A 144,179-nucleotide genomic window follows, 5' to 3' on the forward strand; every position below is an offset into this window, starting at 1 on the left:
ATTTCTACTTGCTTTAATCCCAGAGTTTTGGCCGGAATTCCCCCCAAGCCCTACTTCTTTTGGCCTTGGAGAAGTAGATTTCTCTTGAATGATCTCTCCAGCTAAATTTTCTTTAATCATTGTCAGCCCTCCTTTTTGCTTTACACCATGTACCCTTGACTTGGAAAGCTGCTGGGATTTTGTTGGATTTGAAGATGAAAGAAGTCTTAAGAAGCAGTTAGCTAGTGGTACACCAGTCATAAAATCAATCCAAACTTGTGTTGATGTTTCTTTCTTTCCCCATATACTGGGTTCCCGCTTTACATTAGTAAGATTGAAATTGACATAAGTCTGTTGCTGGTGGATACATTTGTCACTTTCCTTGAAACGGGTGAACCCCAAAAGTTTGACAGAGATAGGAAAATACTGCCATTGTCTGTTAGGAAGTCTATGACATTTCAAGGCAAGAATGAATGTATGGAAGAAGAAACATGTTTCTTCTTTACTAACGAAAGGGAAAGCCTGGAAGTGAATGATATGGGTATGCTTAAAAAAAAAAAAAACCTTTACGTAACTTTTTTTGCTGGGAGAGAAGACCGCGAAGCACATTTTCCAGGAAGTGTGGGCTGCGACGATTGTGCGCTCTTAACTAATCCTGAGTAAGGTGGCCACTTTGACAGTCTTCTCATGCTGCCTCTGGCACCTTCTCGGTCAGAAGACATCACTTCAACTCTAACACAGCATGATCGAAACATACAGCCAACCTTCTCCTCGCTCTGTGACCACTGGACCACCCGTCAGTATGAAAATTTTTATGTATTTACTTACAGTTTTTCTTATCACCCAGATGATTGGGTCAGCACTGTTTGCTGTGTATCTTCACAGAAGACTGGACAAGGTAAGATGGATCGTGGACCTTTATGAAGTACATTTGGGGTTCTTAGTGATGGGTGGGTTTGTTGGTTTTAGTTCTACCCAAATGACAGACAATGGTAAGAACCCAAATAGATAAGTGGTCTTGTGGCAAAATGTTTGTAGTTTAGTTAATGAGGTAGTCTATTCTTGTCTCCTGGTCAAGAGTTTTGACTCTGGAGTCAAACTGCCTGAATTCAAATCTTGACTCTGTCCCCTACTAGCTCTGTGATCCTGGGCAAGTTAGTTTACATTTCTCTGCCTCAGTTTCCACACCTGAGAAATGGAGATGATAATGGTACCAAGCTCACAGTGAATCTATAATAGATTGACCCATAATGAATTTAGCCTTGTGACGAGCTTAAAACAGAGCCGAACACAAAACTAAGCACTATGTAGCGTTAGCTGTGATTATTCGCTAAGATTTTGCTTAAAAAATAAACTTTTTATTTCTGGTGGAGACAATTATTTTTTCTTTTGAATTTTCCACTGGAGAAGCAGAATGTCAATTTGATCTGAAAATTCATAGTGTTTCATGTTAGCATAGACATGGATAAGTCCCCAAATTTGCTGCCATTTAGTAAAAGTGGCATTCTCTAATTCTTCACATGCTGATTGTAGTTGCAGAGTGCTCAGTTTCCCTCTGAGATGTTTTACATTCTTAAATAGTTGGACTTAAAGAACAAGAATGAAATAAATTAGTAGGATTGTTTGGCATTCTTAGGAAAAGATAATCATGAGGATTTATCTTGTTTTGATGCATTTACCCACCTCCACTGATGGGTTATTTGCTGTGTTGATAAAATATCGATCATAGGTGAAAAGGAGAAATTTCATCAATTATTTGGCTGTTCCTAAAAGTCTGGATGTGGGAATTGTGGGTGTACAGCATTTGGAGACTGCATTTTCTCAGGGATATTTGGGTGGCCTCTATTGGGAAACCAACGTTGGATTAAGACCATGAGGTTTTTTATCAGGATCATGTGGGGCAGGGCCAATTGAGGCAATTCACTAGGTTACTCGAATTTGAGGTTTCATTGCTGAGAAAAGAGTGGGACTTTGAGTCTGCTTGTTTGTTTGTGTTTGGCCTGGTGGACTCTGCTAATCAAATGCCTGGACATTAAACCTCGTCTCTACAAGGGAAATACTGGCCTGGATAGACTCAAATTTACCCTGGCATTTGGGTGTTCTCTTAATGACAGTGAAAGCCGCCGGCTAACTGGATTTTGTTTTGAATCTAAAAATGTGATCTCAATACAAGAAAATGGCACAGATGTAGTTGACGATGAAACAAGTGATCTCTTTAAAAATGCAAATGTTTTCTACAAATACTGAAGTTAAAAAGAGTGATGTAATTAGAACTCGAGTAATTGACACATATTGCATATTAACTTCTTTTTCTAAAGCCCTGCATCACAAACACTAAAATGAAGTGGGCAAATTAGCTCAGCCAGAAAACTATTTTATAGACTGCGTTAATAATGGCCACTCATGACTGAAGCTATTGGAAATATAACCATTATAGAAAGTGGCTGCTAAAATACAGAGGAAAAGGTGATGAAATTTCATTAGAATAGCTGTGATTTCTGCCTAGCATTTCAGATAATAAGACATTTTCATTGCTGGCTTTTGTCGTTTTTTTTTTAAACAACTAATACCCAATATCAATAATCTGGTATAATAACTGGTTACTCTCCATTTATATCTGCAAAGTCCTCTTTGTGTTGTTGATGCCACAGCAGTGAATGGAGAGGCAGATGTCATTGGCGGCACTCTCCTTCAGAATTACAATTTCTCATGTCCCTGTTATTTCACAAATAGATAGAAGATGAAAGGAATCTTCATGAAGATTTTGTGTTCATGAAAACGATACAGAGATGCAACAAAGGAGAGGGGTCCTTATCTTTACTGAATTGTGAGGAAATTAGAAGCCAGTTTGAAGACCTGGTCAAGGTAAGGAGCTCAGTTATTGGGGAAAGGGTCATTGAAAAGTTTTGGTGGGGAAACCTGCTAGATCGGGAAACTGAAACCTGACAATGTAACAGTTTAAACATTTGTTTATATATATATATATATATATATATATATATATATATATATATATATATATATATAATAGATACACATACACATACATATGTACACACATATATGCGTGGGTATGTGTATCCTCCCAAAAAGTAAAATCCTATGGTGAAAAGAGAAGGGAAAGTTGGAAGTGTGCTCATTCATAGGAATGTCTTTAAGAAGAACAAAAAGTCTCTCTCTGGGGAAAATGTCCACTCTCATGGGCACATTTACCCGTACTCGGGAGCTCATCCATGCAAATGCCTCTGGGAAAATGATGAAGTCTGCCAAGTTTGGATTTTGCATTTTCTCATCTTTCCGTCCAAACCTTGATGCCTTCCCATTGTGGACCCGTGGTCTGGTTCCCATTTCCCAGGGAAGCAATAACCACTGGCCGCTGGGGTGCTGGCAGCGGTTAAATAAGGCTTAAGGCTTAAGGCTTAAGGCAGGGTAAGGTGTCGCCTTTACTGGGGGCAGTGGGAACTTCATAACACTGACATACTCTAACATATGAAGGAACATGTCTCTTGTGGTGAGATTCCAAGTGTCGTGTAAGGGAGATCGTTTCCTTTTCCTGTGAGGAGAGGGGTGGGGAATGGGTGATGGACCTTTTTAGGACTGCTCGACCCAGATCCCATATAATACCATCTGCTCATGAAGCCCAGTCTGCTTGAAGGCCAATCAAGACCTGAGGCAGAGAGAGTTTGAAGATGGGTACCTAGAGCAAGAGTTTTCAGAACATTTCCTGAGGCTGTGCCTACAATGTTAATTCCATCGCTGGAGACAAGGGGTCTCGGAGCTCTTCCTCCTGGAGTAGAACATCAAGAATTTCTGCCTGCTTCCCTCCCAGGACACTGAGTCAGACACCTTCCGCGCTCAGGGATCTTTAGGGCCAAGAACAGGAGACCGCCCTTCAGGCTGACGGCAGCTCTGGGCCAGGTGGGTGGGTGTCTGGAGAAACCAACAGGAGTTCGTTCTCACACACAGAGCTTACCCTTGAGTCACCGGCAGGAATCAAAGTGTAGCTCGAATCTGGGGCTGGCGCTTAGCTTCTTCACGCTAATCCAGGTTTTAGATGAAGACTCCTCTTTGTTGGAAGTGATTTGAGTTTCTCTGGCTCTTGGAGGGATCTGGTCAGCATTACAGGGTATTGGGGATGTACTGCAAATTTAAATATGAATAAAGCCACTTTTAGACAATGGTTCCCAATCCAAATAGCATGTTCAATGGGCTTGGCTGTGTAACCTTGGGCAAATGACTTCACCTCTCTGGGCCTCACTTTTCTCATCTATAAAATGAGAGGGCTGAGATGATCTGTAAGGGCATGACCAGCTCTGACATTCGGTAATTAGGTGATCAGCCTTCAGCAGCCCCCCCCCACCGCCCCCGCCCCCGGGTAGCAGTGAGAGTGGCTGTTGGTTTTTTTTCCCCTCCCTTTCTCTTTCTTACTGAGAGTTTTACAGTTGTACGGCCAATTCCTAATGGCTTGATTTCAGGATGGATAGATAAATCTTCCCAAGTCAGCTACCCAGGATTAAGAGTAAGGAAAAAAGGTGGTTTGGTCTCTCTGCCCATGAAAAAAGTGACAGCTCCAAAGTTTCACACTGTGATGGGCAGACCCTCTCAGGATGTCAGCCAGATGCCTTTCGTGCAGCAGAGGAAGCCCCTTGGGTCTACTGCAGTGGGGTGGAATCAAAGTCAATGTCGTCTGCACCTATTATGTGCACGACCGTTAGACACAAAGTACTCCAGCCAGCCGATTCTCCTCCCATGACTGAGCCCCATTCTCATAACCATTCCCCCAAATTTCTCATTCTAAAACAAAATTTTGGACTTTTTTTTAACCCAACAGGTCAACTACAAAATAACCCCAAATTCGATTTTTATACTCCGAGCTAACGTTTGCAGGCTCTCTGGGTCACACAGTCTGACTGTGACTGTGAGTAACCTAAGGTTTGAAGCTGGGGGCTCCAAATCATAGGACTTGAAGGGGTCTTGGAAATCATAAGATCCAAGTATCAACCCAGAGCTTGAGTCTTCTCCCCACAGTCCCTACCCAGTGGTCACTCGATCTCTGAACACCTTGAGTGACAAGGAACTAATTATTTCCTGAGAAAGGCAGCAGCAAGCTTTTAGCCTTATGATAGGGTAAACGGAAGCAGCATTGTAAATGGTATGATTTCACCTTAGAACCGACTCCCCCACCCCACTCCCTGCTAGAACGATCATTTCCATGGTGGTCTGCCCACCAGTGCCCGAGATGTCTTTAACAGCGTCACAGCATCTCCTTTTCCTGTTAACGGCCAACCTGTCCAGACCTGCCACATGGAGCTCCCACTAAGAGAGACATAACTCATTCCAGATTTTCTGAAAGTCAACTTGAAACAGTCTTTCCATCAAGGTGGGGAGAGAAGCAAGAGGGAAAAAAAAAAAGGCTGTGGGGAGAGTGGTTGGGGGAAGTTCACGGAAAGGCAAGGCTGTGCGCATAAAAGGCAAAGTCTGCTGACTTCACATTTTCGTCTTGGCCCAGCCCTGACACCAATGCAACCACCGGCCTAAAAGTATCTTAGCTTCAATCACCACACTCCATCTTTTGAAAAGACATGAAATACTCGTCTGTTTGCTTGTTATCTCACAAACATTTTCCTGTCGCCGCGCTGCCGCGCTGACTGCCACGCTTCAGCTCGAGTGGAAAGTTGCGGCGCTGTGGCCCCTGAGAGCGTCCTGAGGCACAGGCTCCCCTCGGGCCCTGTGAATTACACCCTCCTGTGTGGCCCCCGTGTTCAGCCTACAACAGGACCCTCAAGAGTCACAACACTGACTTCTTTGGGGGGGCACGGAAAAGAAGGGCCCCATAGCAGGTGGATGGCAGGAATAAGAAGGCACACAAGACTCTATCAGATGTGAAAATACTGTTGCCTCCCTCCTGCGCGTTCAGGGGGCCGCGTGATGGTGAGGGTTAAGCCCGGCCCACGAGTGTGAGCGCACTGTGTCTACCCTTGGCTTCAGCCTCAGGCGCCATGGGGGACCTCATGCCAGCCAGGTCTTTTATTCAGTATCTTTCAGTCCTTCAAATGGCGGCAGAAGCCTTTATTACCTTCCAACCTGTTTGCTCCTTTAAGTACCTCTAGCCTTCCTTCAGTTGCTAAGTGAAGAGAAACCCCTTAAGAAGTGCAGCATTTGCCTTGGGACCTTGGCGGCACTGGGAGGTGACCTGTGTTTCCTATATGCTGATTATTCTAAATAAATATGGGCCAGAGACAGTGCTTTGGGAGAGATCCCACTGTTCTCCTTACTTGCTGCAGGTAATAATAAATCCTTCCTTCTCCTGCTAAAAATAAAAATAAAATAAAATAAAATAAAGTAAAAGACAGGCCACACAAGGCAACCAGCAACAAGAGAATCTCTTCAGACCACTGAAAGAGACAACACAATAAAAAATGTCTGAGGGTCTTGTCATAGTTTGGGATTTCTTCCTAAATTCAAACCTACCATTCCCATTTCCTACGAGATTTCAGGCCAATTTTATTCTAATAGAGGCACACTATGCTTTCTGTTTAATAATATTCTATATACCAGTTCCCCGGGTAGAATCAGCTCCCCATTCAGCATTATTGGTCAATACCTGTCAAAGCCAGGGAGGTTGGGGTCATAGGAAGGGTCAGGATCGCAGTCTTGGTCTGGGGAGAGCACTGGCAGACAATAAAGCTCCAATTCTTCTTCCAAGTTTACCCCTGGGCTTTCTCGGCTGTCGGCTCATCTGTCAGAGCCGGGGGCCCCCGATTAAGATGGAATTAATGACAGGATCTGAGTCTACAGGATAATCCTCACCAGAAACAGGCAACAGAGTAGTGACAGCTACCAAATGAATGACACCTCGTTCTAAGGTTCCCCACCAGAGTTCCCATCAAAATGACCTTTTGCAATGATTCTTATTTTAGGATATAATGCAAAGCAAAGAAGTGAAGAAGAAAGAAAATAACTTTGAAATGCACAAAGGTAGGTGGCTCTTTACCGTTTCTATGAATACTTAACAACTAAAGGGAAGCTTTAGGCCAGTTATATTGGACAACCCAGTATCAAATCAGGGAACTGCTAGCCCTGGAAATAGAACAGGAACACAACTGCCAAATCAACACCTTCTCTGGTGTCTGTGATTTGGAAAGGAATTGTATGGACATATTTAGGGAGAAGACTGTGCTCCTTTAATGCTGACAATACCAAGTAGGAAGAAATCTCATGATTTTCAACACTTTAATCAAAGCAACCATACAGCCTAGTACCACCGACAGAAGAGAAGATGACAAAGACAGGCATCATTTGGAGGTAGTGTCATTCATCACTCAGTGAGAACCATGTTTCACGGGGAACCAGTGGAGCCTTGGGGATGAAGGAGTGATTCAGTGTGACCACTCTGTTCTTTGCCCTGTTCTTCATATCAGAGGATCTCAAACAGCTCACGGTCAGAAGGGACCTTGACGGTTCTCCATCCCTGCACCATCCCCAGAGAACGAATCTTCTTCACAACAGCACTGACCACCTCGCCTCTGATCAAACATGCCCAGACACTTTCTATCTCATAATTCAGCCTGGTCCAGCTTTGAGTGGCTCTAATAATTGTAATAAGATTACCATACTACTCGAGAGGTCTTTTTTCCTCTGGAGTTAAAATTTGTTCCTGTAATCTCCACTCACTGAACCCAGTCCTGCTCTTTGGGGCCATACAGAACAAAGTATTATTCCTCTTCTACACAGCAGCTGTCCAGATGTTGAAAACAGCAATCATGGCCCCCAAGCCTTTTCTTCTCCAGGGTAAACCTCCTCCGTGTCTTCCACTGTTCCTCTATGACCCTTTCTTGTCCTAGTAACCTCCCTTTCTGGACATACTAACTTTTCCTGTTCCTCTGAGAAGAAGTGTTCATAGATGATGCTATTAGAGAGACTACTATATCACAAAGTCAGTGAAAAAGACCATACGGCTTATGTAAATTTAATACAAAGAAATACATGCATACAACCATACAGAGCTACTGATACTGTTTTCTGAAGCACAGAGTACTCAGAACTTGCTGTAACTATTGGTCTGGATGCAAAGGGTCACCTGATTTCCATGAAGCTTTTGCTTTCAGAATGACGATAAAATATGTTGAGTGGTGCCATGGTGTCTGTTAATTGCAACGAAATTTGAGGTAACGGTTCATGTGGGTGCTACCTAGCTGACTTTGGGGAAGTGATAAACTTAAGAAAACTGGTCATTTAGGTCATACAACTTGACTCGATATTTCTAAGGCAACTACAGAGGGTCCAGCACCAGGCTCATGACTGGAAAAAAAAAAGAAACTTCCACATATTGTCTGCACATCTAATTCAGGAGCAAGCCTTTCACATAAGCATTAGAGAGGGATACAGCAGTGTGGCCAGTGCTTGACCAAATCAGACACCATCAGCATCTTCATAGCTAAGTGTACAGACATGACCTTGGGGCCCACTAAGACAACCAATAGATGGGAATTGTTCTTAAAAGCCAGATTCAAAATATGTTGAATGAAGATCAGCCTGTGTCAATCTATATACAGTGGAATCAAGTACTGAACAACTATTAGAAGAATGGGCCCAGTGGAAAGAGCCAGTTCAATTGTTCAGATTTTAGAAGCCGACTTTTCCCTCTGTGAGGGGGATTTTGGGCCATCTTCTCTTTCCTTTCACATAACCTATCTAAGCACTGTCTCTAGTACACAGTTGTAGAACTAGACCGAATCATTCCATGACCCGTTTTGTGTTTCTTTGGCCTGACGGTTGGCCTTTGGTTTCATTACAGGTGATCAGGAGCCTCAAATCGCGGCCCACGTCATCAGTGAGGCCAACAGTAAAACAGCATCTGGTAAGTCCAAAGCATCCGAGCATCAGCCACCTGAGGGGGAGGGCTAGGAGGCTAGAGCAATGCGCCTAATGATCAGGCTCCTCTCTTCCTCTGGGGCCCAAGTTACTAAGCTACCCGGACACCTCTTATGCGCTCGCCTTTGTCTTCAAGGTGGGCTCTAATGCACAGATGGGACTTGAAGGGACAAAGGAGGTGGGAAATAGTCCCGATGTTCTCATTATGTACTTCCTCAATGGCTGATTCTAAATGATGAATTCCTGGGGGGAGGGGCCGTTATTCTGATAACATAGAAGAGACGGCAGGTTGTGACCTCCGGACTGGGAGCGTCCCTCATCCTAACCCCTCTTCACTGTGTGTAAATGGGCCTCAGGGGGTATTTCCTGCCATCTGTCAATCCCTGTATGACGCACACCGGCCTCACTGGGGCCAACCTCAGGGAAATGAAAGGTAAACTCATTCTGCAAAGACCACTAGGTGCCGGGATGTTAGATTTTCCAATGAAGTAACATTAGGCGACATACTGTAATCTTTTCAACTCTGAATGGTTTTATTTCCATATACGTCCTGCCATCGTTCGAGCCCTTAGATCTTTTTTTTTTTTCCCAAATCTGTACCTCACGGTAGCTGGTACTGGAGAATGTGTCGCATCTGATAAATGGATGGAAACATGCACATTAGCATAAAATCCCCCATCTGCATAGACGCAGTCCGAGGGCATCCGAGCAGTCTTTGACAACTTCAGCATGAAGAATTCTAAGTAGTGTTTGTGTGTGCGTACACACGTGTGTGTGTACGCATGTGTGTGACAGAGAGACAAAGACTCAGAGAGAGACACAGGGAGAGACAGAGAGAGAGGAAAGGAGTTATGGCCTCATCTCTGAGGTGGCTTGGGCTTCTCAGTGGGTGCAACACACACTTGGGTCTCCTGGATGGTAATACAGGAGACAGAGCCCTGGAAAGGAAGTTTCTGAAGCTGAGGTTTAAGAACCATGACTACTTCTTGCTGGGTGACCTCGGGCAAGTCCCTTTACCTCCGTAGCAGTTTCCTGTCTCACTGACTTCATAGGGTGACTCTGAGCATCAAATCAGCTAATGAGGAAGAAAGTTATGCTGTCAAGCGCTATACAAGTGTAACGTATCATTACTTAGCCTACTTTCCTGTAGTTTAGTTTAGCTGTCAGAAGAGTTACATAAAGCCCTTTTTTAATACCAGTTACTCCCACAGTATTTAATAGTTCTGCCAAGTACCCCTTTCCCAGAAAATACACTTATGGGAGAATATCACAACTATCTCAGCATGTCTAGGGTGGCCATCTACATGACACCATCTCATCCGGATTGGATGACAGCAACAGAGACATCTCCTAGAAGAATAGCTAGCCTTGGATAGATTTCACGGTGCTCACATTCGGCCGAAAGGCCCATGATGGCTAGTGGTTCTAGAGTATCACAGCAGGTCTGCAGGGGACCAGGTGGGAAGGTAGTCCCACTTTTCCCCCAACCCCAGTCCCAAACCTGTAAGTCCTACCTAGTCATGCTGCTACGAACTTGACCTACAGTCCACAGCAAGGAAGAAAATTAGATCCAAAAGGAAACTTTGTGGACTCAAAGAGAGGGGACCTGCCCTTGTTTTCTCAGTCAGGTGGTCCAAAAGTGAAAACCTTATAATGAAGCATCATTTCTAGAGTGGTCTGGACCTGTCGGGCGACTCAGGATGGCTTTCCTAATTACTAAAGGATGAGTTTCGACAGGTTGGGTCTTGTACCCTGATAGACCTAAGACCACCAAATAGGAGTTACCAAAAAAAAGCTCAAGGAAGCAAATGCATCAATACTTTCACTTCTCCCCAACCCCCACCCCCAGCAGTCTAGCTGTCTGTGGGAGCTGAGATTTGAAATCGGGTGCACACACTACTTTGAACCCACTCAACATCTCAGCCGAGAAAATGGCACATTGCTGGTGGGTACTCCGTCTTAGCCACAAGAACACAGGCACTTTCAAGTTGGTGGCGCCCACTACAATGGAAGATCAAAACACACAGTGAAATGACAGGTTTATTTTCATACTTCCTTGCCTAATTTTAGTCCCTACTGTGGGAGGCAGGTCGGGTTTGCAAGAGCATGATCAGGTAGGAAGAAGTGGGGTCTTGCCTTTTCTCTGTGCTGAGGCTGAGCTAGGAAGATCGGCTTTGACTTCGTAAAATTCAAGAAAAGCACAATACGGCTGTTAATATTAGCAAGGACTTTGAATAGTTTGGCACACGTAATTTATGAGGTGGGGTGATGAAGTCATGCACGCTTTCTCAAGTTCAAGGACAAACTGGCTTTCCAAGCCCTAAAGGGAGAAGGAAACTCACTGTGCATTGTTCCTTTAGTTCACCTTCACAAGTCTCGGCCAGAGGCTGTACTATTAGCCCCGTGTTACAGGTGAGGAACTGAAGCTCAGGGAGATTCAGTGACGTGCCCCGGCTTGAATAAAGCCTGCGGGACTGGAACCCAGCTCCCCCTGCCTGTGCAGCCTATGCTGACAGGTCGGCCAGAGCCCCTACGTAGACTCTGAGGGTTGGAGGGCTCCTTAAAGAATCCCTGACGCCCCAAACTTCCATTCATAAGTGAAGCCACTATTCCAATATTAAGCTGTACTTTCTGTTAGAATGTCAATTGTGCGTGCTGCGCCTCACCACGGGTCTTCCCCCCTCTCCGTTACAGTTCTACAGTGGGCCCCCAAAGGATACTACACCCTCAGCAGCAACTTGGTCACCCTGGAAAACGGGAAACAACTGGCCGTTAAAAGACAAGGACTCTACTACATCTACGCCCAAGTCACCTTCTGCTCCAATCGAGAAGCTTTGAATCAAGCGCCTTTCATAGCCAGCCTCTGCCTGAGGTCCACAAGCGGATCGGAGAGAATCTTACTGAGAGCCGCAAACACCCACAGTTCCTCCAAACCTTGCGGGCAGCAATCCATGCACTTGGGAGGAGTCTTCGAATTGCAAGCCGGTGCTTCGGTGTTTGTCAACGTGACTGATCCGAGCCAAGTGAGCCACGGGACTGGCTTCACGTCTTTCGGCTTACTCAAACTCTGACCGGTGTAAGCTGGCAGGCTGCGGCTGGGCTGATGCTGGCAGCCTTCACCATACAGCAAAGCAGTTAGGACCGCCCCCTGTTGAACTGCCTATTTATAATCCCAGGACCCTCCTCATGGAAAACTATTTATTATACATCCCGAGGCATGTAGGGCTGCAGTGAGTGACTTATGGGACAGGTGAGACCCAGACAGGCCCTGTTCCTTGAGAGCTTATAGTCCGAAGCGGCAGCCCCACTGACGCAGACACCCGGAGAGTCCTATGAAATGACGAGGCCATTGCGCACGGATTGAATTCTGAGTAAACAGCAGAAAATTAGCCAAGTTTAGTTGTGTTTCTTTGCATGCAGGGTCTTTCAGTGGAGAATGTATTTAATTCCTCGGTCAAGATGCCGAAGGGAAAGAGGGAGCCTCAGGTCACATTCAGTTCTGGTTGGTCCCGGGTCCCTGTGACCCCGAAGGAGGGGGCAGACTTTAGAAAGTGTAATACGGTGGAGAAACAACCTGGTCCCCACCAGCCACCCGGACCTTCATTCTCTTTCTCTCATTCTCTCTTCCTCTCTCATAACACACACACACACACACACACACACACACACACACTCACTCACTCACTCACTCACACACAGAGTCAGGCTGTTGCTAATCAAGTAATCAAGCGTCTTATTTCAACCTGGTTTGTCTCCACCGCTGTCGATGGGAGCGGGCAGGGCAGAGAGGGCCGCTCGGAGCCTGCCCCCTCCTCCTCCAGAAATGACTGTATTTAAAGGAAATCTATTGTATCTACCTGCAGTCCCCGTTGTTTCCAAAGTGAACCTGTGATTATCTTGTTATTTATTTTGTGAGTAATAAAGACCTCTTAACATTATTGTTGTTATTGGGCATCTGAAGCCCCAGGCCGGGCTGGGGGGAGGGGGAGGGGGGGATCATTTGGAGGGAATGTTCCCAACCTTTGTGATGTTTTCATGAACCTGCTGCTGAAACTCGTGGTGCCACAAACTATCAGCACCAAGCACACTCGCAGAAAGGCTGGGAGCGCCTGCAGTGGATGGATGTCATGGAAGCCAATTTACTGAAAGGCTTGCTCTGGAAAGGTTGCGGGGGATTGAAAAGAGCCTGGGTTTTTTCTTGATTCCTCACAGCTCGGCAAAGCCAGAGGGCCGGCCTTAAATGAGAATCGGTTGCTTATCTTTTTAATAGCTGTCTAAGTGGCTCCACCTTAGGCAAGGGGACACGGCGTAGGGACAAAGTGAGGGGAAGTGTTGGTCCCTCGGTCTTGTCACCTCCAGTTGAGGGGTTTTTCATGTAAGCAGCTGCATCATCCTTCCTGGAAGCAAACACATGTCCAAACAGGAAAACTTTCCTGCAGCAATAAGAAAGGGAAGTGAGGAGAGGTGAGGCAGCTCCTGGCCACGGCCCCTGCCGTCAGGCCTCCGGACGGCACAGTCCTCTTCTTGGCTGAGCGACTTGGAAGATGCTCAGAGTGGGAATTTCTAAGCCAGGCTGAAGTCATGCTAGTCAAACTTGCTTGGTTGTGCACTTTCTCCGACGAGAGCACTTTGGGATGAGCAGGAGTGACGTTCGTTGATCAGGAACTCAGGGAGATGGTCACAGTGCTATCCTGTGTCTGGAGCAAAGATCCTTCTACGGTGTTGCCCTCAGCATGGGAGACTTGGGGCAGGCGGGCAGCGGCTGTGGCAGCGTGAAGACGCTGGGCAGGATGCTGTCACAGGTAAGCAGGGCCCTGTCCAGCTGAGGGGACGGCTTGGCCCAGTCCAGAGAGAAGACAGGACGCAGGCCATGACTCTCCCTCCCTCGCGGCAGCTGAGGGCCCAGCTTGCCTGGGTGAGATGACGGGAGCGGGGCTGATGAGAGGCCTTCCCCGTCTAGGAGGGTTCGTGAGAAGGGAATCCACGTCTAGGCTGCACACATCGTTGAGTCTTTACAGGCTCAAGTCCTCTGAGTGAAACCTTGTTCTGTACTTCACCCAGCCGCCACCTTCTTCTCTGGGAACCCCTGTCTTCCAGAGGACCCCCGCCTCTGGTAACCAAGTGGCTGACGCTATCTGTTATCAGAAGGGATCTTATAGATACAAAAACTCAACGATTTCTAGGCCATCTCCTCTGCTCCCAGGTTTGCTACTGCCCTGTAAATGCCACGCCCCACAGCCCCAGCCCAGAACTTTCTCCTAAGCTTCAGCCTCACAGACCGCTTCCTCCGGAGAGCAGCCCCGCCCTTCCCGAGAACTCCAGCCCGTCCTCCGCCTCCTCTTCGTGCCCTACGTGCTCACAGGGGGCTGTCTCTCCCAGCTCCTGGGGTTAGCAACCCCCTTGCTGCTGCTAATGTCTTGCCTTCAGTCCTGACCTGCCCCCTAGAGATGGTCCCTGACTGCCCGCATTTCCAAATGGTGGGTCCAGAACGTCAGATCCAAGGCATCCAAAAGCGACACGATCTTCCCTCAAAATCCTGGGATCTCCTTTCAGTGTTTCCCATTCCAGCGAGTGGCCGCCCCCACTGCCCTGCTTCCCAAGCCAGAAACCAGGCTTGTATCTCACCGTCCTCACTCCCATGTCCAACTCCACCAGCCAGACACATCAACCCTACTTCTTAAATACTTCCGAAATTCATCTACTTCTTTCTATGTCTGCTGCCATGATCCTAGTCCACACTCCCGCCATCTCTCTTCTAGAATACCACGGCAGCCTCCTAGACCCCCTGTCTCCACGCCTTCTCCCTCCCCATGCTCCGTGCACAGCCGGAGCAAAACATTCAGTTCAGCTGTCACCACTCCCCCACTTCTTCATGACCTTAGAATAAGGACCAAAATAATTAACTTCTTTCCTCTCCTGCCAGTATCTCTTTCAGGGTCTTAAGTTCCAACTTTCAGTTCCTCTAAGCAAGGTTACAAATGCTTTCCCGCCTTAGGACAAAGTCAGGCTGTTTTCTCTGCTTGGAACACCCCTTCCTTCTCCACTGGCCCCACACCTCAGCTGCACAGCACTGACGTGGTCGAGGTGTTTCCTGCTATGCTGGGACCCACCTGAGGACCGAGACATTGTCCTGTTCACCATGGTAACTTCAGTGTCTACCCCATGGTCTGGCACAGAATTGGCCCTTTATTCATTGCATGAAGGAATCAATGAATGAATACATATAGCTGCTTCTAACTCAGCAGTCCATGAGGTAGTTCTGTGTTGGCGAAAGCAAGAATTCGCAATACTTTCATTATGTCAAAAATATCCATATGATAAAATATACTCAGGGAGTAGAGAATGACTAAAAATTATACTGTAGATAAAAATAGATAATATTTTTATTATACTTTGCAAAATAGTACATGAGAGTTGGCAAAATAGTACAAGATGTTGGTTCCAAACTTCAATCTTTTCAAAGTTGTTCCAAAAAATGACAAGGCCTTGGGTACACTTCTGATTTACCTATAATAATCTGATCATAAATTATCGAATTTAATTTCATTTTATGAACATGTCACTCTGTATTCCATCTAAGGGGTAGCGGGGAGGAATGGTTGAAATGACTTTTATTTCCAGATGAATAGAAAATAAACAAAGTATAAAACATGACTGTCTCTATTCTGTGATAGGAAGTAAATGGCTACAAAAGACGGTCTTGCCTGGCAAGCTGTCAGTACAGGGCGCCCCAGTTAAAGGGAAACAACATATAGACGCCTGGGCTCCAGAAGGGAACACATTTTGTGTTGAATTGGACTATTTCCACAAGGCCTAAGACCATGTGTTAGAAGCTACAGCACCCTTTGGAGCAGCCTAAAGTACTCTGACACAGAAACATGGAACATGATTGTTATTATGTTCTTTTCCTCTGTGAAACACATCTCCATTAAAAAAACAAAACAAAACCAAACCATAAATTCTCATTGTAGGGCAGTGGTTAAGTCTGGAGTCAAACAGATAGTCTTAATCTTGGCTCCACAGTTTTACCAACTTTATAACCATAAACAAAGTCACATCATCTCCTCCAGGCCTCAGCATTCTCGTCTGTAAAGTGGGGGTGATGAGAATACTTGCTTTGCAAGGTTTCTTAGGATGTGATGAGACCATTCACAGAAAGTTCCCTGCAGAGTCTGCTCTCTGGAACAGACAATCAGATAAAGAGCACTAAGGTGGACCCCCACATGGCCCCCAGCACACCAGTCTGCACCCAGTGGTGTAGGTAGACCAGACGACATTTTAAAATGATTGAAACCTCTGAGACCAAGGAGAATGCCTGGCAGCCCAGGTACACATGAAAAGCATCGCCCATGTAGTAGACCAAAGACCACACCCAATGAGAAACAAAATGAAAGCAAAAAAAAAAAAAGAGCAAGGTTAGAACATATACTGAACACTAGAGTAGATCTGTGTGTAGCAAAGACTCTTTCTTAGTTTCATTGTCAAAACCAATTAATTGTTGGAGGATGAGGGTTCCCAAATTTTTCAGCAGGCTTGGGCAGTTCCATCTTTAGGATATTTAGGAAGGTGTCTTTAAAAAAAATCTATGATCATTGATTTCCAATCTAAAGGATATCAGCACACAAACTTTCTGCTTTCCCACTACACTCCTCTGAGTAACCCCTGCAGGCAATTCAGCAACTCTCAAGAAAACTCCCGGAGTTCCACTGAATTACCCATCACATTTTCCTAAGGTAATCCCACTTAAAGTCCAATAACATTTGGTCACAAACTCTACTCTTATCTTCTGTACCTCTCTGACTGTAAGCCACCTGAAATCCAACATGTAACTTTCAATACATCTTAGATCTGTTTCACATGTTTTGTTACTACTAAGAGTTAAAGATTTGTTTTCTAGCCATCCACCCACCCTTCCCACACTGAGATGACACGTTCTGTGCTAAGCACGTGATAAATAGAATCCAGTCCCTGCCCTCAAGGAACTCATAGAATTTTGCAGAGCAGGTGTACAAATGTTCAAAGCCCAGTGTCAGTGCTGCAGCGGGTGTAAGGACCGGTGTCACAGGAAATACAAAGGAAAGACACGTAACTCAGACAAGCGGGGGAAGGCCGGTGTCGGGAAAGGCTTTGCAGGACCCGTGGCACAGACTGAGTCCTGAAGGATGTCGGAGGGAGGAGGGGCCCTAGGGAGGAAAGGATTCCCAGAGGGAGAGAGTAGAACATGGAACGTGGGGAAGCGCAGAGCTGTGAAGACTGAGAAAAGGTTCCGGTCAGCAGGCAGGAGGCATTCATTCACAGAGGGACTGGGGTGAGAAAAAATCTTGGTGTCCAGGCCAAACAGCTCATGCTGAAGTCCAATCTAGCAACAGCCTTTGTGCTCATCTGGCAGAGATAACTTGCCCTCTGGCCTGCTTGCCCGGAGGGGTTTGCTCTATGGCAGCTGAGGAGGAAGCTGGGTCACTAACTGGACCCTGCAGGCTTGGGGGTTGCAGAAGCTTGGAACCCCCGCGGGCTTCTGCTGTCGGCACCAAGGCAAGTCTTCACAATTCTCTCAAACAGCAGAAGCCTCAAATTATTTGGAATGTTGGCTCATTCAACAAATATTTATTGAGGAGGTGCTATGGGCTTGACCCTGCATCAGGCTGGGAATTTACACGGATAAATTTACTGGAAAAAAGATACAAGCAAATCAAGTGCACTGTGATGACTGAGCAAAAAGGGATGCTGGAGTCTGGATTCCCTGAGGAGGCAATGTTTGAGCTTTTAAGAAAAATTTATTTAAAAATTATTTCAAACTTACAGGAAAGTTGCAAATATAGAAATAGTACAAGTTAAAACTGGTTTCTGAATCATTTGAGAGGAAGTTGCGTTCATCATGGCCTTCACCCCTAAATACTTCCCTGTGTATTTCCTCAGAATAAAAATAGTCTTATTTATAACCACAGCACTGTTACCTTCAGTAAACTTAACATTGATACTAAGCCTCCATTTATATTCCAATTCAGGTAAGTGAGCCAATAATATCCTCTCCAGCACAGGATCCAGTCTAGGGTCGAGCACTGCATTTAGTTGTCATGTCTCTTCAGTTGCCTTTAATCGGCAATATTTCCACAGCCTTTGTCTTTAATGACATTGACATTTTAGACTAATATAGTAACAATCTGTCCCCTTTAAAAAAAAGAATGTTCCTTATTTTGAGCTTGTCTGGTGTTTCCTTCTGTTTAAATTCAAGGTATGCTTTCCTGGATGGAAAACACCATTAAATGATGTTGTGTCCTTCTTAGGGTTTCATGTCTGGAGGCACACGATGGCCATTTGCCTCTCATTATTGTGAACTTTGATCACTCAGGTAGGGTGCTGTCCAATCGCCATGGTTACTATTTTCCAACTCACAACTAGTACTCCTTGGGGAACCGCTTTAAGACCACGCAGACAACCTGCCCATCATCAACGTTTCCCCCTGTATTTATTTTTGCCTGAACCGGTCTTTACTATGATGATTGCAAAATGGTGTTCTTTCCAACCTCAGCATTCCTTCCACGTTTACCAGTCACCACTCAGCACAGTCCTGTAAACGAGAGCCTTCCTTTTCTCCCCATTTATGCATTTACTATCATAGACTCATAGATTTCTACTTTTTCCAATGTTTTCCAACTCATTACTGTCTCTATCTTGGTGCTCAAATTTGCCCTTCTTTGGTCAGTAAGAGCCTCTTCAAGTTGGCACCTATGTCTCCATAATGTGCCCCTATCATATTTTTGGACATTACTTCTTGGCACAACGAGATATTCCGGGTGAATCTTATACCTTTCCTGCCTCAGTCAGAGAATCAGCCATTTCTCCAAGGATCCCTGGGTCCTTTCAGTGAAGAGTATTGTGTTTAGAAACCAAGTTCTGGGCACTAGCTGTGTGCCTTGCTATTATGATGTCACTTCTCCTAAGAAATGCATGTGTTTATATACACATATGTACGCACATACATATTAAAGCTGTCAGCTTTAGCAAATAAAAATTCAGGATACCCAGGTATATTTGAACTTCAGGTAAACATTGAAAACCTTAGTATAAATATATCCCATGCAATATTTGGGACATGATCTATGCCAACATATTTGATGTACAGCTGAAATTCAAATTCAACTGGGTATCTGGTATTTTATCTGGCAATTCCAATAGATTCAAACATACATACTACTTATGTATAAATGTACACATACCCATGCATATACACATATATCTGTGCATTTTAGAAATCATTAGTTCAGATAGATACTTGAGCCGACTCTAAATGGAAAAGAAAGAATTTGCTTGATGGACAGGGATGAGAAAGGGACTCTAGGCAGGACAAATGGCATTTTGTGAGACTTAAGAGAAATTCAAGGAGATTAAAATTTACTGAGTGTGGTGGGGAGTAGCAAGAGATTATGTTTTTAAATGAGGACATAGAAGAATGACATAGATATTTTAGATAATCATCCTGCTGGCACCAAAGAGGCCAGACTACAAGAGGCAAAGGGATGCATCAGTTTGAGGGTGAGATGTCAAGTGGCAAAAATAGGCAATGGAGGATAAAGGTCCATGGGGCCACAGTAGAGTTTAAAATGTTAAGACTTGATGAATAGACGTCTAAAGGGTTAATGTATAAATGTCATACAGGGTTGAGGGAGGGGAAGGAATGAAGGATAATGCCTGTTTTTCTGGTTGGGGCAAGTGGCCAGGAATGCTGTTCCCTGGGATAGGAAACACTGGAGGAGCAGACTTGGGACCAGGCACGAGGAGTCCAGTTTTGGACATGCTGAGTTTGAGGAGCTGTAGGACATCCAAGCTGAGATGTCCAGAAAGTAGCTGCCTCCATGGGTCTGGAACTCAGGCAAAAGGTCAGGATGGAAAAATATGGACAAGGGAGTCATCTGCATTTTGACAAATGAACTTCTACAAGTAGACAAGACCGTCCAAGAAGACGCTATGGAAAGCACATCAAGGGTCAGCAACGTTCGGGGGGGGGGGGGGTAGGCAGGAGGCAGGTCCAGCAAAGGAAACTGAGGGGGTGGTCAGAAGGGTTGAATGAATGCCAGGAGAGTTGGGCTCATGAAGGCCAAGGAAGGAGAGATCTGTCAAGGAAGCAAGCGTCAAATACTGCCGAGAGCTCAGGATAAGTACTGAAAGGGCTCCCTGGATTTGTCAACAAGAGCTCATCAGTGACTTCACAAGAGTTGATGTCAAGGTAGACGCTGACTTAGCAAGTGCCAAGGACAGAGGAGGAAATGCAGTAGAAAGAGCATGGATTAGGGAGGCAGATAGACTTGGGTTTCAAGTCCCTGCTCCACACAGACTAGCATATTGTTCAACCTCCGCAATCCTGTTCACTTGTGAGATGGGGATAACAATAGTGAATACCTCATGGAGTTGTTGTACGGGTTACAGGAGCTTATCCATGTAAAACAGTACAGGGCTTCCCCCATGGGCGGTGCTGTGTTATAGCCATTGCTTCAGCGTAGGAAACACAAAGCTCAGCAGCGATCTCAAGCAGAAAGGTAACATTAGGTGCCTACAAAACTGCTGGCTATAGAAGGGGACGTCACGGGGCTTCCATTAGACTAATGGCTTCAGGGTCATGCATAACACTGTAGTTGTGATCCAAATCTAGTTTTGGAAGATGCTGCTGTTACCACCATCACTGCTGCCACTCTGATCTCCCAAACTGTGAATAGATACACTGGACTGTAGAAGCCACGAAAGTATCCTTGGAACTGCCTGCCAGCCACCAAGCCCCTGGAAGATGGCCTTTGCCTAATTGAAGCTTTTCACACATTGTGCAAAGGCATCTCATTAACTGAACTGAAAATATATCAGAACCTGCATTGTATCTGGAACTCTAGCTGCAAGGGAGTCTGGAATATGTATTTTTTTTTCAGACTACAGGGATGAGGTGGGGACAAAAAGGGGGATGGATGGATGCTGAGTAGCAACAGATAATATCCACAGTATCTGTCTTGAGGTGGAGCAAATATTTTCACCCTGACTGCTGACACCAGCATTCCAATTGTGGCCAAAATATTGCAGATTATTGATTGACAAAATCCTGCAAAATATAAAGAGGGGTGGGAACAAGACTGAAGATAAAGGGATAAGCATGGACAGGAAAGTGAGTATCCCTTTTTCTAGTATTGGAAGGAAAATTGTGAGAAGAGGTACAGATAGTTGATAGGTTGGGGCCAGGAGGAGAGGGGTGGAAAGTTCTGGAAGGTTCTGTCTCATGGTCCATATTATCTCTGTTAAGTGGGGAACAAATATCATCTGCCCTGAGTGGGAAAGATAGAAGCTGGCTAGGGGGCCTCATGAGAGTGGGCAGCTAACAAGGGAACGGGAGAGGAAGCTGACGCAGCATAAGAAATCCTTCTGCACACCAGATAGCAAAACAAAAACAAAAACAAAAACAAAAAAAGAAGTAGAAGAAGAAGAAGAAACACAGGACTTATTTTATAAAGCACTGTTATTCTTATTTATTGAAAATGTTGATTTTAAAAGTTTTCAAAATAAAAACAAGTTAGAAAATTGAAGCTTGGGTAAGAAGGGACACGACAGAAGAGAAGCAGTTTAACTACAGGGTAACGGGACCCACTTGTAGAGTCTTGTAAACAACACAACTATGGAGACACTGCTGTCAGGTTAACATGGCTTCATTTCCTGTATATGATTGTTGAGAGTGTGAGCATGGCCACCACTCTGCACAAGCTACGTTACCCAGAGAACCAAGGGCCTCTCACCAGAAGGGCCAAGTCCCCAAAACATGCGTATGTACACTTCACTTTAAAAGAAAGACCTTTTCAATAGCTTCAGCAATCCTAGATACTTTATCAATGAAAGTATTATGTAATCACAAAAATGTTTCCTAGGGATAGTTTGCACTTTTATTGCCACTGATGGACCACAGACAGGGCAGATGCTACGATCTGTGTTGTTATTGTTGTTTTTAATTTTTAGGTGAAGAATGGCGTCTCTAAACTGTTGGGCTAAAAATAGAACAACAGCCAGTCCTAGAAATCTTCTTCGGTCTTGAGCGTCCAAAGACGGCGGTGTGCGGTTGGCTGATGCTGGTCTGCAGGAAGGGTCCATTTCCCATGGATGGTGTAATTTCTGCCATGCAGCAAGCAGTCAACAGCCCCATACTGTGTAGCTATGGGAATGGAGATCACCCCCCGCCCATACTAGAAAAGAAAAGGGCTTATTAGCAAGCCGGAGGGTTCAAGCTTCAAGTCTGGTTTCTAACCAACATTTGCAAAACCCACACTTACAGACACCCATCAAATGGATCCGGGAGATGACTCTGATCGGCCCATTGGCCCTTGGCCTCTCTTTCTGGTGATCTCCCCGACCTGGCCCGACTTCCCCTGCCTTTGGGAGAGACAGCGGCAGGTTGCACTGCTCGGTGGTAGAGCCCCAGGCCAGCCTTCACCTGTGCTGACTTTGGGTGTGTGCTGTCCTTCTGTGACCCTCTTCTACGCCTGCATTATCACAGTTCTAATTTCTGAGATACTTACAAAGGCAAGGGTTTGACTCGACGAGCAACTTGAGGAAACCAGTTCCAAATAATTAGCTTCACTAGTAAACAGCACACAGCTACCAGAGGGGCCTTTTCTTTCCAGCTATACAAACTGGACCCACAGCACATTTCTGGAAAGAAGGCTTAGAGTCCTACTCGAAGAGGCGGAGGAATATTACAGCTTCTCACAGCGTATATGGGGGAGCAATCAAGTGAATTAAAGCTGTCTGCTAGGGCACAACATTTCCTCAATGTAGTTTGTTTTGAAGGATGAGAGGTCACAATTTGAATATGTAACGTAGATAAAAAGTAACTGCTTACAGTCTATATCTGTAAAAAGCAAAGCCACGCATACTAGTTTACACACCGCTTGGTATGGTTGGCTAAAAGCGCCGGGGAAATAGAAAACTTACACACAAGGCAGAAGGCGAGGGACAAAACCTATCATGCACTGGGACGAGGTGGGCCACTCTGCTGCCAAAGGGGAGGACTGCCCAGTGCAATTTGCTAATGGATTTGGTGTTGGCGTGGGTGACCGGAGCTTCTGCCTCGGAGTTAAATGTCAACCAACACAAAAGGAGTAAGGGCGTTCCTGCTTTCTTGGTCTTATAGACAACGTAGGGTAGTAATTTTAAAGAGGTGTGCATTGAGGGGTGGCCCATGACGGTTTAAGGAAGGGCATCTGGATCACTGGGCAAATGTGCTGGCATCCACCCTACCCTAGTCAGAGTTCCAGAAGTGCTGCCTTCTGTAAATTAGCTACTGAGGGGCTTCTGGGCACAGGAAAGCATTGGGGAAGAAGTCAAGTTCACATGGCATAAGCCACGGCCAGCAGCTTTGCGAGAGCAGCCAGCGCAACAAGAGTGAGCCGAGGAGAATGGCTGTGGAGGAGGCACTATGAATGGAAGGCCGTCTGAAGACCGTGGAAGTCATCTGCCTATGTTAGCTTGCCTTTTCTCACTGATTAGAAAAGACTCCGGGAGGCAGCTCCCCCCACCTCCTGCTCTTACCCCTGTCGGAAAAAAACAGCCAATCAATAACCAAATAACAAACACTCAACCAGAGAGAGAGAGAGAGAGAGAGACTAAGATACAAAATAAAAACCAAAGAAGTGAGCAAACTGAGTCAGATTATTCAGCTGGACACTTCCCGACGCCCTGGAGGCACGCTCTGCCCGCTGCGCAGTGATGGTTATGGAAGGATCGCACTCTTGCTACTGGCCTCGGCCCGAATACACTCATCCGTTTGCTTCAACAGCCTCCGGACCAGTTTTTCTAGGTCCCTTCTTGATTTCAACTCTTCTTCCAGGCATTGCTTCATTCTTTTATTCTCCTATGATGGGAAAAGGCTGGTTGGTTACCAAAGAAATGGACCCCTTCTCAGGGCTCTCTGTTCAACCGCTGGGCAGCCTCCACCACTGACTACACTTTCCTTCTTCAGACTCCTCTCCCTCAGCTTCTAGGACAAGGTGGCCTCTTGATTCTCCCCCTTGTCGCTGACCAACCCTTGAAATACAAATGTGCTCTAGGGCTCTGGCCCTGGCCCTCTTCAAACTAAACACTCTTACTGTCTCTTCTCTTTCAAGTCCAGTATCTCTTAAGGGGCCTCTCCAGTCTCTCTGGTACTGATCACATCTCATCTCATGAGCACTCAGTCCACAGTCCCCAGCGCCAACTTCATATTTCCACCTCAATGTGTTACAAGTACCTCAAACTCATTACATCCTAAAGTGAACTCAGTATCTCTGCCATCCCCCAAACTTCTCTTCCTCCTGTGGTTCTCGATTTCTGTGAACGACACTACCATATTGAACATCAATCCCTGGCTCTTTCGTAATCCGCACATCACGGCCCCATGTCCCACAGGCTCTAACTTTACCACATGCCTTCCTTTCCATCCATGTTCCTCCACCGCAGCCTCAGTGGCGCTGCCTCCTCAGTTCAGGACTTGATCAGGGCTCACCCTGAGTTTTGTAATAATCTCCTAAGTGGTCTTCTAGCCTCTGGTCTCTCTCCCTTCAGTCCATCCTTTACCCCTATCACCAGGTACAGTCAGTCCTCACCCACGAGGAAGAATGTACATCGTGGGCCACTGGATCATATCTGCAGAGGAGTCCACAAATTATCATCTACGGTTCTGTTGACACTTCTGCACTCATGAATGACTTGTCTTTTCTTAAATTCTGTTGGCAAATGTCAGGGAACATGAAAGTTGTAACTAAGTCTGGGACCCCATTGTCTATCCCTTATAGGTATGGAAGCAAGGTTCAGAAATGGAAACCCAAGGCCACGTGGTGAAATCAACAAAACCCATCTTGATGACACAAGGGAAATCAGAGTCCCTACCTCACGGCCTCATTCCTGGCCCTTTCCTCAGGGCATCTACCAGCGCGTGGCAGGGAAGAGGGAGTGGGCCCATTAGGATCTGAGAAAATGACTTTCCTATTTCATTACCTGTTTCAGCTCTTTGACCTCATCCTTCAAGGCATACACAGTATCAACAAGGCTCCTAGAACACAAAGATAAAGCTCAGAGATTAACAGCTGGCACTTCAGTATTGTTAAGTAATACTTAAGAAGAAAAGCAGCTTTATGGAAATATGGTGGGCTTTCTGGCTGATCAGGGGAGAGACAGCCATGAACGGTCCTCGTCTTCCTCACTTTTACGGACTGACAACCGCCACCATGCATGCACATTCAAACGCCACGTCACCGCACCTTTTCTATACTTCCCTCCTCCTCTGCCACTGGCCTCCCAAAAAAGAGACTAGTATATTGTACACCTCTAACTTATATAAAATTGTATACCAAGTATAGTTCAATTTAAAAAGGAAAAATAAAAGTAAATAATTAAAAGGAAAAAAGAGTCTGGGGCTCCTCATAAGGTTTTGATTTTTCTCTGGAAGGCAGGAAGGACCATCCCCGGACATAGTGTAATGAGATGTGTCACCAGGCCCTGCCTACCCTACGATATCCACACTACAGCATGGCCCTTCTCACCTATCTGACCCGACACCATCATACAAGACACAAAGTGAGGGGCATCATTTCTGGAAGATTCCATATATCCCAAAAAAGGATTAAATGCCTTGGCTGAGTTGTGGAAGAGCCATTTCCTCTATGGCTCTCTCCCTGGATGAGGACTTTGGAGATCTGGGTTCTAGTTCTGATCCAACAATTTACCAATACTCTAGCTCTGGGTAACCAGTTATCTTCTCATCCTCTCTTGGTCTTACTTTCTTCACATACAAAATGGGGATAATATCACATTTCCTGAACACCCCACCAAGTTGTAGTGGCAATTAATATACCTATGATAATACTAATTATAACTGTCATCATTTATTGAGTGAATACCATGTGCCAGCCTTGGTACTTCTTATTCCATTTAACCTCACAACACTGAAAGTATTACTATCATATCATACCCATTTTATAGATGAGGAAACTGAGGCACAGAGAGGCAAAAAAACTTGCCCCAGGGCACAGCACTAACAAGCAGTGAATTTGGAGTTGAAGCAAGGCTGTTCTTCTCTTGAGCCCAAGCGCTTTACCATCCAACCGCATCACTTCATGCACCAGATGGAAAAATGCATCGACGATGCCAAGCACTGTGAAATACGCTGTCCTATGCAAATTCGGGCCTGACTTCAGAAATGACTCAAGTTTAAACAAATGAATTGTTTGTCTACTTTGTGTTTATTTTGAGCCTTATGGTATTTAACCTGGTTTTCCCCCATTAGGTCACCCTCACTACTGAGCAGAGGTAGGACAGGGACATCATTTCCCTGAATCTCAGTTTCCTCAACTGTAAAAGTGGTGAAAATAATGTTTATCTATCTCCCTGGATTGCTGTGGGAGTTTCAATGAGTCTGTGAAAGTCCAGTGATTGAGTCAATAAACGTGCGGGGCTTCCCTCTGGGCGGGGGGAGTTCGTGCTATGGCCTTCCCAACACCGCCTAAACCCATCTGGAGTGGTTGTCTCGTGTCCCCTGAAGTCCCTTACTGTACAGGTTGCTGGCTTCAGGGGCACCAGCCACGCAGAGAGCTCTGCCCCCTCGGCCTCTCCTTCCCTCTTCCCTTGGTTGTGAGGGAGCCCACCCCAGGCTTCCAACTGCATGGTCAGCAAAAAGGGCCACACTCCCAGATGAGGAGGGACTGTCCACCAGGGCAGGTTTGGCAAGAGCCACGTGGCCCCGCCAGAACCGTTCCAGCCTGCAGACAAATCCAAAAAGGCTGAGCCCGCTCTACTCACTTTTCTTCGATGATGGTCTGGCCGTTGCTTCTGGTTTCTTCGATGATGAGTTTCTCTTCCTCGGGGAGTAAGACCTGCGGAACGGAGTCTTTGCGTGTACCTGCAGACAAGGGTGGCGAGAGGCGGGAGGCGGGGAGTTACTGGTGGAGATGCTTTGTTGGGTGTTAGTCCCTTTCTATTATTGTTTTTGTGGGGCCTTTGCTAATGGCATGCGGCTGCCTGGCACCCCGAGCACAGTCACCCAACACTGGCTGATGAAATCTTCTTGATGTGAGAAGTTTGAAATGGCCAAATCCATAGATTCAATCCCCGGGGCAGGGCACATTTTGTAAATTCAGAAACATAACATGAAAGGGCCACCATGAGACCTGTCCTCAACCAAGACCCCAGTCTTTCCCGTTTGGCCTCCTGCCGAGCAAAGAGCTGGCCAGCCACCATCCCGTCCCTGTGCACCTTCAGGGAACGGCTCACCACACCCTGGGCTATGGTGTTACGTGGTTTAGTAAAAATCAAGCAGAGAGCAGCATTGCACTAGGACACAACATGCTTAAAGGACCTCAGAAGCATCATTCCCTGCCATGTGTTCTCTTTGCAATCCTATGGGGTGAGGCAGAGGTCAGTTAAGAGCATTTGATCACGGGCAGAGGGGGCGGGGAGATGATCACATTAGCGGCAAAGCTGCAGGCGTCCTCACTGCTCTCTGCTTCAGCCAGTCTCCAGGCTCTGGGATGGAAGAGGTGACAGAGCAGCCACGAGACCTAACCAGACAGCTCTCCTGCACCTCCAACCTCCCGCTCCCTTCTAGACCCTTCCTCTCGGACCTGGAGCCCTCCATTTTCTGTCTCCCTGAGCCACTGGCTTCCTCTTTTCTAAGCCACGTTCCTTCAAGTTGTGAACACTCACTGCCTTCACTCAATCACCTCCCCTTTCCTGAGATGGATGTGTCTCTGTCTTCTGCAGGGCCCGGTACTTCCTTGGTGCTTAATAAGTGGGTAACAGACCAACTGACTGACCAATTGACTGGATGCAGCAAGAAACAACAGCGGTCAGTTCTAGGAAACAGGACTTCCGGCTGGGGAGAGACGGACGGTGTTGGTCACCACCAAGAGGTTTACTGCATGCCAAGCACTGTGCTAGACACTTGACACTTTCCCCTCATAAAAGGGGGGCTAGGCAGGAGGGGCGAACATGTGACTCTATCAGTGTCAAGACAGCAGGCGGCGGGAGGAGATGAGGTCAGATTTCGTATGAGGGCTTCTGGTGTCTTTGTGCCCCTCTCTTTCCTCGTTTTTGTGATAAAAAGTGCTCTCACTTTCCTTTCCTGGCTCCTCCAAACTTGTTATCAGAGCTGGGCATGCCCAAAGCTGCAGCCAGATTTTGTCTGAGAAGCAGGTGTGACAGTCCCCCTTCACAGTCAAATGTGTCAACTTTCACATCGAACGCTTTCCCCACAGCAGCCTTAGGGATGGGTGACTGAAAGCATCTCTCAAGGCAGTCCACCCGAGGAAGCCCTCCCACGCGCAAGCCGGGGGTCAGTGGCTGTCCAGATGGAACGTTCCGGAGAACGCATCTCTTACGCAGATGCAAAACCTTCACACAGGGTATCCTGAATGTCTCTAATAATGGAAGACAAAGGACATAAACGATGTGACCTGGCTTTTCTAAAAGCACCAGGATGAATCAGAAAATATTATCTCGTTTTCAGTTTCTAGCCTGAAAGTTGTTGGGGGAAATACCCTCACCTAATAATTAGGGGATAAATTGTATACACCCTGAACAGGCCCTGCTAAGCAGCTACATTGCCAGATTTTCAGAGCAACTCTGAAACTTGAATTTGGTGAAGCACTGTTTGCTTAAATATGCAGCTGATCAAAGATAGTATTTTGACTTCCTCTCCAAATCTGCCTATAAGAAGAGATTAGCATCAGTTCACAGACACAGGAACTCTCTGGGCTCTTTAATTCCTAACTAGTGCTGGTGAAGTTTATCTGTGTACTTCAAAGGAGAATGACTTCTTTAAAAAATTAATTTTTTCATTTCTATCACCTCCAACTTTTTTTCTCTTGCATCTCTCTTTCTCTCTGGGTGAAAAGAAGCAGTGGGTAAACAAAGCGCCTGGCAGCTCAAACCAGCTTATCTGAAAGATGCAGTCCTGCACGGCTCCTCCGCTGCACATCAGCTGCTTTCCACACCCTGCAGCCCAGCTGGGGTGCTTTTCTCTTTTTCTAAGAGGCAGGGAGCAGTAGAAGAGAAACCTCACTCATTAGAGAAGGTGGCTTGGGGGCACCTACTTGAGCCATGGCCTTGTTGAAAATTTGCGCTGGTGCAGTAGGCTTCGATCACTTTCAGAATCTGAGCATCCTCTTCCAGAGCAGCCGTACCTGTCAAATGGAACGAACCGTGACTCTCTGTGGAGTTATCTGCCTCTGGACCCTCAAAACGATGCGGTGAACTCTGGTGCTGGGAACTGGCTTTTCCGACCGATGGTGTTACCGAAGGCAGGAGGAAAAGCCAACCAGCCCCCTTGAAGGAGCAAGAGTGGCAGTGCCCCCAGTGAGCTCTGGGGTCAGCATCAGCAAGCTGAGCACTGAGAGCAGCCTCCTCTGGAAGCCACCCAGAGCTCTAAATTGGGGAGTCCAGTCAGCATCTCAGAGGCCACAGAGCCAGCACTGGGCTTGGCTCTGGCCCCAGTTCTCATCCCATACACCATACCCCTCCTCTCCTCCCAATCTCAAGGAAGCTTTCCCCCATTAACTCCACCCATTTTTTCCCACCAGCCAGCATAGTCAGTGATTCTCCCTCCCCCACCGCCCCCTCCAACTCATTCTTGAAATGACTGGACGGCAGAATCCTGTGAACATGCTGACGTGCACAGCAGGGGTGGGGTGGGGGATGGGGGATGCAGAAGTTAGAGTCCACCAAAGATTTGTCCACACTGTTTCCGACTGAAACAAACAGCTCTATCACCCCTTTGTGATACATCACTGCCTTCTTCATGTGGGTCCCAAAGTCCCTGGTTCCGAGCCACAGAGGTGAATGTACACCTATCGACTGGCTGACCAACTCTGCAGTCTGTCTCTCTGTCCAGCCATGTTTCTACGTGCCAGCAGGCTGATTCCTTGGCTGACTGAGAACATCACGGAACATTCAACTTCCAGAAGGATCTCAGCCTTCAGGGCTATTTAATCGATCTCAGTAAAGGCAAATATCTCAGGCATCAGAAACTTAGAGGGGGAAAAAAAATGAACCCATAACAAATGGGTCCCTTTAGTGGTTGTAAACCAGGTAAGGCCTAATACTCAACACGAAAACCATCCAGATGGTGTCAACCTAAGATGACATGAAATGCAGCAGGAGACAGCTTATTACAAAATCTTCGAAGTGACCAAAGCCTTCCATGCATTTTTCTTTAAGTAAAAAATGATGCCGAGACCAAACTGCTTGAATTGTCTGCAATATTCCTCTGTGAGTTCATCAATAACCACCTTTGTACACGTACAAAACACTCACTTTTCCGGATGACGTACTCCTCCTCCGATGGCTTTCTTTCAGTCTTTCTTTTATGAAGAAACTTCTTCATTGTTTTGGGGCTTTTACTAGACTCCTGTAAGGATAGAGGTTTCTTTATGAATTAAGATCCTCCCCCCAAAAAAACAAATTAAAAAGAGCAAATGAAATTAAATAGAATGGCTCTCTCTGATTTTGACAGTCTCACTCAGGAGTGGATCAAAATTTAATACTATACACAATAAAAATGGCTCCAATAAACTGTAAAAGGTTAAATAAGACCGAGGCAATGACATTATCGTCTCAAATGCCAAGTGCCTTTAGGGTACCATCTGCAGAGAAAGTACTGGATGTCAATCCTAGAGAAATAACAGTATTCCTAACTTGGCTTATCTTCCCCACTGATACAGTTTTCAGGGAATTAAATAACAATTGTAGCCACTAACGTGGTATAATGCCGCTTTTCAAAGAGCTTCAAAACTAGTTAAATAAATTTTCCTTAACAACACTCCCACAAAGAAGAATATCAATTTCCATTTGTCGGACTGGAAAATTAAGGCAGAGGGACTAATTACATTCTCTGTAGTCAGAGAGAAGAGCCAATTGAAGGATCTCCCGATAATCATTTGGGGTTAGGAGTAAGGTGCCTACAGCTAAGCTTAAATATACATCTATAATGCCATATTTTTCATTAATGGATAAAAGAGATATGATTTGTTGGCATTGCCTTTGCCATATGAATAACCAGCAGGTCTAAAAATGTGCTAAGTATCCAAGTAAACAGTGACCATCTTATCCCAATCTCCCACGCAATGTATATACGTGATGCCTGAATACCAATTACTACCTTAAAATACATACAACAAAAGAATTTAATTTCTTCCACTTAGGCTCAGTAATCCACTTTGACTTGAAAACAGACAGACATGAAAAACTCACATGTGACAAAAATAACAGGAAAATAGCATTAAAAAAAAAACAGGAAAACAGGCCTTTTTTAGGCATTATACCGTGCCTTTTCTTATACATTTTTATATGTATTTCACAAGGGCCTGCTTTTTGAAGACAGTACTTACATGTCAGAATTGAATCTTCATATTTTAGCCACCAAATTATAACAAGGCATAAAACAAGCAGAGAGGAAAGGTTCATTCATCAAAGGTTATAGCACAGCATTATGACGTCACTGTACAGCAAAGAGATGGTTCTACCCTTACCTTTAAGATATAAGACATCCTCTAAAGTGAATATGTAAAGAAAGAGAAGATGAGCGTGAGAGGTCGATGGTTATAGTGACCAAATCCATTTATCAATAATTCTAAAACAACATTTGAAATGTTAGTGTTATCATAAATTACACAGAGAGAATTTCATCATGTTTCCCACATTAGTTTCAGAGGCAATATCATCATGCAAAAGCCCAAGAAATACAGTTCTGTGCAGAATAACAAATGCTGAAAATAACTGAAATACACACAACATAGTAAGATTTGTATTAATTAACTCTCTTCTCCCAGCAGAAACAAAGTGATCATGCCTTAGTTTTAATGGATTAGTTCTGCGAAGGATTAAGTCAACTTTACCCTTCAAAGCTCACCTTAATTTGAATTTAGTAACTGACAATTATAAAGTATCCGTCATTAAAAGGGGAACTTAGATAACTATGAAGTGGCACTCCTGGTTTAGGTAATCAGAGAAGAAAATTGGATGATTGCAGGTATCACAGTTCAATTTCCAAAGCAAACCTGTGGGGCTGTTCCCTGGCCAAATTCTGAACAGAAGTACATAATAAAGATTTAGCTCAAGGATTGTTTCTTCTATCATGTCAGGATGAAAGGATCAAAAAAATCCTCCACTATCCAAATATTGCTCTAATTTTACTGCACTAAGAATTAGAGGCAGGAGTTACGCAGAATCATAGCATGGTGTTTTAAATCAAAAGAAACTCAAGATCAAGCTAAGTCTGCATCACTCATCCAAACACACATTTCATACAAAAATACATATTGCCTTTGCCCCATAATTCTAAGACACGTCTCATAACTGTCACAAACTTAAATCTTCACTCAGTAAGACCTATTTATAAATGAAGATCTTTTCTGAAGGTTGAAATGATGAGAAACATGTTGCGGGGGGGGAACACCATTTGGATGGAAAAGGTAACACGCCACATAGTTACAGAAGCTAGTGACTGACATTTCCTGACTGTAACTTTGAGAGGAAAACAAAACAAAAAAAACCTTGAAATCCCCACACTACCTAAATACCAAATGTCCTCTAGGGTTGTCGCTTAGAAGCCTCTTTTTAAAAGACATTCCTTTCATTACATTCTTTTCCCTTTCCAACTGCAGCAAATAGCTCAGACTTCCACAGTTCAGACCCATGGCTTGGTCCCATAAGACTTTTACTGATTTGGTTTAACAGATCAAAATGATTCAAAATGCAGACTTGGGTCTGCTTTGGTTAGCAATCCGACTCTAGAAAAGTGGCTTTTGTTTGAGATGTGTGTACATCATTACCGATTTATAGAAGTATCATCTCATCATAAAGGCAAACCATAGGCGCTGCAGGAGGGGACCGGGGAAACTCAGGCAGTGCACATAAGCCCCGCAGATATTCAGGAAATATCCGTAGACAGTGGGGAAGTAGAAAATTCAGAAATGAAAAAAATCACCGAGTCTAGCAATTCAAGATTGACTGTCAGGTATCACCTATCATAAATTCTAGCACATTCCCACAGAAGTCTTTGTAATAAGCTACAAAATTAGCTTGGCAGAAGCATTTTATACCACATGTAGCAAAATTACCTCTTTATAACCTAGTGCTGCTGATGGTCTAAGTGGAGGTGCCGGTCGCAGACAACTTAAACTCCACGGTTTTATAATTTGAGGAGGCTCCAAGGGTCCTCGGGGCTGTCCAGTAGAGCTAAAAGACTGGGAAAATGTCTGATGAGATGTTGGCAGTCTGCCCTCTGAACCCGACCTTGTGCCACAGGGTGAGAGAACACAGCTTCATTGGATCAGCAAAGCCAGCCACAGAAAGGAGAAGAGGGGAAAACAAGTCTCCAGTTGGAGAACTGGCATTTTCCGGGCAAGATTATGGGGTCTCTAAGGAACAGCAGAGAACTGACTCAACACCCCAGGAGCCTGTCCTCCCTCTCTCCTGGAATTTCATTCAAGTCAGGTGTTTTTTTCCCCTGACAGGGAGGAAAGTGGAGTGACGGTCAACATTTAATGAGTTCAGTCAAGTGTCTGGCACTCGATTGGGTGCTTAAATAGGTTATTTCATCTGAAAACCCTAAGACAAACCTTAGCAAAGTGAAGTAACCAGCCAGCAATTGGCAAAGCCAAGATTTGAACCCAGATCGGATGCCCAAAGCCCTTGTTCCTTCTCACAACGCACTGTGCTCAAAACTGGAATTTGGACATCACAGGTTTGAGTGTTAATAGAAAACACAGTGTATCTTTGCTCTCACTCAGCAAGTACAGTAAAATCTCATCAATTCAAATTCCATGAATTCTAAATGTATGATAACTTGGAAGAAGGCAGTGCTCAAAGCTTACCCTTAAAGGTTCCTGAGAGAATGTGATAGCGTAAATGAGATTACATGGAGACGTTCACATACTTATGAAGGTAAACTATTTCTTCTGACTTAGCACATTACTAATCTGAGCATAACGGTTGCTAATTAAAATAAATCTTGTTCATCATTAAAACATCCGACCAGGACTTCGGGCTAGAAAAACTTTGCTAGCAGTTAGCTGGAGTAACTTAGTATTGTCAGACAAAACTGCACATCTCTAAGTAAAACTTCATGTTAATTTGGATGGGCTTCCCTCCATAACAAAATATCAGAATTAGTGAGGTTTGACTATACTTCAGACCCTACGAATACAGGCCATCCAAAGGCTAAGGGCATGCTCACCACTTCTTGTAAGTCCTCTGCAGGCAGGATTTGACAAGACACTCAATAATCCCTGGGCAGGGCAAATGGTCTACTTACGGAATGAGCGCTACAAGACGACGATGATGTTTTGGATAATGAACTGCAAGAGGCAGGTCCTTTGATCAGCCTGTACAGATGCTCCAGCCATTCCTGGAAGTCCTGGTTGTTGCCACAGTGGACCACAATTCTGTCTACTATGTTACCTGCATCATCCCATTATGAGCATTTGGAAACAAAAGGCAAGGAGGACCTTGAGCTCACCTCATTTGTAAAAACACTTCCGAGCAACTAGAACTTGGGTGTCTATTTTCAGGAGTTTTCATACCTATGGGCTAACTCTGTTGAAACTTATCAGGAACAGATAAGCTGTGATAATAAAGACATAAATATTCATATCTGATTTATAAAAGCATCCTTGATTTGTACTGCTTACAGAATCTTGAAAGTAGTGTAATACTTCACTTCTCAACAAACTCACAATCCCAAAATTTCAGCACACTGTCCATCTAGTTCATGGTCAAAAATGAGAATATTGTACTGCTTTACCCAACGTCAAAGTTGAAACAAGATCCAACTAAGACTGGTTACAGTCTTTGGGACAAACACCAAACGTCAGGCTCCCTGTTGGGAAAGAAAGGGATAAGGCATGGGGCCAACATCCCCGGGTAGCCCCTGCACCGCATCAGTGCAAAAAGTACAGCCATTACGTGGATACCAAATAGGTTTGGCCAAAGGGACAACAGGCCATAACGTCCCGGAGACTAGGCGAGATGTGGCCTTTTGCTCAATTCGTGAAGAAAGTTTCATGACTTCTTGGCACTTTTTAGAAATGCAACCAGATCTTGCTAATTCCTAGGCTGATAATAAAATTGCTGATAAAAAGTCCACATCTTTGGCTCCTCTGCCACCAGGGAATAGATGACAGAAAGGAGAGAAAATTGATTTACATCAGTCCATTTTGTTATTTCTTAGCTCTAACAAGGAGGTCTCATGCAAGAGAAGATTGAAACTAATGGCAAAGCCGAGACTTTGGAATGACCAGGAGGCTTCCCAGTTCTATGGCTGTACCCCAGTTACCCCAGGAAATGGAGGATACTTTGACATGCTCATGTAAAACTTGCTCATGGACTATACGACAGAAAATAATAGCACTGATTTATTTAACCCCACTTGATTCCACAAAGGATTCGAAGTAGCTACATGAAAATGAAAATTACCTACCTGTGATTTCAAATGTGTAGTCATTCCCTTCAGTTTCATCTAATCTAGTCACCACCATCCCTGCTATTGGTATTTTTCCCTATCAGAAAAAAAAAACATTCCCATTAATTGTGTGGTTATTACAGGCCTCTGCTTCTTGCTGTTAGATTCTCTGACCCTCTTAGGAATCTGGGCTGAACTATGGCGAGACAGATTTCTCCGGTCCGTCAATAGATAATGTGTTTCCCTGCTTTAAATTTTAATCAGATAAGAAAGCAAGGCAAAAATGTGGGTTGAGTTTTCCTAACATGCTCTAGCCCATAAGGTTAGGATTCACACACAGTTTACGTTTCTAACACATTATTGTGAGAATCAGTCAACCAAGTAGAGACTCGAATTTTAAGAAAATGAGTCATTAATAGGCCATGATAGATTAGGCAACAGTAATTTATAATCTCCGTATTTTGGGAGCAGGCTGAAGAAAGTCTAATTTCCGAAGGAGCTGAATGACTTGTATCTCAGAAACCTGAGTCACATGATGTGACTGTATTAAGACAGTCATAGGGGCAGGAGGACACAGCTTTACATTTTCTTGGCAATAATGATGTGATATGGGCCTGTAAGATGTTGTGCTAATTTGTCTAGTTGCAGACTTAGATTTCTATTTATATATTCATAACCTAACAGAGCAGTGGACATCCAAAATAAACTCATTACGGTAACACAAAGGTCTCTGATCAAAGGAACATCTGCTCTTATAAGCTGTTTAATACAAGGAAGGGTCATTTTTGCCTTTTCTGGCTGGAGCTTTTTTTTTTACATTTTTTTTTATTGAGTTATAGTCATTTTACAATGTTGTGTCAAATTCCAGTGTAGAGCACAATTTTTCAGTTATATGTGAACATACATATATTCATTGTCACATTTTTTTTTGCTGCGAGCTACCACAAGATCTTGTATATATTTCCCTGTGCTATACAGTATAATCTTCTTTATCTGTTCTACATATGCTTGTCAGTATCTACAAATTCTGAACTCCTTTTTTTTTAATTTGATCATTTATTTTAATTTGTATCAGTAGAAGAAAGAGGGAAATGTCTCAGGTCTATCACTGACAATTCAAATTTTTTAAAAATTATGAACACAACATATTCTAAAATGATATTATTATACATAAAGAAACAGAAAATTCATTTTCCAGGTGGCAGACAATGTTAAAATGTTATAGTATTTCTTTCAGTTACACTTAGGCGATTGGGTTTCTTGAGTTTCTCCCTTATCTATCTATCTATCTATCTATCTATCTATCCATCTATCTAGGATCCATCTAACTTGGCTGGAGCTTTTAACACCATAGTGGAAATATTGCATCTGAATGGAAACCTGTTTTCATTACAGGTCCTTTTATTTGCTTTATATGAAATCTACCAACCTGATAGATAAAGCCACTCATCCGAGGACTTGCAGACAACATTATCAAGACACCTGAAAATAACAGGAGGTACCGCTCCTCTTTTTCCTGAAGTGAAATGAAAAATATTCAGTGGAGAATAAAAATTGCGCATTTTTTATTACGAATTTGTGGAATCATTCTTGTAACATAGATCTTAAATAAAGCGATGAAACACAGTGATTTTTTTAAAGATACTCAGCTTAAAAGTACAAAACTCATCGGATTTTACTTTGTAATGGATATAAACCCAGTTTATCTGTCTCCTTTCTGTACATAACAGTTAAATACAAAAAACACAGGCTTCTTTCCCAAGTATGTAAGCCTGCAAAGTTAATGCCTTCCTGCTCAATCTGCAACCAGAGCACAATATATAATTGAATATAGTTCCCTGGACTATACAGTAAACCTTTGTTGCTTATTTTATATACATGGTAGTGTGCATCGGTTAATGCCATCCTCTTAATTTATCCCCCCTCCTCTGCCCCAAAGACCAAGGAAGACAATTTTAATACCTGATAACTCACACCAGGTGACATAATGAACCCTCTTCCCCAGCCCCTCCCTTTTCCTAAAAGACATAATCTAAAAGTAAATCTGCCTCCAAGTCTGACCTCCTACGCACATTTCTGTATGGCTCCCACAGCTGCCTGCGAGACGTCTCCACCTGGATACCTACTGTCCTCGAAAGCTACCAGGTCTAAAATGACATCCATCATCTCCTTTAGTCCTTGACTCACCGCTTCCCATAGGCTTTCCCTTCTAAACAGGGCTCAGATTTGCCCCTTAAGTTTCATACTTTCCGCCACCACCTTCCTAGGGGGTATGTATCACTTTGTAACCCAGCCGGCCTGACTCTAGTCCCAGCCCCTCCAGTTTATCTGACATCCATGGCTGCCAAAGTGTCCTCAACACCTCTTTCGTGGTGTTTCTCTCCTTTTCAGGACCTTCACGCTGCATCTCTCTGAACTACGATTGCCTGACATCTGAGGTTCTCCATAATCTGCCTCTGTCTGACTCCACCCATCTGCCCAGGACGCTTCCTCTGCTCCTAACAAACAGGCTTCCTCACTGCCCTGGGAAAAAAGGCTGCATTCCTGCTCTCTCCTGAGATAAAAATGACCTCTACCTTACAGAATCTTCCCCTTTTCTCTCCATGGCCCCTCCATAAAGTCTTCTTGCTCCCTCTCTTCTCTGAAATTCTATGGGATCCATTGTTGGGATCGCGCAATCTGGCATTGACTATTCTGGTTTATTTCCTAGTTGCAGCTTGTCTTCTAACCTGTCTTTAATGAGTTCTTTGAAGGCAGAGATTGGTGCTGGTCTTTCCTCCTAACTCCCTCCCACAGCACCACGCAGGGGGCTGGACAAAGGACATGTGCTCCGATTTCAAAGTTCAAGCATATTTGACCTTGATGGGAGAAGAAATAAAGGAAGAAAAATATGACAGATGGAAGAAATAGTGTTGAGATTGGAAACACTTACCTCACACGTTCCATACTGCACCATTACTTGTGACATAAAAATCACATTTCCCAAGGTTTTAATATCCTCCCCTTCCCATGCCTGAATAGGCTCCGAAAGTATCTGCAACTCCAGCTGTTTTCTCTTTCTGAGATCTTGGCACTGCCCCTACAGACCAAAGCAGAACATAATGGAGTAGGAATTCTCCTGAAACAGACTTAAAACAAGACGCAAGTAAGATGTGGCTTCTGACTCAGATTTCCACCGAGTCCCTGTTCCTTGACACGAGTCCCATCACCAGATTTGTTCCTGACCCACAGAAAGATCCACTACCTTACATCTCTAGCCTTGAGCCCCCGAACGTTTTGTAAGGTGGGTTCACATCTGCTGCTTGGTGTCCCTGCTCCAGCTCCTCTCCATCTTGTCTACCTTTGCGCAAATAATGCTTTTAGCTACAAAGCAATTTTATTTTTCGGACATACTCTCAATTTCCAACCAAGTAACATCTTAATTTAAAAAATGAAATTCAATTCCTCTTGCCACAGTGAAGCAAATTGATCTTAAAGCCCTATACTTGGCTTTGGGACCAGTAGTAGATTGCTATAAACAAATACTAAATTCATTTTTATCCCTAAAAGGCTTAGAAAAAAGAGATGCAACTGAATTTCACAAATACAAAATGAAAATGCAAGCCAAGAAACAATATATGGGGTATGAATACTATATATAGTACATATATACTATATATATAGATATATATATATATCTATATATATATCACTGTTTCAGAAAATGTGAAGTTATCTTAAAATAATTTAACAGTATTCACTCCAAATTGACTCTGAAAATAAGCCTATGGTTAGTTATGTTCCTGTTTCCAAATGACTGTCATCGTGTTTTGGGGTGTGTTTTCAATAAAATCTCTTCTGCCCCTTCAGCTAAATGGAAACTTGAAGAAATAAAGTTAATCGTACACATTTCTGAAGCATCTAGAATGGGAATAAATATACCATAACCAGCAGAGCAAGTTTTACAACATGTAAAATGATTAAAATGAAATAGCATTTTTAAAAAGAGACATTTTATATTCAATTTACTGAGAAAAAAGGGGACATGAATAATACTAAATGCCGTTCTATTAGGTTGGACCATGTAAAACTGGCAATGTTCGAGTATTTTTTCCCAACAACAGCGATTTTAACCTGACACCTTACACTCTGGTCTTCAACTTGCTGTTTAACTGTGGACACAGCAGGTATAGATCTTTCAACAGCAATAAAAATGAGGGATGGTGAATGTGACATCACAGCCTCACAGCAAGAATCAATAACTAAACATTGATCCCCCTCACTCGGAATGCTACTGAAATGTCTAAAATGGAGCTCAACTTCATCAGTCACCTCAAATAACATTTTCTTTCCTCCTAAAATGCCACCAGGTGAGTTTACATCAGTGGGTTCAAGAAGACATTAGCCATCATGCTCAAGATACAAGATTAAGGTATCTTTGAGAGCAATCTATATAAAGAAATTGTATTTTAGTAGGGTTTTTTTTCCTTTTAGGTTTGATGAAGGATTTCTTTTTCATATGCAAATAGACTCACACCTTTTGGCATAAGCAGATGAATCCAGTTTTGATGTCAATCAGTGAAGGACGAGTTGCACAGACATAAGGTGAGCAACACCGGGGTAAAGACCAAGAGACAAAAGGAAACCCCCCACCTACACAGCCATGCTTAATGTGGCAGAGACTTCAAATGTAAGTGCTTTATACCCTCAGCCTGGCAACCTCCCACAGGTAAGCATGATGTTTGGAAGCCAACATTATATGAAACAATCACTGCGATACGGTCACTAGAGCTTCTTTCCACTCTAAAGACCTTTGCAGAAGGAAACCTTATACACAAATCACTCTGTGAAGGACAAAATGGAGAATTATAATTTTAGAATATCACCTACCATGAGACTTTTGAATGCTATGATCGCTTTCAGAATATCCTGATGATCTGGATGCGTATCCTATTAAAAGAATACATTTTAAGACAACATTAATGGAGAACAGCTCATCGGTGGTTGCCAGGGGTTGGGGGTGGTAGGAGGGTGTGGCTGCAAAGAGACAGAAAGATGACATTTTGAGGGGTGATGGCGCTGGTCTGGATCGCGATGGTGGGGGGGGGTGCTGGTAATCTGAATCTATACATGTGCTAAAAGCCATAGGACTGTGCACCAAAAGAAAAAAAGTCAGTCTTCCTGTACGCTAATTTCAAGATTAAAAAATAAAATATCATTTGCGCATTTGGAATCGCATCACCTCTAATGATTAGGTGAAGAAGAAATTAAGATAGCTGGGAACACACTATATATTTGGTAACAACATACTAAGTATGGTTATTAAGGCAAGAGTTCCCATTTCCCTTTTTGTTGTTATACTGTAGATAATAATGATTTGGGGAGCATCATTTGATCAGGTTGTTAGTAAATGACAAGAAGCAGAGAACTGGAAATAGAGCAGTGGTTAGAGAAAAACCAACCCAATCTCATTTCCTAAAATGCCTCCATTTTCTTTCAGCAGGCACAGCATGGCAGACGAGAAAAAAATCCCAAGTTGCAAACCATATGCTCCTTCTTAAGCAAGGTTATTATATTTGGTCTAGAATTCCATTGTACTTATAACCCCGAAAAGTGGACAGGATCAAAAATGGCTCTGAGGAATCCACATCCCCATAACTGTTTCTGAAGGCAAGGTAGAGCTTCTTGCGGGAGACACAGAGCTAACCTTTGGAAATCAGCTGGAGTAATGGGAAGACAAAATCTGCTGTTCGACCAGCCTTAGGTGATAAAACACAGAACTGAGGAGACTAGGGATCTGACCCAAGCCAAGATCAGCATGGCTTATGAAAAGACAGGCGGTATTTCGAGTTAAACTTATCTTCGGGGGGAGGGTATAGCTCAGTGGTAGAGTGCGTGCTTAGCATGCACGAAGTCCTGGGTTCAATCCTCAGTACCTCCATTAAAAATAAAAATAAACAAACAAACCTAATTACCTCTCCTCCAAAACAAACAAACTTATCCTTACCCAAATCAGCTGATAACTGAGAAGTTCAAGTTCTACTCTACCAGACTAAATGATCAGAAAGTCGGATAAAGGGTCTCCCCAGATGGTGAACTCAGGCTAAGGGCAAGTATGATCTGATGGTGGGAAATGAAAGGCAGCCCCAGGCAGGTGACCCACAGCCCGTGAAGGCAGGAGTAGACCGTGGCTCGGAGACCAGGAGGGCCAAGACGGAGGAGCGGGGCAGTGCGAGTCTCTGGGGACTTTTCTCCTCAAAGGAAGGCTACATTCGTGCTTGAGCACGAGCAGTTTCAGAAAGTGAGGCCGCTGGTTTCTGGATTTTTGTAATAAACAAGGAGGGGCCAACCTCAAACGGTTCAGTGAACTGGTTTTAGCTTTTGGAAAGCCATCCAGAGGTCAGCACCTTCCCGAGCCCTAACTGAAATTTCATTCCGGCAGGCTTTACGCACCAGCTACCCTGCCTCCAGCTTTCCGGCAGGTCAAATAACCTGAGAATGCGGTTTCGCTCAGAGTGCACGCTTTCAATCCTTACAAATGCTGACAAGACCGGCAGTGTGCAACCTTTTTTCTTTAAAGATAATCAAACCCTTTAAAACCTCAAAACCTTTCCCCAGACACAGGAAGAGCAGGTCGGGTAGAGGCAGCCTCACCCAGTGAGCCCTCCTCTCCCACCCACGCCTCAGTCCCCCACGCGCGATCGCACACCAACAGCTCAGGAAACTATCCCTGCCAATTGGTTTTTAATACGAGGATTGGGTTTCTTGAAGCAAAAATATTCAATTCTCAGGCCTCACTGCAAATCTTAATAGTTACCAAAGATGAGAGCTATGTTAACAGCCGTTGCAAGTAAACTCTAACTTTCTAAACAAAAATGTGAGGTAGCTTTGATGTAGACAGATGGATGCAGAGGGAGAGAAACTTATACTGGACCCATTTATTCATCTGTAAGGAAATACCAGACTCTTCCATTGTAATCCAGAGTCAGAAAGCTGAATGACTGAAGTGCTCTAGGGATTAACACTTCTGTCTACAATGAAAACTGTTCTTTACATTTTCTGACACTGTTTTGTTTTATCTCCCACAATAAAGTTGGTTCATATATCAGAGCAACAGATTTCTGGGCCGACTTTGATTGAACCACCATCTACAGATGACAGGGCAGAAGAAAACTTAAGTCAACAAGCTAGGAGAGACTTGAGGGAAGCAACAGGACCGAGAAGTCAGGGGAGGGAGAGTGATCATGAGTATTTCATAGTAAAGGATGGGTATCTTTCAGTTACACGACAAATAAGTTCTAGGTATCTAATGTCCAGCACGATGATTATAGTTAATAACACAGTATTGTATACTTGAAAGCTGCTAAGAGAGTAGAACTGAAGTGTTTTTATCATAAATCCAATGCTAACTACGTGAAGTGATGGATGTGTTAAGTACCTTGATACAGTTCACAACGTATATGTATATTAAGTCATCACATTGTACACCTTTAAAAAATCATGTTGTACAGCCTAAGTGTATATAATTTTTATTGGTCAATCACACTTCAATGAAGCTGGAAAAAATAAATTAGAAAGTAAAAAATCTTGGAAGAAAAAAAAAAGAATGTCCCCTTCTGATTTTACTGCATAAAGAGGAAAACTAAAAGCCTGGGAAGAGGGAAACCTGGATCAAGTAAATTTTGAAACCAACGCTTTTTCTGAACTCCGCTGCAAGGCTAATTTGGAGGCAGACCAGCTGTTCCCTCCAGAGCAGAGGCCCAGACTTCGTACACAGCTTAAAAAAGCTTGCCTTTCCTTACCTCCATATGCCGTTCCAACTCTTGTAAGAGAGTAACATACTTTTCCAGTCGCATGAATGGTTTGCTGAGGCTTGTTGTTAAAATGAGGATACCTGGGCTGGCTGCACCTTGGTTTTCCATAAATTGTTCCAGCTCATCACTAGCAAAAGAACGAATACAGTTTTGTTACTGCTTAATAGTTCATGGAAAGAATTCTCAGCTGAATGTGCTTGTACTTGATTTCATAAAACAGGAAATCAAATGAAACTTTGTATCACCAGCCCAAATGCTGTCCAATATATTTCAACTCAATTCAATAAAACTTTATTCCAGCTCCTCCTATGCAATCAGCATGGCGCGTGGCACCAGGCTACGGTGATGACACTCATGACCCCTGGCTTCATCTCCTCATCCAACGATGATTTATTGAGCATCTACTAAGTGACAGATCTCTGTTTTCTGTTGGGGATACAGCTGGGAAGAAAACAAAAGTCCCTGCCCTTAAGGAGCCTGTACCCCTGGACCCAAGGCATACAACCTATCAAATGACCTCAATGTTAGGTTTGAAAAAATCTTTTCTTAGTCACTGTAAACATTCTAGTTATTGGCTGGTGAGATGCCAAGGGTAGTAACTCACCAAATGCTCCCTTAACACCAGGACACCCACTTGTAATGTTCCAGAATCAAGTCCTAAATTCAGATAGCAGCACGTTTGTATGACAAACCACAAAGTCATTTAGCCTAGGATCTGAAAACAGTGCAGCAGGCTACCCAAACAACTCAGCTCAAAAAAAAAAAAAGACTATTAGTATCTTCAGAACCATGTCCTGCAAATGTCTGGGTCTAAGCTTGGTTTTCTCTGCCCTTCAGCATCCTCTGGAGTGTCTCCCTTCCACCAGCAGGATACTGAGTCTTGGGCTGCAAGATCACTGTAATATACATTTATGCAAAATAGAATTAAAGAAAGAAATCTGCTGCCTAACTGACAGCACATTTTGAAACTTCTGCTTTATCACTTGATCCCTTTTCCTTCTTGCTCGCCCATGCATATCCAATCAGTCACAAGCCTTCCTGTGTCTTTTTGTTCCTTTTTATTCCCACTGCCAATGATTTAGTTCGGACCTTCATGTCATCCCATCTGGTTCACTTCAACAGTCCAGCGGACTTCCTAGCTTCCAGGCTTCCTGGCTTCTGAACCACCCTGCAGACCACTATTTTAATCCTGTGCCTGAGAACTATATTCAATATATTGTATTAACCTTTAATGAAAAAGAATATGAAAACGAATATATGTATATATATGCATGACTGGGACATTATGATGTGCGCCAGAAATTGACACCTCGTAACCGACTACACTTCAAAAAAATAAAACCCTGTGCCTTTCCTACCCAAGAACCTCTTGATTGCCTGCAAGCTCAAGTTTTAACTTTTTAGACTCCCACTGGCCCCACCAATCTTTCTCATCAGTCTCCAGTAGGAACCTTCTACCACAAAATGACCTACTTATTCTCTCTAGAACACATCTTATGCAGCGGTTCCCAACTGTGGCATGTTGCAATAAGTTGTAAAATGTGGTCAAAGAAACTTGCTATCGATGATAAAATACTAGGGGGTTTAGGGATGGGGAAGTTGCAAGTTACCCCTATTATAGACAGTCTCCCTCTTCTCGGGCTTTTGTGAACAGTAGAGAAAAGGGAGTTTCAGCTATTGTACCAGCAACCTTGAGTCACACAGAAACACTAGTAGGTCAAAGGGCAAAAGGGCTGGGAATCGCTGTCTCCAAGGAAGCGAGATCTCCTCTGAGTGGTCACATCTAACAATCCATCCTGATTATTTTATCCATTTTTACAGTCTTGCTCCAGAAGCCGCCAAGGGAGGGAAGTGCCCTGGACTTGAAACCATGAAACAGATCTGGTGACCCTGGATCAGTTATCAGCCTCAGCTGACTCATCTGTAAAACAGAGATAAAACCTACTTCCTCCTAAAATTGTGAAGCATAAATATTGGGGTTTATAAGGCTACTGTTTCATGCTAAGATCTTTGCATGCACCCATCTTTGTTTAATAGTCACAACAACATTTTAACACAAGTGTTATCCTCATCTTACAGATGAGAAACATGAGACTCAGGAAGGGCGAGTAAAAGCAAGCACATAGCTAGGCTGGGGTTCATATCCAGGTCTGATGGAAATCACAACAGTCTGATGCTCAAGGTGGACAGTGATGGCTTGGGCCATCTCTGAGGTTTAAACCATGAAAGAAAAGGAGGGTGGGAGCTGAGTTGATTCAAATAATGCAGGGAGAGCTTCCACAAGAAATGGTGTTTGATGCAAGTGACTAGGAAACACCTAGGTGAGTATAACCGCCTGCCTCTGGGTCAGATTCGGCTTAGACTTAAAAAAATTCATCACATATAAAATATAATTGGGAAAATCACTCACAGCTGGAGAGTGCATTTGAGTAGAAACGTAATTTTGAGAAAATTGCTTTCCTAATTTCTTTTCAATTTGGTAAACAAGTCTTATTTTTCCTTTCCATGACTAAATAACTGCCCGCATCCTCAACATTCTACTGTAATTGATACGAGGCTTACAGCCATTAAAAGCAAATGCTAATGTGTACTTTATTGCTTCCCATGTGGCATTCTAACTTCTAGGCTTGTTAAATATTATACAAGAATTAAAAAAAAAATTTTTAAAGACCACATGAGATTACTATCTCAGAATAAAACATTGGCTTTGGGGAAAAAATAACATTTTACTAGTGTAACAAAAGAATAAAACTGTTTTATAAAGCCACTGCCCATTAGATCCTAAGAGACACATTTTACTTAGACAAATAAATTGAATGCACCAATTGATATGGTTATACCCAAATATAATACACAAACATGTATCATTATACCAAAAAACAATCTTTAAAAAGCAGCTTTTCATTTTACACAGCCTGTTTGAAATGCTTTTCAAGTTTAACATGTTCTGTATATGTGATGTGATACAGCAGAAGCAGTTTTCAATGTCTGGATGTTGTTTGAAACTCAACATACACTTAAAGAATGCATGGTGGATGGGGCTCTAGTATATTCTGGGTTGAGCTGGAAAAAAAGAAATTTATTGTACATTGTAACACCATGACAGGGCTTAACCATCTCATATAACGATGCTCCTGTAGAATCTTTGCATAGATTTCTGCTTGAAATGATGACGATGCTACTGAAAGCAGCTAGAAAGGGATCAGATACTTCTCCCTACTTGTCTCACTCTCTCCGCAGCAGCCTCCCGTGGGAATCACTGTGGTCTGGAAAGTTGGGGAGTTGAGGGGTGAGGCAGGAAGAACTGGGAGGCTGGGCCTCCGGCCAGTGGAAAATCCCAGTATGCTGCTCACTTATCCAGTCCCAGAGCCTAAGCGGCTGCTTCTTTTGTGTCCCCACCACTTTCTGTTTGTGACCAGTCTCACTTGCGCCCTTCCACGGTTGCTCAAAGACGGAAACAGAACAGAATCTAATCTCATAATTTTTCCTACGCTCTTTGTCCCGGAAGCAAGTACACAGCACTGGGTTTTTCTTAAAGTCTTCACTGCTGACAACAGTGGTAAACGGAGGGTGAATAAAACTGACAAGAGGAAATGTACACATGGTGGTGGTGGTAGTCACTGTCATAGAGACGGAAGTAAGGTCCAGACCTGCCTGAGGGCTACCTCTCCCTCGTGAAAAAGATAGATGCCACATCGAAGCACAGGAGAGAAGCGTGCTTTTTGTAAGGGTGAACTACTCCCAGGAAGAAACAAGAGCTACATTCGCAAGCTAGAAGGGGAGAGACAGGGGAAATCCCAAAAGATCTCATCCAGAGGAGAGCAAAAGACTGGGGCAGTCATTCAAATATATGTAAATACGGGGAACAATATCAAGGTTGGGGTCTGCTTATATATCCAAATTCAGATAACGCATTACTGCATTTTTAACAAGGCACCAACACACAATCATACACTTTTCAGGCTTCATGTCAATTCACTGCCAATCGTCACAAGCATTCCTAGTGTGATATTGCCACCTGCTGGCCGAAATGAAAAAGTACACCTGACTGGCTTGCTCGGAACTCACAGTGATTTTCCTGCTACTAAGCACCTACAGCTTTAGCAGAAATCCGCCAATGTCCCTGTTTCAGCTGAAACCGTCATACAAAACAAGATTTTGTTCTGATTTTGCTGCAAATCTCATTCAACTATGCTTTGCCTCTAGTGTGTCAGCATAAACTACTAGAAGATGTATATAAAATGGCTGAGATGTAGAAGCACATCGGAGAATCACAAGTATTTTAATTTAATTTTCCTCCCTTACATGTAAATACACCACTAAGATAAAAATTCAGTTCTATGAGACTCCAGTGAGTCTTCTATCATTTCAAGGGATATTATAAAATTCTCAAAAAACATCACTAGCCCAAATCAAGCCAACAGGGTATAATAATTCCCCCTCAAAGCTGGGAATCTTTCCATTAACCGTGGATCAAATTTTAAATCATAATGTTTGAAGGAATCACTACTCTGTTATTTATAAATAAAACTCCTAATATGGGTAAATGCAGTCAGTAGCATTTACACATAGAATTACCACAGAAAATTCTCTGAACACTGCAAAAATCTGCCATCTGAGGTACATCATTTCTTTCTGGCATTCATCCGGAATTGTTATTCTCTGATCAAAAGGAAAAGACTGTGTGCTCATATAAATGGTGAGCTAACATGAAGGGGATCTCTTTTGACTGGTATTAAGAAACTTACCCTTATCCACACAGGATGTTTATCCATCACGGGAAAAATGCCTCTGAACTATTTTTTTTTCTTTATTGAAGATTAGAAGTAAAGTATAAAAACATTCCTGGAACTGATAAAAATAAATTCAGGACTGCAGTTCCCTCGAGTGAGGGAGGGAGGAGCAGGAAATGTTGGGAAGTAAATCCAAGACTCCCATTGCAGCTTTAATTTCTTTCAGCTGGGTACGTGGGTGTACTTTATCTCTGTTCTTTGTATGCCTGAAATACTGCATAATTTTTTTCTAAAAAACAACTAGGAGCTGGTAGAAGATGGATCAAGTAGAAGCGGGCAGTGGTGGCAACTACCTTGTACTACGTGCCGGACACTTTGTATACGTTATTGCCTTGAAGCCTCACACCAACCCTGCGAGGTAGATGGTTTTAGCCTCATTTGACAAGTGAGAAAATTAAGGCTTAAAGATTAAGTGAATCACTCTGGGTAACACAGCTTCTAAGTGACAGAATTGTAAACTGAGACAATATAAAAGTGGTTAAAAAAAAGTTTAGGCTGAGATAGGAGTGGACCCAGCCTGACCCATTCCCTAAGGAAACAAGCAGAGATATTGGAACCTATCGAAACAACCACTGAAAGTCTCTAGAAAGTGTCCCAATGGCATCCGGTAGATAAAGAAAACAGTTATTCAACAAAATATTCTAAAACTCAGCAAGAACAAGGAGAGTTGGTGTTATCTGAGCCAGGACCCGCTAGCTCCGTCCCGCCCTCCTCCCAGCTCAGCTCGGCAGAAGCTCCGCCAGGCAAGCGTGGACAAGAGCACAGGCCTCCCTCCCCCCTCAGCTCCCGGCCCCAGGACACCAGAGCTCACGGGCCTACCTCGGCTGCATTCCCGGTGAGAGTGGCTGAGAGGTGGAATGGAAGCTTCCTTCTCCGCTCGGCCCCTGCACACAGGGAGGATGCTCTACCCTAGGAGTAACAGGCTGAAATACTGGCGCCACAGCGCCCTGACCCCAGCTCACTCGTAGGATGGAGGTCCTGTGCTGGGAGAGGTCAACAGAGAAGACCAGAGGCTCCTGCACTGCCCGGCACCTGGAGTGGTGGCTCAAAGACTTTGCCCGGGTGGGGGAGGAGGCTCTGAAGCTCTCCTCAAAGGAATGGGTTGAAAAACAGTGTGAGGAAATTCAAGCCTGAGGGCTCTTGGAAAAACAATGAAGATTTGGGTGGTGAGCAAATAAGAGGAGGCTGGTAGCTTCTCTTACTTAAGAGCAACAAGCCACACAATAGGCCGGCTGGTCACTAGAGACCCAGGGAAAGAGACAGCTACGAAGTGCTAAGAAGTGCCAGGACAAACTTCAAAGACTGGCCTCAAAAAACTACCCCTAGTGGGGAGGGTACAGCTCAAGTGGTAGAGCTCATGCTTAGCATGCATGAGGTCCTGGGTTCAATCCCCAGTACCTCCTCCAAAAATAAATAAACAAACAAACCTAATTACCTCCCACCTCAACAAACAATAAAATAAAATAAAAACTACCCCTAGAATAGAAAGCCCAAGAAATACACCCACACACCTACGGTTAATTAATATTTGACAAAGGGGGCAACAAAATACAATGGAGAAAAAAGTGTCTTCAGCAAGCAGTGCTAGGAAAGCTGGAAATCAATTAAGTTAGAATACACCCTCACACCATTCACAAAAATAAACTCAAAATGGCTTAAAGACTTAAGTATAACACATGACACCATAAAACTCCTAGAAGAGAACATAGGCAAAACATTCTCAGACATAAATCATAGCAATATTTTCTTAGATTAGTCTCTCAAGGCAAAAGAAATAAAAGTGAAAATAAATAAATGGGACCTAATCAAACTTATAAGCTTTTGCACAGCAAAGGAAACCATAAACAAAATGAAAAGACAAACTACAAACTGGAAGATAATATTTGCAAAGAATGCAACCGACAAGGGCTTAATTTCCAAAATATACAAGCAGCTCATGCAACTCAATATCCGTAACAACCCAATCAAAAAATGGGCAGGAGACCTAAATAGACATTTCTCCAATGAAGACATACAGATGGCTAATAGGCACATGAAAAGATGCTCAACATCATTAATTATTAGAGAAATGCAAATCAAAACTACAATGAGGTACCACCTTTTATCAGTCAGAATGCCCATCATCAAATAAAAGATACTAGAGACGGTGTGGGAAAAAAGGAACCTTCCTACACTGTTGGTGAGAATGTGAATTGGTGCAGCCAATATGGAAAACAGTCTGGAGGCTTCTTAAAAGACTAAAAACAGAGTTACCATATGATCTAGCAATCCTCCTCCTGGGCATATATCCAGAGGAAACTCTAATTCGAAAAGATACCTGCACCCTAATGTTCATAGAAGCACTATTTACAATAGCCAAGACATGGAAGCAATCCAAATGCCCATCAATAGTAGACTAGATAAAGAAGTTGTGGTATATTTATACAATGGAATACTACTCAGCCATAAAAATAAAGTAATACCATTTACAGCAACATGAATGGACCTAGAGATTATCATACTAAATGAAGTAAGTCAGACAGAGAAAGATAAATATCATATGATATCATTTATATGTGAAATCTAAAAAATTTGCTAGAATTTTGTTTTACCACAATAAATATAAAAGAAAATAAGTGGAGGTGAAATAAAACTTTCTCAGGCAAACAAAAACTGAGGGAAATTGTCAGCAGTACACCTTCTATGCAAACATTGTTAAAAGTATACTTTAGAGAGAAGGAAACTTGGATCTATATAAAAAATGAAGAGTGTCAGAGAATAATAAATGCATGTAAAATAAAATCTTTTCTTTTTATTATTCTTCATAGATCTAATAGGTTACTATTCCAAGTAATAATAGCAACAGTATTTGAGTAATCTCACCTTGTGGATAAATGGAATTAATGAGAACAATAAGAGATGAAGGGGAAAAATTGAGACTACTTTACTGTAAGGTACCTGCACTACGTGTGAAATGGTAAAATGTTATGTGAAAGTGCTGTTAGATTAGTTAGTTGTAAATGGATATTAAAAACTCTAGGGAAATCACTAAAATTTTTTCAGAAGTATAATATGCTAAGAAATAAGAGAAAATGAACTCATGTAAAATATTTAACTAAAACCAGAGAAGGCAGTAGAAGAGGGCTAGTAAAGAAAGAACAACTACAATAAATAGAAAACAGTTACAAACATGGTAGATATTAATCCAATTATTTTAATAATCACTTTAAATATGAATGGTCTAATTACGCTAATTAAAAGATAGACTGTCAAAGTGGATTTAAAAAAGAAGACTCTAATTATATATTTCCACATGCAAAAGAATGAAATTGGACCCCTACCGCACACATGTAAAAATTAACTGAGAAAGGATTAAAGAGCTACATTTAAGAGCTAACACTATAAAATTCTTAAATAAGCATAAATCTTCATAAGCTAGTTTAAGCACCAGTTTTTTAGATATAATACTAAAAATACAAGCAAAATAGATGAAATAGATACACTAGACATTATCAAAATTAAACTTAAAATGAAAACATTTGTACTTCAAAAGATACCATCAGCGGCTCCCCCCTCCTTCAGAGCTGGCCCGCACTCTGTCTATGGAGTGTGTACCTACTTTTACTCTAATCTGAGCACCCAATCCCCACACCTCGTGGCCTTTCTCTTGCCTTTGGATGTATCTCTAAGTAAAGCTACCTTTACTCAATGGTGGCTCGCACCTGAATTCTTTCCTGCGCGAAGCCAAGGACCCACCCTTGGCGGGGCACGTCCCAGGGGCTCAACCGAAGCCTGGGACACGGCCCTCCTCACGCCCCACATCTGTTTTTCCTGCATCATCTCTCTGGCCCCAACACGGGGCATTTACAGAAAGACATGGGGCTCAAAGGGCATAATCTCGATCCGCCTATTGGGCTACGGCTCCCCTCTCTTCGGAGGGTGGCAGGGGGTTTCTCCCGCGCCGTGCTGATCCAAGTAGCCCTTAGGTGGCAGCTGACGCTGCCTGCGGGATCTGGCAGAGACCAGCTCTCTAGCCGTGAAGGAGCCCACCGAGCCCACGGCTCTTCTCCCCTCCACCTTTTCTCATTCTCTCCTCTATCGCTCTCTCTTCAGACTCCCCTCTGTGGTTCCTTGAGCCCAATTCCTCTTCTCTACACGATCTTGGTCCAGTTCCAGGAGGCCGGAACTGCGAAAGGGGGCCCAAATTAGGGGACTCTGGGAGCTCCCCTTTAAAAATTTGCGGCTCAGCCCTCCCCCGGTGCCTTCAGGGCTTATGGCCTCATTGCATCCAGTAGGCAGGAGTCGCGGGCAGGCACTCCCCTTGCAGATCTCGGTTTCTAGCACCCCTCGGTGGGGTCAAGGGTCTAAGCACCCCTGAGCGAGAGGTGCTGGCGAGCGCTGTCTTCACGGGTCGCAGCTTCTTGCACCCTTGGGCAGGGTGTCAGTTCTGTTATACCCCTGAGTGGGAGCTGCAGGCGGGCACTCCCTCAGGGGGCCTCAGGATCTCTGGCCTAGGAAGCATTGTGGCTATAGCATTTCTGTTTCATCCTAGATTTCTACCTTTTGAAGCTATTTTGTTTCCCCTTCTCTCATAGAAGGTGATCGGCTTAGCTGTCTCAGGACCTAGGTCTGCTCCTTCCCTCTAAAGGATTTAGACCCTGGGAGTCTAGTCACGTTTTCTCCTGCTGGCCCTTGTTCCTCTCCTTCACTAGTCCGAAGGAGCCACCTCAGGCTCACGGACAGGACATCCTAACCAAAATGGGGACAACTACAAGTATCCCAAAGGACTCCCCGCTATGATACATATTAATAAACTGGGAAAAGTTTAAACAGGATAGTTTGAGAAAAAAGGAGTTAATTTTCCTTTGTAATACTGCATGGTTCCCATACAAACTAGGGGACCAAGAGGTCTGGCCAAATAATGGGTCATTAAATTACAATACCATCTTACAGCTAGACCTGTTTTGTAAAAGGAGGAAAACGGGGAAGAGGGAGGGGAGTCCCATACATCCAAATGTTCCTGACCCTGTCCCAAAACCCAGATCTAGGAAACTCCTGCCAGGTATGCCTGGCTCACATGCCCTCAAAGCGTCTCCCCCCACAGGAGCTGTTTCAGATGACCCCCTTATGGGTCCAGCTCTCCAGTGTCCATAGCCAGGGAGTCCCACTTCCCTCAACTCTGAGGGGAAGTCTTCCTCATCTCCATCACCAGAGGAAAATCCTGCCAGCACTACTCGAAGTGGGGCCACCTACCAACCTCCTACCAGCAAACTCTGCCCCTTAAGGGAAGTGCCAGCTGGTGATGGAGGAACAATCAGAGTTCATGTCCCTTTTTCTAGGACCGATTTGGCTACTTGCAAGGAGAAATTTGGACGTTTCTCTGAGGACCCCAGTAGGTTTATGGAGGAATTTGCCAAGCTGACAACGGCCTATGCGCTGGCCTGGGGGGACCTGCAGGTCCTCCTTTCAACCTGCTGCGCTTTCAAGGAACAAAGTCAGATCCTTGGCGCAGCTCAGCTGTCTGCCAACGAACTGGCTGTCTGCAACCAGGGACATAAAATCTGCCTTACCGAGGCAGGGGGATGCAGTCCCTGACCAAGACCCCCACTGGAACTACCACCAGGGAGGTACAGGGCTTGAACACAGAAACCATATGGTAACTTGCCTCGTAGAGGGGATGAAAAAGTGTGTTGTTAAGCCCTTCAGCTATGACAAAGTCAGAGAAGTAACAGGGAAAAGATGAAAATCTGACCTTCTTCCAGGGCCGCTTAGTGGAGGCCTTTAGAAAGTATACTAATATTAACCCTGAGACCCCTGAGGGGGAAGTCCTGGTAAACACCCATTTTATCACTCAGTCGGCCCCAGACATCAATAGGAAATTACAAAAGGCAGCTGGGGACCCCAGACTCCCAAGAATCAGCTCATGGAGCTGGCGTTTGGAGTATTTAACAACAGAGACAGGGTTGAAGAGGCAAAAAGGATCCAGGGACAACAGCGAAAGGCACAATTCTTAGCGGCAGCCTTCATCCCTGCACCACCTGGGGGTTACCCTCCACAGAGACCCACAGTGAGGACAGGATCTAGGATGCCTGGATCAGAGCCACTGTCTCACCAAAAAGGAACCCGTGTTAAGTGCAGCCAGGAGGGCCACTGGAAAAACAAATGCCCCACGTAGGGGGAAAGTCCACCAGGACCCTGCCCCACGTGCAAACAAAAAGGCCACTGGAAGTGGAACTGCCCCCAGTCCCGAAGGGGGCTTGAGGCTCCCAAACCAATGATGGGTGAGAAGACTGAAGACTGATGGGGCCCAGGACCCTCCCTGGCTCCCACAGACCACCTGGTCATTTCTCCAGAGGAGCCTCGGGTAACCCTTGACATGGCAGGTAAAAAAGTTGTCTCCTTATTAGATACAGGAGCCGCCTACTCCGTGCTGACGGATTTCCCTGGACCCTTGTCCTCCCAAGCCTGTGTACTAACGGAGGTCAATAGAAGGCCCCAAACCAAGTGCTTACTAAAAAATTTACTTTTACATGTCAGTTTTTGCTGGTGGCTGAGTGCTCCATCCCCTTGTTGGAAAGGGACCTACTTGCTCAGTAAATTCCAATTCAGAGACCCTTACATGAAAGACACGCACCAAAAAAAATGTCAACTCTTGGCTTTGGGAGCCTGCCTCAGTCCCAAGCCAGAAGAGGTCTATCTGTACCCCATATTGTTTCTCAAGTGAACCCTGCTGTCTGGGAAACTGAGGTCCCTGACAGAGCTACTGTTGTCAGGTTATCATCAGAAACGGGACCACGTGAGGCTGTAGGCAAGCCTCTTCAGATCAAGGGCCAAACCAAGAACCTTAATTAAAAAACTTCTCAAACCCAGGAAGGCTCCTCAAAAGTGTTCATAAATAGATGGCCAAATGGGAGGCCATCAGTTGGACTAAACTGACCATAGCTGATATTCGGAGCCTAATAAAAATATTTTGGAAAAGTCTCCCCTAAGCTAAATGAGAAAAAACAAAACTGTCTTTGTTTTACAAATCTAGTCTTTACAGGACCAGAGGTGTGGCTCCAAAAAGGATACAAAGCCCACCGGCCCTTCTACCACTCCCCAAACCTCCCCTATGTATTTATCTTAAGAGACAAGTATTGAAAAAAGATTTTTTTCCTGGCCTTAAGGAAACAAAGTCTTCCTAGGAGAAACTTGCCTTCCTATGCCTTTGAGATACAAATAGTCTACCTTGTCTTCTCTGGGAACTCTGATCTCACCATCTTTTTAAAATATAAATCTCAAAAAAAAGGGGGGGTGAGAATAATTTGAAACTTAATTTGTTAAGGACAACTAAAAATTTTGTCTCCTTTTCATAAACATTTGTACAAAGGCTTAGCTATCTAGATGGACAACTTTGATTTGTTCTATCTGCCAAAAACCCAGTTTATATCCAACTTCTTGTAGCTAATGGGTTTTACTTAGTTATATCTGACTCATGAGTAAAACTTTAAAATGAAAACTCTAAGGTGTCTGGTTTATATGTCACAGATGTACGGTATTGGCAAAATTAAACGGTAAAAGAGCTCTTTAATTGGCTTACAGGAAATTAGGTACTTATATAAATACTCAAACATGGGGATAACTGGCCAAAACAAATTTCAGGTTCACATTATCTAAAAAGTGTTCAGTACTGGTATTGGTATTAAAGCTCGCTTAAGCTTGTTGGTTTAATTAATATAAATATGTCTTTAGAGACATCAACGTTAAGTATAATACTTCTGTTGTGCTTGGGCCTACTAGAGGGCAAACAAGACTTTATTTTATCTGTTACAAATTTGTCAACAAAAAAAAGTAACTCAATGTAAAACAATTTTCAAAAAGTAAACAAATAAGAGATTTGGGGTAAATTTCATAGGAGTTTTATTTTGGAAATATCTATCTAAAACTGCCTCCAAATTTTGGTACTTAAAACCTGAAACGAAGTTTAAAAGTTCACTGGCTGTCTGTGTCATTTATAAAATTTTAAAACATTAATTGCTGGGCAGGTCTAAGGTTATCTACCTTTGCCTTAGGAGAAAAAAACTAAAACATAAGTTTCCAGTCAAGAAACGGTGATATGACAACCAATTCACAGCTGCTTGCTTCTTGGTTTTTGCCAGAGATTTAAAGTTTTTAAGGGTTAAAATTATATGTAATTAAATCTCCTAAAATAAGTATTTCAAGATACAGCGGGAAAATAAGATGTATGTTTTCAGTAAAAGAGTTTCCTAAAAAACACAAAAACAAAAACAAAAAAATTCATGCATAATCAGGATTTTAAACATTTAGCAAGTTCTGAAAGTTCTTTGTAGCTCCAGCTAACTTTGAGATGCTTTAAAACAAACCTGAGGCATCTTAGATATTGAGTTAACTAACATTATTTAATATGTTAAGTTAAATATAATCAGTCATGATTCTAGTCACTACAAACAAGTCTCTTTATCAATTACAGATGTTTAACCATGCCCTTTAAGTCTTTTTGTCGTTACAGACTGTCAAACTGTTGTTACAAAGGTGTCTCATCTTTAAGAAAATTCATCAGAAGTCAATGGAAACAGGGGGTTACAGAAGCCCCCCATCAGATGCTGGCTGTGCGAGGATTCCAGCCCGCACCCTCAGCCCTCGGATGCAAAAACAAAAGGCTGTCCTGCCCCTGGGGCCCCCAGACTAGACATTCAGAACTTTTTTACTCCCTAATAGGCAGGGTCAACGCCCCTACTCAGCCTGGAAGTAGTTTCAGAAGACGGACCGTCGCCCCTCTGCACCCCCATAAGATTATGGGAGTAACATCTCTGAGGGGGGAATGAGACAGGAAGGGGGCAGGGCACAGCCATTCAAGGAACAACACAACAGCTACCACCAGGATGGCAAAAGATTCAACCTCCAGTAGGCCTTGAGGCTCTAGATGGTGGGAGACGTGACTTCTAGTAGACCTTGAGCTTCATTATACACCCATTGTAATCTATTAGATGGTGAATAATGTGCCCACAGGTGCCATGACAGTCCCAAGGCTAGCCACAAAACGTTAAAGAGTGGGAAACGGCCAACTTCGTGGGAATCCCAGCCCCTTCCCCAGGCTACTTAGACTGGTCCTTCCACTTATTAGCATATGAAGCCACTGAGCCCATAAAAACTGGCAACACAGCGCCTCATGGCCGCCCCCTCCCTCTGTCTGTGGAGTGTGTACTTACTTTTACTCTAATCTGAGCACCCAACCCCCCCACCTCGTGGTCTTTCTCTTGCCTTTTGATGTATCTCTAAATAAATCTACCTTTACTCAAAAAAAAAAAAGATACCATCAAGCAAGTGAAAAGACAATGAAAAAAATGGTATAAAATGGGAGACATTTTTTGCAAACCAAACACCTACTAAGAGTATATAAAAAATATATAAAGAAATGGTTGCCACTCAACAAGGAAAAGATGAATAACCTACCTAAAAATGGGCAAAGGATTTGAGCAGACATATTTCCAAAGAAGATATTAAAATAAAAACAAGCACAGGAAAAGATGTTCAACATCATTAGCCACTAGAGAAATGGAGAATGACTGCTACTGGGTTTTGGGTTTCTTTGTGGGTGATGGAAATGTTCTGGAACTAAATAGTGGTGAGGGTTGCACAACCTAATACATTAACAACCACTGAGTTGTACACTTTAAAATGCTGACTTTATGGTATGTGAATCATATCTCAATAATGAGACAAATAACCCAATTTAACAATAGGCAAAGGATCTGATTAGACAGTGCCCCAAATGAAGATACCCCAATTGCCACTAAGCGCATGAAAGATGCTCAGCATCATTAGCCATCAGGGAAATGTAAATCAGTATCACAATGAGGTATCACTTCATACCCTCTAGGATGGCTAAAATCAAAAAGACTGGTCTGAAATTCAATAAAACGTATCATCATCAAAAAAAAGACTGATGATAACAAATGTTGGTGAGGATATGGAGAAAATGGAACCCTCACACATTAATGGTAGGGATATAAATTGCTGCAATCGCTTTGGAAAACAGTCTCCCAGTTCCTCTAAAAGTGAAACATAGAGTTAACCATATAACCCAGCAATTTCACTCCTAGGTGTCTACCCAAGAGAGATGAAAGCACGTCCACACAAAGACTTGTACATAAATCTTCACAGTAGCGCCGTTCACAATCCATGTGTCCACTAACTGGTGAATAGAAGCACAATATGCAGTATCCATAGAATGGAATATTTTTCATTATATGGCAATTAAACAACAATTTAAAAAACAATGTACTGATAAGGGCTACAGCATGGATGAATCTTGAAAGTGAAGTGAAAGACGTCAGACACAAAAGGACATATGTTGTGTGATTCCACTTAAATGAAATTTTCAAAATAAGCTAATCCATAGGGACAAAAAGTATTTTAGTGGTTGCTTTGGGCTGGCAATGGGGAGTGACTGCTAAGGAGTATGAGTTTGTTTGGGGAATGATGAAAATGTTCTAAAATCAAACGTGGTGATGGTTGCACAACTGAATACACTACAACTAATTTAACTGTACACTTTAAATGGGTGAATTGTATGGTATGTAAATTATATCTCAATAAAGCTGTTATATAAGAAAGGAAATGGTAACATTTTATTTCATAAGTTGGGTAGTGGATACATGGGGATTCATTTTGTTATAATTCTTTAACTTTGCATTTAGATTATTTTGTTTGTAGGTGAACTACATGTCTGAATAAAAACATTTTTTTAGAAGTCTGATAGACCTGGATTCTAATTCTGGCTCAACCACTTAACAGCTATGAGTTCTTGGGCAGATTACTTAACCTTCCAATGTCTTATCTGTAAAGCAGTGATGGTAATAATAGTAACTCCCTCAAAGGCTTTTACATCATGTGCCTGGCACATTGTCAGTGTTATTCTTAGCTAATGTGAGCTCTAAGCAATTCAGCCACTTGCCTAAATAATCCAGAGTCATGGCTTCTCTTTCTTTAAACTGCAACTTCCATATTTGCTATTCCACCAGAGTTCACAACTTTAATCAGGGAAATAAAATTGACCTTCAAGTAGGACCTACTGAACTCTACCTTTAAAATGCCCTTATGTGGCAGCTCTATAAAGCTAGTACAGCTCCTAGTGAAGGAACCAGGGCAAAACCAAATTTTCTGTCACTTCTGAGGTTTGGTGTCAACTAGTGATCTAGCCTGGCGCTGGGAGTTCAAGTCTGGCCAGATTAAGGGAAGAATCATCTTTTCAGTCTTGAGCCGCCTTCAGAATCCATGTCTGTTCTGAATCTCATCTCCGAGTTCAGTCTTAAGAGCCTCTATGTGTTGTTCTTTCTACTGTCCCACCTGGATTTCTAGCACACGGTTTCAAAGTCAAAACTGTGTCTTCAAGTCTATCCTACAGTATTCTGGCCCAGATGCAGCAGAGCAGGTGTCAAGGATGAGTTGTCAGAGGGCAAGGAAGGGTAGGAGAGATGTGAACTTATCTGGGTCCCTTGCAAGGACTGTTAAAGAAGAGACTATTCTGCTGTTCTCCATGAATCTGAAACAATGTACCATATATAATTATCACCAGAGACCTTTGCTTAAAGTACCTGACACACAGTTCACTGTATTGGTTTCCCTGTTGATAGCTGTATTTTAGCCCTATTACTGCTTGAGACTTCCGCTACCAGAAAAAGGGAGAGTAAAAGAGACGAATCTAGGCAGTTTACCTCTGTCAGCAACTCGGATAAAACATTCACTGGGACAGGAGATGGCTAACTCCTATTGGATCTAAATAGAATTTTACTTCAAGAAAGCCTTCCCTGACCCTTCCCTCACCCCACACTAAGTTGATAGCACGTTCAAAGTCTCACAGTATCCTTTTAATTACCCTTTTCTAATACAACATGTTCACAATGCTTAATTTCATGTCTATTTCCCTCAAGAGTCTATGCTCCATGAGGGGAGGGACCTGCTCTTCCTTGTTCACTACTGTATCCCCATCAACTACTACAGGACTTTGCATATAGTAGGTGCTCAGTAAATTATTTGTTGCATTACTGGACAATCAATCCATATAACAATGAATCAATTCCTGGTACAATGAATGGGGATAATCAAGAGCTCAGCTGGAGACCTTAGATTTCCAAATAAGGTGATCCTAGGAAGAGATATCATTGCAAAATAGCTAAACATAGGAAATGTTAACGATTTACCTGTGCTGGGTGAGTACATTTACAGCTGAAGGATGATTTGCACAGTAAGCCAGATACATAGATTTAAAATGAGGCATGAGGTTCAGTAGACAACCACCTACTTTGTGCTGGTTTTCTGGAAATCTGTAAGCAAAACAGGTGGAACACAAAAATATAAAATAGGACACAGGGGATAAAGGAAGATGATTCCAATTAAACCTGGCAACATGCAAACCTTCTGAATTCTTTCGCCAAAGTTAAAAAAAAACTTCTATATTATAACCATTCTATCTATGAAATGCAAGTTCTTGTCCATGGCTTTAATCTCTAGCCACCAAACATAGCTCTAATACATAGCGCCAGTTACCTAATTGGAATTAGTAGGGTTTTTTTAAGGTACTTATTCAAATGATAATATTCAAATTTAGCTGGGCACACTAAAAATACTCTTGGTTAATTTATATGAAGTTCAAGTACAGATAAAACTAATTAAATCAAAAATGACACATCACAAAGGACTATTGTGTACTCTTGGTGGCCTGGTGGTTGCTACGCAAGGTAACCTTCAGATTTTTAAGATTACAAGCTACCCATTTTCATTTTGTAGAAAAATCAGAAAAGCATAAGAAAGAAAAGAAATTACTCAGAATTCCACCATTCAGACATATCTAGTGTAACAATTTTGGCATATTCCTTGGACTTTCATGTTTCTCTATAAAATAGAAAACAAATATTACAAATCTAGCTAGTAATCTGCTCTTCTCACTTAGTAATCATCTTGCCATAGCAATAATCTGGATCCCTCTCACCATTTGGAGTGGCTCTTCAGGTCTCTTTAGTGGGGGCTCTCACCATCTTCTCCCTGGACAATCACCTGGGTCTCATAAAACTCAAGAAACAGGCAACTGCCCCAATTTCCCTAAAGACGATGAAAGGTACCAATTTCTCTGAGATCCACTGCTTGGAAAATTAATCTTGCTCCAGAAATATATTGCCTGATGATCATTACAGTTCATTCTGCACTATGAAGGTGAACAGCCTCAACAATCTAGCTAGCCATCAAGGATGTGTTGTGTTCACATAAAGATACACTTTTCCAAAATTTAAAACGAATATATATGTATGTATATGCATGACTGGGAAATTGTGCTGTACATCAGAAATTGACACATTGTAACTGACTATACTTCTATTTAAATAAATAAATAAATAAATAAAATTTAAAAATAAAAGATACATCTTTCCTTTCCCCACTTTCTATGTGTTTCAACTGCTAATACAGTAGACATGATACCAGGAATGATTAAAAGAGAAGAATAAGTTGGTGGAACTGAATGAATAATCTGAATAACTTTTCCAAGTAATTGGCAACATATAAAAGAAAAATATTTAATCAATGACAAAGGCATCATCTATGGTCAATTTAGACCTTATTTGTCGATATGATTTTTAAATAAAGTTAGAAATAATTGACTAAATGTAGAGCCCTGATATGTAACTAGTGGTCTGACACTGTGAATACCACCACTTTGTATATTTCCTCTGTACTGGGACAATCTATCAAAGTTGTAATAAATGCATACATATAAAGTTCCCATATCTAAAATATCAGTTCAAAGGAAAACAAAACACACAAAGAACAGTGTTGCTGCCTATCCTAATGGCAATATGTGATACTTACTTTGAACATTCTTCCAAGGCTTGGCAGAGAGTCTGTTGAAATGTGCACACTTCCTCGAAGTTTCCCAATAAAGATGTAAACTCCACAGTACTCAGACTGAAAATAGTAGATATGTAGTTTCAGTGAAGAGGACTTGAGGATGACTAGTTATCTACCTCTAGTCTAGTTAGTGGAGCGTTTGCTCTACTAACTGGCAAATGGGACAAGGAAAGCAGTTCCTCTATTTATAACTTTTGCTTCACAATTTACACCAACTGTGGTCTTAAGCAACTTTCTAAAGCGTCTTTCCTTGATTTCTGTTTTCTATAATTAGAATAATGATCCTAAAAAATGAATGTTTATAAGGGATATTTAGGTATTTTACAAAGCAGAGTAAATGAATGACAAGGGCTTAATATTAATATCTAAGCATCTACAGAGAAGAGATTGGTGGATGTCAAAGGTGCAGGGAGGGGTGGGTGGAATAGGTGAAAGGGGTCAAAAGGTTCAAACTTCAAATTATAAATAAGTTAAGTCATGGAGAGGTAATGTCTAGCATGGTGACCAAAGTTAATAATACTGTACTGCATATTTGAAAGTTGCTAAGAGACTAGATCTTAAAAGTTCTCTTTATAAGAAAAAAATTTTTGTAACTATGTATGATGATGAATGTTAACTAGACTTATTGTGGTGATCATTTCACAATATATACAAATGTCGAATCATGACACTGTACATCTGAAACTAATATAACATCATATGTCAATTATACTTCAAAAAATATATCTAAATATCTAACTGGGTAGAATACATCATAGCTGGGAATAAGTGTAAAAACTTTTGAGTACTCTCTAGAGGAGCTGGGAAACTAGCTGAAAGATATTATACATGGCACAGGGAAAAAGAACAAAATCCAGCTTCTCTTATATTAAAATGCTCATAAATCAACTAAAGGAAATCTTGAGAGGGATTAGCAGGGAAGAAAATAGTACTGATTTGTTTGTTTGTTTTTGGAATGGAATGGAGTCAAAGGCAAACTGATCAATTTTCTCCAGGGCCTCTGTACTCAGAATTTTCTCATCCTTTCTTCCCCTACCAAATTGTAGGTGATGAAAAACAGTAACGGCACTTACACTAACACACTAACATAGTGCTTAACACTTAGGTAGACATTTTACAAATAACAACTCATTTGAACCGCACACCACCTTTCTGAGGTAGGTACTATTGCTGTCTCCATTTTCCATATAAGAAAACGCAGGCACAGAGAGGTTAAGCAAATCAGTCGTGATGCCAGTGAATGCTGAAGCCAGAATCTGAACCAAAACATTCCAGCTCCAGAGTCCATGCTCTCAACCACCTTCTGAGAGAAAACTGTGCTGAAGATTTACTTAAAAGGCCCATGTCAGCCACCTGCCCTTCCTCCTTAATATAGTAATACTAGGGGAAGGTTTCCAGAAGAGTAAATTTTGCTGACAAAGAAAAGGAATACCCAAACAGACGTTACCAGTAACCCCTAGAAGAGAGAAAGCTCCCAGTTCCTCTGCTCTGATGCCCTCCTGAACCACAAGCTGGAAACCCCCTCTCGTGGGTGTCAAAAGCGAAACCTCGAGCCAGTTTCCTGAGCTGTTGTTCTCCTAGAGCAGCAAGAACCTGACTGTGGGCTTATCTGGACCCTTCAGGGTCAAACGGTCAACAGTCTGGTTTGCTCAAATCCCTCTGGGGTCTACACGGCAGAACCAACTGAAACTGACTATAACTGCATGTTTAATTTCTCTGGGACAGTGCAGTTCTGACTCAGGTCTCTCACCATCTCTGCCCTGACTCTTCCTTTCCTTTCTTTGCACTGTTTCTTGATTGCTAATCAGTCACTCCTTCATCAAGTCTTCTCATCTCCGCTCCCAGGGTTACCACCTGAATTTCCCTTTCCTCCCCTGCCTGTCACCTCTAGAACACGGAACCACAGTTCACTCGGTGGCAGGAGACGCGGTGGGGTCAGCCCAGCCACTTACTGGCCGTGTGATACCAGTAAGAGGGCAGTAAGCCTCTCTGGACTTCAGTTTTCTTATTTATTCAATGGAGACAGTCATTTCTTCCAGGGCACTAGACCCAATGATTCACTGAGGTTCCATTCAGCTCTAAGAACTATGATTCACACAGCACTTCATGTTTTACATAATCATAACAAAAGCCGCTTTGTGGTTGATCGCTTAAACTCTTACAAAACACAGGAATCCAAAGTCTTTTCATACTGAAGTAAGATTCCCATAGTGCCATGAAAATAACCAAGTGGGAACTTTACCAAGACATTATGCCAAAGTAGGCGTGATTGAGAAAAAGGGAGAAAATAGCGAAATACATTAAACTTAGTTAAGCCTGAAGCCAACAGTTTGGGCAACAGTCCGGCAAAAGTCAATTCTTCCTGAGGTAAAAGAGGAGGCTTCCATCCTCCACTAAAGAACCACCTGCTAAATCTCCAGAAAAGTTTAATCAATTAAAACAAAAACAAACAAATGCAGTTAGCCTTTATGGTTTTTTTTTTCTTTTTCTTTTTTTAAATGGAGGTACTAGGGATTGAACCCAGGACTCCGTGCCTGCTAAGCATGCACTCTACCACTGAGCTATTCCCACCCCCTGTCATTATTTGTTAAATATACCTTGCCTACAAGCACACACACACACACACACACACACACATACACAAATGAATGGCCATTTTTCTTTGGTGAAAACTAAGTTTTTAATTCAGGCCTTTCAGATTTCTAAGACCAGAATAAGGTTTGAACATTTTCTTTTTAAAGGTATTTTACCATCTCTTTCTCATTCCCATTTGCTTGGGTGAAATACTGGCTTGAATTGCTCTTAAGAACGTTCACAAAATGCCACCGCGCTCTGTCCAGTGTCAGAGCATGGGAAAGAGGGAGCGCAAGAATTTCCAGTGTACGTGCTTTCTGTATAAAAACGCCAGCAAGTCCTTTTTCGGGAAGGTAAAACCAGATGTATCACTTTTCAAATGGACAAGAGAAAAACTGACAGAAAGAAATGCAGATCTGCTCATTTCTTCCACAGCCGGAAGAGGAAGAAAGCCAAGCTCTCCAAAAGCAACATCTTGCATAATTTCTGTTGCCTTGACCATGTTCTTGGCAACCTGTGATCTGTGGAAATTCTTCTAAAGGGCAAAATCAATTATTCAGTGACATAAGAGTAATGACTCCATCTGCTTCTATTATCTTGCTTCACTTAGAGAGGGGTTTACAATGTAAGTCTTACTTGTTATTGGACTGCAGGGGTCTTAAGTAAGTAACAAGAAGAGACTGAAGTTCTTTAGCATAATCTTTTTCAGTGTCCAAGATGTTCTGCAACACCTATGGAGAAACAAAGGTCAAGGTATTGTAATTGTCAGAAAAGTCCAAGGTAAAAGAGATCTTTAGATCTTGTAACCAAATTATTGGGGGGAAAAAGTCCCATTTACTCAGGTTAGCACTGTAAGTAAGAAGCACAAAATCTGAATGCACTTTGTTTCATTGTAGCAAACCACCTTAAATAATGGCACAACTGGTTGTATTGCACAACTCACACGAACACATATATTCAGAGTTACCCATAATTGGAAGGGCCTTGCCGTTTACACAGTACAGTTCAGCATGCTTTCAGGTGCTTTAAATCATTTTACCCCCAGGAAAGGTCTCAGCTAACAGAGGCTCACCATTCCCATTTTATGGATGAGAAAATTGAGACTTAAGACCTAGATTCAATGTCAGGATAATTTCACGATCACTGATGTCAAACATCAAAAAAAGTTTTTTTTAAGTTATGTTTTTGATAAGACCTTTAGGTGCCAAAATCTGAGGATGTTGAATTTTCAACCAGGGTTCATTTACTTTAGCAAGGTTTATTTTCATCAAAGTAAAAGGTGCTAGTATGAACATCTCAAGAAGAAAAGGAAGCTGCAATGTGAGGAATTTAACCAGGGAAATGGCGCTCACCAGGACTGTTCATGATAATCACATGAAAATCCCCTAGGCGAAACAACCAGCGTACTTACTGGTCCACAATTTCTCTTTCCCCACCAGCCCCACTTCTGGAGGCAGCTACAACCTTCATTTCGAGCTCTTAGAGACGACCAAGCTCACATTTTCATATCTCCTAATCCATTCAACATAAATTTACTGAGTGCCTCCTCTGTGCCAAAGGCCATGCCACCCTTAGGGAGTTTCTACTCTATCTGCAGAAGGGGATGTTGAACGGGTGCTAACAAGACAATGGAAGCCTTCTTAGCCAGGAGAAGCCCCTTAGCCTACCAATATGCCTGACGTATACTCACAAGACAGTGCATGATGACCAGCTTTTGACAGGTGGAGTGGACAAAGCAAGTGGAGGTCCCTGTAACTGTGGGCTTAAGGGGAAACAACTGGACTAGAAGGTCTGCTACTGATGGACAGGTCACTTCAGTTTTAAGGCTTCACATGCCTCATCTCAGATTGTGACATTTCACCTGCCTCAGGGACCACTGTGAAGAGGTAGTGAGACACTGTACAGGTAGATGCTGGGTGAGCTGGGAAACAGCCTCATCAATTTAATGGGTTAAAAAAAAGAGGTTTCTCAATGGCAGCACTACTGCTATTCCAGAGCAGATAACTTTGCTGTGTGGGGCTGTCCTGTGCACTGTAGGATGTTCAGCAGCATCCTGGCCTCTACCCACCAGATATCAGTTGCACACCACCCCCGACCCCAGTATAACAACCAAAAATGTGCCCAGACACTGCCAAATGTCCTCTGAAAGGCAATATCACCCTTGGTTGACAATGACACAGGCCTCAGGATGGCTTAAGTTGTAGCCCCTCCTCCCAGCCACTCATGTCTATTTCAGTGTCTCTGTTCCTCAGGGAGGGTGCTTATTCCCTAAAGGTGCACGCGTAAATCTCCAGGCCTGGAGGTACCGGTGCTCTGTGACATCGATCCAGCGATGGAATAGAAGTGTAAAGCCCTATAGAAAGTCAAAGCACAACGAAGGAAATTAGGCACTACCATGAGATAGATAAAATAGAGAACGCCCTTAAAAAACTTATGGGATGCAGTTAAGGCAGTGCTTAGAGATTGTAAATAGTTGTGAATGTCTATATCAAAAAAGAAGAAAGAGGATTTCTGGTTTCCAGTCCAGCATTTAAGGCATTTGGAAGTCATTACTTCATCCTAACAAGAAGTAAATAGCTGAACAAACTGGAAAAAAAAAAGTCTCTTACATCTATCAAGGAATTGGGGTCAGAGGGGAAAATGCTACACCCAAAACTGGAGAGATGGATTGACCAACTGGACCAGAAAACCATGAGAAGCCTCCACAGGAATTGGTAGCAGGGTAGGAAAACTTGAGCGGGAATTGATGAATTGCTAGGGGCTCATGCAGACAAGTCTGAGAGTTAAAAACACAAGGGCGCCTAGTCACAGAGGAGCACATCCACACTTTTGTGAGTTTTACCTCCAGTAGCCCTACCAGGTTCTCACAATAAAGATAGGAAGAAAATTCCCCGTGTGCTTCAGAAGGGGGAAGGGAAAAGTTGCCATTTGGAAATACACCAGAGCGTTTTGTTCTTCATAACAAGGTCTGTTTTACCACACCTTAACCTACTGGAGTTTTATCAGAGTCTAATATACGTAAGAGAAGGCAAATATTCTATTCCAGCTCCTTCTAGCCGTCCTGTCCTACCTAAGGCAGGAAAAAAAACTGAGAAGGACTGGTGAAGTTCACAGGCTAGAGACACAAGCCACCAAAACACTGAGACCTTATCACAGGACTTGAGGACACTTCCCCTGCCCCCGCACTCCACCACCATATTACTAAAGGCCTATTTACTGCAGTTCCTCTTACCTAGTACATCACATCTGGCCTCCAACAAAACATTACAAGACATATGAAAAGGCAAAAAACACAATTTAAGGAGACAGAGCAAACATCAGAACCAGAATCAGACATGGTAGGAATATTGAATTATCAGACTAGGAGTTTATACAATAATGGTTAATAAGCTAAGGGCTACAGTGGAAAAAGTAGACACCATGCAAGAACAGATGGGCATTGTAAGCAGGAAGAAATACTAAGAAGGAATAAAAGTGAATTCTAGAGATCAAAAACACTATAATAGAAATGAAGAATGTCTTTGATAGGCTCGTTAATAGACTGAACCACTGAGGAAAGAATCTCTGAGCTTGAGGATGTGTCAGTAGAAACTTCCAGAACTGAAAAGCAAACAGAAAAAAAGGAAAACGGGACAGAATATCTAAGAGCTGTGGGACAGCTTCTAAAGGTGCAACATATGTGTGATGAGAATATCAGGAGGAGAATTAAGAGAGAAAGGGACAGAAGAAATATTTGAAACAACAATGACTGAGAATTTCCCCCAAATTAATGTCATACACCAAGCTACAGATCCAAGAAGCTCCAAGAAAACCCAGCAGGATCAATGCCTCTTTCTGAAAAAAAAAATACCACCTAAGTGTATCATATTCAAACTCCAGAAAAAATTTTAAAAAAAGAAAAAATCTTGAAAAAAGCCAGGGAATAAAAACACCTTACCCATCGTGGAGCTAAGATAAGAAGAACAAAGTTAGATCAAATTTCAAAACTTGCTAAAAAGCTTCAGTAACAAGACAGTTTAGCAGTATAAGATAGGAATATAGATCAATGGAGCAGAACTGAGAGCCCAGAGATGAACTGGGTTTTGACAAAAGTGCCAAGAACTTCTAATAAGGAGAGAATAGTCTTTCCAACAAATGGTGCCACCAGATAACTGCATGGAAAGAAAGAATTTGCATTCTTAATTCACATGATTTACAAAAATTAACTCAAAATGGATTCAAGAGTTAAAATTACCAAACTCTTAGAAGGAAACAGAGGAGGAAATCTTCATGACCTTGGATTTGGCAAAGGACTCCTGGATGACACCAAAAGCACAAGCAACAAGAGAAAAAATAGGTAAATGGAAATTCATGAAAATTAAAAACTTTAGTGTGTCAAAGGACCTCATCAAGAAAGTGAATAGACAACCTACAGAATAGGGAAAATATTTACAAATCATAAATCTGATAATGGTCTACTATCCAGAATCTATAATGCACTCTTACAGCTCAACAATAAAAATGATCAATTAAAAGTTGGCAAAGGATTTGAACAGATGTTTCTCCAAAGAAGATATACAAACGGCCAATAAGCACATAAAAAGATACTCGACATCATTAACCATTAGGGAAATGCTAATCAAAACTACAGTACTACTGCACACTCATTAGAGTGGCTATAATAAAAAAAATAGACAATAACAACTGTTGGTGAGGATGTGGAGAAACCGGAACCCTCACACATTGCTGGTGGGAATGTCAAGAGCTATAGCTGCTGTGGAAGACAGTTTGGCAGTTCCTCAAACAGTTAAACACAGAGCTACCATGTGACCCAGCAGTTCCACTTCTAGATAAATGGAAACATATGTCAATGCAGAAATTTGCACACGAATTTTAACAGCAACATTATAAATAATAACCAAAAAGTGGAACTAATCCAAAGGTCCATCAACTGATGAATGGATAAACAAAACCAGGTACAGAAGGAATGAAGTACTGATACATTCTACAACATGGATGAACCTTGAAAATATTATGCTAGGGAAGAAGCCAGACACAAAAGAATAAATGTTATACGACTCAACTTACATAAAATGCCCAGAATAGGGAAAACCCATAGAGACAGAAAGTAGATCAGCGGCTGTCAAGGGCTTGGAGGAGTGACTACTAATGGGTACAGAGATTCTTACTGGGGTGATGAAAATGTTACAAAGTGGTGGGGATCATCTCACAACTCCAATCATTTACTAAAAATCTGTGAACTGTATACTTTGAAATGGTGAATTTTGTGGTATGTGAATTATATGTCAATAAAGCTGTTTTTTAAAAAGTCATTGCACAAATTACTCATCTGTTACTAGACACTTTTCTGGTTTTTCTTTGACTCCAAGTCTTTATCCAGTATAGGGTCCCTCCAAACTCAAATTTGTCCATCATTATAGCTGGGCTGTTGTTCACTGCAATGTGTTAAGTAATTACTTATACTCACGCTCAGGGCCATTCATTTTTTATTCTTAGAAATGGAGAGAATTGCACTAGAATTCAACAGTACCACATTTTATGAAGAGGTAGAACTCCTATGCCTTTGTAGCAATATTTATTTGTTTGTCTATAGTATTTGCATTGGAGGAAAAGGGGGATGGTGGTATGCCTTCCCACCTCTATTCAAGGAGAGAACGAAGTCATCTAACCATCCCCTTTGTTCACATTTTTCAAGAGACCCTGCTGATAAAGAGCAATTTCACATCCTCACTCCCCTTTCAAGCACTTCTGTCTGTAACTGTCACGCTACCCAAATTATAATGTCTGTTCAAAAAAAAGAAAAACAAAATAAAAAAGAAAAGAAAAAAAATAAACCCAGTCATTGCCCAAGTGAATTTTTAAGTGAGAAAATACACAGATATTATTTACATCATAAAATGGGATTTTTAAGACAACTAAACATCATTGCTTTAATTCCACGATGGCTTTATTATTTCAACTTCCTTTAAAATGCTATCATCTGGAGTTCCTTTAGGAGAAGTCACTAAGACTTTGCAAGAAACGTGCCAAACGTCCTGTTCCAGTGGGTTTATTTGCTAGAAGCAGCAGCATACTTTGTAAAGGTTCCGTCTGTGCGGGAACCACTCGCATGGGCCAGACAGAGGTAGGCAGGCAGACACTTCCCGCTGCCTTTGAGCTAGTTCTGGAGAGCTGAATGGAAATGTACGTTAAACTCATATTGTTGCAAGTTTTGAGGGTGGCTAAAGGCTGACTTTACACACTAAATTGACAGAGGTGATTAATGAGTCTTTCATTGAATAATACAAAATGTGTTTGAATGATGATGTACTAAATATTGCCCTGGCTGTGGTTTGATGAGTAGACATGCTCATCAGGGTGGGTGCCTGGGGGTTCTTTCCCAAATTCCCTTGGACTTTTATTGCCTTCCTCAATCTCAAAAGACCGACTGATGAACTTCTGAGACTGGTTCTTTATTTTTCAGGCCACAGGGCATCGACTGTAAAAGGATAAAAAGGGAAGCAGACAGAGAAGGCTGTGTGTGCCCAAACAGAAGGCCTCAGTGATGAGTCAGAAGGCAAGGAGTCTGGCAGGCCAACCAACTTCAGAGCAGTACAATGTGATCGAGATGAAATCCACTCAAACTCACTAAAATAGACTGCGTCCAGACACTGCCTTTGCTTCCCTGACTCCGCCTTCACAAGGACAACTGAGGATCCTTTTGCTCAATTAACCTTTGACTAAATTCAGAGTAAAACAGATGGTGAGAAGCCATAGAATAAGTGGTGCGGGCCTTTTGTACCTCCACCCTGGGCTATTGATTTTCCAGTAAAATATATTTTCTACATTTCCTGGAAAGGCTTTAGAGTGAGCTCACTTTTATAACTCTGTTTTCCAAAGGGAACAAGTCATGTAACTATGAAGAAAGTATCTTATGAGACTAAAATGCATAAATAAAGGCTGAAAATTGAGATACGTCCACCGATAAAGGAAGACTATAATGGCTCCAGGAAACCTTAAATCAAAGCAAAAACATCCTATTATAGGAATTCTGAGATACTTATGATGCCTACAACAATGAGTTCATGTTGGTCAATTCCTATGAGATGGAAAAAGGCAATGTATTACTGTATTTATATCATTTGACTAATATGGCAGTAGGGTCACCCGTTTACATTCAAGTGTAGTGATCAATGTCACTCCTCCAGGTTCTTGGCTTTTACAAAACAAATGGCATTATGCCCTGTTACCAACAGACTCCGCAAAACAGAGATAGACTCCAAAAACTCTAGTCACCTCCCCTGCCTCAGATGCAAGGTACGCATGCATAAGTAAGATAGGAAATGGTAAGTAAAAATGAAAAGGGGATAGGGAGAAGGAATAAAAGGATACATGTGTCAGGTAGTTTAGGCTGGTGGTTTTTAAAAAGGAGGGTGAGTAGAGGTTTTTTTAAAGCAGTGGAATTACTCTGAACAGTCTAACAGTGGATACATGCCATTACGCGTTTGTCCAAACGCACAGAACGTACAACACCCAGGGGGAATGGTAACGTAAACTGTGCCTTTGTGATAATGACGTGTTACCGGAGGTTCATCACTTGTAACAAATGTCCCCACTCTGGTGGGAAACACTGATAGTCGGGGAGGCTATGCATGTGGACAGGGGGTCTACAAAACATCTCTACCTTTTGATCAATTTTGCTGTGAACCTAAAACTGCTCTAAAAAATAAAATTGTTTTTTTTAAAAAGGTCGAATAAACACTAGAAAGAGTTCAAGATGGGAGCAAGTGGGTAAACAGATGAAGGAGAGAGAAAACGGGGGTAAACAGAAAGCGGGTGGTAAAGCAAGAATTACAGGAGGCTTCCTGGGATTTTGATGTTATTTAACAGGCCTCAGATTTCTTCTCCTACTGCACGGATGTTCTGTAAGACAGACCGCTTAGGCATCTGCCATCCGTTACAATAAAGGAGAAGAAAGTCAGAAAAAATAAATAACAGTGGCCCTTACTGATTATATTTTCCTATTTGGATGCAGGGAAATATCTGCAAACAGGTGCTTATCCCCAGAGTCTAGTACAGGCAGATCCAGTTACAGAACGATCTGTCCAACTGGTCTCAGTAATTCAGCAATATTCACACCACAGCTCTCCAGTTCCTTCACAGGCCATCACAGGCTCCCTGAGAACTTCTGTTTTCTTTATTAAGTCTAAGGTTTGAGATAAAATCTATCAAAACTTTAAAAATAAATATATATGTGTGTATATATTCATATATGTTTTTGACTCAACGATTTAACTTCTAGGACTCCACTCTACAGATCTTTACATACTTTGCCAAAGTTACGCACGTAAGATGTTTACTACAGAATCATTTATAATAGCGAGGAACTAGAAACAATGCACATGAATTCTAACAGGAGGTGGGTGATACAAACCACAGTACATCTGAGTTTGTATGTCATTTATCTAGGATTTACATAACACCCATAAGAACCACAGAGGTTAGTTTGCCTTGGATAATCTCAACAACATTTTAAATTGGTAGAATCAGCAGAGGCAGAGAGAACTCCAAAGCAGAGCCATGGTAAGTTCCAGACCCACAGGGAGAAGCAGCTATGGTAAGATTTTCATCCACCATTTGGCTGAGCCCTTTCGTTCAAAATGAAATCATTGGGGATCACCTGGAAGCTTAAAGAAGTGGTCAGGACCAGAGGCAGGGGGTGGAGGATGGGCAAATTGGATGAAGGTGGTCAAAAGATACAAACTTCTAGTTATAAGATAAATAGGTACTAGCGATGTCACGTACAACATGATAAATATAATTAACGCTGCTGTATGTTATATATAAAAGTTGTTAAGAGAGTAAATTCTGAGTTTTCATCACAAGAAAAGCATATTTTTGTCTATTTCTTTAATTTTGTATCTCTGTGAGATGACGGATGTTCAATGAACTTATTGTGATCATCATTTCATGATGTATGTAAGTCAAATCACTATGCCGTCCATCTTAAACTAACACAGTGGGGGATGACAATTATATCTTCATAAAACTGGGTAGGGGGGAAGAAAAGAGAAGGAAAATAAAGCATTGAAAATGATGTAATGTTAAGTGAAAAATCTGGACACAAACTGTGTCTATAGTATGATTGCAGCTATGTAATAATAAACAGTTATACATACGTAGGGAAAAAATGCATCAAAACACTACTGGTTTAAAAAAAAAAAGGAAGGGGTCAGGAACAAAGGGAGAAAGGAGCCACACTCTGCTGGATAACATATTTTTAACCTCAGAAATGTAAGAGGGAAAATAGTGATCAAATTGTCCCCTATGATTATTATCCATATTTGATTTTTCATAAAAACTTCATTTTTCATACCAACTACTGTTCATGTCATCATGATGGAGCAAATTCACTGAAGAGGGAAATTCAAAATTTTGAAACCAAATATAGACATATTTTTAAACTGTCTATCCATGCACACGATGAAAGGTGCACACAGTACCAATGCACAGAGAACACAGGATGGAAAGTGAAACAATTTCAGCAGAAATGGGGGAAAAGGACAGGACTACCAGACAGGGAGACTCAGGGGTCGTGAAGACCTGAACCTTTTCATTAGTGACTGAGCCAAGTCTGGAAAGGAGACATGAAGGAAAGCAGACAGTAGATTAAGGAAAAGGATACGATTTCTTTTTCAAACAGGAACTTATTTTGAGTATTGCACATGCCCTATTTATAGCTAATATATTTTGACATATCTGTGTCCAAGCCAGAGCCATTTCAGTCCTCCCTCTGTGCCAAAGGGCAGTCTTCCCTTTAGGCTCTTCTCAAGAACACAGTTGATAATATTTCAGAGGGTAACATAATGGGTTGGTTGATTCTAAAATAAAATCATAGTATGCAATCACTTAAGACTTATTGCATTAGAGGAACTTGGGAATTCACCTCCTAACTATCTGGTCAAGCTATCTCTAACTGCTGGATTTCCCCATAATGTCTACATATTAGCCAATTTCTCTTTTACTGCAGTTTAAGAAGCCTTGCTGTGACTCTCTGTGCTACCCTTGAGTTTTTCAGTACAGTGGATATGAAACCTCTAGACGTCTGTAAGCAGCCTACAAGTAGAAGAATGCCCTTGTAATGCAGCTGACATTACAGCCTTGCGATGCAATGTTACCCAGTCTTCTCTTTCTGTCACCTCAACACATCAGTGGTTCTCCATATAGAGGGTCAAGAAAATTTTTGTTCTTTATCTGAACACTCACCACGGTATAATAATTCTTGGTAAGTGGCGTAGTTTCAAATCCTTTGACAGCCTTGGGGGAGAGCGGTCTCTCTGTGAAAAAGACATTGAAATTATGTTAACATTGTACAAGTCTAAGATGAACATTTTATTACACAGGTCAACTAACATACTGTAAATATTGTCAAGTGGAAGGAGCGATGGAAATGTACGTTCCTAAACAAGTGAAACTATAATCTTAGGAAACTATAGATGGTCAAGTTAGAGCTTCTTGTCCAGGGTCCTCAATTTTCTGAGGGGGAGAGTAAACCAAGGAGTTAATGTCTAGCCTGTTAATGACAGGATCGAGGCAAGAACTTCAGGTCCAGTTCGGGCTGTTTCTTCATTCCAGTCTGCCTCTCCATTCAACGTATTCAAAACCGATTAGCAAAGCCAGCGTTAACCAAATGTGTGTGTGTGTGTATGTGTGTGTGTGTGTGTTTAACTTACAACTTACTAGACAAATACAATATAACATAGACAGTAGGGGCCAACCTCTCCTGGGGCTGTCAACTGTGCCCAAAATAAAATAATCAGTATCTTTAATACATTGAAAACTGTCAGAAAATCTCTTCTTTTATGTATCATTTTAATATCACTACATTGTGCTGTAAAATGCTGCCTTTCTTTTACAAGCTTAGTCTTACCTCTTAAACGCATGACTGAGAGACATCCTAGGACATTTTTTTCTTTAATAAAGAAACCACTCAATAAAAATACAAGACAGTGATCATAAATGTTTAACAGCATCCCTACATACTATCTTCCCTCCCCTCATTTTCTCCTTTGCTTCATTCTGTTTCATAGTCCATTTTTATCTTGCTATATCGTGTGCTGCTTTAGAACTCTTTCTGAAGCATAGCGGAGGATAAATAATCAAATAATATCAATAGGCATTGATTTTTTTTCTGTTTCAAAAATAGTATTTTCTAGTTTTAAATTATATTCACACCCTAAAAATGCAAAAATAGGAAATAAAAAAACTAATAATTAGCCCATCACTCAGAAGCTAACCATCCCGCAGAGTAACATTTTGAAGTATGTCTTTCCATATATGTTTGTGAACACACACACACACACACACACACACATGGATCTTTCCTACTTCACTTACAGCTTTGTATTTCTCCTATTACAACATTATTATTTTTCCATTTAACCTTGATTTCTAATTACTATTACATTTAAAATATCCCTTATGTTTATTTGGCACTTAACAGCTTTTAAGATATTTTATTTGATCCTTACAACAACCCTATCAGGCAGAGATGATCTCATTTTGCAGAAGTCACTAAGGTTCGGGAAGTTGAAGTCAGCTGCCTCAGGACATGAACCTGGGACATGGTAGAATCAAGACTGAAGCCCAGGTGTGTCTTGACAAGAGTCTGCGCTCCTAACCCACACGGCATCCAGAGATTAAGCTACCGAAGGGCCCTGTTGATGGCATGAGCAGTGATTCCCACTGGAGTTCAAAGGGGCCATCAGTTTGATCTGGGATGGTCAGAGAAGACCTTGCTGGGATGGGGGGACTTGATCTGTCCCTAGAGGGTGGCTGGAATTCCAACAGGCCAAGAAGACAGTAGAGAATTTGCTAGGCAGAGAAGGTTCCAGAAGCAGAGCTGTAGAAATGGCAATGCTCAAGGCAGGGCTGTTCCTGGACAGTGAACTGTCCAGCCGAGCCAGGCTGGATGAAGTGGAAATAAAGCAAAAATGCAGCAATGAGGGCCAATCCTGTCACTCCTCAATGATGGAAAATGGGGCACAGCCACTTTGGGGAAGCTTCATGTTACTTTGAGATCGGCCTGGATCCACATGGTGGCTTCATAAGGCTTTCCTGAGGGAAGCTGAGCAATGCAGAGCCACCTAGCTTGTTACTTGAGATTGTCAGTGGCAGAGGCAGGACTTGAACCCAAGTATTATATTGTCAAGCCTGGTATTTGTCTTAGTCCTCCACAGTTTTGCACTTTCAGACATATTCAAAATGGACAGTTACTCCATTCTTTTAGGTTTTCATTAGGCAAGTTTTCTACGATGTAGCCATCATGGTTCTACTTAGAACCCAGTTGTTTGTGCAATTATGATGAAAATCAGTCTTGTTAAAAATGAAATCTTCTAAAGAAACCAGCAAGTTGCAGTCACCTTTCGAAAGCAAGGCTAAAAGGAAGAGTGAAAAGTAATGGAGAGCCCGCCAAGAGATAGAAGAGGAAAGGAAAGGCCACAGGAATGGGTCGTTGTAAATGAAACAGAATGTTAACTGTGTAAAGTAGAACGGAGAAACAGGAATTGAAAAGGAAGCAGTGGCTGGCGTGGAGATCCCTGGGTGGCCGAACAGGGTGTGGAAAGAGCTGGCGCTTTGATAAGATGAATAAAATTGTGAACAAAAAGGATTTACTGTATAGCACAGGAAACTATATTCAATATCCTGTAATAGACCATAATGGAAAAGAATCGAAAAAAAGAATATATCTTTATACATGTATACATTTTGCTGTACACCTGAAACTAACACAATATTGTAAATCAACTATACTTTCAACTATACATCAATAAAAAATTATTACAGTGAAAAAAATTGTTTTAGTTAAATAAAACTGTCAAACCTCTAGCAAGACAGACAGAGGAAAAAAAAGAGAGATGACACAAACTACTGATATCAGGAGTGAAACACGAGATATCACTACAGACCCCAGAGATACCAAAAAGATAATAAAAAAGTACTATGAACAACTCTAAACACATAAATTTGATAACCAGGTGTGAAATGAAGCAACTCTTCAGAAAACAAAAACTACCACAAATCACCCGATATGAAATACACCATCTGAATAGCCTTATAACTATTAGGGAAATTGAATTCATAAGTTTAAAACTCTGGAAAAAGAAATTTCCAGGCCCATATGGCTTCAATGGAGAATTCTACCAAATGTTTAAGGAAGAAGGAATACCAATTCTTCCCAGTCTCTTACAGAAAATAAAAGAGAAGAGATTATTTTTCAACTCATTTTATAAAGTCACTATATTACACTGACACCAAAACTGGACAAAGACAGTACAAAAAAGAACACTGCAGACCCATACCCTTCATAAATTTAGATGCAAAAATTTAAACAAAGTATTGGCAAAGAGCATTCAGCAATATTGTAAAAGAATTGTATACCATGGAACTCATCCCAGGGATACAAGTTTGGTTAAATACTCAAAAATCAATCAATTGAACCCACGACATGAATAATCTAGAAAGAAAAATCACAGGATAATATCAATGGATGCAGAAAAAGCACATGAGAAAATTCAACACCCATTCAAGAAAAAAAAACTTTCAGAAAAAAATAGAAATAAAGAGGAAACTCTTCAAGTCAATAAAGAGCATCTGCCAAAAACCTACAGCTAGCATCTTTCACAGCGGTGAGAGACCTAAAGCTGAATGCTCTCCCCCGAAGATCAGGAACAAGGCAACTACGCCTGCTGTCACCGCTCTGACTCAGCATCGTGCTGGAAGGTCCAGTTCTCCCCGTCGTCTTGGTGTAGGATGGGGGAGCAACACAGAGAGTAGGAGGAAGACAGATTTGGAAGGACCACTTTGGAAAAATCTTTTAAAAATGTAGCTGTTGCATACCATTGGCTCCATGAAAAAATTCAAGGTGTGGATGCAAAGAGAGAAACACCAGCACGAGGCCTCAGTGACAGTTTCTTGCCTCTGGTTCCTCCTTTGCCCTCTGCACCCCACCCCCAGCCGGCCCCTGTTGACTCCCACTGCGTGCAGTTCTCACTGAAACCTGCTCTCAGGGACATGCAGAGAAGGAATACACACGTGGAGGTCCAGAGGAGACAAGTTCAGTCCTTGCGGGTGGTTCAAAGTGACTGTAGGGGAGCAAAATTTGCCACCCTAAAATATCCCTCTCTTTGGCACGTGGATTATTTTGAGCTGAAAACAGTCAGGGGCCAAAGGACTCAGGGTGTTTTTCTTTTTACCTCCCCCTCAGCTGCCTAAAGAATTTCGATGGACAGCCTGTCCCTGGAATAGAGCTATCAGCAGCAGAGATACCTGCAAAGAATATGGGCTTAGTGTGGTACGGGAAACTCAGAGATCAGAGTCCACTCCCTGTCCCCTTGTCCCTAAAGGGCCCAGCAAACATTTGTTTACCAAACATTTGCTTTTCCAGCCCCATGTGAACTGTCCTCCTCCCCTCTGAGGTCCCAAACCATTACTCCCAACATCCTCTTTTGTCTTGAACAGAAGATAGTATTTAAGGTGAGGGTTTTGTCCTTTTCGGCGACTCACTCAGTTTTCCTGGGTCTCTCCCATGTTACTAAACTTTCATGTGATTTTCTCCTGTGAATCTGTTTCATGTCAATTTAATTCTTACACCAGCCAGAAGAACCTAGAAGGGTAGAAGGAAATGTCTTTCTTCCCGATATGACCTATTCAGAACTAACATGAAAACACTTGAAGGTAGTGTCTCTAAGGCAATGAAAAAAGTGGTCAATTCAATTAAATCAGTGAAAAAAAATTAGTGTAGTGAAGAATTCACACGGGTTATTTAGCATAAAATAACTCAAACAATAACAGTACCATAACCATAAGAAACCCTCCTAATTCTGATGTAAAGATCCCTTTCATATATATATATATATATATATACACACATATATATATACACACACACACCAGAAACTAACACAACATTGTAAATCAACTATACTTCAATTTTTAAAAACCCCTTTCCAGTTAACTCTTGCTTCTTTCTCCTCCCTTGCTGAGGTACAGATTCTTATGACAGTTGATGGCGACAGATCAAAAAGAAATCTAGTGACAATTAGTTTTTTTCTGGACATGAAACATCTATGTGATACACCCAGGGGATTAAAACAGGAAGTCTAGATATAAAGCCCAATATGAGTTTTGGTTTATAATGAGTAGGAAAAGTCACTTCTTAATCTGCCTTAATACAAATTTAATTAGCCACCTCACCTAATCTCCTCATTTGACATCTATATTTACCTGCTAATAAGAAGTTTTAGAAGGATTTAATGACCCCTAAACTGAATCAGTTGCAGAAAACAGAACTGGCTTAAAATATCTGCCCCAATCACACTCGCCTCAATATTTTCTTGACATGGAAATTTTGCCAGGAAAATTTTAATGCAAGGTCCTGACAAAACCCTTAGCTTTTTTTTGGCAACAAAGACAAAAATTAAAGAGAGATATAATTTACTATGTCACTGATGGACTGGCAGAAATTATTCTGATGTATAAATAACATGTTAATTTACAAGTTACCAATGACTTTTAAGAGAAAGGACTAAAAATTGGATCAATGTCTAATTTTGATTTATAATATATTTCTGACTCAAATGAAATAAAGGAGCAAGGGCCCTTAATATATCTTCTGTAGTTTATATAATGACTAAGTTATTCATACGTGTATATTTTTCATGCCATAGATTTTTGAAAAAAATTTTTTGCTCAAAATAGGGTTTTTCTCACGTAACAAGAAATTGAAAAAAAAAAAAGAAACTGAGAGGTGGCAGGTAAGACTGGTAACAACGGCTTCCTAATGTCACAAGTGTCTGGGTTCCATCATCCTTGGTGAGAGGCTTTTATCAATCATCATGGTCACAAAACCCCACTCTATCTTAGGGGAGTGGTTGGTAGAGCTCAGTGGTAGAGCACGTGCTTGGTGTGCACGAGGTCCTGGGTTCAACCCCCGGTACCTCCGTCAAGAGAAGAAAAAAAAACCTACTCTATCTTCAGCCATAAGCTCATGTTGAAAGGAGGTGTGTGTGTGTGTGTGTGTGTGTGTGTGTGTGTGTGTGTGATTTATACTCAAATATTCTATTTCTTGACTTTCTACAGCATTAGCTTGGTGGTTCTGTAAGTCCTCAGAAATTAACCTCCTCCAGAAGAGAGGAAGCAGCTATCCCCAGGGCTTCAGCCATAATTATCTCTAGACACACTACTATCTATAAAATTGATCAACAAGGACCTACTGTATAGCACAGGGAATTATATTCAATACCTTGTAATAACCTATAATGGAAAAGAACCTGAAAATATTTATATATATGTATATGTATATCTATAACTATACACCTGAAACTAACATTGTAAATCAACTACACTTCAATTAAAAAATAAATAGAAAATAAATAAAAGCTACAGTGTAATCTAAGACGGAAAAGACCACTCCCCAAGGGCGAACTTCCCAGACCATGAGGTGCCCTTGTCAATAATAGGTTCGAGGGAAGAAAACTGTGCCCAGGTCCCCAGCAGCAGAGCCGTCTGCAGGTGAGGGTTGTACGGGCTGAGGTTGCTTGGTTTTGTCTCTAAGACCATACTCAAGAATCTGAAGGATCTGTCTGAATGGTACCCCAGGCTACCATGAACCAATCTGTCAGAATTGCTGACTATTCAAGTGACCCGTGTTACCCATTTGCCCCAATAGTAAGCAGATGGGAAGCTCTTTAGTTCCACGCCTGATTCAGTTCATAAAGGACCCAGAAGTTGTACAGCAGAGGGGTGTAAAACGCTAAATTGAAGGTCTCATTTGTTTGAGATAGGCATTTAATCTATACGTCATTTTTTAAAAACTCTTCAAAGATAAATTTTCTTTTCTAAGCTTACACATCAGGATGGACTTCATGGAAAGAAATTTAAAACTTGACAAGTATTTTCTAGACCAAACACAAAACAGCACAGCATCAGATTTATAATGTCCCTCAGCAGCACCCTACATCGATTTTGGTCTTCTTACTGTTTAGTGCGGGCAGCAAGACTTGGGGTGGGAAAGAATTCAATTCAGCAAAGACTCGGTATCTACCTTCCCAGCAAGACCTTAGCATTACACCTCGCTAATCTCTTCTAACTGTCCTCTAAACTCACTCTGCTCAATCCTACCACAGATCCATCACAGTTTTTCTTCTCCCCAGCCAATTGCTACAACTTAGATGGTCCTCCCCTCTCTTCTGGGCCTGTCCACACAGACTCCAGCTCTTTGAGGATTCCGCTCAAGCCCTAGCTCCTCCAGGAAGTCTCTCCCAACCTCTCCGGCCACAGTGTACTCTCTGTCCACTGATGATCTGCTATCTACTTTACACTCCATCCATCACTTCATACTGTCACTGGTCAGTTTCATCTCCAGCTTTTACCTCACACCCGCGCTCCAAACCCATATGGCCAACCTGCTAGAAATCTTCAGAACTATGACATGCTGGCACCTCCACTCAACATGTCCCAAAACTCATCATCTTCAGTGCCAATCATCCCCCTCAGCACACACACACACACACACACACACACACACACAATATCTCCTCCTCCTCCTATCTTCTCTATTAATGGAGTTCAGCATGTATCAAACATTCCCTATGTCTAAAGCACTGCATTAGGCACTATGGAGACAGAAAGGTATACAAAGATGAATAATTTCCCTTTGACCTCCCTGTCAGGATGAATTAGGTACCCCTCTTCTGCTCACTACTCTCCAAAGTGCCCTGTATTTAGAACTTACCTATCATGCTAACAATATCTTCCCTTCACTAGACTATGAACATCATGAGGGCAAGAGGTATGCCTTAGGTTTTGCTGCCCCAGCAGTGCCCAGGTCAAAGACCAATATCCTAGTCATTGTAAATAAACTTTTCTTGGAAGGCTAGGTGGACGACATCACATGCCTTCAATGAGCTCACCAGCAAGCTGGACCCCTAGACTTGAAGTCATCCTCACCTCTTCTCTTTTCATCATAACTAATCATCAGCAATTTTTCTTGATTCTATTTTCACACTATTACTGCATCCATCCACTTTCTCTTCCTCTCCACTATTACCCAAGTTTCCCACACCACTATCTGGGTTGCCTGGACCTCTGCAGTAGTCTTTGCTGGTTTCCCCACATCTTTATTGGTCATCCCCACCACTTCCCTGCAATCTAGCCCCAACACCACCACTAGAAAGATCTCTCTAAACCAAATGCTATCCCCTGCTTAAAGCTTTCCATTGGCATCCTTCTTAATGTAGCTCCACCTCAAGCCCCCGCTTCTCTTCATTCATCTGACCCTCAACCCAAATCATCCTACCACCCACCCCATGCTTTCCTACTTCCCAGCTTTAACTTAATGACTCTTTCTAACTTTCTTCTGCCAGTCAGAAGCCTCTTTTCAATATTCAAGACCCAATTCAAGTGCTGTTTTCCTCTTAGTTTATTGTTAATCAAATCATTTCTTTACTCCTCCAAAAGCTTCATAGGTAGAACTTTGTGTTACTCTGTCCTATCGTATCATGGTCAGTTGTCTACACACCTATCTTGATTACTAGACTGTCAGGTCCTTGGGGTCAGGGTCCAAGAGGACAGATTATTGTAACTCTCTCTCCACCAAGTACTCAGGAGGTGCTCAATGAACAAGGTGAACAGAATTAAATGACCTGTCCCACAATACTCATTCATTTTACAAATATTTATTGAGCCAAACCAACACAGAAAAAAAAAACACCTCTGCCCTGGTGGCACTTACAATCTAATGGTAGGATACAGGCAGTAAAGGAAATAAGTAAGTAAATGTACACTATGTTAGATATAGAGAAATGGTAAATAAAAACTAAAACAGGGAAGGGGTATAGGAGCAGTGGAAATAGGGTTCAATTTTCTCCTGGGTGGCCAGGGAAGGTGCTATTGTGAAGATGACAAGTGAGAAAAGACCTGAAGCAGGTAAGGGAACCAGCTGTGCGAATATCTGGGGAGAGTGCTCCAGGTGGAGGGACCGCAGGTGAGGCAGGAGCATATCTGGAACAGGCAACCAGGAGGCCAGTGTGGCAGCAGTGGAATGAGCGAGGCGGAGACAGGTCAGAAAGGGGGTCAGAGGGACAACAAGAGGCCAGATCCTGGGGGGGGAGGGTATAGCTCCGTGGTAGAACACATATTTAGCATGCACGAGGTCCTGGGTTCAATCCCCAACACTACCATTAAAACAAATAAATAAATAAAAACCTAATTACCTCCCCCTCAAAATAAACAAAATTTTTTTTAATAAAAATAAATATTTTTTTAAAAAGAGGCCAAATCCTGGAGGGCCTTGTAGGCTATTGGGATGTCCTTGACCTTTACTCTTTTTGAGATGGGGAGTCATTATATTACTCAAGTTACAGTTTGAAAGAATCTGGCTACTGAGTTTAAATTAGATTATAAGAGTGACAAGGACAGGAGCAGGGATATCAGTTAGGAAGCTACTGCAATAAACTAGGTGGGAGATGGTTCATATACTTCCAGTCCTGGGCCTTCCCCAAGGAGCAGGCCTCCTTGGCCTCAGCTATCCAGACCTATCCTTGACAGCTGCATAAGATGCTCCTAAAGCTTAGGTTACCTCAGCGCTCAAACCAGAGCCAGAGCTTGCCAGGTGAGTCCTTAACTGAGTTCTAAACCAAAGAGAGTACAGGAGAAACTCAAAGGGAAGGGGTAGAAGCTCAGGGCGGTCCACAGGGAGGGGCCAGACCGCCAGACAAAGCATCTCAGTGAGGGACACTATAATGTCTGCTTCTCACATCCCCTCAACAATGCTTGGGATTCCCAGGCAGGGAAGCAAGAGCTGTTCCTTTTAGTTTTGCAGATGAAGGCACTGAATCAGGGAACAGAATTAGAGTGAATCTGGAAAATTATTTAGAGATCCTAACGACCAGATTACACCAACTGAAAGATGTAGCAAGGGATAAACATCAGCTGTGAAAATCATCAAAACCAAGGAAGTTCCAGGCAAAGCCCATGAAAATACTTCAGGGCTCAACAGAAACTTCTGACTTCCCAGTAATAAAAAATACTAAGTCTACACATCCACATATAATTATAAATCTGTTAGTAAACACTTATTCCAGTAAAGGAGATGCCCCGCCTTCACCCAACACACAACACAGAAAAGTATGAAACTAAATTGTATCTCAAGGCCTATAATTTTGTTAATTAATAGTATTAATTTTGAGCCATTCAAAAACGCACTAAGGAGCTTACTACTTAGAGGAGTCCCTGGGTAAATATTTTGAAGAGTGAAGAGATATAATAATATGAATAACTGAACATTTATTTTATCTGTATTGTAACATATTTTTATAATGCAGAGGTGGGGGAGCTTTGGTCATATAGGTGGGACTTACTTTCTTAAATAATAAAAGGCAAGTAAGTTACCTAAGAAAGTTCTAGAAAGATTATGGATGCATGATTAGATTTCATTCTCTGGGTATCATTACGAAAAAGGGTAACAGTTAGCAGTATGCAATGACTTAAGAACAATCTTTTTCAGAATCAAAGTGGCCAGACAGCTTCCTGCAGTCCTGTCATTGCTATTTCTCCTACACATCTCTGAAGCATTTAGACTTAGGTCTGCTTACAGAGCTTAGGGCTAAAAAAGGAAGTTAGTACATGGCCTCTCTTATTATTGTATTCTGCCATGGTGATTCTTAGCGTAGCAGGAAGGACTATGTACTATATTATGTGAGCTAGAATTAGTTGACAGAAGGGGACATAGTTAAGGTGGAACAGTTGTCTGAGCTTTGAATTCTTCTGCTTTTTTAGTTTTTTGCTGCCTTGGTGTAATCTAAATACAACTTCGTTTCAAAATATCGAATCACAGATTTTTCCCAGTTCTGTTCTAGGCTTATTTTTGACATACACATACAAGTACAAACAATTTCTGTTCACCAATTAAAAGCACAAGATTATCCGTCAGAATACCAAGAGTCACATTCAAAAATGCTTTGCAAAGATTTACTTACCACTGGATTTAATTTCTCGGACATAATTACTAGGGAACCAGCCTGTTCTCCCATTTAATGTGCCTTCCCACCAGCCTCCTTCTTCAACTCGAGTGACATAAATGATGTCCCCCTTACAGACCGACAGCTCATCTTCATTAGTCTGCTTAAAGTTGAATCTTGCCTTTACTATCAACTGGTGGCTTCCATTTTCCGTCATCTCCTAGAGAAACAAAAGCCACACCAGATTAGGCGCTCATCTAAATGAGGCAGGGGCAGAAATTCTATGAATTCAGGAAGATAAAGCGGGGTGACCAAGAATAAAGCCCCAGGTCCATCTCAGCCTTGAATGTTTAACTTAGGCCTAACATGAGTAGGCCTTTGGTGGGGCTAGTGTGGGGTCGGGGATTAATAAAGGCTTCAAAATCGTATGCAAACTTTTGCATTTGTGATAACGCGTATTTTGGAGGCAGTCATAGCTTTTCCTTTCTTCTCCCTCACCAATTATCTAAAGATACTTATTTAAATGAGCCAGGAAACAAAGTAGAGTAATCAACTATCCCACCCGGCCTCTACCCAACACCCAGACATAGTCTTACATAATTATATGGCCAAGATTAGGTGTTAACCTACTCTCATCAAATCTGCCTCCCACCTCCCAATTACTAAGAACATCTTAAATTGGCTAAGACTTAGTCATATGCAAAGATCAAATATCTCATAGTTACCTAAATCAGGAGTGCTTAACCTGTCATGGTCCCTTTGAGAAGCTGATAGCACAATGAGCCTGTACCCAAAACACAGACCCGTAAGTTCATGCACAGGAGATTTTGCATACAATTCGAGAGGGCCCAAGGGGTGTGGAACCAACATAGTGTTCATCAGCTTCTCAAAGGGATCTGTGATCTCAAAAGGTTAAGTGCTTTGGAAGTAATTAAAGCACTTTGGAAGTAATAGCTCCTGATGGCTTAAAGCAAGTGGGTGGCTTTTAACAAGGAATAAAGGTCTCAGAGGAGCAGAAGACAGAGCGCTTCCTCCCAAATGCAAGCTCCCCTTAAGACCAAATGCAAAGATAACTGAGCTAGACCAACATGGGAGCTCATCATGGGCTCGACGGGAATGCAAAGAGAAAGAAACTGATGATGAGAGCGAGGAACAGATATTGGTTGCCTGCTACGTGCCAGGCACTAGTTAGTTCTAACGAGCCGAGGGAGAGGGGAAATAAGAGCGAACTTCCCTCAAGAAGTCATCATAACGACTGATATTTGCATAGCATCCTCAGTTGCTCAATTCTAGGAAGGGACAGAAACTCTGGGGCTCCCACCCAGATTTGCTGACTCTCCGCCCCACACGCCTTTGATTTGCTCGAGGGGGCCAGCCTGAATTGGTGCGAGGTTTCAAATTCGTTTCCTCACAACGCCCCAAACAAACAGGATGGCCATCTCACCACCTATGGAGATGTAACCGAGACAGCAATCGAATTTTCCAGGTTTTAAAACAGGCAGAGGGAATTGGAGACTATACTTACCACTGGCTTTGACTGCCTTTGCAGCCCTGGAGCTGTGCCAGAAACTGCTCCCTGCGGGGTCGTCTGAGAACTATTAGCAGCACTAAGAGAAGAGGAACGTCCACATGGTCTCTCTGATAGCTGATCTGTGAAAAGAGGAAAAGGCACGGTCAAGAGAACCACTTGTGTCAGAAAAACATCTACAGAATAACATTCTCTTTCAGGGGACATCATCAAAGGCGATCTGACCATAATTCGGTTATCATGATGAACATGCCCAGCATATTTCATTCCCCCCCCTTTTTGGTGGCCAACTTCTCTTTCTTAACCTTACTGGCCATTGCTCTCCAGTAGAATGAAAAACAACGACAGAACCACATTTTCTCTTGACCCATTTCCCTACAACTCTTCCCTCCTGAACCAGCTGCAACAGTATGCCCTGTTATCCCAGGCAGAACTATATTGGGTACCAAACAGCTGTCTGTGGCTCTCATTACTTTGAAATATTTCAAATTTCTCTCTTTGTTTTTTGGCCCATAAGTGAGTGGTTCTTTTCTTCCTCACATGGAACAGCATGTGGGGCACAGAGAATGTAAAATCCCCCTTGCGCCAGGGTGGGGCTAGGGGATGAGAATGAGGGAGAATGCGTGTCTGGGAAAGATGCGATCTTGATACTAGAATCTTTTTTGAAATTTTAAATCAAACTCAAGAGCCTTCTCCTTCCTTGAAACCTTGTGAAATTCGATCAGACCGGTGCTGAGCTGGGTGTTTTCAGTATGCTGAGCATGTGCGAAAGAGAGAAGCTGGCTTCCTGACAAATTCAAATGAGGGTTCTTTTCCTCTCCATTTATTTTTAAAAGATATAAACTGCAAAAGTCTCAAGCCCAAACATTCCCTAGGCGACAAGCTCAGTATCCAAGTGATTTCCTTGATGCTGTGGGTTTAACTTTCACCTCCTTGTATTTTATAAATATCTGTGGCAAGGGAAGAGACTGTAAAACTTGCTCGGAGAGTTTGGCAGAGGAACGTATAATTTGTATGGCATAATGTTAGAATTATATGCTCCTCCCTGCCCAGAACTGGAGAGTTGTCATGTGTGTTAAATATAGTTACTTGAATTAGCTGTACTTTCTGCAATAGCTCAAAAGCATTTCCTTCCAAATAGCAAAAGAACAACTTCAGAGAAGTATTTTTACATTTATTGCTATTATATACAGCTCCTTTGACTAAAACTATAATTACTTGATAGCTTCCTAGATGCTCCAGCCTATCTGGCACTTGATTATATTGTCTGCCCTTGATCTCTAATTGCTTTACGTGGGTAAGTTGAGTCTCCCTAAATAGACGGTAATTTGCTCAAGGGCGGGGACCCTGTCTTCCACTTCCTTTGTGGCACCTGGCAGTGCTGGGCAAACAGCCTGTTGACTCTCTACCAGTTTGAGCAACGAGACCCGTGTTTGGGCATCAGGGCTGTGGAGTCAGCCAGATGTGGGTCTGAACCCCAGGAATGCTGCTTACTTTCTTGGTGGGCAACTACGGGCCTCACTTTCCTTATCTGTACAATGGACCTAATAATGATACCTCCTCCTAGGGTGGTTTCAAAGACTGAATGAGACCCCCGACGGCTCTTAGGACAGCCTAGACCTGGGGTAAGGACTCGTCGCATTTTAACTATGGTGACTACCGCCCAGCTATAGGTAAGATGCTATATCACAGAAGGAAGAAGTTATACTTTAAACTTTAAGGTTATCATCATTTTCTTCACATTTACTAGGATTTATATTTAATTCTTCCAACGTGATGGGTACTAAACATTTAAATCAAGGACGTGCTTTTCACTCACTCTGAATCCAAGGTTTCATTTCCAATGCAAGGTTACTGAAGGCTTCCTTAACCCGGACAAAGACACAAGAAAACTATGAGAAAAATATGTCTGCTGGGGAAAGGGAAGTAACGGTTACATTTTGTAAACTTTACGAAAAAGGGAACTGATCTTTTTCCTCTTTATTTTATGTCTTGTTATACTTGGTTGCCTAGTCAATAGCTTTGAATGACATCGTTTCTTGGGTTTCATTATACTAAGGGCATTAGAATAACATCTGTGATAAGTATGCTGAAATCCTAAACTCTGACAAATTAAGCATTTGGCCCCCACTGGGGCTTATTTCAAGGGAAGGGAGAAATCTGTCCCCAGTGAACAATCCTGGCCAGAGTTGGCTCCTAGGGTGACCAGAAACACATGAACCCACCCATGTCGCCCAGAACTCAGACATCACAAGCCCTGCTCACCTTCCGTGGCTTTGTTGACAGCTAAAAGAGTGTTCAGAACCTTGGAGAAATTGACTCCTGCATACAGGTCATCAGGATCAAATACCTATGAGAAAGGAAATTGAAACTGTAAGTATTCAACTCAACAAACCAAACGACCAGAAGGCCACTTCCTCCAGCTCTTGGGAGAAAAAAAAAATGTAAAAGCTAAGACCCAAACCTCTGTATACCTCTGGGAGAAATGAAAGCAGCAGCTGGGGCACCTAATGACATGTGGCAGGTCATCGGCGAGCAGAGACAAGTAGTGATGGGAAATGAGAGCCACTCCTCTGACCCGAACACATCAATACTCTCAGCCCAGGTACCGGAAATTCTACGCATGGCTTACAGTTAATGCTGGTCACCTGGAGAAGGTCCTTAGCTGTCCGCAAAGAAGAAGGGAGCCTTTTTGACGCTCCCCATGGCCACCCACTGGGTCCCAACTCCCTGGCCTCCCCACCTCACATCACTCAAAGGCACCCATTTCTGCCCCGGCCTGACCCTTGCGCCCAGCCTCAGCGACTGGTTTCTCTTGTTTGACCTGGCCCCCCTCCGCTCATCTTCATGGATTTGAACCTTGGCCTGCCTGAGCCTGTAAGTTCTTCCTGCCTTAGGTAACTTTGCCAGATAGGCCCTCTGGCCTTCCTGGTATGACTCAACTGCCAGCAGCAAAATATTTAATAAACACAAATTTTCACTTTGCCCATTGCAGCCATCATTCTCATATCCCCCTGTCCCTAGGGAAGATCCCAATCAGTCCTTGTTTTAAAGATAATTTAATCGTTAATTTAAAAATGTATTCAATGTATTAAAACGGATGGAGACGTCCTCTAATCTCACATATGTATATTTGAAACGATAAGTATTCTCAAGCACAGGCACAACCTATTCATCTGCCAGCCGATGATGCAGGTGTACATACCTGTATGTAACCAGACGGCCACCTTCTGGATGGAAATGCACCTTCTAAAAACATTTCGTTTCAGGATGTTTGCATCTTTTTCTCCCCCTCAAATGTGGTGATGGGAATAAAATGCACCTTTTCATGTGGGGCTTGGTGGGGAATGAGTCTAAGATTTACAAAGATCTGTCTTCCTATTAGGTAGAGTCATTTGTTTCATTTCTAATCTGCACGTTTTCTGGGAGCCCCATCAAGACCTAATTTTATCTTTTTTGTGTACATAATCTTGAAGACCTAAATCTGCCTCTAGAATGAAAATATATAGTATCCATTTTTTTTTCAAATTTGGGGGGGGCATCAATATAAACAATATATGAGAAACAGACTCACAGACATAAAACAAACTTATGGTTACCTGGGAGTAGGGAGCAGGTGGGAAGGGATAAATTGGGAGTTCGAGATTTGCAGATACACACGACTATATATAAAATAGGTAAACAATAAGGTCCTCCTGTATAGCACAAGGAACTATATTCGATATCTTGTACTAATCTATAATGAAAAAGAATATGAAAACGAATATATGTATGTGTATGTATGACTGAAACACGATGCTGTACACCAGAAATTGACACAACATTGTAACTGACCATACTTCATTAAAAAAAAATGTAAATGTGAGCCTACAGAAATCTGCCTCTTCTGAGGCTCCCAACTCTTTATTCATTTAATCAATGAATATTTCACATTCAAACTTAAAATGACAGAAGAGCCCCATCACATCTGAAAATATGACACTAATATAGCCTTTTAGCAAAGGGAATGCCAATATTACTAAAGAGTTAAATGACACTGTGATCCAAATATGTTTCTAGAATGCTACAATACAAAATGCAAAGATTTCCAGGAATAAACTGATAGGCATTCTGTTTTAGTTTGCCAAGGCCTCGGTGAACAAAATGCAAACGACCCTACAGGGAGTATCTAGTATCCTAAGGGATTCCACAGTTATTGAATCTCCCTTCGAACTGATCGATGGGAAAGATGTTAATGACACATATGCCAAAATGGTAACAAGGCAAAAGACTCATTTGCTTTTAATCTTTCATTCTTAATGGGTGTGTGAGTATGTGTGCGCCTGTGGATGTGTGCGCTGGGTAGGTGTGGTGGAGATGAGTAGACTCTAAAATAATAAACAGATGTAAATATGAGCAGAATAAGACTGAGAGCAAAAGCTGTGATAGAAACCTCCCCCTTTCTTTTTTTAATTGAAGTGTGGTTGATTTACAATGTTGTGTAGTTTCAGGTGTACAGCAGAGTGATTCAATCACACTTATACGTATATTCTTTTTCAGATTTTTTTCCATTATAGATTATTACAAGATATTGAATGTAGTTTCCTGGGCTGTACAGTAGGTCCTTGTTGCTAATCTATTTTATATACAGGAGTGTGTATCTGCTAATCCCAAACTCCTAATTTATCCTTCCCCTACGCCCCTTTCCCCTTTGGTAACCACAGTTTGTTTTCTAAGTCTGTGAGCTCCCCCTTTCTTTTTATGTCGTTCCTTATCCAGGTTAATTGACCGCCTATACATGGCAACACTGGCAGTATTTACTCGCATTGGTACTTGACTGCATTTGAGAGCAAGTAAACTAATCAGAAAATGAAACCCGCATCAGCGAGAGGCGCTGTGTCTGCTGGAGGGAAGTTGCCTGCACTATACAGTTCCTTTTTTAGAAAACCTCAACACACTAGAATTTACCCACAGATGCTGTTCTGAAGCACTCGGAACTACATAGGAAGAAGTTGGAAGGGGCCTCTAGGGACTAGTAGAGAAGGCAATGCCTAAGGTTTATGATTTCAGAGCAGATGGAAGATTAGTTATAACCATGAACACCCTCCAGTGCGCCACGCCTTCCCAAGTCTCAAATAGAATGATACCGAAAATTCCACCCCAGACCTTTCTTCCATGCCCTTGAGACTGGTCACCTACTGAAATGGAAATATTATTTGGAGGGAGTGCAGTGCTTTCAGCTGTTATCAGTCTTGTACTTTAGTGGAAATGAAAGGTGTGAGACTGAGTTTAGAGGTTTTGATGTGGAGGAAAATGAAGGGCACTGGTGCCCAACTGCGAAAAAGCAAAGAAGACTCTCCCAATGGGGAAAGGGTGTGAGGAGAGCAAAGAAAAGTAAATTCTAATACAACCCATCGGCCTAGAACTGATTCCAATCATTCATATGTACAAAATGGAGAACAAATTCCCCTTTTCCATCTGGGATCTGGGATCATTAAAAGATGATTCAAATGTGGACTTGTATGCTGTATGTATGTGATTTCCCCATACAAAGTCCGGATGCTGCTCAACTTCCAGTACTCTCTGCAAGACTCCCTTGACTGTTTATTTAGTGTCTGTGCTAGGAAACTGAGCCCCAGATCAGCTGAACTTTCTTGGTACTTATTTTGGTGCAGAAATTGGCTGGTGAGTTCCTGTTGGATCTGGGAAGGTCAGATGAACAGGATCCCCTCCCTCCATCTACCACTACTGTGAGGCCAACAGGAAGGAAAGGATGGCTCCTCAGACGACTGCTAGATGGTTTCAAGGTCCCATGTCTGCAATGGGATGGGGGCAAGGTTCAAGTATAACAACAACAAAACATTTACTCTACTTTGGGTAAGCAGCAGGAGAGACGGGGATCAAAGTTCATTAAAGATTTTTTTAAATGTTTACATATAGCCAGCCCAAGGTCCAATCCTACAGCAGGAGCTGAAACCAGACAAGACACTGCATTTTTAAATGTTTCCTCACATTTCTCCATTTTGGACATCCACGATGACAGCCAAACCTACTTTCCATCCACTAAACACCAGGTGTTAATTCTGAGCCACTGGGGATCTGCCAGTATAAACTGCACAGAAGTTAATATTTATATGGCTTTACAATTAGATCCTTTTGGAGTAGTCTTCAGTTTCCACGTGTATGCTATTTCATGACATTTTCCCTAAACTGACAAAAGCAAGGGAGCACATGACAAGAAACTCCCCCAAACAACCAATCATCTTGCAGCTACAACCTCCTGATTTACTGAGCCGTTGCTCGGGGCTCTGTGCTGGCACCATGCTTGGACTCATCCTAGCCATCCATTCATCGCCCTTGATTCTCCCAGCAACCCTGCAATGTGGGTACAATGATCTCCTCCATTTCATAAATAAGTAAATTGTGACTCAAAGGCATTAAGTCACAAAGCAAGAAAGTGATGGGACCAATAGAAATACAGAAGAAAGTGGTCTGAGGGACACAGTAGCCCTGCATGTGGACTTAATGTTTCAGGAGACTTTTTTTTAAAAAATGAGAAAGTAGTCTGTGCATTTGTGCACAAAAAGAAATCCCTCGCTGCTGTCAATATGAGCAGCATCTGTAACATCTGCAGCAAGTTTGTTACAACCCCTAAGATGACTTAATTCAATTAATCATGCCAAAGAGAAAAATCTCCCATATGACAAAGCTGTCTCTGCAGGGGCTTTGCCTAACTCCTGTCCTGTTCTTATTTCAAGGGGCAGCCCTGACCCAGAAGGCTCCTGGTAATGTTTGCTGAAGGGGGTTAGGGCGGCACTGAGGTACTTCCATTTGTTCATCTGATTCCACCATCCATTCATGTGAGGTGTTGGCTGGGAGGGGGTCCAGCCCGTGGTCATAGGACCAAGCTAAACCATTCCTTGGCATCACGCTGTAAGCACCTGAGTTAACCAGTCACAGCTCCAGCCACATCCTTGTTAAGAGAAGAAGCCATCCCGCACACTAGTTCAGACCTGGGTAATGTCTCTAATGTCTCACGGCTTCAGTACCACTCAGTCAACTTCATTTAAAGTGAGTCTATGGGAGACGGTATAGATCGGTGGTAGAGCGTATGCTTACCATGCATGAGGTCTCGGGTTCAATCCCCAGTACCGCCGTTAAAAATAAGTAAATGAATAAACAAACTTATATTTAAAAAAATAAAGTGAATCTAGGGTTTGAGGTGATGACAATGGGCTCCACTACTCAACTATTAAAATCTAATCAACTGCAAAGCAAGTGATTCAGTAGGACCAAATGGACCTGGCTTCTGTTTCAGGCCTATTTTTAAAAATTCCAAATATTTTAGGAACATTCCATCTTTTCCTTGTTCTTATTGTTCTTACGGAATAAAATCTTAAATTAACTTAGCCCATCTTGAATCACATTCTCTAATCCTCACAGCTGAGCACGCTGCCTCTGTTAACCCCTGAACTTTGGAGGAAATGTCATTACCGAGTGCGACAGAGCAAGCAAATCTGAGCTGCTTAGTCATATTTCACTGGGTGGCAGTGCTCCTGGCTCTGTGAACGCGACCTGGGATGCTTCCATGCAGCTCCTACCAAAAGCAGGCAGAAAGTCAGCAACAAATGATGCTCTTTGCTCCAAAATTGGGCTCAATGTGCCACTGGTATTCCACTTACTAGAATCCAGTGGATGGCATTTGGACCCTGCCTGGTTTTAAATAATAGCCGTTCCTATTTGGTATGGAGCAAACTTAAGAGAGCAAACACCACTCTGCTTCTCTCTTATTTCCTTCCTCTCCGTTTCAGCAATTCAGGGAACAAGTTCTGACTTAACACATGTAGCTGCAATAATATCGGTGTATTGAAAAAAGCAGTGAGGTGACAGTTCGGAGACCGTGACTCCAATCCCACACGTGTCCCTGCTGAGCCATTGTGAGGACCGAAGGAAAGCAACACTATTTTTTTGTGGCTCAGTTTCCCATCTGGAAAGTGAGAGATGTCTTTGACTAAAGGAGCGCAGTGAAAGGCCAACAGGGCCATCCTCTGAATAGGGGGTCCCAAGGGCAGCATCCTGGCTGGGTCCCCAAGGTCCAGAACCTGGTCTCGAATTCTCAGGGCTCTTGAAAATGGACCCATATTAACCATGTTCACAAAAGGCCAATGCATAAACCAAAATGCCAATTAACTAATTTTCGCTAAAAATAAAAGATGAACCATGAGGAGGATTGGCTACTTTCATGTTATGGCCAGATCACTCTCTCTCAATAGAGAAACCTACATAGTAAATCAAATTATAATTAGAAATTTGTCGGATAACATAGAATCAAAGCAAAGGGAGTCTGGAGTATTGCAGCCTAACAGAATTATTACCTGTTTATAGCTGATTTTCTCAAAATGTCATTTTTTAAATGGCCTATTTATAAATTCTGGCTCTACCTTGCTGCCACTGCCTCGTGGGACTCGGACTGCGATTGTGGACAGCTTTGATCATCTACGCCCTTTTGTCTCTGTGGATTTATATAGTCACCTTAGCTAACTAATTCGGGCTTCTAGATTACTTGGCCGTCGTGATATCCAGAGCCAGGAAGCTCAGCCCCACAGAGCTCCTGTAATAGAAGCAGAGAGCTGAGCGTAATCTGTCACTGCTCACGCCTCATGGCAAAGTCCCCAAACCCACTTCCGGATGCTCTCCTCAGCATCACCAACATCCACGTGTCACACCTTATGATCTCCATCCTTCCTTGCTAGCACTCATTTAGGGGAAAAACCACTTTCTCCACCAGGAAAGAGGCGAATGAAGGAGGAGTGACACAGGCATCTTGGTGGGCATGGTCACAGGATGAAAAAGAGAAAGAGCGAGAGAACAACTGGCTTTGGATAATCTCACCAAAAAAAGAGAGGAGGCATGAAGGAAAGGGAAAGAAGAAATCTCTCTTGTCAACTGCACTTGCCAAGCCAAGGACAGGAAGCAGGAGGCCTAGACCCAGCCGCGGCTCAGCCAGCCAGCCACTGCTACCAGCGCCCCGCCTCTCCTCCTGTGCTCCTGTCCCTGGAGCCACACCGGCTGCCAGTTTTGAGGGGTCGGGGGGAGCCGGGCGATGCCTCAGCTGCTGGAGCATCTGTGCACCAGAGCTGGGGGTGTCCTCCCCAAGTCCCGAGTCCCCAGCCCCTTCAGAGAAGGAGACATTTCTTCGTCTTGCAAACTGGACCACAGAACACATTTTCCCAGAGACCTAGTGTCACACCTGCCCCTTAGTCTCTGTGCCTTCCAGAGTCCAGCCACACTAGTTCCTGAGCAAGCTGTGATGGGCCAGCCAGAAGGCAGAATCACCACGTGGAACTTTGTTTTTATGGGAGAATGTCTTCTGTCTTCCTTGCAAGAACTTCAAAATGAACTTTTGGAAAAGAATCCATCTTTATACTGAAGGATGTCTAAATGTGTGGTCCCAAATCAACGTCCTCATCCTTCATACTTCTTCCTTGTCCTTTCACATAAAGGATGAATAAAAAAGGCTGGCTAAAGGATGAATTTAAAAAGTAAAACTACTCTAGACACTCCAATGCTAGTTATTTTAGAACTCCCCATGGCACATCCAGCGAGACCCATGAAGACTGGGAGAACAGGTTCAGGAACTGTAAGAGATGACAGTTTCTGCCTGTTCAACAGTCCAGACAGTCAAGGAGACTCCCCTGTGAAGACCCGGCTCCCGGAGCCCCTGCTCTCCTAGGAGCCTGCTACGACTTAGGGTCAGAGCCCGGGAACCTATCAGAGGCAGCTCTTTTGCTACGAATTCCATGCACAGGAGAGATTGGTGTTAAATGAGCCTGAGAAAATTAGGGAGGGAGGAGTGCGATGAAAACAGGCCTTGATCATCTACCACTGTAATATTCTCTTTTTACTCTGCAGGGGGCAAGACTAGTCCTGGCTGTCCAATTGGTAGGCAGACTCTTTGAAGTCCAAAGCACCATGCTACCCTAGCCCCTTATTCAACCTTCATGAGCCACTTGATAAATAATCATTCATTGGTTGATCGACAGGATATACTGTCAGAGAAACTTAAATTCAGATTGTGCCTAGAAGGTAAGCCCCATGAAGCCAGCTGTTTTTTACTTTTTTGAACTTTTTCACGTCTGGATCCTCAGTGTCTAGAAGAGTACTTGTCACATAGGAGGCACTCGATAAATATTTGATGAATTAATGAAAGTTCTCACCAATTCACAGCTGAATCATCACTGAGGAGAGGGCATGGCCAAAATAACAGTAAAGTCAAAAAGAAGTATCATTGAGGAAGAAAAAAATCAATTACCATGTGACTTTGCAGGTAACATCTACTATCTAAAATAACATACTTGTACTTGTCCACAAACTGAAGCCCTGTGACCATGAGGTGACCAGTGACGCTTCAAACTCTGCAGCGGTGGATTTCGTTGACTTGTGTGCTGATGCGATTGCTGGCCTGTCCAGGTAGTACAGCTTTCTCTAAATCTTCCCACAAAGCAGCTTGATGTAAGCACTATAGAGAAGGGAAGCTGGAAAGACCTGTGAGATGTTACTGTTTGGCTAGGACTGGCTATCTTTTTTTTTAAACAGTTTGTTGTAAAATAGCTTAAATACCAGCTGCATTCACCTGTTCATCCCTTACTCTAAAACAGGCTCCGAATCACAGCAAAGCACGGTGGGACGTGCCAAAATCCACCAATGTAACCCGCGAGAAGCAGGAAAAGGTGACAGGCAACTGGAAAGACTACAAATCACATGCCCGGAGGCCCTCTTGCACCAGTAATCTGGGTGAGAATGATGGTGTGCCAACGTTTCTCCCACTTTATTTCTTTATTTTGATACCACCTTCAACAACTCATCTGGCAAAGACTTTTGGTGCTCCTTGCTGATGTCTCTACATGAGTCCCTTTTTCCAAAGAATGCCATTTTCAGAGAGGCCCATCAATGCCTAAAGACACCAATCAACCCCTTTCATTAATTATTAATGAATTAATTTGCCTCCATGTGACCCCAAATAAGATTTGTGCCTAGGAAACCATCCAAACATGAGAAGGTGGGCATTCGGGAGCTCGGTTGTCAGAGACTTCAGGAATGTGCTTTCAGGGAACATCCACGTCTCCCAGCCTAACGTCACCTAGCCTACGAGATTAAGTCTACACTCTTCAGGCCAGCATTCAAAGTCCTTCTTAAGCTAGTCTTTCCTTTTAATCCACAATTTAAGCAGCTATTTCTTCTATCGGAAACACCTGTCCTTTGGGCAGGCCTTCCACAGAAGGAAAGACAGGGAAGTGGTCATTTTTTTTTTCTGGTAGAACTTGATAAATCAGGGATCATATATTGTCCATCACCTGGTAAGATAGATTTTTCTTTTAGAAGAATAAGATTGAGAGAAGCGAGGAATGCTGACAAAGCATTTACCTCGCCAAAAGCAAGCCAAGTTACTGCCTGGGGTCACTTTGGAGAATCAAAGTTACAGAGTCCTAGATGTGCAAATCTCCCACCTTGTGAAATCGAGAGTTTTCTTTGGATAAGAAATAAGAAGTGACCCGAGGGCTGGAAAGGCAGCGAAGGTCTTCCACGTGACATTATGGGACCTAATCTCTCATGCTTTTAATTTTCTATTCTTTCCATTTTTAACTTTTAGAAACGGGAGGGGGACCTCAGCATGCACGAGGTCCTGGGTGCAATCCCCAGAACCTCTATTTAAAAAAAAAAATTAAAAACGGGAAACAGGTGCTCTAGCTTGGCATAAAGAAAGTGGTTAACACTGTATTAGGAGATACTCAGCTTTCCTTTTAGCCTTATTTTCATCCACTAAAGAGTCATTTCTAGGAGTAAAAGTCAGCTCTAAATATAGACTGTTAGATATTCAAGCTATCTAAAATAAATTTTTAAAGATTCATCCATTCTTTACCCAATCAATAAATATTTACTGAACACCTGGTATCTGCCAGGCACTAATACATAAATTTATTTTAAGATAAGAAATCAAAAGGATACTATATAAAATCTAGCAAATAAAGAAGCCACCCACAGGTATGCCAACTATCAAAACATTGTCTTTCATTCCGTTCTCTTTCCTTGAAATTGATTTTTTAATCCCCAATCAAGATTTTCCCCCAGTCCATAACACATTCCCAAACACCAACATATCTTCAAAGAATGCAAACTGGTTATATTACAGCACAAATGCTTATTTACACTATTACAACATATATTTCCCCAAAGAAGTGGTAAAATTTCTTTTTGTTGGTAAAATACCACATTCTCTTGGTTTGGATACATTTCACAGAAATTATTAAGGAAAGGAGCCCCGGTTTGTTGGAAACCTAGCCATGAAGAGCAGACAAATTACAAGATGGAATGTTCCTTAGTGTTCAGGCCTGCTTCACAGGCGGGGCTTTTCAGAAAAGATGTTAAGAGCCTGACACCTTAAAGATGCCTCTTAAAATAATGTCCATGCTTCCAAAAGGTAGGGAAACCTGTACATTGCCGTCTGGGGGAGACAAGTTCTTATAACACTTTCACCCATTGCTTTGCAAATGGCTGCATTTCATCTCACCTTAATTTAATTCCTTCTTTTCCCTACTGCCTTATCCAATCCCTCAATTGACATGTCTGATCTCTGTAATAATATTCAAGTCCCCAAGAAAGTATAAAGCTGGGATTTTACTCTATTTGTCTAAGCAGAACTTAATTAGGAAGGTAAATCTTCTGCCAAGAAGTCAAACAGAAATGATGCATATGTCATCTTGGATGATCCACATCTCTGAACCCACATGCCCCTCGGTGTGGTAGGGTCCAGTTCGCCAAGGTAGGACAAAGCCGGGAGCTAATTAGACAGATGTCTGGTGTCATATGTCTTTCTTCCAGATGACAAGAGAAGTGGCAATGCCAACGCTGAAACACAGAGATGGTGCAGCTTCTGGACTGAGCGGACATACACCCCTCCTTCATTTGCAATTCAAAGGCCAGACCTGGCACCGCCTTTCAATACCAAACCCCAAGTCAGCAGCACCCAGGGCTCTGCATACTTAGGCTGTGCTGGCAACGTCTTCACCGCTCAAGACGGGTCCGTGGGGACCACCTCAGTGATAACATAGGACCAAATTAGAATGGGGCTGGCGTAGGGGAGAGCTGGCCAAGACTGTGTGGTTTTAATAAAGGGCTATATTGTGCTCTGTTGCCTTCAGAAACAGCCTGGATTAGAATCAACATTAAAACCAAATTAGAGTGAGTTAGATTTAAAATAAGATAACTTTGAAATCTCGCATCGGGAGATTCAATTGACCAAAATTTCTAACGAAATGCCTTCCTTTTGGTATTATCAGTATACATTCAACCCAATTCAGAAACTAAATGTTTCCTTTTTAATTATTACATACTATGCAGTTTTTTTTTTGTATAGAGGCAATTGATTTTTATTTTCCCCCCTCAACTATGCCCAATTCAACAGGTTTATTACTTATTTCCTAGGGGCAAGGGGGCAAGTTTTTGTCAGTCATCACCAAAAATAAAAAACCATTTGTTGAATTGTTTAACTAAAACAAGAAGCATCTTGCTCTGGGGTGGATTTTTAAATTTCAAGCAATGGTAATTAGAAAATGAATACATGTGCTTTCAAAGATACACAGTGAAACTATTCCATCCAGGTAAACATGAGAAATGGAAAAGACCCCTTTTACACACTCTGCTAGTTTAGACATCGACTAGAAAAGGGTGAAGAGCTTTCCTGATTTTTCAATTCCAAGAGGAATCCATCCAAACTGTTTCTATTATTAGCTCACAAAATGGTAGCTAAAGAAGTTACTGTGGTTAACAACTGAATAATTCATAGTCTCTGAAGAATTTGGTTGCTTTGTCTTCTCCAGTTCCTCTTTAGAACTGGATCCCCAAACATATTTCCAGTCCTGAGTTGTCACAAAGGAAACCGTGTACAAATTCTTTTCAGCAGTTAAAAATTGGCCACGCAAAGCACTGAGAACAGCAGTAAGACAATCAGTTGGAAACTTAACATGGATTTTCATAACCAGTTCATAAAACTCTTAAGATTACACATCTATTGTCAGAAACTAAAGATTCCAGTCTCCAATCCATGGATATCATTGGGCTATAATATCACAGAAATTTAAACTGTCTTTATGCAGTCTTTCCAATAATCTATGTAAACAATGGAAATACGACATACAAATAATTTTAAACATATTTCAACACTCTGTAAATTCAAATACCTTCTATGATGCGAGGCACTCAGAATTTCAAGTCCAGAAGAAGGAAAAAAAAAAACCTTCAATTAATGAGTGAAAGATGCTAACAATGTGGACAGGATTAATTTCTGCTGTTCAACATGAGAGCAGAGGTCAAGCCTGCCATCATTCTTCATCTAAAATTCCCAGAAACGTTCAACTTTGTTATGTCTTTGGAAGAGAGATGTTAAGTATTAGAAAATATGTGCCAATTTTAACCTTCGACTTTATTTTGTAAAAATGTTTTTCCAATAACAAGCAGTCTGCCAAATAAAGCCCAAAACTGAGAAACAAGACGTCTGGATTTTTTTTTTTCTGATTTAAAGTTTCATCCCCGTCTAAATTCTCAATGTAACTAGTGTAAAGCTTCAGAACCCCTGGAGAAGACATCATTCCACAGAGCCCACAGTTTACCCTCTCCTATACCCATGGTTTTTTTTTTTTCTAATGTTCAGATTTCTAATGGAAATCTTTCTATAAAGCATGACTCACTTCTTAAATGGAGTTTGCTTAACATAGCTGCTAACAAAAGAGGTGTCCCTTTTTTGATAATGCACTGTTATCGCTTGTGAACATCAGCCTACTGAGATATATTAAAATTCCAGTTAGGAACTAGCTTTTACTGAGAGTTTACTCAGTGCCAGGCACTGGGGCTAAATGCTTCATTCGCCTTCTCTCATTTAATGCTAAAAGGTAGCATATATCTAATTAGCATATACCCAATAACAACATGGTAGTATATACTGAATATCACCTACCACCACCACCAAGGAAATTAGCATATACCTAATAAGTGGCTACCTCTGGTCAGTTCAAGTCCAAAGTTCAAGCTCCTGGCCACTGCACTACCCTACTCTATTACTCCTCAAGAACAAAGGTTCCCTGAGCAGAAATCAGACCCAGACCTAGGCAGAGAGGCACAAATTCTAGCCAGTAGACCACACAGCATGTGTAGGGTTGACCCCACACCAAAAGGGCCCAGATGGTTATGTGTTTGGCAGTCTGCTTTTTATAGTTTTTGTCCCCTGTTGATTTCATTGCTTGCATGTTACACACAGATATATACTCTTCCTGCCCATTGTCAGCACGTCTAATCTAGAGCTACCCTCTTCTCCCTTTATCGCTACTTTCTATTTAGATGCTGTTTTCCAGTTTACAAAGTGCTTCCACATACCTTATCTCATCTAATCTAATTTGCTGTTACTAATCAGTTTGGGGACTCACAACCAGATTACCCATAATTCCAACAGGCTTGGATAAATAAAAGTAATTAGGCTGTGAGTGAGGGCCGGAGGCAGCCTCCTAGGAATAACGTGCACAAGTCTAAGCACACAGATGGGGCATCCCTTCTGCAGCCCAGAACTTCTCCGACCATTCCGTCATTCCATCAATCATTCACTTAATAAACATTTCCTGAGCACCTGCTCTGTGCCACGTTCTGTCCTGAGTGCTGGCATTATAAGGATGGTCAAGTTCTGGTTCCTGTCTTTGAGAAGCTCCAAGACTAGCAGAGAGATACAGGAGTCCACAGACGATCATGGGGAGAGGAGGCAGGCAGCAGAAAGGTAGCTTGGCACAAGGGATTATGGGAAAATGGATGCTAGCTGCCCAATCCAGCAGAGAAGATTTTCTAGAAGATCCGAGGCTTAGGGGGAGGCTGGTAACATTAGAACCACCAAATAATAAGACTCGGCCACTTTGGAAAAGTTTGGGGCAGTCTGTAAAACTTTGGGCACTCAAGCCAAACATATACATACCCTGTGGCCCACCAGTCTCATTTCTATGTATAAACCCAGCCGAAATGTGCCCCAGAAGACATGCACAAGGATATTCATAGTAGCATTGTACTCAGCAACCCCAAACTGGAGACAACCCAGATGTACATCAACAGGTGAATGGATAAACCAAATAGGGGACACCCACATGACGGAATGTTACTAGCAATAACAAAGAAGGAATGACTAATATCCACAACAGCATGGGTGACTTGTACAAACATTACCCTGAGTGAAAGAAACCATATACAAATGGGTATGTAATGTATGATTCCACTCATATAAAGTACTCAAACAGAAAAATACAAATCTATTGTCTTAGAAGTCAGGGCAGTGGTGCCTACTGGTGAGGGGTAGTGACTGGGAAGGAACACAAGTTGGGGGGTGGCTTTTGAATGCTGACAACCGTGTGATTCTGAATCAGTGGGCTGATGATACGCCTGTGTTCAATTTGTAAGGTTTCATCAAACTCTATCCTTAGGATCTGTGCAGTTTTCTGAATGCATGCTACACGTCAATGTAAAGTTTATTTAAACATTAAAAAAAGGAAGAAGAAATCCCAAAGCTTGGGTTTCACTGCAGACCGATTAACCCAAAAGCTCAGTGCAGGGAGACCCCCTCATCTATATTTTTTAAAAACAGCCCCAGGCCTGTGTGAAAACCAAGGCTAAGTGTTCTTGTATTTAGCAATAGCTCCTTGGGGCGACAGCCTGGCATGTGGCAAGGGGAACAAGTTCTGAAGTAAGGTACATCAGGGGTTACATTCTGGCTCTGTTTTGCATTGGCATTGTGTGGCGTTTGTCTGGATCACGCCCAAACCTCAGTTTCCACCACTGTATAATGGGCACAGTATCACCTTCCTCCCAAGATCGTTGAGAGGATTAAATCAAATAATACCCATAAAGGACCTAGTACAATCCCTAGAACATAGTAGGGTGCTTCAGAAATGGAAGGTACTCGATTCCTTTTCCTCCTTTGCATCTAAGTTCCTAAGTCTCACCCCAGTGATGAGCAGATTGCTGTCAACGAACAAAACTCGCAGTCTCCGATTTCTCCTCCTGAATGAGTTTCTTTGTAAAGACCAAAGTAATATTATACCTGGGCTAGTGAGGTCAAATGAATATTGGACATTTCTGGGCCCTAATTGCTCACTCTGTTCAGCACCTGCTACCTCTGAAGATGAACGAAGAGGAGGCAGACAGTAAATAAATCCAAACCACAGACCCTCCTTTGGAAAGTTTTGCTCCTGTCCTCACCCCTAAGAACAGTGCCAGCCCTGTGCGAGCAAAGACAAAGCTAGGATGTGAGCTGGCAAAAAGAAAAGAAAAAAACAGTAGTTTGGAAGACATACCATCCACAAAATGTGCCAAATGAGACACTTTTGTACCAAATGTCATGTTTTCATAAAAACAAACAAAATAGAATCCTGGGCTGAGGGCGGGAGATTCAGGTGAGTGTTCTGATGATAGCCCTGGTCGGCTGTATGACTTTGGTTAACTCAACTTTTCTGTTTCTCTGGCAAATGAAAGTAGTGCCATCTCTCCTCCATCCTTTACAAGGGCACAGTGAGTTTCAGACAAGATAAATAGAAAGCTTTCCCCAAAAATGAAGCAGTAAAGAAACGCAAGATGAGAATTCTAGGCTGGAAATTTACTTTGTTCCAAACTCCGATCACCAACCACCACCCTCCCTCCCCAAGACTGAGAACTCTGATATTAACTGCTCCAAGTGCACCCAGGGACTACACCAGCCTGAAGCTCGCTTATGTAAGAAGAGACTGCAGCACTGCCTGGCATGTAGCATAATACTTTGCTTAAGAGAAATCCTTGGAAATGTCTCAGCTGAAGTACAAGGGCAGGCCCAGGCCTTACGTATTAGAGACAGGAGCTCTCAGTCACGGAACACCAGAACTGTGGCTGGAGCAAATGATGTCATCGGAGCTCCTCTTACCACGGTCAATGTCAAAATTGAGATAGGAAGTTCAAGGACAAATTGTGGGGTTCCCAGGAAAATAAAAGTTAGAAAAGCAGTTGGACCCTGGAATCTTGCTTTAAGCATTGTATCATATTCTGTAATGGTTTTTGGTTTATGTGAAGCTTTTCTTGACCAAAAAAAAATACATAGTTACATAGAAAAATACATTCCTTTACTCTATTTTTACATTAAGAAAAAAAATCATGTGAGTCACCCCTATATCCAGAAACAATAACAAACCAGTAATAAAGATATTAAGATTTTCGAAGAGACAGAGATAAACTTAAGGGCTCTCCACTCTAGAGCTGAGACATGAAATCGCTCAAATACCTGTTGGGTTCCTAAATAACTAGAAAATGAAAACTCGAAATTAACCACGGGTACGTTGGAACGCCTTGTAGATACAGGACTTTTCCCATCCACAAACCATTCCTGCGACAGACCTGTGTACTCAAAGCCGAAAATATTCCCAAATGTACCGATGCCGGAGACTGGGGTGGGGGGGATCAAATTAGTATCAAAAAATAGTACTGTTGACTCCCGTCCTGGTTCCTAGGGAAAGAAGGAATCCGGTCTGATGCAAACCTCGCGGCCAGAGCCGGACAACTCGCCCCTAAGTTTGGCGCGTCCCCGCTCTGCGCCCTCGGCCCCCGCCCCCGCTCCCTGCACCCGGGATCGCAGAGCACAGCGAGGCCCTGGCGGAGAACGGACCCCGCGGCTGGGGCTGGAAGCCACGGCCCGGGGAAGAAGGGCGGTTCCTCTCCCGCGGGGATCCCTCGGCCCCACCCGAGGCCCTCACGCGCCCCCCTTCCCCTGACCCCTCGCCCCCGGGCAGATCACCTGGCTCGGCCGCTGCCCGCTGGTCCTCCGGCTGCTCGCTCGCTCGCTCCTGCCGCGCCGCCGCCGCCTCCTCCTGGAAGCCGCTCGCCCTCCCGAGTCACGGGGCCGGGGAGCGGGCGGCCGAGCCCTGGCCAAGGCTGCGGGAGCCGTTCAACCCCGCCGGAGCCGGGACCCTGCCCCGAGCGCGGCCGCCACCAGGGCGAAACTGGAGAGCAGAGCTCGCACGGGCGGGGAGGGGCGGCTGCAACTTTGCTGCTGGACGCGGGCGAGGAGGGGGCGCCCGTCTCCAAACTCCGTGCAGCGCCCGCAACCTCTCCAGTCCAGGGATTTTTTTTTAATGCCTTTTCTTTTCAACCTAAAGGAAAGCCAGATTCTTGCTCTCAAGTTCTAGTTTCCAGAGCGGCCGGGCCACCCAGCGGGCGGAGGATCGCGGGGCCGAAAGCGGGGTGCGAGAGGCGCGCCCCGCTGGGTGCGCTGGCGGCGAGCCGGCCGAGGGCGCGCGGGGCGGCGGCGGGGCGGGCAGCGGCTGCCCGGCGAAGCTGCCTTGGCGGCCGCTCCGGACCCCGCTCAGTACCGCGCGGGCCCCCTCCAGCCCGGAGCCAGAGCCCGGGGAGGGAGAGCGGCCTGGAGGGACGGGCCGGCGGCGGGGAAGCAGTGACCCGGACCTGGATTGCCGAAGTAGGAACTGGAAGTGACAGCGGCGCAGGGCAGAGCAGCAGCAGCAGCAGCAGCAGCAGCAGCAGCAGCAGCAGCAGCAGCAGCAGCAGCAGCAGCAGCAGCAGCAGCAGCAGCAGCAGCCGCTGCCGCCGCCGCCCGGGTAGCCGTGGCAGCAGCAGCAGCCGCGGAGCAGCGGCGGCGGCCACACTGCGCATGTGGCCGCCACCCGGCTCGGCCCCGAGCCCAGGGCCGCCGCCGCCTAGCCTGCGGCGGGCCACCGCCAGAGCCTCGGGCGGAATCCCGGCCTCGCCGAGCAGCCTCGCCCGGTGGGCCTCTTCCTCCTCCTGCCCCGGACGCAGCTCGGACCTCCCAGGCTCTCTGCTGAGGGGCTGAGACACCCCAGCAAGAAAGCGCTCTCCAGGGGCCCTACACATCCCTCCCTTCCCCGAACTATCCTGGATGCCCTTCCCGGACTCTCTGACAGCAGGCCCCACATCAGATAGTCTCTCTGAGGGTGAATGAAAAGCTTTGTGACTGATGGGAAATATTTACGACCTTACTTGAAGTCCAGTTTTTACAGAAAGACAATGCAGTCGGTAGATTAGGATAGCCAGAGTCATGGGTGTCATTTAATGGAACTCACGGAAATTCCAGTAGAAGTGTCAGACTGGCTCAACAGGAAAAGAAAAAAAAAAAGGACCAAAAACTTACCAAATCCTCTTTAGTCTTCGCACTAGCTCAAATTGAGCAGCTAAATATACAAAGCTTTCCCCAGCGGAAACTGATGGAAACGGGCCAGTTAAAAACAGTGTCCAACAGTGAGGCATTACCAATCCTTACTCTAGTCTCTTCATTTTACGAATGAGTCAACCGAGGCCTAGAGAAGAGGACTCTGACTTCCCTGGGAGAAAGTGGCGGGTTCAGGGTCTGAAGGAAGGTCTCCTGATACCCATGGCAGCTACTGCTTGGTTGCCTGGCCTTATGCCTCACTGCTCCAGGGACGTTTTGCTCTCCTCGAGCTGGGAGATTTAGCCTTGACTCCCGATCATTAGTAGAGCTGCCTTCCTTCTAGAACTACTTCCTTGCAGAGCAGCCCCTGGGAAATGGCAAATCGTCCATCCCACAGGCCCCACTTTGTGGGGGGCACCCATGCTGTTTCAGTGACAAGGCAGATGGAGTGACTCAGGGAGACAGGAGGCTGTGAGCGGGTGGGGGCAACGAAAAAGTCGTACTGATACCAGTTGGTGAGAGAGAAAGAAAGAGAGAAGGAGGAGGAGCAGGAGAAGAAAAAGGGGCAGGAAGAGGAGGAAGAGGTGAGAAAGAGAAAGAGAAAAAGAAGTACTAACTGAGCCTCATCCACATTCAGTAAAATCAGCCACAAACAAAACATCTTTTTACAAAGTAGGTTTGGCCCAGGAGCAGAATAGGAGCTGGCAGGGTATGCCTGGCAATAGGTTGCTCGTAAGAGTGGCACATGATGAAGCAGCAGTACCTGCTGCGGATGAGGCGAAGAGGCAGGGGGAAAGCCTGGCTGAAAGGAAAGCCACAAGACTAGAGCTGGGACAGACCGGTCATTCATGGGGCTGGAGCCAGGACAACACTGTCAGAGGGGTACCGCCCAGGCCACTCTCAACGGATCACAAGAACTGTATCCCTGACTCGCACCAAGTTCAAAGGCAGAACAAAGACAAAACTACCATTATGAGAATAATGTTGTCAAGGGACTAGCTGGTCACGTCAGTGACACTCCACCTAGACATGAGGATTTTCCCATACATTCTGGAAAATTTTCTCTTGAGGCCTGAGTGTCTTCCCTGCCCTCTCCATTCTGTAAATAAGTAAGAAAGATGTATCTGGTTCACAGAAAAGGAAATACATAATGAACTATAAAGGGATGAGAGATGCCCAACTCACTAGGAATCATGAAGTTCAAATTATAGCAATAAATGAAATACCATTTTCACCCAACATTTTAGCAAACATTAAAGATAGGTAATATCCAGGGCCACCAGGGACATGAGGAAGAAGGCACTTTCTACATTACTGGTGGGAGTGTAACGTCATAGAGCATTTTTGGAGGGGAATTCAAAAGTATCAAATTTTGACACAGTAACTCCATTTCTATGAAGAAAGATACTTCCAGAATAATCACAGATGTGTCCAAATCTCTGCATATACAACATGACCCACTGGTATTTACCCCAGGAATGCAAGATTGATTTAACATATGAAAATTAATCAATGTAATACAATATATCAGTATAATAAAGGACAAAATCAACGATCATCTTAACAGATGCAGAAAAAGCATTTGACAAAATCTGGTACCCTTTCAAAAACACTCAAAAGCTAGGAAGAGAAGGGAACTCCTTCAACCTGACAAAGAGCATCTATTAAAACCCACAACTAACATGATACTTAATGGTGAAAGATTGAAGGCTTCACCTTAAGATCAAAAATAAGACTAGGGTGTCCACCCTTATCACTTCTATTCAACACTGTACTGAAGGTTCTAGCCAGGCAAATTAGTCAAGAAAGTGAAATAAAAAGCATCCAGATTGGAAAGGAAGAAGTAAAAGTATCTCTCTGCACAGATGACATGACCTTATACAAGAAAACCACATAGAGTCCAAAAAGTATTGGAACTAATGAACAAATTAAACAAAGCTGAAGGACACGCGATCAAGATACAAACATCTGTCGTATTTATATATGCTTGCAATGAACAATCCAAATATGAAATTAAAGAAAACAATTCCATTTGCAATAGTATCAAAAGGAATAAAGTACTTTGAAATAAAATGAACCAAGGAGGTAAAAGGCATGTACACAGAAAATGACAAAACATTGCTGAATGAAATTTTAAAGACCCCAAATCAATGGAAAGACACCCTGTGTTTACGGTTCCAAAGACTTAATATTGTTCAGATGATGAGATTCCCCAAAGCAATATACAGACTGAACACAATCCCTATCCAAATTCCGACTGACTTTTTTTCAGAAATGGACAGGCTGATCTTAAAATGCATATGGGCACACAAGGGATCCAGAATAGACAAAATGATTTTGAAAATGAAGACCAGTGTTGGAAGACGCATGCTTTTCAATTTGAAAACTTCCTACAGATCTACATTAATCAGTTCAGTGGGGAAAAGCATTGTCTTTTCAGCCAATAGTGTTGAGCCAACTGGATATCCACAAGCAAAAGAATGAATTCAGACCCTACCTCACACCATATACAAAAATTAATTCAAAATGGATCAAAGAACTAAATATAACAGGTAAAACTTTAACATCCTTAGAAGAAAACATATGAGTAAATCTTCATGACCTTGCATTAGGCAAGCAACAAAAGAAAAAAAAGATGAATTTGACTTCATTAAAATTTAAAAATTTTAGTGTTTCAAAAGATACTATCATCAAAATACCAATGACATTTTTCACAGAACTGGAACAAATAATTTTAAAATTTGTATGGAAACACAAAGACCCTGAATAGTCAAAACAATCTTGAGAAAGGACAGAGCTGGAGGAATCACACTCTCTGATTTCAGGCTATGCTGCAAAGCTACAGTCATCAAAACAGTACGGTACTGGCACAAAAACAGACACATAGAGCAATGGAACAGAATAGAGAGCCCAGAAATAAGCCCATACACTTATGGTCAATTCATCTATGACAAAGGAGGTGAGAATAAGCAATGGAAAAAAGATGTATCCTCAATAAGTGGTGCTGCGGAAACTGGACAGCTACATGTAAAAGAATGAGATTAGAAAATTTCTAACATCATATACAAAAAGAAACTCAAAATGGATTAAAGATGTGAATGTCAGACCGGATACTGTAAGAGTCCTAGAGGAAAACATAGGCAGAACGCTCTTTTGGCATAAATCACAGCAACTGGTGTGTGTGTGGGGGGGTGTCTATCTCCTAAAGCAAAGGAAATAAAAGCAAAAATAAACAAATGGGATCTCATTAAACTTAAAAGCTTTTGCAGAGCAAAGGAAACCATGGACAAAATGAAAAGACAATCTATTGAATAGGAGAAAATATTTGCAAATGATATGACCAATAAGGAGTTAATATCCAGCATATATAAACAGCTCATACAACTCAATATCAAAACAAACAACCCAATTAAAAAACAGGCAGAAGAACTGAATAGACATTTCTCCAAAGAGGAAATGCAGATGGCCAACAGGCACATGAAAAGATGTTCAACATCACTAATCATCAGGGAAATGTAAACCGAAGCCACAATGAGATATCACCTCACACCTGTCAGAATGGCCATCATCAAAAGGCACACAAATAACAAATGCTGGCGAAGATGTGGAGAAAAGGGAATCCTTGTACACTGTCGGTGGGAATGTAAATTGGTGCAGCCATTGTGGAAAATAGCATGGAGGTTTCTCAAAAAAGTAAAAGTAGAACTACCATATGACCCAGTAATTCTACTCCTGGGTATATATCTGAAAAAGACAAAAACACTATTTTGAAAAGATTCATGCACCCCCATGTTTATAGCAGCATTATTTACAATTGCCAAGGTATGGAAGCAACCTAAGTGTCCATCAATAGATGAATGGATAAAGATGTTTTAGATATAGATATAGATATATAAATATAATGGAAAATTACTCAGCCATAAAAAGAATGAAATTTTTCCATTTGTAGCAACATGGATGGACTTGGAGGGCACTATGCTAAGTGAAATAAGTCAGACAGAGAAAGGCAAATACTGTATGATATCACTTATATGTGGAATCTAAAAAATACAACGAACTAGTGAATAAAACGAAAAAGACACAGACTCATAGATATAGAGAACAAACTAGTGGTTACCAGTGGAGAGAGGGGAGGAGGGGGGACAGTAAAGGGGTAGAGGGAAAAAGAGGGTTATCCTGGGATTATTATGAAATCATGTGTGTGAAACTCTTGAGAACTGCAAAGCACGATAGAATTTAAAGACTCTTTCATTCAATAAAAAAATTTAAAATTAAATTTTAAAAAAGAAAAAGGGGAAATATTAAAAAAATATATACTATGAAAGTTTGGGAGGGGCTTCAGAGACACCTTTGTCTCCCAGGTGTCTCAGCAGACTTCCCTGACCAGCTGCTAGCTGTGTGATCCTGTAGAGACCCTAGGACACTAGAGCCATATGAGAACACAGAGATGGAGGTCACTTGGAAAGGCCAACTGGCCACCCAGAGGGTCAGAAAGCAGCAGCTCTTTAATGTGGTCACCACGCCCCACAGCCAACACTCAGCACTGTCAGTGTGCTGCTGTGTCCCCGACTTCATTTTTTCTACACTTCCAAACTGACCATTTCAAGCTGGCACTCTTTCTTTATATAAAATAATAGTGTGTTCTTGGCGATAATCAAGCCCTGCTCTTCTTGCTTTTTCTACATTATCAGTTTTCTAGCATCAACAAAAATGTATAAAGCATGTCCTATACTAGGCACTGCGCTAGGTACTTTAGGCCTGAGAGATACTCTATCAAAAGTGACAAGATATGGAAACAACCTAAATGCCCATCAAAGGATGAATGGATAAAAACAAAGATGTGATATAAGATGGCTAACAGGCACATGAATAGATGCTCAACATCACTAATTAGAGAAATGCAAATCAGAACCACAGTGAGGTACCACTTCACACCGGTCAGAATGGCCACCATCAAAAAGTCTACAAATAATAAATGCTGGAGAGGGTGTGGAGAAAAGGGACCACGCCTACACTGTTGATGGGAATGTGAATTGGTGTATGCACTATGGAGAACAGTATGGAGGTTCCTTAAAAAAACTAAGAGTTACCATGTGATCCAGCAACCCTACTCCTGGGCATATATCCGGAAAAGACAAAGGCTCTAATTCAAAAAGATACAAATATTACAAGTGAACTTACTTACAAAACAGAAACAGACTCACAGACATAGAAAACAAACACATGCTTACCAAAGGGGAAGGGGCAGGGAGAGGTATAAATTGGGGGTATGGGATTAGCAATACACAGTATATTAGATAAAATAGATAAATAACAAGGTCCTACTGTATAGCACAGGGAACTATATTCAATATCTTATAATAAACTATAATGGAAAAGAATCGAAAAAGAAGAATATATATATATATATATATATATATATATACACACACACACACACATACATATATAGAATATATGTATAAAAAACCAAATCACTTTGCTGTACACCTGAAGATAACACAACATTTTAAATCAACTATGCTTCAACTTAAAAAAAAAGATGTGGTATACACACACAATGGAGTATTATTTGGTCATGAGAAAAGAGGACATTCTGCCATTTGGGGCAAAAGGGATGGACCTTGAGCACATTATGCTAAGTGAGATAAGTCCGACAGAGAAAGGCAAACACTGCAGGATCTCATATATGGAATCTAAAAAAATCAAAGTCATAAAAAACAGAGGGTCAAATGGTGGTTGCCACGGGGTGGGATGTGGGGGGACAAAAACTGACGTTGTTCAAGGTTACAAATTTTCAACAAGTAGTAAATATGCCTTAGTGACCTAAAGCCCACTCCAGTGAACACAGACAATACTCTACTGTGCTTACGTGATGTGGTAAGTGTCACAATCATATTACAATATCTGACTGGATCAAAGTAACACATTGTACACCTTACATTTACACAATTTTATATATAGTGCATATATTCCATTTTAAAATAATTTTTTAATTTGCAAATATTTGTGTTTAGGTCTGTCTCCTAGCTACCTGGGATCTTGAGACCGGATGGGCAGTATTCTTGAGTGCTGGGTGCACCCCAGCTCAGCTGTCAGTCCCATCCCTTATATAGTGACCTTATGAGAACCTGAAGATGAGCGCTACACACCCATCACAGGTATAATGTTGCAGACAGCACTACCTAGAGCGAGCAGCTATTGGGCTGATCTTATGTGCAGTGACATATTAAGTGCCTTAAATGCATTATCTCATTTGATCCTTAAAACAATCCTATACAGTGGATATTATTAATATCTCCATTATATAGATGAGAAAACTGGAGTGGAGAAAGGTCAAGTAACTTTTTCCAGAGGCACACAGTCAGTAAATGACCAAGCCAAGACTCTGACCCAAGTCTGTCTGTCAAACTGGAGAAGGTATGTGCTTAACCAGGGTGCCAGCTATGCCCTCCTTACAATATTCATCTGATGTTCAGATTATCAAAAGAGATAAAAATACGCCTGGTGCCTTTCAGTTAAGAAATGAAAATTATGTTCTACTTTTTTCAAGAGCTTTGTATCCAAAGTGGATACAAATATTTTAAGCATGAGCGCTTAAGGGAGTAAGCATTTAGTTATCAGAAAAATCCACTTCTGTGAAACGACTCATTCTCCAACAATGCCAGACCCAGGAGGTGTTTCTGTATCACCTAGTATTCTTAGAGCTGTAAAGAAGCTCAGTATACCTTCTGGCAGCTTCAGAGTGCAGAAATCATTGGCAACCTCACCATATTTTTATTTGACAAATAAAAAAATACCATGACCTGTTCATAACAGACATCATTCCATCAGGGGTACAGAGTGGTCTCAAGTTACACTTACCTCAAAAGCCACATACACCCATGTGTCCATACTGTGCACACACACACACACACACACACACAGAGCTAAAATTAGGCAACAGGGAAACCTGGAATAAAATATTCTGAAACCAGCGTGGCCTGATGCTATGGCTAACTTTTGGAAAAATTCTGAAGGAAGCAAAGTTTCTCTGGGGCAAAGGTACTTGTACTGCCACTCCTAAATAGCTAACCCTCGGAGAAGACTTACTGTGAGCCATGTCCTCTTCCAGGGACATGAATTCACTGAAATCTCATGCCAATCCTATGAGACAAGTGCTGCTCTTATTCCCATTTTACAGGTGGGGAGACTGAGGCATAGAGGCATCCTTAAGTAACATGCTCAAGGTCACAAAGCTTACTAGAGAGAGAAAACTGAGATTTGAACCTACGCAGTCTAACACCAGAGTCCAGGATCAAATCACTACTAATACTTCTCCACAAATAAGACCATTAACGCATCTCTACACTTCTTATGTCCTTGGTCCTGTGCTGAACGTTCTCCATACGTTACCATATAGATCCTAGGACATTGGAGCTCTTAGCTCTAAATTATTATGCAGTATCTCGTTGGATCCTTCAAACGACCCCCTGAAGTAGCTATTATTGTATCCATTTTACAGATTAAAACACTGAGGCTCAAAGACATTAAATAATTCGACACATGGGTGAAAGTCTCAGCTCCTTCTCAGCAACACCCCCTATACATACTGTAAGGCTCCGTATAACATAAAATAGTGCAACATAATTTAACATACAATGTGTACCCCAGGGCCAGGTTCTCTCGGCTCTTTAAGGCCTCTGCTGTAAAGTGTTCATAGGAAAAAGTGAGAAAAATCTTCCCACTCTTCCCAGTTTGGGGTAATCAGAGGGAATCCCCTCTGCAGCAGCCGGTGGCCCACTTTTGCTACCACTTAGTACGGACGCCACACAAGCTCTGGCACCGGAAGCCTGCCTTCAGGGCTTGGATGCTGTTTTTTAAAGGTATCATATTTTGAATTTTGCTTTTGTTTTGTTCTGGAACTGGTTTCTGGAAAAGACAAACTAGCAAGCCACAACTGGGGGCCACCGATCTTAACCGTGGATTCCAAAAGATGCCACTGTTTAACCGTGAAAATAAAGCAAGTACTTTGACTACAACACCGTCTTCATTAGCAGAATGAAACGAAGACAAAGATGACAAGGAAGGCAACCTGGGTGGGCTCACCTCCACTTGAAGGGCTGCACATCCTTTCAGGAAGTCGTTGATGTTGCTGGTACAGTCGGCTTCGGTTTGGGGCTCCAGACAGTACTAGAGAAACATAGTCAAATGTCACTTGGAGACTGTCACCCCATGCCAGGCATACCGTATTCATCCTGCGCTTTTAACTAGATGAGGCAGGCTTTTTAAGGCAGAGGCAACGTTGCTATCTCCAGGAAGAGAAATTAACCGCTGAAGGAAGTGATGCAAAAATCTAAACGGTCGGTCTTGTTTCAAATGTCACCAAACCCTTAGTCCTAAGCCATCTCTACTTACAAACTTTTTCTCCTGCTTTCTGCCAAAGCCTGGTGATAGCAAATTAGAGAGCCCCAGACAACTTTTTTTTAATCTTGGTTCCTGCTCTCAACCTATTACCTCCCTCCGTCCTCCTCATGATAATTTATTAAAAATTATATTTCCCCCTTTGCTGTTCTCTACATTTGATCACATTTCTCAACAATTTCCCACCTTTTCATCACTGTTTTTTAAGTTTGAGACGTTATAAGTAAATCACTTTGTTCAAGAAGAATACAAACTGACTCAAGGCGGCAAGAGACACCTACTCCCAGTCAAAGTCCCGGCTGACCTTAAGAAAATAATTATAGGGCACTGCCGTTACACTTACAAAAAGTGCCCACTTTAGAAATTATCCATCCTCATGATCATGGGTTTCCAACATTCAAAATTTTGACTTTTTGGAAGAGAGTAAGGTTAGTTTCACTTTGAACACACGTTGCATTCGAAACATACGTTTGGCTTCTATTGTTTTCACAAACCTGATGTGACACGTTGGATTTTCTCTCCTGGTTGCTAAATAACCTCTCTTTCCTCCGCCTCCTTATTTCTTTGAGAAGAAAATCTACATTGATTTTAGCCAAATTGTCAGTAAGCACCATCAATCTCTGTTAGAAATCGTCCTGTTAGTCCACAGGCTCTTTGGACCCTAAGTTCAAAACACGTCCTCGGTACCCGGGGAGGTGTAACAGGCATCCATCTCTATGACAGAGCAAGCTTGTGACACGGGCGTTCTCCGTGTCCCCGGTACCAGCAGCATAACAGGCTTTTCGCGTACTAATATTTGGTGGCCAATTCCTAAAGGATAGCATTTCACTTTCTGACTTTTTCCAGCCACACACTCACACACACCAAAAGCAGCAAGAAAGAATATCTAAGTCTCAGAGATGAAAGTTGCAGTGTCCCTGTACTCTGGCAATTGGAAATCTCCAGAGTTAATGACTGCCGCTCCCTGGTGGTAAGCAAAGTTCCCTTACCTTTTCTACTGAGCCGGGCCTAAGTCTGTTGATGAGTTTGCATAGGACGACCCCATTTTTCAGTGAGGACTTCAAGAACTCCTCCGGATCACAGACGGTCTTTTTGGGGGAATCTAATACTCCCAAGGATATGAGCCATGTCACGATTCGCTCTTCGGGATTCATTACTGAGGCCGGTACCCGCCGAACAGCTCTCTGGGGCAGCCGCGAGGACTAAGCCACATCCGCGATTGCATCTGCTGTCGTCTTCCTTTTTATGAGTTCTCTTCTGGTGCTTGCAGAGCAAAGCTCTAAAACAACTTTTCTTAGACAAATCAGGGGATTTGAAAACTCCAGGTATCACACTCAAAGATGGGGAAATTGAATGGAAAAAAAATCCTGGATAACGCTGGATTTCTTTGTCAAAAATCTGCAAAACAAATTCATTAGGATAAAAAAGAAGAAGAAGAAGAAATACACACACACACACACACACACACACACACGCAAAAAGAAAAAAAAAAACCCCAACGGTGCAAGCAGCTGTAAGGGAAGGAAGTGAGGAGGATGCAGGGGAGGGAGAAGAGAGAAGGAAGCAAATGCTCCGGGGAACCAGAGGTGAGCCAGCACTTCAGGGGACCTTGGAAATGAGATACTCATGGGCCAGCCTGGGAAAACACTGTCAATAAATAGTCTAGCCCCAGTGAAGATCTGGCTTCTGTCAAGAGGAAGATGCCAACTGGCTCAGAGGTCAGACAGATCTGAGCCTCGTGGGGTGCTGTGCTGGCACAACAGGGCTCAGAGAAGGTAGGCTGGGATAATTCTTCCAAGCAATGGCCGGATGTCCTCATACGGTCTCACCAAGATGATGTGTCACAATCATGCCTTGCAAAACACATCGAGTGGCACGGTGACAGCATGCCAAGCAAATGAAGATGTGCCTGCTGTCAGCCATCGTTGTGTATACACACAAGCTAGAAGAATGGCATTTTACTCTGCAGCCGAAAAGCTATGTTTAGGGAAATAGGATAACATCTGACATCCTGTTTACTTGCATTCTTTAGCGATTCTTTTTCTGGACCTGGTTCCACTACACAATCCAGCTGCAGTACCCTCAGCAAAGGCTCAGACATAGTCACAGAAGAGGGTAAAAAGCACTTGAAAACAGAATTTTTGAGAACAAAAGAACACTTGTCCTCTGTCTACGCTACAGTCTGGAAGGTTGATGTTTCCCCAATAAGAAACACTTGGCCTTAAAAATGCTGGGAAAAAAATGGTCTATAACCAGAAATCTTCACTTTTCTCAAATGTTTTCAAAACCAGTTGAAATAGTCACATAATTAGGAAATTTCTGATAAGGCCAACTTTAACAATATAGCCTTGTATTGGCAAATTCACGGTACTCCCCATCACTGCTCCCTCCCCGTGCATGGGATCCTGCTAAGCCTCAGAATCCTTTTCAACACAGCTTTAGGGATCGACGACCAAATAATCAGCTTAAACATCACTGGACTGGTCTTCCAGACAGAAAATCAATAAGGCAACAGAGATACTGAATGACACAATAGAAGAGTTGGACTTTGTTGATATTTTTAGGACATTACATCCCCCAAAACAGAATGTACATTCTTTTCAAGCACTCATGGAACATTCTCTAGGATAGGCCACACACTTGGGCACAAAAGGAAATAAATAAAATAGAGATTAAGAAAACAATAGAAAAACATCAACCAAACCAAGAGCTGGTTTTTGAAAGAGTAAACAAAATTGACAAACCTCTGGCCAGGTTCACCAAGAAGAAAAGAGAGAGGGCACAAACAGACACAGTAAGAAATGAAAATGGAGAAATTACAACCAACACCACAGAAATACAAAAAATCATAAGAGAACACCAGAAACAACTATATGGCAATAGATTGGACAACTTAGAAGAAATAGACAACTTTCTAGAAACATGCAGTCCACCAAAACTGAATCAAGAAGAAATACATCATTTGAACAGACCAATCACTAGAAATGAAATAGAATCAGTAATAAAAAAAACCTCCTTACAAACAAAAGTCCAGGACCAGATGGTTTCACTGGGGAATTCTATGAAATATACAAAGAAGAGCTCATACCAATACTTCTCAAATTCTTCCAAAAGTAGTTTGGTGCAGCTGTTATGGAAAACAGTATGGAGATTCCTCAAAGAACTAAAAATAGACTTACCATATGATCCAGCAATCCCACTCCTGGGCATATATCCACAGGAAATCTTAATTCAAAAAGATACATGCATCCCAATGTTCACAGCAGCACTGTATACAATAGCCAAGACATGGAAACAACCTAAATGTCCATCAACAGATGGCTGGATAAAGAAGTTGTGGTATATTTATACAATGGAATACTACTCAGCCATAAAAAAGAACAAAACACTGCCATTTGCAGCAACATGGATGGTCTTGGAGAATGTCATTCTAAGTGAAGTAAGCCAGAAAGAGAAAGAAAAATACTATATGATATCACTCATATGTGGACTCTAATAAAAAAGACAAACGAACTTATTTACAAAACAGAAAGAGACTCACAGACATAGAAAACTAACTTGTGGTTACCAGGGGGGAAGGGATGGGAAGGGATAAATTGGGAATTCTAGATTTGCAGATACTAACTAATATATATAAAATAGGTAAACAACAAGTTCACACTGTATAGCACAGGGAACTATATTCAATATCTTGTAGTAACTTATGGTGAAAAAGAATATGAAAACAAATATATGTATGTTCATGTATGATTGAAGCATTGTGCTGTACATCAGAAATTGACACAACATTGTAAATTGACTATACTTCAATAAAAATATATATATACCAAAATTTAAAAAATAATCAGCTTAGATAATCCTGCTAAATGTTTTCAAAGCCTCCCCTCCTTACCCTGTTGTAATGCTTCCCAGACTTTACTGTTATCACCTGTTGATCTGTCTCCTCCACAGAAGGTACCCTCCCTAGAAAAGGGGTCTAGTCTGCCTTGTTGAACACTGTCCTCAGCAGAGTGCCTGGTACACAGTAAATGTCTTAATGGCTCAAAACAAACATTTTTTCCTTGCTAGTGATTTTTATACTTTTATTGAGATATAATTTACATAATAAACTGGGCATATTTAAGATGTAAGGTTTAATGAATTTCGACCTATGTATATACTCTGTGATACAATCACACACACACACACAATTCAGATAAGACTTTCCATCACCCCCCAAAAGTGTTCTTGTGCCCTTTCAATCCCATCTTCCCTCCCTTCTCCCCAAATCCCAGACAACCAACAAGCCCCCTTCAGTCTCTATGGATTAATTTACATTTTCTAGAATCTTGTATAAATGAAAGCGGATCTCATGGAAACTTCTTTTGTCTGACTTCTTGCACTTAGCATCATCACTCTGAGATTCATCCATGTTGTGTCTATCCATAGTTCTACAACAAAGATTTGCCCTCTAAATGTTTGGTTTGATATAACCATATTTATGAGCAAAATAAGTATAGCCAATCAAAAGTTTTAATTGATTTTGGACCCATGGCCAAATCTATGTAATGAAAATATAAACAAAATCCATGTGTTGATCAATGAAATTCTTACCTCTGAACTGCTTAAACACGTTTTGATATCTCGTTTGGCCAGTTTTCACAACTGCTCATCAAAATTATACTCTATAGACAAACAAATACGGCAATATCATTGACATCTCACATCTTTTGATGAAGAACAAATCCCGAGTACTTTCAGGAATCCAGCCCAGTTCAAAATAGGCTTGAGCCCACTGGGGTCACCTGGATGAAAAGCTGCCTCATTTTAGACACTTGCCAGAGCAAAGTACTCTAAGTAATAAAGTAAATCAGAAAGGCAAGGCTACCTCCTCCAGGCAGAAGAAACAGTTCTGCTAGTATAAAGATTGAAACTTATGGTTGGTATGGTCAAATGTCATGAAAGCAAGGAATTCCAGGACGGTAGCAAGCACATGGAAGAAATGACTGAGCGGGGAACCCAGACTGGGTAGGGAAGCAAGGGCAGTGGGAAGGAGCTGATGAAGGGGGAATGGAGTGGAGGGTCAAAAGACTGGAGGTCACAGAGGCACAAACAGCAGGCTTTGAAAAGAGCAAAGGTCTCTCGCTCTGCTTCAGGTCCTTGGTACCACACATCCTGGGCCACTGAACCTGCCTCCTCACTGGCTTTCCCACCTCCATCCTCTCGTCCTAATGAATTGTCTGGCCGAGCACCATTTGGTTGATTTTCCACAAAAGCCTCTTTAATAATGTAACATCCCTGCTCAGAAACTCTCAAAAGCTTTCCAGCGCCTAAAGCAGTGATTTACAAATGACAATATACAAAAATAGTCACCTCTTGTGAGGGAGGGAGGAGAAAGAAATGAGAGTGGAACTTGAGCCAAAATAGGTAATATTATATTAAAAATAAAAAGACCTGCAGGAAACAAGGCAAATGTTAACATTTGTTAAAACTGGTTTCTGGGTGTACTGGAACCTATTATATATCCTATTTTCCTTACTTTTGTGTATTTGAAATATTCATAGTTAATTTTTTTAATTTTAAATCGACCGGGGCCCTTGTTAAAAAGATTTGGGGGCCCAATTAACTAATACTCTAGTTCAGGAGACCTGTGATAAGATAAAGGAATCTGTATTATTAAAGTACCCCCTTGATTCTGATGCAGGTGGACCAAAGTCACACTTGGGGAAACAAGTATGTTCATAACCTTTCACTCCATCACAATATCTGCCAACCCCTGCGATATTTCACTATCCATAAGAACAACAATCCAAAGTCATGACCACACAGTTCCCTGAACTCCTGTACCTGTAACTGATGTAGTACCTCTCAGCCCCTTTTTATTCCTGTTCTGTGAAAATGGACCTGGGGCCTTTAAATATGTTTTACCTTGACAGCTGGCATGATATGAAGTTTTATCAGTAGATGGTGGTGGAAAGACGTAGCAGGAAGAAGGGGTTTTACTTCCTGTTTCCTGTGTGCTCACTCCGTGGGGTCCTGCTGACTCCCCACTTTCCTAGTGCTCACCTTCTGCAGCACTGGCTTCTTCCATGCAGAGTGGGTGGCAGCTTCCCCTGGTACCACCCTTGGGTGGTTCTGTAGCAAAGTGTCTGTAGTGAGACACCTCCGCCGTGAAGGGGAAGCATCCTAGGGAGGCACATTTTCAGCAAGTTCCAGAGGGTGGGTGTCCAGCAAGTTCCACTGACTCAGCACCATGGCCGCTTCCCTAACAAAGACTGGATATCAGCTGTGCATGAGAAGAGGGGTTATCACAGCTCTACGGGGAGTGACATACATTGCTTTTACAGTGTCTGCTATTATAGATTACATCTGCTATTCCTATATTCTTTTAGATTTCCCTTTACTTCTTACTAGCCAACCCCTGTCATTGTTAATAATTCTTTATGTTAACCTTTGCCTGTTAAAATCCCTCCATGGTTTCTCTGTCCTGATTGGACCCAGACTACGATGTCTCATTATCTTCAGTGAGCACACCTCCACTTTAGCCAGCCACTTGCAAGATCACATCTTGACCTTTGTCATCACACAAACTTCACTGCCTCCTGAATCATGAATTCAAACGTTACATTTTTCTAACCACAACCTGCCATCCTTTCAGCTTGTTTATTCAGTTACTCCCACTACAGTTAGTCCTTACCCTCATAGGGATATTCAAAGCATCGTTTTCCAACATGATTATACAAATTTACATTCCCACGAACAGCCAGGAAAAGGAATGAAGTACTGATACATGCTACAACAGAGATGAACCTTAAAAACATTATGCTAAGTGAAAGAAGCCAGTCACAAAAGGTCATGTATTATATGATTTCACTTATATGAAGTGTTCAGAAGAGGCAAATCCACCGAGATAGGAAGGAGATGCACAGTTGCCTTCAACGTAACCCAAGACTTGTTATCATAACTAAGAAAATTAACAATAATTCACCGATGCCATCCACTTTTCAGTTTATACTAAGACTTCTCCGTTTATATCTAAAAATGTCTTTCAGAGATTTTTTTTCAAAGCAGCATTCAATCAAGTTGCCCCTCCCCATGTCAGAGAACTGAATTTGCTTCTAGGCAAAAATCTGAGTGACCATTAGGGTTCTTCCTCATTTGTTTCCCTTCTCTTGGGGATCAAAGTCCTGTATTGCCTGCCAGATCAAATGTCTGGAAAGAGTTGTTTCATATATTTTAACTACTTTTCTAGTTGTTTATATAGGGAGGACAAGTCCATACCACACAGCCCTTCATGGGGAGAAGCAGAAGTTGGCTTAGTCTCCTTTTAATTATGTCTTCTATATCATGCAACGAATGAGACCTAATATAGTTTGTTCTTGTTCATTTATAAGGGCTCTTTAGATATTAAGAATATTAACCTTTTGGTATATGTTTTAAATTGTTCCCTAGTTAGTATTTGTCTTTTAAATTTTATGACTTTCTGAACAATTACTATACAGAAGTTTTAAATTTTGTATATAATTAAATATGCCAATCTTTCCCTTTATGATGTAGACCTTTTTATCATGCTTAAAGATTTTCTTCAAGCTCATTTTAGGAATTTATCCTAGGGAAATAATGAGAAGTTCAGAAGACAATAAAATCACAATCCATAGAATAAAAAATAATGTAAGAAATAAAGCCTCATCAAAATTAAGAACTTCTACTCTGTGAAAGTCTATTTGAAGAGGATGAAAAGACAAGCTACAGACAGAGAGATGCTATTGCAAACCACATATTTGATAATGGCCTACTATCTAAAATACATTTTTTATACAATGAAATACTACTCAGCCATAAAAAAGAATGAAATAATGCCATTAGCAGCAACATGGGTGGACCCAGAGATTATCATACTAAGTGAAGTCAGACAAAGAAAAATACCATATGATATCACTTATACGTGGAATCTAAAAAAATGATACAAATGAATTTATTTACAAAACAGCAACAGACTCACAGACATAGGAAACAAACTATGGTTACCAGGGGGGAAAGGGAGTAGGAAGGGATAAATTGGGAGTTTAAGATTAGCAAATACAAACTACTATATATAAAATAAATAAACAACAAGGACTCACTGTGTAGCACAGGGAACTATATCCGAAAGCTTGGAATAACTTATAATGAAAAAGAATATATATATGTATAAATTAATCACTGTGGTGTACACCAGAAACTAACACAACATTGTAAATCAACTATACTTCAATAAAAAAAATAGGATACATTTTAAAATTCTCAAAACTCAACAGGAAAAGAACAATCCAATAGAAAGTGAGCAAAAGATATGAACAGATAGTTCATGAAACAGGATATGTGGACGGCCAATAAACACATGGAAGGATCCTCAATATCATTAGCCACTGGTGAAATGCAAATTAAAACCACAGTGAGATCTCAGTGACAACACCAAATGCCACTGAGGATGCAAAGAAACTGAATCACTCCTACATTGCTAGTGGGAATGTAAAATGTACAGCCACTCTGGAAAAGTAGTTTGCAGTTTCTTAAAAAACTAAACATGGCACATGCCATATAACCCAGCAGTTACACTCTTGGTCATTTATTCCAGAAAAAAATGAAAACATAAAAACCTATGCATGAATGTTCATAACAACTTCATTTGTAGCAGCCAACAACTAGAAATAAACCAAAGAATTTCCTTCAACAGGTAAATGGATAAACAAACTGTGATGCATCCATATCATGGAATCCTACTCAGCAATACAAAAAGGAACAAACTGTTGATACATATAGCAACCTGGATGTATATCAAAGGAATGATGCTGAATGAAAGAAAAGCCAATGCCAGAAAGTTACACACAGTATGATTTCATTTATATAACATTCTTGAAATGACGTGCCCACAGGTCTTGCAATGGCAGAGGTGCATGTAAAAATTCTGCTGCTGAGAAATAATGCAGAGACATCCAGGGTTATATAGTCTGCTTTCCCAAGGAGAATTGGATTCTCTCCTTTTGGAAGGGCAGCTTGGAAAAAGTCATCATGTATGTCCCCAATCAAGCCATTAACTTTGCATATAAGGTCAAGTTTAAGCAGGTGTTCTCAGGATGAGTGGACAAGCACATCAAGTGTTGGAGGTACTTAGCTGACAATCTGGCCTCTAGTGATACATTGGAAGTCACTTCTTTTAGCTTTTTTTTTTAATTTAAAAAATATTGGGGGGGCTCTGAGGTGGCAGCGCACCCCTGAGGAGGCGGCGCGCCTAGAGATGCCTCGCGGGGGCCACTGTGGCGGCACGAAGAGAAAAAGAAATTGGGATATAGAATACCCATCCTTTCCAGGAGAGAACCCACTGCGGTGCAGAAGAGCTGGTCTCAGGACCGTAGGGCAGCTGCTTCCCTCTCTGAAGCACGGCTCAGGTGTGCAGAAGGCTTTCAGGAGACTGCTGGGGCTCCGTCATTAACAGCTGAAAAGAAGACTAGTACAGAAAAGCACCCTGAATTATCCTCTAGACCCAAGAAAGAACCTACTACATCCAAGAGTACCAGTGGGATTACAGCTATAACTCGGAGTTCCAGTGGAAGTGATCTGTCAGATGAAGATAACAATTTTAAACCACAGAGAGATAGCAGATGTGGTTCTAGAATAGACAGATTTTGTAACAGGAATATTTCATGTCTACAAGATGGGACCCGTGAAGGTAAACTGATAATTTTGTAAGAAATTTAGTTCCTGTTATAGATTGGATTTCAATATTGGAAAAAGCTTATACTCCTTTTCTAATTCTTAGCATTGGTTATGATCATACTAGGTCCCAGCCTCCCAGCCCTTTAGAAACATTTTCTCATAATAATTCTCACAGTAACTCTAAGAGATTGGTATTACCCGTATTATTTTTACAGCTAGTAGTTTAGGCTTGAACATGTTAGAATTGGTTGAATTCCACCTTGGGTCTCTTTGGTGACAAAACCAGTTCTCTAAAGTACAGGCACACATCTGAGATATTGTGGGTTCTGTTCCAGACCACTGTAGTAAAGGGAATGTTGCAGTACAAGAAGTTACATGAATTTCTCGGTGTTCCAGTGCATATAAAAGTTGTTTATGCACTACTGTAGTCTATTAAGTGTGCGATAGCATTATGTCTACAAAAGACAAAGTACCATACCTTAATTAAAAAATGGTTTATTGCCGAAAAATGCTAATCATCACCTGAGCCGTCAAAAAAGAATAATAAAAATATAAGGGGGGAGGTAATTAGGTTTATCTATTTATTTAATTTTTTTTAATGGAGGTACTGGTGTTTGAACCTCGTACATGCTAAGCACACGCTCTACCACTGAGCAATACCCTCCCCCTTCTTTTAGCTTTTTTAGCCCTTAGATTTTGCCAGAAACCATTTGACAACCAATACGGAAATCTGGCGAGGAAAGCAAATTCAGCTCTCTCTCCCTTTCTCTGCCATCATGGTTCATATGGTTGACTGTTCCCCGCCATGTCTTCTCACAAGACTTTCAAGATCAAGCAATTCCTGGCCAACAAGCAAAAGCAGAATTGTCTTATTCCCCAAAGGATTCTGATGAAAACTGGTAATAAAATCCAGTATAACTCCCAGGGGAGACATCATTGCAAATCCCCTCACCTTTCTTGCTTCACTCTTCCTTCAGCCGCCAAAATCCCAGCCCTGGTGAAATTCAACTTTCCACTAGCCGAATAAGACCTGAGAAACGCTTAAATGGTGATTACTGGACCCACTTTGAGCTTATTACCTCACATGTTGAGTGGCCTTTAGCACTGCCCAGCAGTCTTACTACATTTCCCTAGTTCATTTACTTTTCCATTTTACCAGAAGATTACTTAAAACATAAGCTTCTCTCATCAAATCTGCAATTTCCTCTCTACCCTCTTCATTCTCAGCTGATGATCTTGCTTATGTAACTGAGAAAATAGGATCAGTCATCTCCCTAACTCCAAATCAACCAACCTCCCTGCATCCCTACCCTCCCTCCTATTACAGTGGATGAATGAACTATCAGTGCTCCTGGCAAATATCAGTCTCACCTACTCAAGGACTTTACTCCTTCAATTATCCCTCATATTTCCTGCAACACTATGTTAGTCAGCTAGGGCGGCCACAACAAAATAACACAGACTGTGTAGCTTAAACAACAGAAATTTATTTTTCACACAATTCTGGAGGCTAGAAGTCCAAGCTCAAAGTGTCAGCAGGTTTGGATTCTTCTGAAGCCTGTCTCTTTGGCTTGTAGATGGGGGCCTTTTTGCCGGGTCTTCACATGGTCGTCTCCTTGTGAGAACACATGTCTGGTGTCTCTGCGTCCAAACTTCCTCTTCTTATAAGGACGCCAACCATGTTGGATTAAGACCCACTCAAAAGACCTCATTTTAACTTAATCACCTCTTTAAAGATCTTATCTCCAGATACAGTTACATTCTAAGAGATCGGGGAGGTTAGGACTTGAACATCTGAATTTTGAGGGGACACAATTCAGTCCATAACAATCTCCATGTTATCAAATCCAGGGGCAAAGCATAATGGCACCTTACCAGATCTCTCAATGGCATTTGCAACATTTGATTACTCCCTCCTTCTTGAAACCAAGGTCACTATGTAAGGTTGTTCAGGTTGTCCACTGCACAATGGTCTTCCATCTAAGGAGGTGTGGTTCAGAATCACAGATATCTTAATTATTAGAAATTTTTTCATATCTTTCCAATTTGAGGACTCTAAGTTTAAAATCTCCAAGCCTTTTCAATTGGTGATTTCAATATCTATGTATATGATCAATTCAATACCCTGTTTTCTCAGTTCCTTGAGGAGAAGTGAGTTTGAGGAGTATCAAGAATTCAATTTGTGGCATGTCATCACAATTGAAAAGCTTATTGGTTGTCCAAGTACAGGTGCCCTTGAAAGCACTGGAGGAAGTTAGAAATTATTTGACAAACACTGAAGAATGATGTTTAAGGAAAATATATTAATGATGCTAAACAAATTGTAGGGTCTCTTAAAATTGAGACCAATCTCTTCAATGTAGAAATACCATAAAAAGGGAAAAGACAACTCATTTTAACTGTATATCTATGGTGAGCCCATTTATGATCAATTTCAAATTTAACTTTTTTGTATATTGTATACAATATCATACTGAAAAGATTTATAATAATTAAAGAATATCATGGCTGTATTAGTTTCCTACAGCTGCTATAACAAATTATCACAAACTTTGGTGGCTTAAAACAACAAAAATTTATTCTTTCTTTCTGACCTTTCCTAGAGGTCAGAAGTCAGAAATCAAATAGGGCCATGCTCTCTTCAGAGATTCTAGGGGAGATCACTGTGCCTCTATCTTCACATCACTTTCTCCTCTGTAATCTCCATTTGCCTCTCTTTTATGAGGTCACTGGTGATAGCATCCAGGGCCCACCTGGAGGATCCAGGATAACCTCAAGGTCCTTAACTTACAAACCTGTGAAAAGATCCTCTTTCCAAATAAGGTTACATTTACAGGTTCCAGAGATTAGGTCCCAATTATTCAGCCTAGTACAGTGGCCTTTTCAGTGTTCCAAACAATATATTATGGAATAGTAATATGAATATAAAATATAAATCTAATTTATATTTAAATAAATAATAAAAATCATTTACATATACCCATATATGAATCAATAATAAAATAAATGTAAGATATAATATAAAATAGTAATAAAATAAATTAATCCATTTATGAAACCTTTACAATTGAAATGGCTGATGAAATTATACAAGGAATGTGCTATTGATAGTCTTTGATGTACGAGGAACTAAAATCTGGAACTAAAAAGCTGGTTACTAAAATCTAGTAAGCCTTTTGTTGAAATACTTGATATATTTGCAGCAATAATTCACCAGACACCTTTCTGAATATTTCTAGAGCTCTCAGGATGTATTTAATTTTAGAGAATGCAGTTCCCCAAAATTAAAATGTATTAAGAATTACTTGATGTCTACAATGTCAAAAGAAAACTATCATATATAGTGATCATTTCTATAGAGATAAAGCAAGTAAGTATTGAGACTGTTGTAAAGATTTTTGCTTCCCATAAAAGCATGATGCAAAACTATTGAATAATAAATTATTATACCCTGATGGTTTTGAGTTCCTAATTGTTGTAATTCAATCTTTTGAGTTGTCTGTACCTACACGTTCAATAGTTGATTTATATAATTTATACAGAACGACTTTATAGTCTCATCATCGTTCTTATTGTAAAATAAATAGCATACTAACTTTTTTTTTTAACTTGCGGAAGAGATTAGGCTTTTTGTTTGTTTTATTATTTGCTTCGTTTTGTTTTCACAAAGGAATAATACGGCCTGGCCATTGCTCGGCTTGAAACAGATTCTGCATTTGGCTTCTGAGTCACCACACGGTTTTCCTCCAACTTCACTGGTTTCTGTTTGTCTGTTTTGCTGATTCCTCTTCTCTTTCCATAAGTTAAATATTGTCTACGTTCCCTCCTTAGGTGATTTCATCCAGTTTCATGACTGTAAGTCCCAGCACTGAGCTCTCCTTTAAATTCCAGACTCATACATTCAACTACTCGCTTGCCAGCACCACTTGATCGTGGAGCAACTCCATGAATATACTAAAAACTCTGAACAGTACACTTTAAATGTGTTCATTGTATGGTAGGTGAATTATAGCTCAATAAAGCTGTTGTGTATTTTTAAAGAAGAATAAGAAATGAATTTAAGACATCTCTCAAAAAGAGACTATTTTTTAAAGTAAAAATTAAAAAAAATAAAAATAAAGAAGGGATTTTACCCACAAGGTTGCAAGACATACAGCATTGTAAATTGACTATACTTCAATTAAAAAATAATAAATAAAAATGAGTTGAGGTGGGAGGAAAAAGGACTCCCCCCACCCACCCAAAAATCCCAAACCATAAACATAGGCTTCCTTATCCTGACTCCCAGGATTAGGCAGTCCTATTGTAGTAGCCACTGGTTTTTGCCCCTTTTGCCACCAGTGTACTCATCTTCCAGCTCCTGGGAATGCTGCAGCCAACAGCTTACAACTGCAACCTTGTCCTTGTCCTAGCTGTTTGGGACTACCTTGCTGTTAGTTTTTTATTGCTGCAGTAACAAACTGCTACAATTATAGTGGTTTCAAACAACACAGATTTGGTGTCTCATAGTTCTATAGGTCAGAAGTCCAACGTGTGTCTCACTGGACTAAACTCAAGGTGTAGGGCTGGGATCCTTTCTACAGATGCTCGGTGAAATCCATTTCTTTGTCTTTTCCAGCTTTCCTGCTATGGTCTGAATGTTTGTGTCCCACCCCCCAAATTCATCTATTGAAATCCTAGCCCCCAAAGATGATGGTATTAGAATATCAGGCCTCTGAGAGGTACTTAGGTCTGGGGCTGGACCCCTCATAAATGGGATTAGTGTCTTACAAGAGTCTCCAGAGAGTTCCTTAGTCCCTTCCACCATGTGAGGACATAGTGTAAAGGCAGCAGCTATGAACCAGGAAGAGGGTCCTCACCCAACCATGCTGGCATATTGATCTTGGACTTTGCAGCCTCCAGAACCAACAGAAATAAATTTCTCTTGTTCTTAAACTACCCAGTCTATGCTATTTTGTTCTAAGAGCCTGCATTCCCTGGCTTTTGGCCCTCTTTCTCCATCTTGAAGGCTAGCAACAAGAGGTTGAGTCTTCACATCACATCTCTGACCCACTCGTGTGCCTCCTTCTTCCATTTTTTAAGAACTCATGTGATTAGATTGGGCTCATCTGGATAATCCAGGATAAGCTCCCAATCTCATGGTTCATACCCTTAATCACATCTGCAAAGTCCCTTTTGCCAAGTGAGGTAGCATTCACAGGTTTCAGGAATTAGAACGTGGGCATCTTGGGAGGCTATTATTTTGCCTAAGCTGGAACAATATGATTAAAAACAAAATCTCTCCAAACTCAGAAATTCCTTCCACAAATGATAGTAGAGAAAGAAAAACACTTTCGTTACTGAATAAGCATTAAAGCAGAATGTGATGTGGACCACAGGTTATCTACTAAGAGATTGCGAAGACCGAAAGCCAACTCACCCTCTCGTATGGCCAGGCAGAGACACCCTATTATGTCCATGTCCTCGAGATCAATGATAATTACTTCTTAAGTACGAGGGCTCGACAGCATGATTTGTCACACATATTTAATCATAACTTTACCTGGTAATTGGGGTGATTATGTGTGTTGGCTAATTGACTTTATCAAGTTAGAAACCAAGCTTCTCATATCTTTTTTTTAGTAGTCTTAATATGTAAGTTTTTTTTTATTTTGAAGGGAGGTAATTAAGTTTACTTGTTTACCTTTTTAAGGGAGGTACTGGGGATTGAACCCAGGACCTCATGCATGCTAAGCACACACTCTACCACTGAGCTATACCCTCCCCACCAAACTTCTCATAACTTTCTGACAAGTTGTAGTTTTGCAACTTGGAGTGAGGTGCCCACCGCCGTTAGGCTCCTACCTTCTCACAGAAACTAGAAACTATGTCCCCTGATGTTTGCATCAAAGAGATGGCTCCCAGGTCCTTAAAAGAGATCTTCCTGGGTTGCAAAGCTGACAAAAAATCTACAGTCTTCAAAAGGATTTATATACATGTCAAAGAGATAAGAAGTACTTAAAATTACAAGTTTTCTAAAGTAAACATTTTGAGAAAAAGGAGGGGAGGGAAAGCTTATACCTTATTTTCAACAGAGAGAATTAACCTTCTTATTTTGAATTTGGACTTGTCTTTATAATCTCCTTCCTGTGTTACTATGAAATAGTAACATTACAAAAATTGGAGGGAGAGGGTAGAGCTCAGTGGTAGAGCACATGCTTAGCATGCATGAGGTCCTGGGTTCAATCCCTAGCACCTCTGTTAAAATTTAAAAAAAAAATTTTAATTTTAATTATCTCCACTTTTTCCTCTCTCTGAGGAAGTTGCAGCCATCTTAATCCAGCAAATTCAGAATGAAAGATAAAGCAAAACAATTATCAGAATTGTAATAGAAGAGCAGAATGACTGAACTTTTAAAAGTCAGGATGTTACCCGCCTCGGGGAACTAATCTTCTAATAGGTCATACCTATAAGTGAACAGTTAAATCAGAGAGTTGATTCTCACAAAAAAAGTTTTACTCATACATCAGTTTTACAAATTGTTATGATGCCTTTATTGCTTGTGCTTTCAAATGATTAACTACCGAGTATTATTTCTTAGTTCCTTATGAGTGCTTTCCCAATCCAAGCCTGAGGAGTAGCTTAACTCAGAAGCCTGATCATTTACATTTTTAATTAAGAGTTTTCCTTTTAAGGCCAACACATTTGTCCTGAGTTTCCATTGATTACGCAGGTAATATCACATTTACATGATAATTGAGGCCCTTCAGTAATTGTTCCATCTTTCCAAATAATTGTTTTTTTCAGATGTGAAATACAAAGATACCACGTCCATCACCTAGTATCAAAGTCTTATTCTGAGGCACAAGTTCAAGAGTACAGATGTAGCACAGGGAACTATATTCGATATCTTGCAGTAGTTTATGGTGAAAAAGAATATGAAAACGAATATATGTGTGTTCCTATATGACTGAAGCTTTGTGCTATACACCAGACATTGACACAACATGGTAAACTGACTATACTTCAATTTAAAAAATACCAAAAAAAAGAGTACAGATGGAACTTTTAGTGTTTAATGTACACGGCTCTAATGTCTTAAGTCTTGAGGACAAACCCATCTTATGGGCCACTTTTCACATTGATCTAAGTCAATATTTACATTATTATAACAGTCAATGGAATCTCTACAAGTCATAGGCATTCACCTTTGTTTATCCATCCATTACTGGGACTGGAGAGAGCTTGCCTCCCCATGTTAATCTAGCGGTATCAACCCACCTTCTGCGGTTTCCGTCTGTAGATGCCAGCTTTCTGTTTGTCTGTTAATTAAAAGTTTTTCTTTTCTATATCAGCCTTCCAATCAAACCCCGTAACAAAACATTTCTGTGTTCAATTTAGAGCTCAAGTACCTAGCTGCGTCCTACTGTTACTTTGTCATGTTAAACAATCACTAATAAAGATGGTCCCACTTGTACAATAATCAGATTGTTGGATTTTAAACCGAAATCATGTCAAAACCGAGAACACAATTTAGAGCTGATTGGAAATATGTGAAGTGCAGAAGGAAAAGTAGCGTAACAACGTCTGTTTTCTTAGTAAATGTGATTCTTAAAGTAACTGAAATAACCACTGCTTGGTGTAGGATAGCCACGCAGCTTATGAGAGTAGTAATCACTCTTCTAGACTATCTCTTTTCAGTTGAGTTCATTATCAATATCCATTAATCTAGAAAAGTCCTTTATAGGACCCAAAGTATAATCCTCCTGCAGTGCTGGCTTCACGTGGAAAGCATGAATACAGCTAAATTTCTCCTTTACTTTGATAGCCATATGGGTAACCAGCAGCACTGGAAAAATTTCAGCTCAGCCCTGTCTTTCCTCTGGAATCCCTTTATGCAGATGAAGTTTCCCAGTTGATGGAGGTGGCAGACATCCTCAGGTAGGTCCTTTCAGGTCTTATGACCCTAAGTCTCAAGGTTTCCAGGGAAGAGAGAAGGCTTTTTAAGTAGCGAACATGATTAAGAGAAGATTCAGCTAAATCAGGCATAGGACCTGGTCGCAGAACCATTCATAGACCTGCCAAACTAAATTCAAAGGGAGAGACTCCCTGCTTGCTGGCAGGAGTCACTCTAATTTTCAGTAAAGCTCCAGGCCATTTTAACCTGGTAGATTGCTGAATCTTAGCCCAGGACTTCGATTCATATGCTCTACATATCCGGAGGACTGAGGCTTACAGGAATCTGCAAATATTTGTATAACTCCTGAACAACAGTAGAAATTAAATGACTTCCTCTGTCCTATCAGTCTACTCTAGTATCTCAAATGGAGAAATTATGTATATTAAGAGGCTTTACCATTGCCTGAACATCGGCTTTTGAAGTGGGAAACATTTCGGGCCATCCAAACATCATACATACCATAACGAGATAAACTCTCTCACCTTTTACAAACATTAGTTCTATGAAATCCAACTGCCACCAGGTTCCTGGTAAATTTGGTTAGGAAGATTTTCCCGTACTTAACCCTGGGTGGTGGCCTGTAAAGAATTCTGCTGACAAATGGCAAATCTCTTTAGTATGTTTTTGCCTTCAAAATTCCTTTTTTATTCCGATGGTTTTGTTGAAGACAACACGAACTGGGGCATGAGGATTATTGTTAGGTAATTCCCACACCCCAACCAAATGTAACCCCTTTTTCAATCCATTTGCCAATTTTGTTTTGTGAAAAACACATTTTTCAAAATAAACATCTCTTTCTTATTGTGTTAAGAATAGGGTTTCGGTGGGGAGGGTATAGCTCAACGGTAGAGCGCATGCATTGCATGCACGAGGTCCTGGGCTCTATCACCAGTACCTCCATTAAAAAAAAAAAAGAACAGGGCTTCTAAGTTTGGTGTCTGCAGTGTTTTAACAGCAGCTTTTGCAGTTGTGTCAGCAAAATGAACTGCTGGTACCCAAGCAGGTATTTGTAAAGCCCCTAACAGATCAGCTCTCAGCTTTCCATGAGATTTTTTTTGTTTTAGTTCTTAATAAAGTAAAAATCCTCTATTTTTTGAATTGCCCTTTGCATGACAGATAGCAAACATATGTCTATTAGTAGTAGATATATTATATGTTTATTTTAAGTCCAGAACCAAGAATTGTCACTCTAGGAACTGGTATTAACTCATTCTCGCTTCTGCAGGCTTAATTCCATACAAAACATGCGCTTCCAAGGCTGTGTGAGAAGTCACCACAGCATAGGAGGACTTCAGTGGGTCACTTTTAGCCGCAGTACATTGCCCATTGGTAAATATTATGAAATCTGCATTTTTGACAAGAACATCACAAAAATCAGGTCAGAGTTTTCACAATGTGGATGCCTCAAAGCCAGGGGAAGGGCAGTCGTCAATCTCAGTTCTTCAAAAGCCTCTTCAGATTCTAGAGACCAAACCAGAAGGTTTGGAGGAGTATCTTGCAGCTGCTTCATCAGAGTTGATATCCCTTCTGCAAAAACTGGATTCCACTGTCTACAACGTTGTACTAGTCTCAAAAGTGTCTAAGGTTTTTTTTAAGTAACTGTTAGATCTGGAAAATGGGCTGACTCCTGGACTGTCACACTCTGTGGCCCACAGCTGACAATAGGTGCCCTGTTTTACCTCAGGTAAGCAATGCTGTGATTTGTCTAGGGAGGCCGTCTGCCCTGGGAAAGCAAAGAACTGTAACAGGGCCAAAGTAGCCGTCAGTTTTACATTGGTCTTTGGTTTCTGAGCCTAGAGGCAGACCGTCTATATTTTGAAAATTCTAAATCCCTCTAGTGGAACATATTTCTCTAAGTTTTCCTGTAAATGACTAGAGAAAACAGTAGGGGGGTCCACAACACTTGAGGACTTCTTTGCCGTAAATACTGGACTCCTTCATAAGCAAAAGCAAATAAGAGTCTGGCTTCATTCACTAGAGGAACAGGATAAAGGGAGGTGGAAGGAAGAGAGGAAGGGAGGGAGGGAGGGAGAAAAGAAAGAAAGAAATGGGGGGGAGAGATGTGAGCCAAGGCTGATGGTAGGAGATGCTCTTACAGAACTGGGCTCCCTCCTAGCAGTAGGAGCGACAGGATTTTGAAATATGTGAGGCCAGGTGGTAGCACTTAACCATCAGAAGCAAGGTCGGTATAATTACTTAGCAAAGTTAGAATGTCACCAAAGTGTGTCCAACCCACAGGTATCTAATAAGATGACTCACAGAACACTGTGTTCCTAGGGGCAAGGCAGAAAAACAGCCAGCGAAGGTATCATGTGCTCTCGTACACTCTCTCTCTCTGTCTCTCTCTACATATATATACACACGCATATATGTATATTTTAAAAGATAAAAATTAAATAAGCAGAATCTGAGGTTGCAATAGATTGAATGTGTCCCTCTCAAAATTCGTATGTGGAAACCTAATCCCCAGTGTGATGGTATTAGGAGGTGGGGCCTTAGGGAGAGGATTAGGTCCTGAGGGTGGAACCCCCATGAATGGGATTAGTGCCCTTATAAAAGAGGTCCCAGAGAGCTCCCTCATCTCTTCTGCCATTTGAAGTTACAAGAAAAAGATGGCCATCTATGAACCAGGAAGTGGGTTCTCAGCAGACATCAAATCTGCCATCACCTTGATCTTGGACTTCCCAGCCTCCAGAACTGTGAAAAATTAATGTTGTTTATAAGCCACCCAGTCTCTGATATTGTTATAGCAGCTCAAACAGACCAAGACAGAGGTAAACTGCCCCAGCGGAAAACTCACAACTCCTTTCCAAGTTCCTGGTTCATGGATGGGTAGGCTCCGTGTTTGAGCTCTTTTGTCATGTGTCAGCTGGTCATAATGGATGCTTTCCTCTTTCATGTGCCCATAGGTGTGATTTGAGGGAGAGGCACTAGTGCAACAGCGGTGGGTGACACAAGTGTCTGGACCACCTGTTTCTACAGATTACTTGTGTCCCCTGGGTCTGCTTGAGCCCAATCCTGCTGGATGTACCACTTTATCTTAGAATGAACTGCTGCTGGGTCTGGCCAGCCTTATGACTAGGTAGATCTGACAGATCCCAGCTCATGATGGGCAGTTCTGGGAACATGGTCACTTGATGTCCCAAGTCCAGGTGTTCAGTCTCTACTCGGGCCCAGTCGCATGCCAGGAGCTTCTTTTCAAATGGTATATATTCGTTCTTTGCTTCCAGATGGCACGGCCTTGCTCCAGAACCCTAAGTGTCTGCACCACACTGTTCCTATTTGGCCTTGTCAGAGACTCCACAGAAAAATTTTTTAACCACAGATACCTCTAGTATCATGGAACTTTCTGGGTCATATGACCCAGTGGCAAGATGGCATTTACTACAGCTTGGACTTGCCACAGAGCCCTTTCTTGCTCTGGGTCCCATTCAAATCTAGTAACCTTCCATGTCATTCAATAAACAGACCAGTGCAGTATTCCCAAGTGCAGAACATGTTGCTTCCAGACCCAAGGGGGCCCAACTTTGTACTCTTTCTTAGAGGTAGGAGGTTCAAAGTGCTACCAGTTGTCCATCACTTTGGAGCAAATGTCCCAGCATTCCCCAGATGATACATCTCTAGAAACTTCACTCGTATGGCTGGCCCCTGAATCTTTTCACATTAACATCCACCGGAGAGCCTCCACTGCAAAAGAAGCACTAAATGACCAAAGAGATTGGATGGTCTGCCCAGCCTGTCTTCTTTTTTTTTTTTTTTTTTTTTTTTAGTATATGTGCTGCCGAAGTGAGCACTGCCCAGCCTGTCTTCTGCCACCCCAGGCCTTGAACAATGGAGTAGACACAGTGGCAGCGACAGAGGCTATGCATGGACACATCAGCATGAGCTTCACTCACCTACACATTGCCTAGGCCGAATGTTTAACCTTCTACCAACAGAGACCAACACCCAGTCCTCAGTATGGCACCATCCCTTGAGGATATCAACCAGTCACTTGCTGTCAAAATGATTACATTTGACCACTCCCTTTTGAAAAGGTCAACTGTTCATTCTGACACGTATGGCAAACATGGATTTGCCTTTACTGGCCCACAAGGTCTCAGCCAGCACCACTATCTGAGAGTTCTCAGAGCATCTGATCTATCAACATATGCCAAATTCCTACTCTCAAACTCACAATTTAGCATGTTATTCCTCCTCTCATGGGGAGAAGTCAGTGAGGGGCACAGAGAAGCCTGGAGTGTTACTTCAGTAGATGCCCCTCCACCTGCAAACTGGGGGAATAAAGGAATAAGTAACCTCCTTGCCTTGGGTTGGGTTCCCGAGAAGCAGATGCTGAGATGGACATGCAATTAAGGAAGTGCTCCAAGGAGAACCTGATAAGAGAATGGAGGAAGCGGGGCGGGAAAGGGGAAGAAGCTAAACAAATGTGTACTTTCTGGCAACATCTTGGGGAGGGTAGCTTCAGCAAGGTCCAGCCGAGGAACGATGAATGTAAATTCTGCCTCAGAATTTGTCCCTACTTGTGGCAAAAGGAACTAAATGTTCATACTCCCACAACGGTCAGCCATTGGGTAAAGGCTGCCCAGGGCTTGCGGCTGGAGGGGAATGAGGCTATGTAAGGATGACTGTAAACTCACAGGCAGTGCCAGCGCTCTGCTTGTGCAAGCAAAGCGGCTCCATTAACCCAAAAACAGGCTTCCAAGCGAGTTAGAGACACAGGTGCAAGCCTTCAGAAGCAAACACACACAAAAGCTAGGGGAGTGGTATTCACAGATTGTTAAAGGGATCGGAGGCATACAGAGAAACACACTCCTGCTTCCCTTTACACACTCGCTACTCTCAGTACTAGTCACCAAATATGTGTGGGGCTTTACCCCACCAAGCAGTTCTTTGAGCCCAGCGGGGTGCCCTACAATTTAACTCAATTCTGACAGCATCTACCAGAAAATAGGGTCAGATCCATCAGGGTAAGGGCCCCCACTTCAGACACTAATCACAAATCCAGGTTGTTACCTGTGCTTCTTGACCCACAGGCTATAAATCAGAGGTTCCCAGGACCCCCTACTTGGGTTTATTAATTTGCTAGAGTGACTCACATAACTCAGGAAAACAGTTTACGGTTGACCCTTGAACAACATGGGTTTGAACTGCAAGTGCCCAATTATACGCAGATTTTTTTCAGTGGTAACTATGTCTGTACTATATTATCCGCAGTTTGTTGAATCCGAGATGTGAAACCTCAGATACGGAGGAACTGCCCACATAGAAGGGATTTTCAACTGCTTGGAAGATCTGTGCCCCTAACATTTCAATTGTTCAAGGGTCAACTGCACTATTACCGGTTTATGGTAAAAGGATACACCTTACAACTCAGGACTATCCAGATGGAAGAGATGCACTGGGCAAGGCCGTGGGAAGGAAGGCAGAGGTTCCACGCCTGTCCAGGCATACCACCCTCCCAGCACCTCCACATGGTCGCCACTAGGAAGCTCTCTGAATTCATCCTTTTAGGTTATTATGGAGGTTTCATTACTTAGGCTTGAATGATTAAATCATTGGTCTTCGGTGATTGATTCAACTTCCAGCCCCTCTCTCATCCCCAGAGATTGGAGGGTGGGGCTGAAAGCTCCAATCTTCTAATCCGGATGTTGGTTCCCCCGGCAACCAGCCCCTCAGTAGGGGATTTCCAAAAGTCACCTCATTAACATAAACTCAGGTGTGGTTCAGAGGGGCTTGTTGTGAATAAGAAAATTCACCTTCATCTGTCTTATCACTTAGGAAATTCCAAAGGTTTTAGGAGTTCTGTGCCAGTAATGGTGAGGAAGACTTAACATATATTTCTTTTTTTGCCCCCAAATCTATAAGCCTTTCTTTTTTTTTTGAAGTATATTTGATTTACAATGTGGTAGTTTCTCATGTACAGCAAAGTGATTCAGTTATAGATAAATATATATATATATTCTTTTTCATATTCTTTTCCACTATGGTTTATTACAGGATATTGAATATACTTCCCTGAGCTATACAATAGGACCTTGTTGTTTACCTATTTTATATACAGTAGTGTGTGCATTCAAATATATATTGCTTATTGTAAATAACAATATCCCTGCAGGGGATCTGGGCAGAAAAGCAACAGTAACCACTGCACAGCCTTCACATTCATCAGCTTTTTAAAAATATATCTTTATTGATGCATTTTTTATGTATCATAAAATTTACCCATTTCAAATGTACAATTCAACGATTTTTAGTAAATTTACCCAGTTATGTGACTATCACCATAAATCCATTTTAGGACATTTTCATCACTCGAATAAAATCCTGTTTACTGTTCATCCTTGTTCCCATCGTGAGGCCCATGCAACCTTCTGTCTCTATGGATTTGCCTGTTCTGGACCCCTCATGTAAATGGAATCATACAATACGTACGTCAATATATGTAGATTCAATCCGCAAACTTTAGCATCTGGTTTCTTTCGCTTAACATACTGTTTTCGAGGTTCATCCACATAGTAGTGTGTCTCAGTACCTCATGCAGTTTTATGGCTGAAGAATACTCCATTGTATAGATATACCACATTTGTTTATCAGTTCATCAGTTAACAGACATTTGGTTTGTTTCTACTTTTTGGCTATAATGAATCATCCTGCTATGAACATTTTTGTACTACTCGTCTCCTCTTGGATATTCATTCACCTTGGAGAATAACTGCTGGGTTATACGGTAAACTTATATTTAACATTTCAAGAAACTGCCAAGTTGTTTTCCAGTATACATTCCCGTGTACACTCTGCACCATGGACATTCCCACCAGCAATTTATGAGATTTCCCGTTTCTCTATATCTTTGCCAATAATTGTTATTGTCTGCCTTTTTTATTTTAGCCATTCTAGTGGATATGTGATGGTATCACATTGTGGTTTTCCTTTGTCTTTTCCATGGTAACTAATGATATTGATCATATCTTCATGTTATCAGCTGTTTTTTAAAACTTTAGGGGGGTATAATTTACATATCATAAAATTTAATCCTGTAACAGTTCAACAATTTTTCATAAATTTACGATTGTGCCATCATCACCACGATCCACCACAAACATTCCATCAACCCAAGGAGATCCATCTCGTTCATTTGCAATGAATCTTCACCCCCTGATTTAGATAACAACTAATCAACTTTCTGTCTATATAGACTTGTGTTCTTTGGACATTTCATATAAATGGAATCATAGAATATGTAGTCTTTTGCATCTGGTCTTTGAATGTTTTTGAAGTTCATTCATGTTATAGTATGTATCAGTAATTTGTTCCCTCTATCTCTAAATGGTATTCCACTGAATGAATAGTCCTCATTTTATTGTTCTCCAGTTGGTGGACATTTTGGATTGTTCCTAACTGTTGGCTATTATGAACACAGGTGATATGAACATCTATGTGCAAGTGTTTCAGTGAACACATTTTCATTTCTCTTGGATACCTAGGAGTGGAATTGCTAGGTCATATGGTAACTGTGTGTTTTAAGTTTTGAGGAACTATCAAGCTGTTTGGCAAAGTGGCTGCAGCATTTTATATTTCCATCATCATTGCATGAGGGTTCCAATTTCTCTACATTTTTGCTAACACTTGTTATCATAAATGTCATTTTTCATTTCTAGTAACCTTTTTTTATCACATGGTACATCGTTTTCCATCCTCTTACTCTCAACGTATTTGTGTCTTTGAAACTATAAGTGCATTACTTGTAGACAGCACATAGTTTGATCTTGGGTTTTTAATCCAGTCTGACAATATCATCTTTGATTTAGTCACTTAATCCATTCACATTTACTGTTATTATTGGCATGGTTGGATTTATGTTGGCCATTTTGCTAACTTTTTTCTATATGTGTCATCTTGTTCCTCTGTCCCTCTTTGACTGCCTTTTTTTTTTAATTAAACACACACTTTCTAGCGTATCTTCTTAATTCCTTTGCTACATAATTTCTTTTTTTTAATTATTTTTTCTTAGTGGTTGCTCAAGTCTTTTGTACTAACCTATATATTACCATTTGTATTTCTCTTTATTTTTTCCTGGGTTTCAAATTACTGTTTGGTGTCATTTCTTTGCTGTAATATAGTTTCATCCCTTCTCTCCATCATTATGACACTATTGTTATATATATGTTAAAAGTTTATGGTTTTCTCTTTTATGCTCCCTTTCTCTGGTCTTGATATCTCAGTAATACTGGCCTCATAAAATCAGTTGGGAAGTGCTCCCTCATCTATTTACTTGGGGAGATTGTATAATATTGATGTTAATTTCTTAAATATTTGGGAGAATTCTCCAGTAAAACAATGTGAACATAGAGATTTCTTTTAAAGGAGACTTTTTCGTTGTGAATTCAACTTCTTTCATGGCAAAAGGACTATTCAGATGATCTATTTTATCTTGGTTGAGATTCAGTACAGACAGACCTCATTTTATTGCTCTTTGCTTTATGGCACTTCGTAGAGATTGTTTTTCTGTATTGAGCATCAAGCAAGTCTATCAGTACCATTTTTCCGACAGCATTTGCTCACTTTATGTCTCTGCATCACATTTTGGTAATTGTCACAATATTTCAAACTTTTTCATTATATTTGTGATGGGTGATCTTTAATGTAAACATTACAAAAAGATTATGACTCACTGAAGGCTCAGATGATGCTTAGCATCTTTTTAGCAATAAAATATTTTTAATTAAGATATGTACATTTTTTAGACATAATGCTATTGAACATTTACTACATAAACTACAGTGTAGTATAAACATAACTTTTATATGCACTGGGAAATCAAAATATTTGTGTGACTCTCTATTTCAATATTTGCTTTGTTGCAGTGGTCTGGAACCGAACCTGCAATGTCTCTGAGGTGTGCCTGTACTGTATTAGGGTTCTCCAGAGAAACAGACCCAACAAGATATATATAGACATACAGAAAGAGGTTTATTATGAGGAATTGTCTCACATCATTCTGGAGGCTGAGAAGTCCCACGATCTCCATCTGCAAGCCCAGGAAAGCCGGTGGTATAGTTCCGGTCCAAACTTAAAGGCCTGAGAATTAGGGGAGCCAATGCTGTAGATCCTAGCTCAAGTCCAAAGGCCCGAGAACCAGGAGCACAGATGTCCAAGGGCGGGAGAAGACAGATTTCCCAGCTCAAGCAGAGAGCAAATTCACCCTTCCTCTGCCTTTTTGTTCTATTCAGGCCCTGGGTCTATGATGCCCATCCACGCTGGTGAGTGCAGTCTTCCTTACTTAGTTTACCAATTCAAGTGTCAATCTCTTCCGGAAACACCCTCACAGACACACCCAGAAGTAGTGTTTTACCAGTTATTTGGGCATCCCTTAGTCCAGTCAAGTTGACACATAAAATTAACCATCGCAGGTACCTGTGGTTTTGGGGGAGTTGGCACATTTCTTCGGTTTTCAAATTTATGAGTGTCAAGTGGTTTCTAATATTCCCTTTTTCATCCTTTTGGTATCTGTAGGATCTGTACTTCTAACCCTTGTTTGAGTGCTGATATTGGTATTTATGTCTTCTCTCTTTTTATCTTTGTCAATCTTGCTAGAGTTTTATTAATAATATTTATTGATTTTTGGGGGGGGAATCCCTTTTTGTTTCACTGATTTCTCTAGGGTTTTCCTGGTTTTAATTTCAGTGATTTCTGTTCTTATTGTTTCCTTCCTTCTGCTTTCTTTGGTTTCATTTTGCTTTTTGTTTTCTAGTTGCTTGAAGAAGGGAACTCAGATTACTGACTTGAGACCTTTCCTCTGTTCTAATGTAAACAGCATTCAGTGTTACAAATTTCTCTTTTGTGGGATTGTAAAATGGAGTAGCAACTTGGGAAAACAATTTTGTGTTAACTCAAAGTGGTAACCAATGAATTACCATATGACCCAGCGGTTTTACTCTAGGGTATGTACCCAGGAGAACTGAAAACACGTTCACACACACAAAAACCTGCACAGGAATGTTCATGGCAACATTATTTATGCCAACCAAAAAGCGCAAACTACACAAATGTCCATCAGTTGTTGAACGGGTAAACAAAATGTTATTCCTAGGCAATGGAATATTATTTGACACAAAAAAGAGAGTTCTGATGTATGCTACAAAATGAACTTTGAAAATATTATGTTAACTGAAAGGAACCATCACATAAGGCTATATATTGTATGAGTCCATTTACATGCAAGTGGAAAATAGGCGAATCCATAGAAACAGAAAGAAGATGAGTTATTTCTAGGGTCTGGGAGCAGGGAGGAATGGGAAGTAACTGCAAATAGGTGTGGGGTTTCTTTTCGGGGCAGTGAAAGTATTCCTCAATTAGATAGTGGTAATAGTTCCACAACTCTGTGAATACGCTAAAAACCACTGAACTGTACACTTTAAAGAGGGTAAATTTTATCTCAATGAAGCTACTATATAAAAAACATTTCCCTTTCAACACTGCTTTAGCTGAGTCCTACGTATTTTGCGATGTTGTATTTTCCTTTTCATTCAATTCTACGTATTTTTAAACCTTTTTCCTTTGAGAATTTCTCTCATCCATGGGTTACATAGCAGTGGCAAAGTTCTATTTCTAAGTGTTCATTGATTTTCCTGCACTTCTGTTACTGATTTTCAGTTTGGTTCCATTACAGGTAGAGAATGTACTCTGTGTGGGAGGCAGAAGGATGCCCCCCACCCGAGATGTCCATGTTTGATATAAATATGTTACATTACACGGAGAAGAAGAGTTCAAGTTGCACATGGAATTAAAGTTGCCAATCAGCTTTCATAAAATAGGGAGATTATTCTGGATTATCCATGTGGGCCCTATCAAATCACAAGAATCCTTAAAAGTTGGAGAGGGAAGAAGAAGAGGTCAGAGAGATGCAACACGACAAGGACTCCACCTGCCATTGCTGACTTTGAAGACGGAGGAAGGGGGATACAAGCCAAGGAATTTGGTAGCCTCTAGAAGCTGGGAACATCCCTCAGTTTACAGCCTGCAAGTAAACATGGACCTCAATCCTGTCACCACAAGGAAATGAAATCTGCCAACAAAGCAA

General features: G+C 42.0%; 2 protein-coding genes and 1 non-coding gene across 6 annotated transcripts; 2 read left to right on the forward strand and 1 right to left on the reverse strand.

The window, feature by feature from the left end:
* The first annotated feature begins 626 nt into the window (after window positions 1-626).
* On the forward strand, window positions 627-12,717 carry CD40LG (CD40 ligand). Its single transcript, XM_006212149.4, has 5 exons — window positions 627-877; window positions 2,713-2,844; window positions 6,900-6,957; window positions 8,777-8,839; window positions 11,548-12,717. Exons 1-5 carry the CDS (start codon window positions 722-724, stop codon window positions 11,922-11,924), a joined length of 786 nt encoding a protein of 261 aa, XP_006212211.1. The 5' UTR covers window positions 627-721; the 3' UTR covers window positions 11,925-12,717.
* Window positions 12,718-21,807: 9,090 nt separating this feature from the next.
* On the reverse strand, window positions 21,808-116,651 carry ARHGEF6 (Rac/Cdc42 guanine nucleotide exchange factor 6). Of its 4 annotated transcripts, XM_031671639.2 has the most exons (22): window positions 116,472-116,651; window positions 115,168-115,251; window positions 89,139-89,223; window positions 86,871-86,995; window positions 85,364-85,565; window positions 74,592-74,662; window positions 64,983-65,077; window positions 61,734-61,829; window positions 60,074-60,196; window positions 43,087-43,225; window positions 40,175-40,234; window positions 38,238-38,384; window positions 36,735-36,821; window positions 35,324-35,402; window positions 34,160-34,305; window positions 32,964-33,089; window positions 31,374-31,394; window positions 30,160-30,253; window positions 28,941-29,030; window positions 26,650-26,749; window positions 24,850-24,904; window positions 21,808-23,728 (listed from the first exon to the last, which is right to left on the reverse strand). In XM_031671639.2, the coding sequence occupies exons 1-22, from the start codon at window positions 116,634-116,636 to the stop codon at window positions 23,588-23,590; spliced, it is 2,331 nt and encodes a 776-aa protein (XP_031527499.1). In that variant the 5' UTR covers window positions 116,637-116,651; the 3' UTR covers window positions 21,808-23,587. The 4 variants fall into 4 exon arrangements, with proteins under 4 accessions (XP_031527499.1, XP_031527501.1, XP_006212213.1 ...); XM_031671641.2 differs by lacking the exon at window positions 31,374-31,394; XM_006212151.4 differs by lacking the exons at window positions 115,168-115,251; window positions 116,472-116,651 and adding an exon at window positions 105,694-106,321.
* On the forward strand, window positions 80,251-80,328 carry TRNAT-GGU (transfer RNA threonine (anticodon GGU)). The gene has a single exon. It is a non-coding gene; the product is annotated as a tRNA-Thr (tRNA).
* Window positions 116,652-144,179: the final 27,528 nt, after the last annotated feature.

The sequence above is a fragment of the Vicugna pacos genome, chromosome X, assembly GCF_048564905.1.
Source record: "Vicugna pacos chromosome X, VicPac4, whole genome shotgun sequence".
NCBI classification, from domain to species: domain Eukaryota; kingdom Metazoa; phylum Chordata; class Mammalia; order Artiodactyla; family Camelidae; genus Vicugna; species Vicugna pacos.

Coding starts and splice junctions, on each gene's coding strand:
- CD40LG (XM_006212149.4), top strand. CDS start 722: ATGATCGAAACATACAGCCAACCTTCTCCTCGCTCTGTGACCACTGGA. Junction 878..2,712: donor TTCACAGAAGACTGGACAAG/GTAAGATGGATC, acceptor TTTCACAAATAG/ATAGAAGATGAAAGGAATCT. Junction 2,845..6,899: donor AGTTTGAAGACCTGGTCAAG/GTAAGGAGCTCA, acceptor TTCTTATTTTAG/GATATAATGCAAAGCAAAGA.
- ARHGEF6 (XM_031671639.2), bottom strand. CDS start 116,636: ATGAATCCCGAAGAGCGAATCGTGACATGGCTCATATCCTTGGGAGTA. Junction 40,235..43,086: donor AGTTGGAACGGCATATGGAG/GTAAGGAAAGGC, acceptor TTCTTTTAATAG/GATACGCATCCAGATCATCA. Junction 24,905..26,649: donor CAGACCATCATCGAAGAAAA/GTGAGTAGAGCG, acceptor TTTGTGTTCTAG/GAGCCTTGTTGATACTGTGT.